Source organism: Oxyura jamaicensis, chromosome 3, assembly GCF_011077185.1.
Source record: "Oxyura jamaicensis isolate SHBP4307 breed ruddy duck chromosome 3, BPBGC_Ojam_1.0, whole genome shotgun sequence".
Classification (NCBI taxonomy): domain Eukaryota; kingdom Metazoa; phylum Chordata; class Aves; order Anseriformes; family Anatidae; genus Oxyura; species Oxyura jamaicensis.
The window spans coordinates 35,183,237-35,327,415 of record NC_048895.1 but is presented as its reverse complement, the minus strand read 5'-3'; the positions used below and the strand labels follow the sequence as shown (position 1 = coordinate 35,327,415).

Here is a 144,179-nt window from a genome sequence, read left to right as displayed (position 1 = left end):
ACTTAGAAATACCAAAAACATTACATCTCTACCAGAAAGTACTGAAAATCAGGAGACCAGATTTGGGTATCTCATGCAAATATCCACCTCAACAAAGACTTCTTTAAAGAGGTATAGGCCTGAGACAACAGCAGAGAGACAGGAACATTTGTCCTTATTGTCTAATTATTTTTTTAAGCATCTCAAAATAGCTGGATCACATAACATAATTTTCATGACTTAAAAATCCTGACAGTGATTCATCTTTTCTACACCTCTGTATGGCTACCAGGATCTAATGAGTACCATGGAGACAAGAGATAAGAGTCCTTTCCTATTTAAGCCAGACAAGTTAGCCATAGTTTAGCTTTTGAGTTGCTTATTGACATGCTCTTCAGTCCCAACAGAGCACTACAAGTTATAGAGACCTGAATTTCCAAAACAAAAATCAGCAAGAACACAGAAATGAGGGCGGGCCGGATGTCATCCCTCCTATCCACTATATACCTTCTTTAGAAGTACTTCATATAACTGCTGCTGCTTCTGATAACACTCCCTCCCTGTCTGTCTGTGGAATTTAGAAGACTGTCTATTCCATACAACTACCAATATTTATCACTCCAAAAAGCCCACACAACCCACTTGGATTATACCGCTGGGGAGAAGAAGAAACAAAACACAACTCCCCTACACCCGACAGACTCATTTGAGTTGGAGAAGAGCTGCCCATGCATAAGAACATCCACACGCTTGGCTCTGCTTCTTTTATTTTCCATCATTTTTTGTATGTGTGTACCTTCCTGTAGATGTGTTATTATACACCAGTTTTGATGAAGAGATTAACAAAAAGATAAGGCAGAAACTCTCTGGGACAGAACCATGTCTTTCAGGTCTCTGTACCCTATGACAACAGAAGCAGTGAACGCCCAGCAGCTCACAAAGCAGGAGTTTAACCTACCTGAGCCACACCACACTTCAGCCAGGTGGCACTCGCTTTCACCAGGCTCCTTGCATAGCTCCACCACATCTCGGCATGTTGTCTCTGGGGTGACTGGCACCTCTGTGAAGTGTTGTTCATTGTTGCTGAGGTATACTGTCAGAAACATCTGGAAGAGACAAAGACAACAGCATACGTTAATTTAGAACACAAAACCAGGCTGCGTATCGAAAGCACAATTTTCATTAATTGCACTATTTTCAACATAATAGTACCATTCATCATTAACTACTGTGCATATTGAATTTCAAAACAAACCCAGATTTCATTTTCTGGTACAAGCCAGTGAGATGTTAGAAGTAATCCTCTGTGTACCTCAATTATGTTACTGAAGTATTGTTTCTTTTTTTAAAAAAAACTGGACCTCCTGTTTCTTCCTTCTCTTTTAAGGTGATGTTACCATATTTCTTCTACCTCACCATACTTAAATACTGCACACCTATTTGACACGACAGACATCTAGAATTCAGACATTTTCTTTACTGTGAAAAACAAGGGAAGAAATGTCTGTAGAACATGGACCTTCCAAATAGGAATTGGAATCAATTTGCACTTCCATAACACTTGGCATTAAAAAGTTTCTCAGAAACACAAGCCGACTTGCCAGACTTAGGGATATGACTTAGTGGTAGACTTGAGAGTGCTAGGTAAACAGTTGGACTTGATGATCTTAGAGGTCTTTTCCAACGAAAATGATTCTATGAACACAAGGTCTTTCCCCCAAGTGCCACTAAGAGGAAAGCAGTGCTATTTTACTTGGCTTTCTCTTCACAGCTGTAGATGGATCCTTTATCTCTGTTTGTTACTCTGTATAAACACACCACACAGCTAGACATGATCCTTGCTCATGTCTTTCCTGCCACAACTAGAAAACACACATTTTAAGAATTAGTTTCCTTACTTAATCTTTGATAAAACATATTGATCATTACTGCCTCTGAACACCAGTTACCTTGCTGTATGCTATTAGTATTAAACATCCAAAGTTGAGCTGCTAGCTAAAAATGAACATCAATTTTCTTCTGACATCTATTCTGAACACCAGTATCAACTAACTGCCTGCTCACCATGTAACTCCCAGCATCATAAAAATCAGCTAAATGTCTCCAGAAAGCAATTACTCCACTACAAATTCCAAGCAATAGAAACCTTATCAAAAGGCTACACAATTCAGCCTTTTCCACACAGATGGAAAACCTGTCTTTGTCAGAAAAAGACACAAATAGAATGTTAGAGAATCTTTGTGCCTCCTCACTTTTATGGAGGGTAGAAGGGGCCTACATCTTCATGAACAGTTCAAAGGTCAAAACAAAATCCAATTCAAACATGGCAAGAGAGACGTATAAAACGTTCTTCTGAGTTTAAGGAAGAGGTCATTGCTACAAGCATTTATTCTGTGATTTTGTGGGAATACTCTGGAACAAGTCATTTTTAATGAAAGTGGAATTTAGCCCATTTTCTTCATGGTTTTACAAAGCTCCCCTCAGTGACTCCGCCAGCGTACAAACACAAACATCTCTTAAGTCTCCAAAGCCTTTCCAGTGGTCTTTCAAATGCCAAGACCCCCTCCACTCCTAAGAGAAGAGGCACGTTTATTCTTTTAAAGAACTTCTATTAAAACATTTCCACACTCAAAAATGTGTTGTTAGAAGGAGCACAAATATTTGTCCCACTTTTGGCAGCACAAACACTTCAGAAGAGCGTTTTGGGCCTTGGGATTGGACCAGATTCAGCATCAACAGCATATACAGTTTCTGATCTCTGATTTTACGCAGTTCCCCAAGACAATGCCTTCTGATACATTCCTAAAGGACCTTCTACAAACATTCACAAAAAGCAAAAAGCCTGCAGAAGGAGAGCTCAAAACTGCCCCTAATCCTTTGGAAAGCATTCAGATCCCTCAGCCATTTCCTTGTCGCGTTATAGCAAAAAGTAACAACAACTCAGAGCTTGTAAGGGGAGGAACAAGTTGAGAAAATGTGGGAAAAAATGCAAAGGTAGCAATTTTTTTTTTTGTTTTGCTGACCCAGCGAATCCGGAGGAGGGCAGGAAGGCCGATGGAGTGGGACACGACAATTTCAGCTGGACCGGGGGCTGCTGTTCAATCAGAGGGGAGCATCCCGTGCACCCCGCCTGCCACCCGGACCACAGCTGCTCACCCACATGCCTCACTTCAGAGGCTTGTTTGCTGCTGCTCCCTCCCTGGTATGCTTTGTGTGGGCCACAAACACACCGCAGGCGTGCAGGTAGGGTCAGCTTACCACGTGCCTATTATTAGGCTGGGAAGGCAGGCACAACTGTTGTGCTGTTTACTGCGCAGCATGCTGATGTACTGACCTAAATTAGGAGACAAAGCTTTCCAAATAGCACCTCCGATATCCTGCTCCCGTCTTTCAGCATTGGACACTTGTGGTTTTTTAGGTTTAGTATTTCTCAAGGCTGACAGCGAGAGATGTCATACACAGCCAGGTAAAAATGTCATTTAATCACAGAAACCAGGGCAGAGAAGTATAAAATAAAAAAAAGAGGCTCTTGAATAGCTTTAGAGCAGGATTACATAGGAACACAAAATACAAACGCTTCACATTTAACGCCGGATAATCTTATACTCACAACAACACTAAATTGCACAGGTAGTGTGTCAGCAGCAAGATTTGTTAGTGTTAAAAGAAGAGCTTATAGATGAGAATTAAAAAATTATACAGAAACATGGCATTACACACAAAGCAGACCTAATTTGACCCTAGCAGGGCTGCTCGCTCTCCAGCGTGCCTGTTTATCTCCAGCCGTTAATCCTCAGGATTTACCAACACAGACAGCTACACAGGAAGGATCACGAGTTGTGATTTCCATCCACTATGCTCAAGATAATTACTAACACATTAGGCCATGAGAACTCAAACCTGCTGTGTGGAGGCCATTTCCGAGACCTGGTATCTGCATTACATCTACCACACGTGTTCTAGGTATTGGGGGTGAGAAGGAAACACTACGCCATGTAAATTCCCTAAAAACACACACACAAAAAACATGCAAACAGTAAAAATCAAACTCAGTTTCAAGGTAGGCATAAATAAGGCATGTACTCAGCATTGGTGAGGCCACACCTGGCATGCTGTGTCCTGTTCTGAGCTCCCCAGTACGAGAGAGACCTGGACATACTGGAAAGAGTACAACAAAAGGCCACCAAGGCGATCAAGGAGCTGGAGCACCTCTCTTGTGAGGAGAGGCTGAGAGTTGGGACTGTTCAGCCTGGAGAAGAGGAGGCTTAGGGGGAATCTTATTAATGCATCTAAACACCTGAAGGGAGGACGCAAAGATTGATGCAGGCAATGGGGGCAGACTGGAACACAAGGGTTTCCATCTAAGCATCAGGAAACACTTCTTTACCGTGCAGGTGACAGAGCACTGGCACAGGTCACTCAGAGTTTTTGGAGTCTCCCTCCTCAGAGACCCTCAGAAGCTTCCTGGACACGGTCCTGGGTAACCTGCTTTTGGCAAGAGTTGGACCAGATGACCTCCAGAGGTCCCTTCCAACCTCAGCCATTCTGTGATTCTGCAGAGCAGACATACTAAAGACATACTAAAACAAGGGAAAGACAAATCTCTTTCAGACCTCACACTTTCTTTATAAACAACATCGAGGCAAATGCTGACAATTCCATGTACTCTTGGATTATGTTTTTTCACTCTTTCTGACTCCTAAGGACTGTGTTTTAAGAATGCCCAGAGAAGGCTGAGAACTTTTAATTAGGGACCTGACTTTAAATTCTAAAATAAGGGTTTAAATTCTAAACCAAGGATCCCTCTAGCCTACTTCCTCCCCCCGAGATGTATTCACCATTTTTAAAAGTACTGAAAGGCTTTACACTGTAGAAGCATCCCAGTGCTGCATCACACTTGCAAGGAACCAGGGATGTGTTGTACATCTAGCAAAGCGGTTCCTTTTAAAGCCACACCACAAATTTCAGCTGACTCGGCTACAGCTTAGAAAATAAAGTTTGCAGTTATGGAGCCACCAAATGAGGTAGTTCGATCGGGTGCACCAAGGGCAAACGGACGACCGAGGGCACATGAGCTGAAGCAAGAGATCATTTTTGCAAGGAATGACTGTGATGAATGACTTACAAGCAACTGGATGGGAAAGCAGAGTAAAAAAAGCCTGACATTTAAGACACAAACCTAAGAAAAACCAAATTGTCATGAATTCAAGTCTTCTCAGCATAAAATGTATTATTTTGTTCCAACCTGTATTATTTATGCATCACCTCCAAATATAGCCACGAGCTCTGGACTGCAACACGCCCGGGAACAGGAAGAGAACGTAAAAAAAAAGCAACCAAAATAAAGGAGGACAGAAGAAGGTATCAATTAAAGCAAGTCACACCCCACCTTATAATCCTCCACCTCTCTCCTACACGACAGTTCCAAATAGCCTTACACTTGACAATGAGACATTTGCTGTAAGCTCATCAACAGGATCATTTCATACAACTGCACTGACATTAAATAAACCATAACAGGTCTCAACAGCTGCAAAGCAGTTTTCAACTTAAAGTGAAATATTAAGAATGGATAGCTCTACAAAAGCAATAGTCTATGAACATGCTGCATTTTGGCTCCTACTTGGTGACATTAAAAACAAAGAACAGCTTCCAGAACTGTTTGGAATACAAGTCTGAGCAAATACATGCCTTAAAATTTACATCTATCCAGCAGATACCATTTTATATCAATCTCTCCCTTAGGTCAGAGGATTATTGATTAAGATGGAGGAGAGACAGAAATGTAACTTACTTTTCTCCTGAGCTTCAAGAGTGCTTCCGAAAGCATCAGAGATCTCTTACTCCTTATCTTTTTGTAAAACTGATATCATACGTCTTAGGTATTAAAAGGCTGTGAAGTTGGACATTTTCCAATTAATATACAAATAATATCAAATTATACTGCTTAAGTAATTTAAGCAGTAATCTCAGAGTGCACATATTCAGTAGAAAATTCCATTATTCTGTATATGATTTAAAATACAAGGTCTTAGTGAATTTCTGAAACTATCTTTGTTTAAAGGATAAGTGCACTATTTCCCCCCCAAAGATCTAATTCAGATCATTAAATTTCAACAATGAACAACAATCTTCTACAGCAAAACTCATTATCTTATAAAATATTACACACAAATAGATGGTCCATTAAAAATACTAACTTACCCGTTTTTCACTATTTCCTTAATTCCTAATCTAATGCAATCTTTTCCTGCAGACCATGCAATACACAATATGAACGGTGGCATCTATTCATGTAGTATTTTTCATCTTCAAAGGATTTTATAACCAGGAAGTCCTGACACAAGCAAGCAGTTTCCTACTTTACAGACTGGGAGACTGAAGCATACAAGGCAACGACAGAGACAAAAACATTATTTGCTTGCCAAACAAGCACGCTGCCTCTGAAATCATGATTCATTTTATTATCTTGCGTTAGAGCTAATAATATAATTTTCGTGCCACATTTCATCTTCTGTGTTTTAAAGTGATCATTAATATTCTTGAATCACACAATACTCCTGTTGCTGGCTGGTTTTTTGTTTGTTTCCACAGCACAGCTAAATGATGTCTTAGCTTGCATAACAAATCCTTAGATCTCTTTAAGGATGCATTAAAAGTCACTCTTAAGGTTGACAATGCAATGTTTTACAGTAACATTCTCTCTATTGTTACCTGAGTTATACCTATTATATTAAGCTGCAATGGTTCAGGATAGACAGTATGTTTTCCTACAACGTGGACAGCATACACTCCTGATGTGCTGTATAAACAAGCCTCCAAAAAAGAGCTCATCGCATGTCCTTCCACGACTTCACCTCAAAGTATGGTTACAAAGCAGCAATATATAACACTGAAAAGCCATTGTTTCAAATGCAAAATAGCTTTTTGAACAGCATATGCGATGGAGAAGAATGACAACACAATTTACAACCTGAAATAAAATATATTTTTAGAAGATAATTTTAGTTGGTGAAAAATTAGCACCACAGTTTTTACAATGAATAGATTATCAGATTGTAAGTATAGATAACAGAAATGAGAAATAACTGATTCCACCCACAGACCTGATACCTGAAGTTTTAACTACAGGTCAGTTTTTCCTAGTATAAAATCCCTTCAAACAAAGAGTTTTAAAAGGAAGCATCTTACCTAATGGGAACACTGACGCTGCACCTCCCTAGATTGCCATGAAGAAATCAGCTGCTAAAAGAGATATTTTTGCTGACTTGATGCAACTTTCTAAACAACGGAAGACAGGCTGCACAACAGCAGATTTTCGTGTTCTAAAAAGCAGCATTTGGAAATGGCATGCAGCTGTGGGCCTCAATTTAATTTTTAATGCAAAATATACCTTAATAAAGTAAATCAGCAAGCCTTTCCCATGAAGTTCCTCAGAACCTTAAACCAGTCCTTTAGCAGGCAACGTAGTCACTTACTGTACCATAAGACTAAGGTAAGCAAAAGATTATATAATAGACTTACTAGAAGAAAGGCTTACAGGACGCTGCTAACCCTGATTTTTTCATATGCAGCTGTTCGGTAAAGATAGGTTCAATAGAAACGCAGACTGAAGTTTAATATTTACCTATAGCCACACCCAAATACAGGGAGTCAGGTTCCTTCTGTCTCATCTGCAGCACACACTACTCCGTTTATATTGTACTGGCTCTTAGCCATAAATGTGAGAAGGGAAGTTATGATGCAAGGTAGGTGGAGTACTGTAGGAAGCACCATAGAATTGTTCAAATTATTCCCAGTCTATATAAAGCATGGCCTTTTTCCCTTTCAATTGTACTGCAGGAGAAAGCAGGACTCAGCCTTTTCTCTCAAAGGCATGGTACTTACTGCTTGTATACTTTAAAGATAAAATACAAATACATAATCAACTTATCTTTGGTAAATACATCCGTTTTTCCAGGATTTAAAACATAATGTACACTTACATGCACTTTTGGGCATGAGAAAGAGAGGAAGAAACAGCAAAGAGAAAGCTGCTTTTTCTTTTCCCCCTTTCATTTTGTTTTGAAATCCTTAAAGTAAAGAGAACAGAAAAAAAGCCATCTGCTTTTGGTATACGCTAGTATACTGGGCAAAAGCTGCAGCACAAACATCAGTCTCTGCCATATTACATCCCACTATCAGGCATGTTTCTGAATCATCATTAAGGGAATTTGAAGATCTGCATGGAAAACAGACTGAGTTGTGGCCAAGCATTGTTACCATCTGAAGTTACTGCATGTAGGTTTGGGACCCACCTCCTTCATGGGCTGCAACCCCAAAGACAAAATTCAGTGCTTGAGTTCAGACCTGCTGATGAGGAAGATAAAATTACAATCTTCCTGCCAAATTTAACAGAAAAGCATCATCATCCCAGTTTAGCTGGTTTAGTTTTGTAAAATCTGTCAGACGTAGCTCGTGACTGGTAAATACAGGGTTCCTAACCTACACCCTCCTCCTTCAGTAGCGCATTACACATAAGGTCGTTAAGAAGAGATCTTTCCAAACTAAGAATTTTACTTTGAATCCACATTACACTTTTCCTGACCTTTTTCTTCCATCATCCTGAGACACAAGAACAGAGCAAAAGTCCCCCCAGAGATCTGAAAGATCCAGACAAACAAAGCTTACGGTTTTGGATGAACACCAAAACCAGGAGCACCATGCTTCTACATACTCCACACGCCTAGGGTTAAACCACCACATATCACTGAAGGCAAGGGTGTCTCAATTCAGGGGGAGCTTTTAAAGCCACTTGTTCATTACGCTGAAGGTATTTATCACAACCTTGGCATCGAGCAGAAGGAAATGTTCTAAAACATATGGGGCGGTTTGTTTTAAAGGAGAAACAAAATTGGTTTCAATAACCTATGTAAGAAACCACAGCCTTTTACTGAGCAGTCATAGCTGCCAACATGTCAACGGCTCTGCCTTGTCATCGGTGTTCAACACAGTCACGAAGGCTTGGTAGACACGAAGAATTTCTTGTGTGCCTGCAAGTGATACACTTCCATAAAATTCTTACCATAGCTACTACACTGGAAAACAGTAACTGTCTAAATCACCTAAACCTCACTGTAGTTTACAGCTGTTTCTCATCCGATTCCTCGGTATCGCAACATGTTGCACCCAGCAGAAGAGCCTAAGGCCAAGACAACGTCCATGCATAATGAATGGGGTTATGAACTCAAACTTAAGGCTGAATCATCTCAATTTTCTGCGCTTGCACCAAACCCAGAGACAGTCTTTGTAGTAAATTAATTAATTAATTAAAACAAAAACAAACTGAGCTGCTCTTGCTACTCTAGAGCATTATATCCTCCCGTTGGGAATAAGCATTCTTGTTAGCTTAGCTTCCTAGACAGCTAGAGACCTATGAGAAGCCACACCAAGTGCTCCCCACTGGGACATTTGAGAATGACACCTCTCAATATACCCCATTAAGATGCATGTATATTCTTACAGTGGAAATATATATATATATATGTATTTTTTTTCCTGCTGGAAGAGGCAGACTTTGCATGAGACGGGACTCTTTCACAAAGGGAAGTGAAGGTACACCTGTACCAGGGATGAAAGCGTATTCAACATCCTACACCTCAAAAGAACGGGTAGACTATCACAGCGAAGTGGCAACTCTACCACCCACACCATACTGCCTGCTGGCTAAGGCAGCAACTTGTTCTTGGGTTTAAAAATATCAGTTTTCTACTCTTCCAGCCAACGTATAATAATCTCACCAATTAAAAGATGAGCAACGTTCGTACCCGGGAGCACTGTGCCTCAGCCCACCAGAACACGCAGGTCGAACCCACGCTCATCAGGTGACAAGTGCCCAGCCCACACACCGAGCTCATTTATCACCTTTGCTTACCTTCTTTTTTTCTGTGAGTTGGTATATCAAAGAGTCTCAAAAAAAAAAAAAAAAAAGAGCAGCAGAAGTTCTGCAATTTAATAGTAAAACAAAGCAAATTATGTAGCAAGTTGGGGGTGGGGAGGTGTGCAGAATACTGGTTTACTCCATGCCCAACTACTTCAGAGATGAGCACCAGACAGTTCTGAAAATACCACCCCTTACATCGTGTTAAGACACAGCTCCAGGAACACAGCTGTCAAAATCTTGAGTCCCAACTCCATGAAAGATCTCTGACAAAACAAAATGCTCATGACCTGCAGAGGTAGGTCAGCGAACACACTATTTCTGGAACCTGAAAAAATGACACACGTTTAACCACACAGGTAATTTTGGTGCGGGGAGAGTCATAGGATGTACTGTTTGGGCTGCTCTATGATACAGGCTGACCAGTTTGGTATCCAAAAGTGCATTACAATGTGAAACTCAGCCATTTTTGTGCCATGCTCCTTTAGTGCATTCTAGTAACGTTTCCTTTAGGCTGCAACTCTAGAACATGCTGTTCCATCACCCTCCTTCAAGACAAATGGAAGTGAAAAAACAGGAATTTCAGAGCCCAGAGCACAAGTCTGCATGCTTTGCTGCTTTCAAGGTCAGCTCTGGCTTCCTATGTACTTGCTGCCAGGAAGATGAGGCTTCCTACTATATGAGCTTCTCACTCTCACCAAGATGAATATACGTTGTAGTCCAACTTAATCCTTGCAGTAAGTGAGAATACCCAAAGATGGTGGAGAAACACCCTCTGTTACCATCTCACAAGACAAGATGGAAGTCAAGGAAAGCACGCGGCAGCAGCCTCTGACTACTACAGCTTAGCCCACCTAAACGGCGAGCTGCCAGAGGCAACAGTCATGTCCTTCTCTAATTCCCCTTTAGGTCAGATCATGCAGCCACATGGCAAATCACTTCCATCATTTGAACTTTTTTTGTTCCTTTCTGCCTTGAGCGTAGGTGTTTTTTCCTCCCACTCTGCTGTCAGCCAGCACCTTGCTAAGTTCAAGGGGAAGCTGCAAAAGACATGTGGCTTTGGGTGGGGATGGAAATCAAAGGAACAAGAGCATCCATTTGAGCAGCACCCTACTATTAAATTAATTAGGTGTAACATCACACCATACCCTTGGAGTAGGGCAACCCTTTCCAATTTACCACCAGTTCTGGGTGGGAGCACGCTCCTGTTGCGATGGGAGTGTACCCTGAAGAATGACCTTCACTTGTCAAACTCAGATGACTGCTACTGCGCTAAAGAGCTATCTGCCCACGTGTGGTAACGCAGGCAACCAACACAGCCACCACTAGTGTCAGAGACGATCACCAGAAATGTCTGTGCTTGGTGACTATATCTGTTTCACAACAACTGCACTTCTTTTTCAAAGTCATAAGGAAAAGCTTTTGTCTTAATGCTTCTGGGCTGCAAACATGCAGGAAGTCATTAGCCACGATGAATAAAATTGCACCACAGCGGTACTGATTCAACAGGCACAGGAGACACATTGAGCTTTTGCGCCGAAACAGAGGGATCTTTTTGTTATTTTGCAAGAAAAAAAGGGACTGGTGGGGTAATGATGGATAGTCAACCACACTATAATAGGATATGTACAACTTACCAACTACAGCACAATCACAGGAGAAACCTTCCTCACCAATCCATCTGTCACCCCACCAAGCACCTCACCTGATGAAACCCTCGCTCCTGTAACACGGAGCTTCTCTAAACTTCGTGCTTTAACTTTCATCAGCAAACATTCAGCTTCTACAGCACTACGACAGGAGCTGCAGAAGGCTGGCAGATTGTGCAGCTGACCACCATCTGACAGGTTTTATTTAAGCACCACTCACTCCTGGGGCTCTTTCCGGGCGGTACCAGGCTGAGAAAGCAAGGAAGGGAGAGCAGTTCACCGGTGCAAGGCAGCGTGGCACACTGTCACGAGCAAAGTCGCGACAGAGATCCTCACAGATGGCTGCATGCGAAATGGTGGTCACCAAGGTAATGGCACAGCAACTTTTAATGATAATAACAAAGTAAAGAGGAGTTTTATTAAATCAACACTTGTACTATGCGGGGTTCTTCAACAGGCTGCTTTTACCCCAGGAACTTCAGAAATCATCCCCCTCAGCCCGTTACTATTCGGTCATTCCTTCAGCTTCCCTGGAGGTAGAAAGTATTTTCTCTACCCCAACTTCACCGACTGCTGTTTGCACAGAGCTCTCTAAACAGCAATGGTTTTGTGCAATACCGGGATACCACACTGCAGAAAGCCCTCATGGGCAAGACCTATGCACAGTAGCACAGGAACAATGCTACAGGCTTTCCTGTAATGCTTCATTACCTTGAGAAACAGTCTCGCTGCAGCTGAGATCAGAGCATCTCTAACAAGTTGTAGGAATCCCATACTCTACGGGGTTTTCCCAGCCCTGGAATGCTCAAAGCCTCTCACTTCCCTGAGAAGCCGGGGCAGGAGCTGTGGGTCACTGCCCTGCGCGACCCAGGTAGCAGTTTGGGTGAGGTCCTGCACTGGGGGCAGCATACACTTAGGTAAGGCGGAAAGTGGAGTGAAGAGAGGTGTCTGGACACGCTGCAAAAAACAAACCACCAGTCAGACGGCCACTTTCAAGCAGCAAGGAAATTATCACTGATTTATAACTGTGCACAGGTATGACGGGAGCTGCTGGAGAACAGCCCCAGCTACAGGGAGTAAGATCCTTGCTGAACATTTCTGCATAGTTTGTTGGCCCAACTTCGCAATCCCTTTTGCAATAGGGATGCTCTACAGCACTGCCTGTGTCTGGTCATGCTTCTGATTCACGTGTTGCAGCATACAGGTATCAGTGCAGCACTGGACTCAAATGGGATAACAAAGACTCCATTAAAAAAGAACCCTCAGAAGATGAAAGAAAACATGATTTTCCTCTTTTAATGACAGAAAGAAACTTAAGATAAGAAAAATACACAACTCCTGAGACTCTGCCTTAACTTTCAATTTAAAGAAACAATGGGATTTATTGCAATAGAGGAAAACTGGTAATCTAAGCCAAGATCTAAACTGCTCCTTAAGCAGTTAAGCCTCACAAAATAAAAGCATCAGAGAACAAGAAAAAAATCATAGCTTGACAAAAACAAAAGAAAAACCATACACATGCTTCTTACACAGCGAAAGGGGAACATTCCCTTTACACACATGTAAAAGATATATGAACAAGGATCTCTTCTGTGGACTGATCTCAAGCATGAACAGAATGAACTACCATCAGGCTTTTTTACCCTACAGAAGGAGAGACACAGGTGATGTAGGCGCTGAGGAAACATACTTACTGTAAACAAGTTCATTTAATACTTTACCCTGGGCACGACAGACTTGTATTCCTGCTGCACAACATCATACCGGTTTGTTTGACTCTGGGAATTCTGGTCACCCAAATCCCAAGAACTGAACAAATCCCTGAACTTGCTGTGTGACCTTTAACAAGTAGCTTAACCTCCCTGCAGCTTCAGTTCCCTTTATTAAATGCTCTGATACATTTAGTATTTTAGAGACTAGATGTTTGATATTAAACAACTCAAAATAACAAAAACAAGCGTTTAAGTCAGCAACGTCAAAGTGTCCATGTTTTTACTTCAGTGCGGGTACTGTAACTATAATCCAGGTACACTGCAGAAAAAGGGGTTTCTGAGTTGATTTCATAATCAGAGAACTATGCAGGAAGATAGATAACTGCAGTACATATTTGATTTTAACATTTATGTGTCTTAATTTGCAAAAAGATGAAATAAAAGAGTAGGATTTACATAGAAGTCCAAGGCAAGAAGTATTCTCCTAATTCCCCTTTTTTAAATTAGATGTCCATAAATGCTAGGGTACAATATACAGCCATTCATCAAAGAATGTGATCATGTGAAGACCTGGAGGCATCACTGTAGCACAGAAGAAATTGCTTCCGAAACAAGGTTACCATCTCACTAATGAAATACTTGGCATTAATGCCACAGCAACAACAACAAAAAGGCTCATCGTTTATACATAACTGGATTTGAGTTAAACATCCACGTAACACTATTACTATGGTGAAACAACTGATGAGGACACAGGCATGACTAATTAAACGCTCACAGAGAGAACCGGCATATTAATGATTAACAAAAAGCAAATAACAAAAGCAAGTGGAAAAACGCTTTCTGCTTTTTAGCCTGTTCAGCATCATGATAGATAGCGTCATGATTACTGCTCTTTCCCCAATTCATTTACCATGCCCTCTCCGTAAGTGTTAATCCCAAACTACGGCATGAGTTATCTAACACTGTTTTAAACAGTGTTTCAGGTCTTTCATGTTCCACTGAAACTTCTAAAACATGTAAGCAACAGTGACTAAGGTAATTAGGTCTACTTCACCAGATGTCCAGGAGTTCTGGTGACCTTTATACACACATCATCTGACTCTCTGAGAACTGGAGATCAAAAAAAAATAACGCTTTGTCTGACTCAGAAGTGACTCAGCCGCGAGAAAGCAGGCCTGAAGATAATAAAACTGAGAGCAAGGAGAAGAGCTTTATCTGCTCATTACCTTGTGATGCAATTACAAGTTCCTTCCAGTTTCCAGAGCATTAAGTAAGTTTCTGCGGGAAGCTGACAGTGCCCAGAGAAGAGTCCGGAGGTGCCCCCTGCGAGCCCAGGCAGAAGCAGCCCCCCACGAGCTCTGCCCCCCAGCCTCGCAGGGCAGCTGGAGGCAGCCTCCTCGGGGTGACACCGCTGCCTCCTCAGCCCAGCATTAAACAAGCTCGGTAACAACAGGGACAGGGGGAGAGAAAGGAGTCCCCGAGGCAGACTGCTAACAGGGACAGCGGGCTAGGTGAACAGGGCATTTCCAAGACTGTTTCTCAATCAATAACCTGAAAGGAATGCTAGGCACAACGCCATTTCCACTCTGCTGGTTTATTCTCTGAGGTAACCTTTATACCTGCCTCTTTCAAAGTCCAGCTGACTTGCATGTAAATTAATCTCACAAAACAGACTTGATCACTAATAAAGCAGAAATCCCATCTGATTAACACTAGACGGGGGGAAATAAATCCCATAAATTATCCACCCATCCCAAACCTCATCTCTCCGTGCTAGCCCTTGAAACAGTAAATGCAAGAGTCCCACAGGGCACTCACACCCTGAACTCTTGAACAAATCAGAAGCAGCATAATTAACAACTCTCCTGGCCTACACAGCTTGATCTGGCATGAATTTGTAACATTACCCTTCCCCCATTTCTGATAAAAGCCACACAAAGAAACAAAAGGTGTTCAACGTACAGCTCAGTAATTTGGCTCAAACATTTCAGATGGAAGGCTAAGGCGTTTCAGAAAGCCACCCGAGAAGCTAAACGCATTTCATATAATTCATGAAACAGAAAAGAACATATTGTAATAACAGGAAAAGAAAAAAAAGGTACCCTAGAAAGCTCAAGGCAATGTTCTCGTATCATGAATAATGACAGACCACGGTCTGCAAGAGAAGTGCGAGAAGTAAGAAAGCTCACCAAAACAGCCGCACATTAAAATGTTTGAATACAAATGCAGTACTGCAACTTTTAAATGTCTTACAATAACTAGAAGTTCAGTTAAAGGAACATACAACAGATACTAAATCAAATTAGAAGATGAGGCACGTGCTTAGAAGAGCACACTCTGAAGTTCCATTTATGCACTGAAATCCATGCAGGCAGATGAGAAAAACAGCGTTATGTGGCTGATAAACTTGATCACAGCTTAAATAATTAACAGACTGCAGGGAACGGGACTGAGATGCTACAGATGACTTACTGGTATCACAGCCATCTGTTAAACTCTACCAGGGGGTCAGTTTATTTATAGACTTATAGATGACGCCCACTGAACACGAGCCAGCAGTGTGCCCAGGTAGCCCAGAAGGCCAACAGCATCCTGGCTGCTATCAGGAATGTTGCAGCCAGCAGCACCAGGGAGGTGATCGTCCCCCTGTACTCTGCGCTGGTGAGGCCGCACCTTGGGTACTGTGCACAGCTTTGGGCCCCTCACTACAAGAAGGACACCGAGGCCCTGGAGCGTGTCCAGAGAAGGGCTACGAAGCTGGTGAAGGGCCTGGACACAAGTCCTGTGAGGAGCGGCTGAGGGAACTGGGGGTGTTTGGTCTGGAGAAGAGGAGGCTCAGGGGAGGCCTTATTGCTCTCTGCAACCACCTGAAAGGAAGGTGTGGGGGTCAGCCTCTTCTCACAGGTAACTAGTGATAGGACTAGAGGGAATGGCCTCAAGCTGTGCCAGGGGAGGTTGGAAATGAGGAGACATTTCTTCTCAGAAAGAGCAGTCAGGCATTGGAACAGGTTGCAAATTATTTTTCAATATACCCATCTTTAGGGTAATAATGTAAAACCAGGGAGAGAGGCCAATTATGCTGAAAAAAAAAAAATGCTATTTTTGAAAGTGTTCCCAACTCCTTTTCACTACTTAGCAGTACCAGTCACACTCCCACAAGCCTTTGGCAGATGAAAGGTGAGACAACTTCACACAGCTCAACCATGTTAACCCTGTTATTACCTTCATCGGTACAGCTACACACAAATTACTTTGAATTACACTCTTACGCAGACTATTAATCACATTGTCTTGACATATGGTTAGAGCAGCAGTTTAGCTCCTGTCATCACCACAAGGAAAACATTCCAATTTCGGAGAAGTCTCCAAAGAGTACAAGTAATGTTGGTTACAGCAGTTTCCAAGCTTTGCAGAAGCAACCAGTACAGAGGTGAATTCCTGCTGGGCTTGTGATTACTGTATGCTATTTAATCCCTTGTCCACATTACCTGCTGGAGCAGAGGAGAGGTGGATATAGAGCAGAAACTGACACAAACAATTTCATTTGGAAGGTGAAGAGGAAGAGATATGGCAAGAAACATCAATCAAGAAACAAATATTATATAAATAATGCAGATTGCCAGGGCCAGCCTACAACTTCTCATTCACAAATGACATATGAAGACACTCAAGTCTACAAAGACCTCATTACAGCATAAGAGTACTCAGATACCCTGCTCCCTCCTGACTTTTTTTGTACCTTCCTTTTCTTCCCACACCAAACTCTTTCAATTTCTTTGTAACGAGAAATGAGAATGAGTTCAGAAAAAAAAAAGCATAGAAAATAAGAGGATTTGAAAATCTGCATAAATACTTCATTAAAATAGTAACAATTACTTTTGGCATTACCTCTTCCACACTTTTGTATTCACATGAGTATATTTACTATAAAATGATGTTTTCAAAGTGGCAAGTGGCTGTTTAGGCACCCTACAGCCACAAAACTTCTGAAATACCCTTTTGTACTCTAATTGTTGGAAACCTTAACTCTCTGAAGGCTATACCAAAATTCAATTTGTTTGGGTTTTCAGTTTGATTTGTTTTTTTGTTGTTGTTGTTGTTGTTGTTGTTGTTTTGTTTGTTTTGTTTTTAAATAGGTGGATTAAAGCAGTAGTGTTCATAACACTTGTATTTTTAATTCCTGTAGTCACATTTGGCTTTCACCAATCTTTCATTATCCACAGTAAGCGCAATATGAAAAGGCTGTATCCATCCCTTTGTTTAGGGGTTAAAAACCAGAATCACTAATGAGTCATCTGCCAAAGAAAAGCCTGAGCCACAAGGGCAGTGCAGGCTCCTGAACTTGCCACCTGCCCATGCTGATGGCATAAGACTGCGCCTGCTTGTTTTCTCCCTTATTTGAGCTCAGTGACACAGAACTGGCCAGTAGCAGCATCTATTGGAGGTTTTGATTTTATACTGGGGTGCCTACCTAGCTCAGTTTCGACGTGGGTTGAATTAACACCTCGTTATACTTACTGCTTGTTTTCTTTTGAGTTCTCACGTGTAGACAACACCACAGTTGCACAACACATTGGCTGTTTCACCTGCAGTTAAGCTCCTATTTTGTCTTTTCCTCCCTCATCAGTTACAGCAATAAAGTCACCCAGCCCTTTTCAGTGTTCTGTGCGATTAAATTATCGCTCATTATTTCCTCTTAATTGCACAGGAAGAACCTCACACCGATAGTAAAACAAGGAGGTCACAGCATCCCTGCAACACCCTTGCCCTTACAGCACGGATTCTTCATCTCCTGGTACAGCTCATCCCTCGCTGGCTTCAGCCAGCTCCTGGGAAGAGATAAAATGGAAACATGCTGTAATAGAGGGGTGCACTTCGAGGGCTAGTGATGCCTGCAGAGCTACTAGCTACCAGCAGCTGTAAAGCAGGCCGTGCCGCCGGGGGGGGGGCATTTTGAAGCACCCTCAACTCGGAATAAGCGGGTGTTAAGCTCGCTGATGTTCTCTGTGCGTTTCCTAACCTCTCAGAGCAACATGGACTTCACTCGGCTTCATCCCTGCTGGTAAAACGACGCACTCGGAGACAGGCACTTGAGAAACACTAAGTGTTCTGTGCCGAAGATCGCACAAAGTCGTCGTGCTGAGCTTCCACCCGACGCCAGCTGAGGGGAGCGGGGTGCTTTTAAAGCCCACCCCGCGGCTCCCGACGGGACGTGGTGCTCCCTGTCCCCTTTGGGGTCCCCGAGGAGCCCTCCCGGCACCGCGGCCCTGCCTGCCCCGGGAGCGCCGCCTCACGCCGCCAACATGGACACCATCTTCCGCCGGGAGCCGGGGCGCTCGGAAACAAAGCCACCCCCCGCCGGCAGACGCGGCACTTTCCGAGCCAACTTGAAGAACTTTATCCCAAGATTACTTTTTTTTTTTATTACTTTTTTTTTTTTCACGACGCAGCCAGCAGCCCCGGCGGGACAGGAGGGGCGGGGGGGAAGTTTCCGAGCGGTGCGGGGCCCGCTCCCTCCCCCGGCGCTGGCTCCGCTCCAGAAAGCCCGTCTAACAAGTCGGGCCCCGCGCGAAAGAGCAAGAAAATCTGGAAAGAGGGAAAAAAGAAAGAAAAGAAAGAAAAAAAAAAAAGAGAGAGAGAGAGAGACGAAGAAAAGCAGAAGGGGGAGGGGAAGCCCCTGGATGGGGCCGAGGAGGGGAGGAGAGGGGAGGCAGGGTCTCCCGGAGCCCCGCGGGATCCATTTTGTTCCCCGCACCGCTGCCCCGCTCCAACTTTCCCCCGGAGCGGGGCCGCCCCCCCGCGCCCTGCCCGCACTCACCGGCATCATCTTGGAGCCGAACCGCATGGGGGCGGCCGGTGCCGGCCCCGCCGCCCGGAGCGGGAGACCGCCGAGCTGGGAGGCGTAGGGCCTGCGCTGCCGGGACCGGGACGTGCGGGGGGAACCTGTTGCGGGGCTGCCCTGCCCGGCCTCGCTGCACCACCCGCCCGCTCCTCCGCTTTGTTCCGCCCCCGGCTCGGCTCCGAAACTAACCCCGAGCCGGCGAGGAGGAGCCGCCGCGCCGTGCAGCGCCCCGCCCGCCTCTCCTCCCTCCCACCTCCGGGAGGGGCCCAAAGTCTTGGAAACCCGCGTGGGTTAACTCGGGCTGCCCGAAGCGAGCCCGTAAACCCGTTAGATCGACCCGGGGGATGAAAGTTTGGCTCCCCTGGAGCGCCGCGCGGAGGGCTCGGAGGGACAGCGGGCAGCGCCGGCAGCCGTCACGGGGCCCGGCGGGGAAAGCGGCTCCGGCTGCTTCTCCTACTGGCGTTAAACCTTCCCCGTCACTAAACGGGATGGAAGAGGATGAGGAGTTCCCGGGTGAGGGGAGAACAACACCCAGACATGGTTTGTGTAAACGTCTGTTTTCTAAAGCGGTTAATAAAAAATAAATAAAGGCGCCCGGAAGGCGGCGGGGCCCCGCGGCTCAGGGGCCGGGGCCGGGACTGAGGCCGGAGCCGCCCGGTGGCCCCGTCCCCTCTCTCCCCGCCAGGGCCGGCCAATGAGGCGGCGCCGTCGCGGGCATGACATCACCTCCCCCGCCGCCTATTGGGCGCCGCGTGGAAGCGGCCCCACGCCCGCTGAGGAAACGGAGCCCCGAGGGGTGCGGGCGCTCCTCCCGCCCAGGGCCGGGTCCCGCGAGCCTGCGCGTACAGAGCTGTCACAGAACAAAATACGAAAATAAAAAGAAGATAAAGGAGGTGAAATCCACAGGATCGGGGGCCAACAGCACAGACAGCTGAAGCTCTTCACCTCGTCTGGTTCCCACTGGTGGCCTGTCTGAAACACGCTGCAGTGGACTGAGACCACACGCAGTTCCTTAGAGGGAGTCACAGCAGGGGTCCGGGTGAACTTCATACTCACGGAATCGCTTGAAAAACGGGAAGGGAAGGGAAGGAGAAGAAAGGAAAAAGAAAAAAAAAAAAATGATGTACCAAAAACATTACTTGTCTCTCTGTGAGTGATCTACTTGGTCTGAACTGCAGAAACTTGCAAAAGCAGAAAGGTGTTACAGACAACAGTTGTAGTGATGATAAGTAATCAATATCATCAGCATTTCTTGCCCTTAGTCTTCTCATATGATGGGTCAAGGTGGGAGGCTGGGAGACACTACTGGATTTCCTGCCTTCACCACGCTACTCCAAAACCAGATAATTTTCTCAGAGCAGCATCTAAGCAATTTTACCAGTAACTTCTCACACTCTTTTCTTCTTCAGTGTGCCTAAAACTGGCTCCAGACCAGTCTTCTTTTACAATCCCTGACACAACTATGAGAATTATCAAACAGCAGACATCAGACAATATCTCTTTGTCATCATTTGCAGTATCTTGTAGACTTGTTTTATTATTAGTTTTCAATGCTGTGCCTGTCAGTGGTTTATATAGCTATAACCTCTTGAATTCTTCGGGAAGAAGGTGGTGAACCTGGTTCTAACACTGTTTCTAATATGGTAATTTGAGAAACAGTTTGTCAGAAATCAACACAACATCAATGCAACAGGAGGAAGTGGTCAACTGCTTTAGCTTTGCTACCCATTGCCACCTACTGTTGAAATTGCACCATATCGAACTTCAGAGCTTTCATTTCTGAAGGATAAAGCCTAAGACTACAGAAAGAAGGGAAAGCTTCTAAAATAAAGCTGGGAGAAGAGAACAAGGCAAGAGAATTGCTCATCAGAACTCAACGAGCTGGGGCACAGCAGTCTTCAGAACAGTAACCCTTACCATAACCCAACAGCTAACCCAAAACCCAACACCAACTCTAACCCTAACCATAATGACTTTAAACACTAATCTTAACCCTAACACAAAATGAACCTACCCCTAATGCCTAACACTAACCCCACAAACTAATACTAACCCCTAACCCTAAACTAACCCAAACCCCAACACCTAACCCTAAACCCTAGCCTTAACACGTAACACTAACAACACTAACCCTAACTCCTAATGCCTAGGAATAACCAGAATCCAGTCATAACCCAAACCCTAACCCTAATCCTAACCATAAACCCTAACTTTTAAATGCATCCTAACCAGAAGCCATAACCCTGCATCTGACACTGACAAACCCTAAACCAAACCAAATTCATAACCCTAAGACTAACACCTAACACTAACCCTAACCCCTTATCTCTAACCCAAACTCTAACACTAAACGCTATACCCAACACCTAACCCTAACAACCCTAACAATAACACCTAACACAATAACACCTAACCTAAGCCCCTAAATCTAACACTAACACTAATCTAACACTAACACTGACCATAACCCTTACACTAAACCTAACACCTAACCCTAAAGGCCCTAACTATAATCCTAAACCTAATCTTAACCTTAAAAAAAAACCTAACACTAAAACCCTGACCCAAACTCTACCTATATAATAATGAGAAACATAACCTTAAAACAAATCTGAAACTTAATCCTAGCCCTAGCCCTAAAACTAACAACAAAATTTTCCCTAAGCCAAAACATAATTATAAAAGCATAAACATAAAACTAAACCTAAATCTAGCCCTAAAATTAACCCTTCATCTAAACCCCACTCCTAGCCCTAACACTAACCTTAGTCATAGACCTAACACTACCTCTAACCCTAACTCCATCCTAACATTAACCCTAACCCAAACCCTAAAACACTAAACACAACCCTAAGCCTAGCTCTAGCCCTAGCCCTAAATCAAAAACTAAACCAAGCCCTGAATTTAACCTAAATTTAACCTAACCCTAAAACTAACAATGAACCTAAAGCCAAAATTTATCAGTAACACTAATTCTAGACCTAACCCTATCCCTAGTGCTAACCCCAACTATAACTCTTTTCCTAATCTAAAACTTAATCCTAAACAAACCCTAAATATAAAGCTAACCCTAAATTTAGCTCTAACTACAATCCTTTCACTACAAAATAAAAAAATAAACCTAAGCAAAACATAAATATAAACCTAATGCTAAACTTAGTCCTAAAAATAATCCTAAAACTAAACCCTACTCTTAGCCCTAATACCACTTCTACCACTAACTCTAACCTAATAACACTAATACTAACCCTAAAACAAACCCTTACACCAAAACATAACCAAAACCCTAACCCTAACAATAAACCTAACCTTAACCCTAAAGCAAATGCTAATCCCCCCAAAAATATTCAAAATCTGAACTCTGACCATAGCCACAGCAAATTCTAACTCTAAACTAAAAACAAAACCTAGCCAAAACCATACACCAAAACCTACTTCTAACCCTAGGACTAATACTAACCATTACCCTAACACTAAAACCTAACTTTAACCTTAACCCTAACTCTAACCGTAAAACCTAACCCTAAACCTATCGCTAACTCTAACCCTAACTAACACTCAGACAAAAACGAACACATAAACCTAACCAAAAAACTTGCCTTAGCCCTAACTGTAACCCCCTAACCCTAAATCTCTCTCTTACATAAACATACCCTAATTGTAACCTTAATCCAACTGACCATAAACTAACGATAAAAGCTAACACTAACCCCAACCCTAAGGCTAACCCTTATGCTAGCGGTCACCATTACAACTAACCTTAATGACACAACCCTAACCATAACCCTAACCTCTAATCCCAACACCTAATTTCTAGTCCTAACTCTAAAACCTAACACTAAATGCTAATTTTACCCCTAACCATAGCCCTAACCCTAAAACAAACCCTACTCCTTACATTAACCCTAACATTTACACCAGTAAATCCAGAGCCTTTCTGTATTGTACCTCGAGGCTGGGCAAGCCTTTTATGGCCCAGGCTCTCTGCTACCAGACACTCTCTGGGACTTCACCAGCTGCTGTGTTGCCGATGTTCCTGAACACGTAGGTTCGGAGACTGGCCGCTACACCAGACCATGCAAGCAGCACTGTGCAAGCACATCCAGGCTTCTCTTTGTCTGCTGCACATACCATTTTTGTGTACAGTTGTCCCTGAGCACAGCAAGCCACTATGCGTGAGAGTCCCCAGGCCCGTCTTCAAACAGGGCAAGAAGGAGGACCCAGGCAACTGCAGACCAGTCAGCCTCACCTCCATCCCTGGAAAGGTGATGGAACAGCTCATCCTGGAGGTCATCTCCAAGAAGGTGATCAGGAATAGTCAGCATGGATTCACCAAGGGGAAAACATGTTTAACCAATCCTATGATGAGGTGACTAGCTGGGTAGATGAGGGGTTGAGACCTCCGATCACCTGGCGAGTGGCTGTGAAATGGCGGTGACACCTGATTTAAGTGACTTGCTGCTGCTGGCTCTGCCCTCACCACGAGGGCTGCCGGGGCCTGGCGGCTCCCTCGGCTGCCTCAAGCGGCCTCAACGCAGAGAAGTGCCTGCCCGCCTCGATCCCCTGCTCCCCAGCACCACGCGACTGCCTCGCTGAAAGTTCATCCCAGCTGGATTTAAGAGCACGCAGAGAGTTAAATTATCATTGACATTTTGTTGTTGCTGCCTCCCTATTTCTCAGCTGCCAAGAAGTCAGCTAGCTCATCCTAGCAGTCCCTCTGGAGTCAAGAGAGAAAGAAACTACAAGGATTCCAGGAAACACAGGACCGGGGCTGACACAATTTCTTCATTTTTCTCTCTCTTTTTTTTTTTTTTTGTAAGGTGACTGCGAAACTGAGGTGACTGTGTCTTTGTCTCCTGGTCAATATACACATTTTCTTTGCACATTCTCACACAGAACTATGGTTCCATGCCTCACTAAATCAAACCCTGCTTAAGATAACCCCAGCAGACACAGGTGTATGGCCTACAAAGGACAACGGACACATTGGGACCTGTCATTTCCTTACATATCAAAGTTATTGGCGCAGTTTGTCGTGCCAGTGATGTTTCACTGAGCTGAACCAATGAGACACTGAGAGACATTGCTGAAGTCTTCACCAAGTTCTCTTTACCATAATGTAAATATATGGTAATACACAAAAATCAAAGGAATTCCTTGCAACTTACATGAAAGTAACTAGCAGCAAAACTGAGCACCTTCTCATGGTGGAAACTGATTCTCTTCCCTAGGGCTTGTAATCATAGTACAAGAAAATAATACAGAGAAGTAACAAAATCATGTAATGCAATTTAAATCTCCTTTCTGATAATATAGGCTTTTCCACTGACATAACTTGTGAATACAGATGTGAGAGGATGTGTAACCTGGCCAACACAGTATCCAGTACATAATTCTGCAGGCCTCTGTCAGGGAAGGTACTTTGACTCCAAGAAAACAGAAAGGTTATTTGCCTGAAAACTTGTCTTTTTTATCCCTTAAGTACATCAGCTTGCCTAATAAATGTATTACATGTCTACAAACCCTGACTCTCTTGTGGAGCTGAAACACTTTATTTTTTTATTTTTATTTAAAAGAGAAAACTATATTCAAAAAAAGCCTGACTGTGCAACATGCCTAGCCCACAAAAGCGGCCCAAGATTAGTCTGGTCCCTATGCTTTCAGCTGAGAAAATCTACAGAGAATGTTTTCTTTCATCCTCACTCTTCTTTTCAACTTCATGTCATGATTACTATCAGATACCTTATGAATGGTATTACAAATAAATCATGAGGTAGATGGAGATTGTAGAGGTGGTTTCTAAACCAGATTTTTATACAACATGGAGCAATACTGGGCCTGAAACTAGTTAATCTATGAAGCATCTATTTACATATTTGTACTGATTTAACGGAACTTGTATTACATTCATATATGAAGCTGTAACTCCAAATGATTCTAAGTATGAGGTTACCTTTTTACTGGATCAAAAGTTTTAGTTGCAAAACATGAATATGCACAAATTTACACTCTGGCATACACTTGTTGAAAACAATTTAAAAGGAAATTTCACTATGGTTTCTTTTTTATTTATTTTATTTTTTTAGTTCAGGCTCAAAAGTCACAGTCCCTGGATATGCCCAGATGTAACTGTTCTCCGTTATATGCCAACTAGGCCCTATGTTTTGTCTGAGCCTTGGACTTTACTCTGCCTCAGTATCCAGAAGCCTGAATGAAAATATGACTTTTCAAATATAACAGTCTGCATTCAAATTTAGAAAAAAAAAATAAATAAAAAAAAAAAGATTCACAAAGTGAGCAAACTGCTGACACCCCAGTAAAGAAAACCTGCCTTGTGGGAAGGCATTTTCTATTTTTCTACTGATTACACTAACTTGATAAAACAAATCTGTTTTCCTCCCACCCAACTTCTGCCTCAGTTTCTGAGCACATTATTCCTCTTTGCTCCTATATTTCCCATTAATATCCCCGTTCTTGACCTAGCTACACACCTTCCTTCAACTTCAGCTTCTGCTACTAGAATTCTGTCCTTTATTGCTGTCTTCCTAGATGTCCACTTGTTAGCTCCTGCTTCTCACTCTTTTTTTCCCCTTCACTGACTTTCTTCCCTTTTCTCACATTTGATATTTACAACTTTCCTTGTATTTCAGGTAGGCTGCCTCCTCTTCCCCATGCCTCTTGGCAATGCTTGCTGCCACACAGAGCACAAAGAAAATATTCTATGTAGGCAAAACGTTCTATGTAGGTTTCATAAAATTTCACAGTCCCTGCTGTTCTGAACAGACCATACTCAGTTGGGAGCACAATAAACATGGTTTTATAAGCATGTAGTAAGCTGCGAGAGGCTGAATCTGTTCAGAATAGATATGCCTAAGAATTCCACCAACAAATACTTAGAAAACTAATGAGATTTGACAAAGACTTCTGATTACAAAAAATGTGCAGATTATTACAAAGAAAGCAAAATACATCCTCTTGGCCCAAGTGGCCTTCCCCTTAAATCTCATATTTATAGTCTGAAGTCTTTAAAGGGGCAAAATAATACATTCCCCCTAACATCTTTCTCGTGACTCATTGAAATGTTCCTGTCAAAACTCGGTCCAAGTATATTTATCATTATAACATGGTATAATGAGAACTAAGGTTATTTCAGGATATTAATGAATCTTACAAGCACTGCAGAAACCTAAATGAGCAGTAACCCAAATAAAGGTATGTATCCTGCTTTAACTGCAAATATTGTCTACAGAGTTTGTACGTTCCTTCATATGCAATAGACTCTACATAACATGATATCATCCCTTTCAGGGACTATTAAAGTTATCTGGCTTCACCCTATCCCATAGTAACTGGAAAGATAAGCCACAAGTGAATCTGTGACAAGGATTTTGTGAAAGTATGTGTGGTGTGCCTTTTTCCAAATTACAACAGTGATGTAGGCTCAGAAAAATGATACAAGATACCACATACAATTATGTGAATCAGAACCTGGAAGACAGCAGAAATATCTTACATGTGAGACAGACTTATTAAACAAAAAGTTATTTACATAGCTGTAGCTAATAATATAAAATATATAGTTTATATCATTAATACATTACACTTACTATCATAATAAACATATAGAAAATGAAGTTTATATATTATTAAACATAACATAAACCATAAAGGAGTACCTCAAAATCTAAAATTTCTCAATTTACATGACAAAACAAAAGGCATTCTTGAAACTACTTTAAATTATATATGCTTAAGAAGAGGGAGAAAAACACTTGCTTTTAAAATATTAATAGACTGCCAGCACAAACTTCCTGTGCCAAGTCACAAGTTTATTAAGAATTCTCCTAAGTGTGTTTTGAACTGCTGAGTATGCATGTGAAAGGAATCAGGTCCTAAAACTATAGCCCTAAAAAAAACTTGTTCTAAGCCAATTTTACAGCAGCATTGACGAGTTGGGGTGGGGGAAAGAGGAAAAACATTTCCAAATACATACATGGCAGAAATTCTTCTGCTTCAAAAAAGGAAATACCAAGTGTACATTTTTAGAGTGCCATTAGGATGACACGCATAAAGGCTTACCCTTGCATTTCCCCTGCTTCCAAGTTATTTTTTTTTCAGTGAATTTCCTTCTTATAAGGGGGAGGTTCCAGGTGGGTTTCTGAGGAAAGGGGGAAGCTGTAAAAGAAAAAGGTCACAATAAAACTTTGAGGAGAAGAAGCGTAGTTAAAAAAGAAAAAATAAAAATAAAATAAAATAAAATTTAAAAAAGTGCAGGGATGCTCCAGGCAGAGAGTGCTTTAATTCTGTAACAATTAAAGCTGTTCTACCTTGTAGTACAATTATTGTAATGAGCAGTCCCATTCGCCACGAACATTTTATGACTTTTTCCCATATGTTTTTCTACTGTCACTTCCAGCATTCATATAGTGATTTCCTTTGTTAAGTCACTTTCAAGGAGTACCAGTTTCCGAACGAAATGTGCATGCCCAACAATACTGACATAAAAAACGAAAACACCAAACAGCAGCAGATGAAGGAAAATAGGAAACTGGCACTGTACTTTTCAACAGCTGTGCCTGGCTCTGTCCGACAAAAATGGTTGTGAAGCTATGGTGCAAGTGCCCGTGGCCATACTTGGAGTTATCGAGGAATATTCTAGAAACAGCCCTTGGTCCCATCCCTTTGCTGCTTCAGATACAGCTATTATGACCAAGAAACCTCACTAACGTCCAGGATTAAAGGCAAATAAAAGAGCAGAATTTGTTATATTGTGTTTCAGCTCTCCAGTAATGCCCGATTCAGCATATGGACAGCCACAATTTTTGCCAGCTGGCACTGGTCCCTGGAGACCCCAGTGCTCACCCCAGCTGCCTGGGATGCCACCGCATGTCCTGACCCAGGAGGTGGAGGGCCAGGAGGGATGCAAAGGGGGGAGGAGGGAGGAGTGCTGCCTGCTTTCAAAGTTCTACCTAGGATAGGAAGATTTGGATTACCCCGGTAAGAGTTACGTAGTTGCGCCTCACTGAGGAGGTGCAGAAATATTTACCCATACTGTAGCTCGCTCTCTGGAACTCAGCCTTATTTTACCGGGCTGCAGCTCTATCTGTGCAGCCGCTGCTAGTCCTAAAAAAAACAAAAAAAAAAAAACTGTAGCTTTCCTGTAGCTTTATGACTGGCGAAAAGACTAACAAGGCCATAAAAAACACCCGAACAGTAGCACGGGGTCATGCTGCTGGTTTATTGAGCTCAGTGTGCCACCTCCAACCACAGCGGTTGCTTTACGCGCCTGGTGTAAGGGACCCACCAGACACACAGGGCTATTCCCCAGTGCTTCCACACACCGTTATCAAACCGGCTGTCCTTTAAAAAAAAAGATTTGTGCTTTAATCCTCCACAGCACTCGCTGACATGGGGCGCCCTGCTTTCAGGGCACGCTGTGCTTTAGACTGCTTCCCGTTGTTCCTTCCAAATCCACATGCGCTACGTGGCCCATGACTTCAGGGAAGCTTCAAGCAGCCCCCACCACGCCCCTAGCACTACGGGCCGCCTCCTGCAGCGGGCCCACCGGGGTCTCAGGGCCCTGCCCCGCCTGCTTTCCTCCCCCCTTCCCCTCCGGGTCCCCCCGGACCCCGCGTGAGGAGCCCCCAGCTCCGCCCCTGCCCCGCCGCCCTCTGCCGCCCCCCAGCGGCGGGGCGGGGCTGTGCGGGGCGCGGCACGAGGGGGAGCGGAAGTGCCGTCAGAGGAAGCCCCGCACTCCTCCCCCCGCAGAGGAAGGCCGGGCTCAAAGATGGCGGCGGCGGAGGAGCGGCTCCTGTCGGAGGGGGAAGGCGGCGCCCTGTGCTCGGCGCGGCTCTCCCCGCCCCCGCTCCCGCAGGCTCCCGAGGCCCCGGCGCTGCTGGAGCAGCCTCCGCAGAGCAACACGCTCATGGGGCTGCCCATCGTGGCCATCGAGAGCATCCTCAGCTTCCTGTCCTACGACGAGACGAGCCAGCTCCGCCTGGTAGGGGCCGGGCCGGGCCGGGGGGGCCCTGTGGCGGCCGGGCTCCGTGCCCGGAGCTGGGGAGGTGGCGGCGGGGAAGGGGCTCGTCGTCGGACTGCTTGTAGTGGCTGCTTTTTATAGGGGGGGCGTGGTGGGGGGAAGGGGGTCAGCACGTTGCGTCTCACCCGTGTATTTATTTCCACTCAGCAAGGTGAAGTCCGCAGGTGCAGGAGATCGCTGCTCTACGTGTGAGGCAGAAAAGGGAGACTTAAAGCCCTCGTCTGCCCGAGAGGCTGCCTGCTACTCCCCGGCATACCAGCAGAGCTAATAAAAGATATTGCTTGCACTCACAAACATCATAATGGCAAAAAAAAGCTTACGTGTTGGTGAGGAGATTGGTGTTTAACAATCTTGAGCTGCCTGTAAAGAGCTTCGTGTAAGCTGTGATCATAATATGATCATAATGTCATCAGCTGCTGTCTTGCTTGATTTCTTAGGAGATCAGAACTGGAATAATAGCGTTGGAACTAATATGAGGCTTATGTAGCCCTCGGTAAACTTGCCTGTACTACTTCTATTTTAAGAACTCATTAGCTTAAACTAGATAGCATTACAAGCACATTTCTGCAGAGAATGGGGCTGTATTTGTCCTTGATCAGCAACTTGAAGTGTAGCAAGCTGACTCTAAATTGAAACTGGAAACTCTTTAAGCAGAAACTCTGCTCTTATTTGTACTGCACCAAACACACTACCTAAATATTTCCAATGTACCTAAATATGCTGTCAGCCTAGTAATCTCAAAAGACTTTTGCTTCTTCTCTAAGAGTAGGTAGGGGATTTGTGGAAAAAATATTTAGTACAGCTTTTTTGGATTGCAGCCTTTACAGTTTGGATGACAAGTATGTGTACTGTTTGGGTGTGCTTAGTGTTGTGTGGTCTGTATTGCCACACTAGGCACTGTTCTTCGCTGCAGTTTTCCCATTGCATTTTATGAATGGTTGCTGTGAGAACTCTCACTAGTCAGTAGGAGGATTTTTCTTCTTTCAAGGCTAACTTGGTGTTTGTAAGCAATGCTGTGTCAGCAGTGAAATTCAGAATAGGAAAGATGGTGGTGTAAGGACTAAAAGAGCTGTTTAACTTTGTGCTTCTGAACAAGTGAACCACCTCTTTTATGTAACACAAGTCCGGTATTCAAGAAGACTCACTTTCAGAAGCTTCAGAAATGGCGAAACCAGACTGGACAAATATCAACTTAAACAAATACAGAACAATACTAGATGTAAAATGAAGGAAACTAGTCACTTGATCTTCTCCTGTTTTTATTTTTGTGTAAGTGACAGCCAAGAAACTTAATTTCCATCAAATTCCATATTTTACCCTTAAGACACATCAGAAAACGTGAGAATTATTCTGAGATGAAAGTACACTTGTCTTTGTTCATTGGCACTGATGGCAAGAATCACTGCCCTTCTGGTTTGACCTAGCCAAAAGCATGGCACATCTGCTTGGATCAGCTAGGCCTTCTAGTTTGCCATGCAGAGCTAGAAGTCTTCTTTTGGCAATTCATGCAAGCTAAAAGCGTGCCCCCAGATGGACTCATTATTGCATGTAATGCCACGTTGTAAGGGGAAGGTAGGGAAGATATGATCCAGGACATCAATTGACCTAAATAAAGCTTGACCATACATATATTTGACACTAAGTGTGGGTTCCATAAACAGATCAAATTGAATGCGTTTTCTGGGTCCAGCATTGAAGAAAATGGATGTCCTAATCCTTCTTTTTCTGGATCATCTTAGCGATCGTCTTGACAGATGCAAACAAAGTCTTTTGAGCTGAAGGGGTGTTGAAGCTAGAGCGTGCACAAAAAGGTAGACTGAGGAGTTGGCTGGGTGGGAGTGTGTAGATAGAACACCAGCAGGTTTTCAGATTAAAATATAGGAACCTGCATTGTTTCTGTCAGTGTAATGAGGTGTGTAATCCAAGGCTTAAGATGTGTAAGTCTTTTTCAGTTACTGAAGAATGAGGGAAAGGACGTTTCCTGCTTTTGATTGCCATCGGGCAAAGCAAGACCTGCCTGTGTCTGAAGAAGCAGTTGTTATCCTTAACTGAACATAATGCCTTCTGCTGTTCCCAATGTTACACTTTTTTAAAGCATAAATGACGTACCCAACTGGTTGAGCAGAGGAGTAGATCTAGACTAGTGGAGACTAAACAAGGAGGTATTCAGAATGCAGTCATGTCTGAAATTATGCCTTAATGCAAATCGTGAGTTTTCAAACTTCAGAGAAAGTGAATGAGAAGTAAAGGAGCAGCATTTTACTTTCTGATATTTTGAATATTTACTTAACCTACTTCTTTTGATATGTTGTCCTAAGAGAAATGCAGAAGCCCCAAAGATTGTAATTAATGTTCAGGAGAAGGTAAAGCCTGGTATGCAGGCTGATGTGGAAGCTAGCATGCCTTCCAGCTTTTGAATGGTTATTTTACTGTAATATTTTTTAATGTCTGTACAGAAGCTTTAGAATTTTGACCATGTTTTTGAGAGAGTAGAGCAGTTCTGAGATACCAAGGTTATTGGAAGGCGGTCAGAAAAGCAAGTAACGCATGGTTATTCAGGTTATAAGCATGAGAGGGAAACACTCTTGCTCTGTTCTATAGGAAGCCTTATATGCTGTGGATGGGAGAATGGCTGTAGGTTTTCATTCATGCTTTGGCATCATCCTGGAACAAATCATTTTACTTAATTATGCCTTATTCATATTATGCCATATTCGCTTAAGGTAGGCCTCCACTTAGCCAAATAAAATGGAGCAAAATGTAAAATTGAGTCATTAGTGCCTTCTGTAAAGCACTTTGAATTCTACTGATGTGTGTGATTTCTTTCTATTAAATAGGGTGACATCATGTTTGGAAGAAACACTCCTCATTTTGTGACGCAACATTTGAAATGCCAAGCAATGCTCATTCTAGTGAAGGATGGTCAGTTTTGAGCATGGATACCATAAAACAATTTACAACAGTGGTGGTACCACGATGAACTTTGATCAGTTGACCTGAAACCATAGAATGGGCTTGTGCTGCTTTGTTATCTTTAAAGATGCAGTCAGCTAAGAGGATGAGAGCTGGATGCTTCCAAAGTGGGGTAATAATGAAATCCTTAGTCTGAGCTTGGAAATAGCACTTCCGTTCAGGCTGTTACTACAGTGAGCATGACTGAAAACAAACACTCCATGATTAAAAACGATCTATAGACACCTTCTATGAACACTGTGAAGATAAGGTTATCTTGGATTCTGACACATGTCAGAAGTGTCTTAAATTCTATAGCAAACCCGTGTTACTGTTCTGCAGAGCACAAACAAGGACGGATATCGTTTGGACAGCACAGCTTTAATCTTCACACAGTTTCAGTAAATCTGTATTTACAGGCATTTGTTTTAAGGCTTCTTGTTGAAGTCATCAGCATTTTGTTGCTTATTTGTTCTTCACCTTAGAAAGGCATTATAAAATAAGTGTCAGTGTAGCCTCTAAATACCTAATAAGTATAACACTTAATGAATCTAAATAATTTAGTATATTTTTGCTTTCTGTTTTGATAGTGGTCATCTGTTAGTGAAGCTGGGAAGAAGTAAGACGTGCTTGAGGAAAGCGAAGCTGGTAGTCCTCTACCAGATTGTGTCAGTTTGGTCACAAATGAAGTGGAAAATCAGTTCTTTTATAGAAGTCGTTATTGTATACAAGTCACCATGCTGAGAAGCAGCCGCCTTCTCATTCTGGATTTGGTGTGGACCTTGGAACAACTTTCTAACAGTGAAATTTGAACACAGTGTTCTAGTTGGACCTGACATTTGAGGAAGCTTGTACTGTTTTAGTTTTATGGCTAGAATAAGAAAATATTCAGAAATCTGGCAAAAACAAATGTGAGCACATTTGAACTTTTTAATTTCTTACAGTCCATTGACATAGCAAGTATTAGTAACTGTCTTGGACCAATCCAAACACTTAAGAGTGTGATAATGCTGCTTTAGGTATGACTGCTGGCTATGCAGTCTAAAAAGTCTATTGTACTTATAGCTTCAGATGCCATGGTTTTAAATGGTGTGATAAAGAACCAGCTGAGAATTAAGAGGTGCCTGGTAAAATCAGCTGCAAAAACTTCTGTGTTTCTGGTGGTATCTGTTTAGTCTCTTAGGGTTCTAGTCTGATTATGTGACAAATATGGGCAGTGTCCAGAAACTGGAGCAAATAATTCTTCATGCTGACAAGTGTAAGCAAATGGGTAAGGTTGGAAAATGCCATGTTTAAAAATCTAGTGCAGTTTGTGTTATCCATTGCAGCCTATCTATTCTCGTGGAGGGGGGAGAGCTTCAACACAGTTAAAGGTACTTTCTGCCACCAGATGTCAGTATAAACGTGATTAGTATCTCTGTGCTTCTAAACTTTGTCTCAAAGTATCTAGGCTTGCTTGTTCGTTTTGTTTTTCTTCTGCTGAACAATTGCATAGCTAACATAGCCCTTGTGCAAGTACTTGTTCCTATTTCAGGTGTTTGATATCATTAGAACTAAATGTTAGCTGTTGAGTCTTATACTTAAAAATGATGTCAGATCTAAGCATCACTAATGCAGCTAATATCTTAGAGGAAACATGACAATTTCATCCTTCCTGTAGTTGAAGGGCTAGCATTATGTTTCATCCACTGGAAATAATTTAGCTGATTCAGTGAATGTGGGGGACAGGTATACTGGGACTACCTCTGGAGTCAGCCTGACTGCTTATCCTCCTTTGGCTACTAACAAGGAAGATCTAATATTGAAGGAACACGGACACATTGACAGCAATTACTTAATGGTCTCCTAAGACAGATGTGTTTGAAAAGAGTCAGTACTTATTCAGAGAACCTAGACTAGCTGTGAATAGAGAGATTCTCTGTGATTCAGAGAAAGCAGAACTTCTCTAAGTAGTACCTTCTGTATAAGCAAAAAATAATCGGTGGCTTTTCTAGAAGTGAGAACCTTCTTTCTCAAGATAAAAACTATATAAATTTCAAAGCTGTGAAATGAGTACTGTATGGAGAGGAAGGAGTGCTTATTTAAATAATAATAATAATTAAAAAAAGCTGTTCTGTTGGAAAGAGGGGTCACAGTTGGAGTTGTGCACTTTAATTTAAAAAAAAAAATAGCATTTTGAAAGGACAGAGCTGGATAACCAAGCTCTTGCATCATAAGAGCTGTGAATTGCAAATACTTTAAACTTTTGTACATATTGGCTTTGTCTTGTGACTGGTTACTTTTTAAGGTTTAAATTATTCCATCTGCATTCCTCATTATTCCATCTGCAGCTGTTAATGTCCTGTCTCCCTAAAGCTGTAAAAAAAATGAGGCTATCAGTATGCAACATCGCCAATAAGGGGATCGCTTAAATAGAGAGGACTTCTTACACAAAACGGAATCTTGCTTCGTGTGCACTGTTGTGCTTAATTCTTTAATTTTGTCTGTCTTCAAAAACATAAGTGCTAAATGTTGAAGGAAAAAACATATTTTCTTGGTGTAAAGCGTCTTTTTGAGACAACAAAATATTAACTTTATCTACCGAAATCACTCTGGAGAACAAGTTAGAAGTTAGACACAGGCAATTTTGATTATTATCAGAGGGAAATCATGTCTGCTTATATACAGGTGGAATTTGGACTACTGTCACTTGTTTGGCAGTATCAGAAGATTCATTATTAACTGTGGAATGTAGCTGCTCCTTCATGGAGTATCATGATCACTGTTAGAGATGGTGATACCTTAAGTTGCACTGCAGTTTCTGTGTCTTGAAATGGAAGAAAGAGAATCTTTCCAAGAGAATCCACTCAGAGAATCTTGTGCTGCTCAGCAACTGTGGATAAGATAATACTAAAAGTGACTTGTGGCATTATTTGAAACTTAAGGGGTGTTTGTGTGTGTGTTTTGTTTTACTTAAATACAGGTTTGTAAACGAATGGACTTGGTTTGCCAGCGAATGCTGAATCAGGGATTTCTAAAAGTGGAAAGATATCACAACTTGTGTCAAAAGCAAGTTAAAGCTCAGCTTCCAAGGTACGTACCAGTTAAAACTTTAGCTAAATCTCAGCATGCTAGATCCTTTTCAGCATAATGCTAAAAAGGAATTTCTTGCTGGCTAATTCAGCTTAAATATCTTGAAAATTTGTATCTCTTCTTTTTTCCTTTTTTTTTTTTTTTTTTTAAAAAGCACCATAAACCTAAGATCTAATAACAAAATAATGTTGTGCATGAAGGTAACTTGTGGTGTACAATACTAGGAGCTGGAATATTGGAAAATGTGTCATAAAAAAGAAGGGTCCTATATTACTCAGCCCTTCTGGCAAATCCAAGAGGGGCTCTTAGGAATGAATAAATGCCATTCTTTTACAAGACAAACTGCCTTTGGTGATGATTTGTCTATGACTGATAAAAAAAAAAAAAAAAAAGGAAGGTTCTTCAGTGCCAGAAATTAAATCAGGGAAAGGGAGGGGAGTTGATGTGTGAGCATTACTGGGAGCTTAAGGTTCTCACTAAGGCAGTGTCTTTTCTCCTCTTTCCAGTGAATAAGTGCAGTTGTTGCTGTTATGTCCTATCAGGCTTCCCATTCAGGGTGAAGAAACTAAATTCTACTTACTGTTGTGATCCTTTGTCAAAAACTTCTATCTCAACTTATATTTTGTAGCAAGCAGTAATATATTAAATTTGTATATTACATTGAGATACTAACTGTAGGCATATGCGAGGATAAAAACATGCGCCATGACTCAGTGTCTACTGCTGAAAGCCTGTTCTTAGAGTACTAAATTACATACAGAGTTTATGGATCGTGTAAGATGTGGTACTTATTTAGAGAAAATATTGTCTTAAAAAAAGTGTACTACATAATTACTAGCTGATTTTTAATCTATGTCACTTTTTTTCCATGCAGACAGAACAATGTTAGTGGTTGTTTTCAACCCTCTAAAGGATTTTGAGGATGAAATTAACTTGAGTGTTAAGAGTTTTATTTTGTTGACTCACTGTTAAATTACTCTCACTTAATGGTCTGTCTTCTAGACGGGAGTCGGAAAGAAGGAACCATTCATTAGCTCGTCATGCAGACATCCTTGCTGCTGTAGAAACAAGACTTTCTCTGTTAAATATGACTTTCATGAAGTATGTGGATTCCAATCTCTGCTGCTTCATACCTGGAAAGGTAAAATGTAGACTAAGTTATGTGAATGTTCATGTTTTCACAAAACATGATTGTGTAACTTACAGTAAATTTGTCCCGGCTGTCCCAGATTGTATAATGTATATTCATACTAAAACTGTTCCTGATACTGAAAACACACAAGTCAGTACTTTGCTATAGCAGTCAGTCTGAAATGAAAGAACCAGACTATATCTCAGTACTATTTAAAACTTGATTTATATTTTCCCTTAGGATTTTTACGAGAAACCAGGATACATAGGGTTTAATTCTGAATTGTAACTGTACAAAACAGTTGGAGGCTATGTCATTAGAAGATGGAATAGTTTAGACCATGTATACACTAGGAACTTGGTCAATAAGGACCTTCCCTAAGGGTTTGAGTACTTCAAGTTAATTAAATTAAGATACATAGTATGCAGAAACACTGTTCATTGTGATAATGAATGAGTTATTTCTGTACATTAGATGGAATAAATGTTTTAAGTGTAGATAAACTTTGTTAAATATTATTACTACTAAACAATTCTGGTATTTCAGACTACTACCCCAGCATAAAGTATAAATTATCCAGATGAGATGTATGACAGTGATACCACTATTTTATAAGCTGTGAAAACAGAGGTATACAGAAGTGAATTGACAAAATGATGATCTGAGGAAGGCTGTTATAGCTCAGGGTTAAAACGAGATCTGTGAACATAAGCCTGATGTTCTATTCATTGATCTTTCTATGTGAGGTTTGGGTTTGTTGATACAAATTTTTAAAGGGCAGAAAACTGATTTGCACTGGGACGAATGCAAGTTAGCTGTTGGTTTGAGATGAAGCATGGCAGGCATTTCTACGTTCAGTACAGCAGGATAGTCTATCAGCATGAAATGTTTTATTCCCTTGAAGAGGTAGGTAACTTGATTTCTATACACAGTTGTTGCCTTGATACTAAAATTATTATAGTTTATTTAAGTTTATTTACATTTACTTTTATAGATTATGTATATAAAGTCAAATAAACTTAAGGCCTTGATACTCATATTCTTGATAGAATACATAAAAGAAATACTGCCCTATTTTTTTGAGGGATAGACGAAAAGGCAGTGCTCAAGCTAGACCTAGGGTGTGCAGGAGCTGTGCAAATGAGCTTACCCAGCTGTTTTCCTTCTGGGTACTGAGTCATGAAGGCCTTATTTGTATACTGATGTAACAGCTAAAGAGATTTTTATCAATTATTTACTTGGTATATGAGCCTGATGCTGCTGCTTTCTCAGCACAGTTAGCAATTCACCAGAAAGTCGTGTTTTGGTCAAGCTTATTCAAGGCTTAGTGTTTACTTAAAGTGTGTAGTTTCTCCCACCTGTCCTGTTTCCCTCAGGAAATTTTCATTTGAATGAAGAATGCAGAACTTTCAGGATGTTAATTTGTGTTAGAATATGTGAATCCTGATTTGAAGTTCAGCATATTGTGTAAGGGTCATCATGGAGTGCTGCTGCAAGATTTTATGTTGAGGGTAGCAAGGGAATGCTTTGAGGATATTGTTACTGACAGGATATAAGGTGGATAAAATTAGAGAAGTCTTTCGTAAGCTTGTTGCATGATGGCACATTTCAGTCACATCTAGCTTTTGCAACTTTTTAGCTAAGTTTCCTTTATTAAAACACAAGGTGCAGCTGTGTTGTCTCAACTATGGTTCTAAGTTGTTATGATCTGTACTCTTCAGTAGAGTCTTAAGCCATTCTTAATCATGTGCAGAATACCTGGCTTGGTAGTTTCTGTAACAAGAAGCCAGCACCCCTATCTGGACCTCCTCAGACTATAATTCATTAGATCAGCAAGGCAACTTTCATCTCTCCTAAACTAAGGCTTTGCTTTTCAAGCATATAAAGAAGGTGCTTATATTCTCTGCTAGTTGTGGATTAATATTTCATAAATTAATACATTTTGCAACATTTGGGGATTGTGCAGCTGAATTCAAGTAAATAGATACAGCTCTTCAGACTGACATGATTATAATTATTGCTATTCCATTCATATGTTTTATATGTCTCATGACTGGCTGTGGGAATGGCTGCTCTGTTGTGTGGCTTCCAGTATCTTGGTTATCCAAAAATAAATTATGCTCTACTGAGCACATAAAATTCAAGTATGGATGCAGTAAAACAATTTCACACAAAATGTGTTACTTCATGAATTTGAAGGAATCATGATACATCAAGTGAATGGTTTCTCTGGTATATCACAAACAGGACTTAATTTCAAAACCCTGATAAAGAACTAAAGTACATAGTGATATGCAAGAGTAACAGTTATGTAGTAAAATATGATAAGAATACCGTATTTCATTTTGCATTATTGTTGGTGCTGCAGAAGGTCCTGGAACTGGAATATGCCTGAATATGCCAACGCTTTTAGAATGGTGTGAAATAATCTTGCCTTTATCAGAAAAACCTAAATATTCTTAAATGTTTTAGGTAATAGATGAAATTTACCGCGTGCTAAGATATGTAAACTCTACAAGAGCTCCTCAGAGAGCTCATGAAGTTCTTCAAGAACTAAGGGACATTTCTTCCATGGCTATGGAATATTTTGATGAGAAGATTGTTCCAATACTGAAAAGGAAACTGCCTGGGTCAGATGTATCAGGACGTCTGATAGGAGCTGCCCCAGGTATTAATTCCAACGTATAGTTAAGGTGTTTTTGTGTGTGTTTTGTTTGTTTTTTGTGTGTATGTACAAAAACTCACAGCGCTATCTTTTTAAAGCTCCATCCCTTAAATGAGTAAGCTTTATCACATAAGTATTAATGATACTTGTTTCTTAAGAATGCCAACTGTGAAATTCATTTGCTTGGTAATTTAAGGAGGCTTTGTATTACCAAAAGAACGGTCACTTGAATGTATGTTATAATTATGCATAGTGTGTATTCGTTACACAAACGCTTTTGTGCCACCAATGAATGAGACTTTATTATTGCACTTGGTTGAAATTTGGCACATGAGATAACAACTCAAGATGCCTTTTATATTTAGTATGATCAGCAAATTAGCCTAAGATGTTGTAGTGCTTACAGAGCTAGAACATACTTGTATGTGCTTTTTTTCACTTTGCCAGGGCACTAAGGTATATAATAACAAGCAAAATACCTGTCAATAATACTGAAAAGGCAATTAAAATAAGTCTATAAAGAGTCTGTTTCTTTGTATGACCTGTCAGACTTTCCGTAATTTATGTCAACCAAAGTTTAACATAGTTGCCCAAATGGCCAAAAGCAAAAGGTTAGTAGAACTGCCATGTTTTCCCTCTACTGAATTTCTTTCCATGCTGTTGGAGAACTTTAGGGATTGCAAAATAAGTTATCTGAAAGGATAACTTAATAAATAAAAAAATAATTACACCCTAACCAGAAATTCTTCTGTCAATTCTTCTAGCCATAATTTTGTATACCACCTCTTAATTATATCTTGTTAATTATATCTCAATTTCATTGAGTCTCTCAGCTGTGGGAGCAGTGCCCAAAACCGTAGTTGATACTGTTTCGCCAAACCCAAGGCTTTATGTAGCATAAACATGCCTACCTTGGGTTGAGGGAAGAAATAATCTACCTGATGGCAACCCTTTAGTGTCAAATAACCGTAACTATGCTGTCATCTTAAAGAAAGAAGAGGAGAAGGATGCCTGCTAAAGGCTGTTCCAGACTGTTCTGTCTTGTAGTGTTTAAAAGTTGTATCTTCCTCGCACTGTGCTGGTAGAAGAGTAAAATGATAGAAAAAGCGATAGGTAATCCATGACAGAAAAAGCGACAGATAGCTTTTATGACAGAAAAAAAAAGTGAAGGAAATGATGCAACAGCTGTCAGTCTCCTTGATTTTCAGGAACTTCACCAGAAACAACAAGCTCAAAGCCCTGTATAGTTTTAGGGTTTAGGAAGAATAAGCATACAGGAAAGGGGAAACAGTTCCCCTTTCTCAAGAAAGTAAGTTAAAACTAAAATACCTTGTTAAGCCATGAAACACAGTTTCTTAGATTTTAGCTGTATACAACTATGACAGCAGAATTGTAGTGCTTTATTGAAATATTTAATGTAGCAATTCTGCAATACACTTAATTTATGGCCATGTTGCTATGGGTTTTTGACATAACATTTGTGACCCTAAGTCTAGCTGAGAGTATAATCTCTATATAATTTCTGATCCAGCAAAAGAGGGGTGGGGGGTCATACTTAGATTTTCAGTAGTATGGAAAACAACTTATCATTCATTTTCTTAAGTATTTCATATTAAAGTAGTTGGGCCCTGAAACACCTTATGCTCTCGTTGGACACTTTAGCTGTAAATCAGTTTACATGTTCACCTAACTTCCAGCCAGTATTCAGATTCCTATTTGGGGTGTAGAGATAAAGAAAATATGAAAACTGGGACACAATTTATACTTTTGTCTAGAACCCAGCGTCCCCCCCCCTTCTTCTAGAACCCAGCGTCCCCCCCCCTTCTTCTAGAACCCAGCGCCCCCCCTAGAACCCAGCACACCCCCAGAACCCAGCACCCCCCCTAGAACCGAGCACACGCCCCTCCTCTAGAACCCAGGGCCCCCCATCTTTTAGACAAAAGCAGAAATTGTGTCCCAGTTTTCATTTTTTTGTGTTCCCAGTTTTCTTGTTTGTTTGTTTTAATCCCCACTTTCTCTGAAGTTCCAGGGCCCTCAGCAGCTCTGACAACCATGCAGCTGTTCTCCAAGCAGAACCCTTCAAGGCAGGAAGTCACCAAACTCCAGCAGCAAGTAAAAGCGAACGGTGCGGGTGTGACAGGGCTAAAGCGGGAAATCTCAGAGCTTCGCACCAAAGTGCAAGAGCAGCAGAAACAGCTCCAAGACCAAGATCAGAAACTGCTAGAGCAAACACAAATCATAGGTGAACAGAACGCCCGACTGGCTGAGCTTGAACGCAAGCTGCGAGAGGTGATGGAGAGTGCAGTAGGAAATTCGTCAGGTTCTGGCTCAAACGAACAATCTCCTAGAAAACGGAGGAAGGCGGTTGAATCCACAGACTGTCCTAGGAAATCTAAGCGCCTTCGAAACAGAAAATAACTTGGGAGGAAATGACCCCTTCAGGAGGATACACTGCTTTAGTAGCCCAAGCAGGTCTGCTTCTATGGATACTGGGACTAGTTTCATGGTGTCGGTTAGGCTGCTGGCTCTTCAGAACACCACTTAGACTCGAACAGCAATTTTCTTTCATTGAGACTTTTCCCCTGCTTTCTGTATGGGTGGGCCTAATGCACAGGATCTTTACGGTTTGCAATAGATACATACTAACCAGACCTGCTCTGTTACACTTTGAAGGGTTACTTTTTTTTTTCTGTGCAGATGTGTTTAAAGTAAACTTATTTGTGTTTATGCATATGTTCACATAAACTCTTAAATAAATTCAGTCTTAACTGACTAAAAAGTTAAGCTTAAAAACAGATGTCCTGTTCACTTGAAGAAAAGACCCACTTTTAAAATCCTGTTTTAGAGAACTTGACCTTTTTTGTTACAAGTGACCTTGTCTGGAATGTCTGAAAAGTAGTTAATACTTTTTTGGGATCTCTGTAATGAGTAAAACTGACTTCTTAAGCTACAGTACCGGCTATATATTTTTGTAAACTTAACAAGGAAGGGCCTTCTATCGAGTCTTTGTGTGCACACACCCTAGTAATTCTTAGGTCCTGGGAGCCATATTCTACGTCTGCATGGATAGATGCATGTACAGCTTAGCCTGCTAAAAGCTCTTGCCTGAAATTGTTCTAAATTCTGGGAGAGAGTACAGAGAGCTATAAAGCAATTTCTTTGTTCCTCAGCCATAACTTAGCATCAGCTTTCAGCACAACTGCTTTCTTCAGATGAGGTTGTCTTTCAAAGCTAGTTGCAGGAGAACTTGAAGCCAGGCTGTCTGCCACTTTCACTGCCTGTAAATTGCAGGTGTTGTTAGCCAAAGCTGGAGAATTGAGAAGCTGCCTGTGCATCGCTTGATTCATAGGCCAACATCTACATAACCATTAGACAAATTGTCCCTACAGTAACCAAACTCAGGGGGACATGATTTGAATGAAATGCTGTATTATGGAAAAACTTAAACTATTTTGTGTGTACGTGTTTGGGGTGGGGCGGGGTGGAGATTTTCTCTGTAATACTGATGACAATATTCTAGCTTTCTTTATCCTAAAAGGTAAATCACTTCAGACAAAGCTTTAATTTCTTTTGCACTTCTGTTTTGAGCTTGTAACTAGAAAAGCATGTCTTGCACTGTTCAGTCTCTCTGGTCACTTTAACAACCTCAGAGTTGTGTACAGTGATTTTTTTCCCATCTGTATATTTTTGGAACCTTATACAAATACCATTGTCCTTGTTTTTGTTTAATTGTACTAAACTATGTAGCTTTATCATTTGACTTATGTTTTTTTTTTTTTTTTTTTTTTTTAATCAGCTGCTGGTTTGAGTTTAGGTGGTATTGAATTCATCTTGATGTGGCACTGAAAAACACGTACGCTGCTTTTACAGCTGTTCAAAATCCTAATACTATTACCAGAGGTTAAAGTGCAGGCTTTCCTTATGGTTTGTGTAGCTGTCAGCATAACACAGTAGTTACACTTAAATCACCAAGCAAATCGGGAATCTTCTGATCAAATGTTCTGGAATTGTAGAACTGACATTTTTCCTGAAGCTTAAGCTACAGCTTTTGCTTCTGGAACATACTGACTCGTATCAGAAGTAACACTGCCAATGCCCAATTTTTAGCAGACATTTTATTTTCAAATAAACTTGTTTGCCAGATTGAGGCTTTTAAGAAGGCATGGTTCTTAAGAAAAGCATGGAGCAAACGGTACAAGGTTATCTGGGGGAGAAGTTAAACTGTTAAAAGGATGATTCGCTATTAGTAGTCTTCCATGGCTCTTATTGTTTTTTTACTGTTACAGGTCTTCTGAAAAGAGGTATCAGCTGTTCAGTTTTAAAATACTGGCATATACTTTTTTTAATAGTAATTTTGAATGATTCTAAAGGTCAGTATCAGAGCTGTAATTACTTTGTATCACTCAGTACAAATTCACTTAATGGTCTTTCATGATGGCAGATTCATGGAATGGTCTAATTACCAGATGTTTGTGGTTAAATACTTCTAAACAAGTATAAGCCTGTGAACTACATTTATTGAAAAGCCTTATTCATGCGTATCTTAATATACCTTATTTTTAGTTCCCTTATTCACTTCTACAAGATGCAAACAACATTCCTGCCTTTGCAACATACAAACATTCAGGTTACTGGGGAGTACTGTTTGTTTATATGTTGGTGAACCTCTAGCTGTGGAAACTGAGGTGGAAAGAACAACCACGTATTTATTGTTACATGAAATACTCTTTGTGAAGAGTGCCAAGTTGGAACCTTCAGCTCAAGGAAGTGTTGTGTGCTGCAAGTCATCAGGTGCATCCTGCTCCTCTGCACCCTACCAAATACAGTAAAATTGAACCAAGCCCGCTGAACTTAATGGGTAGAGGGAAGGGTTACAAACGAGCTCTGAGGAATGCCATCAAGTACGCAACGAAAGTGTACAACCTATTTAAATTCCACTTCCTGGGGAGGGGGAAAGAGCTCAGTATTGGATGGTCCTGAAAAAATGGGAATATGTACCAGTGGTACAGAAGGTAGAAGACAGAATGTGCTAATAGTTCAGACAAAATAGCTGGAACGTGAACTTCTGACACTGTCTTGTCCCTTATTTAATAAAAAAAAAAAAAAAAGCATGCATTTTGCAATATATGAGTGAGTTGATGATTAGGCTGAAGTAAAACTAAATCACTTTTGACTTCACAAATTTCTGTGCAAATTTACAAGGCTTAGGATGTCAACGTGCAAAAGTGCAGTGATAGTAACAATCAGTGATTGTATCAAGGAAGAACCTCTCACTAGGGAGACTACGGTGTTTTTATGAGGTAACATGAAATTTTTTTTATTATTTTTATTTGCAGCCAGCTATCAGATTGTGCAACAATTTTTATGACTTGGAGCAAGGGCTGAAACAGCTCCTCAGAGTTGAAAGAGAAAGTGATAGTATTGGTCTTCTGTAGTTAGTTTCTGAGAATTGCTTAAAACTGAGGCTGGCCTTACTTTTTGAGCTTGTTTGTTTGTTTGTTTCATAGGTTATGATTTATTTTTATTTTTATTTTTTAAGTTTGGGTATCTAATGAACATGGTGAAAATGGGATCAGAAGACTAGAAGTTGTACAGTGATCCCTTTTTTTTGAGGGAAAAGCTGTTTGCAATCACATTTTGCTCCCCAAATTGAACAACCTGTGATTTTTTTTTTGTGAATATGTAAATACAGAAATACAACCACCTTCTGAACAAAGGCTGATAGATGTAATAGCTGAAAGCCCTGAAGGAAGGAAGACACTACCTGCTTAACAAAATAAATTTCTCAGATTGAAGAACAGATAGAAATAGTAACTTCTTAAATTTCTAATACTCTTATCATAGCACTTTCATTTAATCACCTAAGTTTATTTATGTTGTGAGGATGTCTTTTCCTAATTTCTTAACATGGAAGTTAAGGCTGCATTGAACAGAAACGTAGTTGCCTTTGCTGAGGTCTTCTAACAGTTAACTATGGGAAGCACTTAGATTACCTTGGGAATTTTCTATATTAAGGGCCTCTTGCAAACAGTATGGCACAGGAGCTAGTAAAATCCATCCTCAGAACAGAGAAGACTGCCCAATTTGTTGGTAATGCTGGTGGTTTTAAAAATATAACTGATCAATTACAGTGATAGATCACTCATACGTTCACCAGTAAATTTAGTTTGGGATACTTCATAGTAATTTGCCTACGAGTTGTGAACTATTCTAATACTCTCCAGTTCCATTCCTGTGCTGCTTTACGCTGTATCTGGACCAACCCAGTTGTCCACGTGCTCTCTGCTGTTGCAGAGTCGTGCTGACTGCATCACACCCTCCTGGTTAAGCAGGGATGTGCTGCCAGGTTTGGTTTATGTGTAACTAAACACTCCAGGATTTTTGTTCTAGCCTTGTGCTGGCTGAAGACATGCTAGGTACTGGACCTCTCTGTCTTCCGAAGACAAGATATTAGGTACAAAAACTGTTTGCTTGCTGAAGACCTAATAAATCTGGATTTGTTATACGGACTGCTTTAACCAGAGAAAGGCTCAGTGATTAAATAGAAAAAAAAATGCACTTTAAGACACTTGGGCAATTTTCTAAAACTTTCCTATTTAATATCTTTCTCAGCTATTTAAGCCACGTTTTTCTGATAGGACTGTTTAGTTTATAAATCTGGAATCTTTTATCAATTTTCCCTCTGAAACTTGTGACTTTAGAAACCCGCAGTGCAGTAAATATGCCTCTGTACTAAACTATCATATTCTCCCTCTCCTCCAGCTACCACCTTTCTTATCAGCAGACATCCATACTTTTAGCAGTATCGTTCCAATGGATGAGAAGGTCCTTAGTGCAGTGACAGATAGCAGTGCTAATTCTAGAACTACAACCATAAGGGAAGATTTTCAGAAGCATGACATATGGTGTTTAGAGTGCAGTTGAGTGAAACTCCTATGATCTTGGCAACTTTGCAGTCAGTCTTGGTACTGATAGCACAAAAGCACTTCCTGGTCTATTGTGAAGGAGTCAGTGGACAAAAAGTAAAACTTTTTCTAAACGTCCCTTGCCAGGACAAAATGCCGTGATGAAATTTAGACATCTGTTTATGCTGCAGCAGTCCTCAGAAAGACTACAAAATTCAGATCATGTGGCTAAGCAGAGAAAAGCTGTGAATTAACTTAAAACATCTCTTCTCTGCTCCTTTTTTTCACTTCTAATTCACATTTTAACATAAACAGATTAAAATGCATATAAACAAAAACACTTGCTGTTATGTTTTACAGATCCTGTGCTTCATCCATTACTTTAGATCATACCATATTCAAATGGGGATCGCATATCCTGTTTTCACAGCTGCACTTGTGACTTTTAGCAGCTTGCACATTTTTTTTATTATTAATAAATTTTAAGTGAGTCAACATGAGCCTTGAAATATTCTTGACATTAACAGATAAGGTCTTACTTTCTTTGTAGTAACTTTTCCTGTTGTTTTTATCACTACTATTGATTATTTTAATATCAATGGATTTACGGACAACTAAAATTCCAAGCAATAGTCATTTAACTTCTACATAAAGTAATCTTTGTAGTCAAACTGCTCACATTAAGTGTAATAAGAAAAATAGATGCAGGTGCGGATTACAGAGCAGTTTGTCAATGAAGTTCCTAAAATATCACAGACTCATAAAGGTTGGAAAAGGCCTCCAAGACCATCTGGTCCAACCCCTACCACCAATGTCATCCACTAAACTATGTCCCTAGGCAGCACGTCCAACCTTGCCTTGAACACCTCCAGGGACGGTGACTCCACCACCTCACTGGCCAACCTGTCCCAGTGCCTGACTGCTCTTTCTGAGAGGAAATGTCTCCTTATTTCCAACCTCCCCTGGCGGAACTTGAGGCTGTTTCCTCTTGAGCCATTGCTTATCTGCAGGAAGAGGCTGACCCCCAGCTCCACGCTTCCTTTCAGGTAGTTATCTTCACTGTATGTGAATAAAAAAGACCTTGGTGCAGGCATTTTGAATGGTAATTAGATATCTTTAGGCATCTTACAGAAATTTGTTTTTTTTTTTGGCCAGAGACAGCTAGTCCTTACAGCCACACACCACTTACCTTTGGAAAAGAGAAAGTATTTTTTAAGGAACCAGTCCATATAGCTGTAACACGCTTTTCCTATTTTCAGTCTTGCTTCCTAAGAAAATGAGTCATGTGGGACTTTATTGTCTACCCGTGTATGTCTGATGACTTTTGGACACATTGTCCGGACAATGGGAAGGGACAGAAACCTCGCAGACAGTTAAAGCTGTACAGATTTAACTGGAGCCAGCAGACGGGTGGGCCGGTGGGCTCAGACGAGTGGTTTCACCCAGGGGAAAGGCGGGCAGAGCTCCAGCACGGAAAACATCCTGTCGTGCGTCAGGCACCCGCCAGCTGCAGACCTGCTGCAACACATCCGTCTGTGCCTCTTGTCCTGCTGGAAAGCCATCACCGAGGGGCGGAGGAGCAGGGGAAACGAGGCCAGGAAGGAGGCGAGGGGAGAACCGAGCGTGCAGGACTCGGTCGGTCCGTTTCTCGCCCTTCCTACCATCTTGAGTTACGTGACCGGGGACGAAGGCGCTTCAGCTTCCATAACGCTGCGGCGCTGGAGGGCTCCCAAAAGCGAAGCTAGAATCACGAGCCGAGAATCGTCTCTAATTCTCCGTGTAATTAATTACGCGCGCAGCATTATTAAAAATTAACGACGCAGACAACGACATTACTGGTCCGAAACGCCAACTCCTCCCCTGCGTCTGAATCCGGCCCTGCTCCCCCGGCCTCGCGGACCCTCCGAGGGCCGTTGCCGAGCTCCCACCGAGCTCCGACTGCTCGGGCCCCGTCAGGGGGGACGAAATTAAACCGAGGGGGGGAACCGGCCCTGCCCGGCCCGGCCCGGCCCAGCCCCGCCGGCCCGCGGCCGCCTCCGCCGCCAATCGGCACAGAGCGCGGCGCGCAGGGCGGGCCGCCGCCGCCCCGGCGCTATAAAGAGCCGCGCCGGGGGGCATCCGCGGCCGGGCGGGCAGGGAGCGAGGGCGGCAGGCATGGGGAACACGGTGGCCAGGGAGGACTTCGAGTGGGTGTACACGGACCAGCCCCACGCCGACCGCCGCAAGGAGATCCTGGGTGAGAGAGAGGGCGGCGGGGGGGATGGCGGCGCCGCTGCTGCGTGGCGAGGGGGGATCCCCGCAAAATGGCTGCCAGCCCCGCGGGGGAGGGAAGGGAAGGGAAGGAGCCGCGGCGGCGGGGCCGCGCCTCGCCCTTCGGGGCTGCTGGCGCAGGGGGGCGGCGGGGCCGGTGAGAGGGGAGCGGCCCCGGCCGCCTGCGTGGAGGGGGGAGTCGGCCCCGGCTCGGCGGGGTGAGAAGAAGGAGAAGGAGCGGGGGAGGGCGGGCGGCCGCTGCTGCGAGCCGAGCTCCCGGGGGGCGCCCGCGGCCCGTTAGGAAGGGAAGGAGCCGCGCGGAGCCTGCCGCGGCCACGTCCTCAGACCTGGAGCCGGGCTTACCTCAGGGCTTCTGGAGAGTTCGCGGGCCGCCGGTGCCGAGTCATTTCCTTCCCGGATCCCCTGGAGGTGACACTGGTGCTCGTCGCGTAAATGTCTGGCTGGCTGCTGAGCAACACAAAAATGGTGAAATGACTTAATTCTAGGCTTAATTCTGAAAGATCCATCATAGCTGGAAATGTGCCTCATGGAGTGGTGGTGCCTTTCTGTTTTCTTTGCGGGTAAATCTTAATTAGGAGGAGGGAAAGGAATGATTGTGTATGCTCGTGCCATCTAATTAGGATGGCATGCTGTGATGAAAGCTTCTAAATATATTTTTTATTGAATTCTCTCCCGTGTAGCAAAGCACCCTGAGATAAAAGCGTTGATGAAGCCAGACTACAACTTGATCTGGGTGGTCGTGCTGATGGTTCTTGCGCAGCTGACTGCATTTTACCTGGTTAAAGACTTGGACTGGAAATGGGTGGTCTTCTGGGCATATGTCTTTGGGAGCTGTATCAGCCACTCCATGACTCTGGCGATTCATGAGATCTCTCACAATAGTGCCTTTGGCAACAGCAAAGCGATGTGGAACCGATGGTTTGGAATATTTGCCAACCTCCCTCTTGGTCTCCCGTATTCAATATCCTTCAAGAGATACCACATGGATCACCATCGTTATTTAGGAGGCGATGGGATCGACGTGGACATCCCTACCAACTTTGAAGGCTGGTTTTTCTGTACCCGCTTTAGGAAGTTCATATGGATTGTTCTTCAGCCATTCTTCTATGCCATTAGGCCTCTCTGCATCAATCCCAAACCAATTACTCGACTCGAAATCATCAACTTGTTGGCTCAGCTTGCCTTTGATGTCATGATATATTATTTATGGGGAGTCAAATCCATTTTTTACATGCTTGCTGGTTCAGTACTTGGACTTGGTTTGCACCCGATTTCTGGACACTTCATAGCTGAACATTACATGTTTTTGAAGGGCCATGAAACTTATTCCTACTATGGGCCGCTTAATTTGCTCACTTTTAATGTTGGTTATCACAATGAGCACCACGACTTCCCCAACATTCCTGGCAAGAGCCTCCCACTGGTAAGTTTACTTCCAAGCTCATTTTTTTTCTTCAAATGAGCCCTACTCTAACTTGAAAGTCAGGTAGAACATAAATAGTTAGAAGAAAGGAAGTTAGAAAAGCCCTCAGAAGTTAGAATGGAATATGGCAATTGTTTCTCTAAAACAAAAAAAATGAGAGTAGATTGACAGAGGGAAGTCCCAAACAAACTTCTCATGTGCTGTCTGTTCTAACCCCCCTCCATAAAAGGAGAGGAAGTGTCTTGCGGTCTTGGCGTTATGCTTTGAACTAACTTTAGGCCTCTGTTATGGACAGCCTTCAGTATTCTTCTTCAGTTTGGAAGTATGCAGAAAACTAGTCAAGTTCCAGGCACCTTCAGAGTTTTGTCAGCTCTGTTCTTGAAATACTAAGTAAAATATTGTAATGCATGCTTATCCTTCAGTCCCTTATCAATGACGTTCTCTGGTGGGGGAGAGATACGGTTTGAAGAATGGCTGGTGTTTATATTGCTGACAAATGCTTAATAGCTTTCCATTCTGGAGCAGCTCACTCTTTCTCTAGTGAGAACCTTTGAACCCTAAATAAGTATCAACTGTACAATGGCAAGGCTTCAAAACTAAGACTTAGATCTGTGACATTTGCATAAGTAGCAGATGTAAATCTTTGAATTGGTTCTCTCCCATTTCAGTCTTTGCTAGTTGCTTTTAAGTGGGAGCTTAATTATTTCTTTAATTGTTTCTCAGAGAAAACATAAGTGTCCAGGGCTACACCTAAAGGTAATCTTCAATGAAAAGTGTTTTTTGTCATACTAAACTTGCAGTTTGACAGAAGCTGTAGTATTAGTCTTGTAGGTGTGTCCTTGTGGTTGGTAAGTGAGACCTGGTAAGACTGTGCCTTAAGTGGAGTCTGTTAGTTCTTTTTTAAAGAGAAATTGCATTTTTAATTCTTCATGGATTTAATCTTCCAAATGTAGCTTAAGTTGTGTGAGCTCACCTAACTCACCCTTGATACATAGATCTCGTTAAACCAGGTTTCACTTCATGCACCAGTACTGAAGTTCTGAATATGGAATGATTTTTCTTTCAAGTATTTCATTGCAGGGATAAAAACTTCTCTGCTACAGGACTGTTAATCTACAGGTTTGATAAGAAAACAGTCTTTCCTTTAAGCAGTGTAGTTAATTTCATTGGACTGGCCTCTGCTATGCTGAAGATTGCTGAATTAATGGGGGTACTGGTGAACTGAAAACAACAACTGTTGAACTGAAGTTTACTGATTAGATGACCTGTTTGATAGTGTGGTGATGGATCAAAAGCATCTTCCGTGCTGAACAAAGCATGTAAATACCTTACTTTTGTTTGCTGTTTTGAGGGGTTGATGATAATCTTCTGTTTGAAACTGGAATTTAGTGAAAACTCAGTCTTGTTCTGATCAGGTTTTAAAGGTGTTAGATGGTTGGCTGTAGGTAATCATTAAGGATTTCTGACAAACTCCAGTACCCTTAGTTAAAAAAGTATACTGTTTTTAAAAAAAAAGTATCGTACATCTAGGAGTAAAAGGTGTTAGGACAGACATTGAAGAATGACTGTAGAAACAAGGTGTTTCTTCTGAGGAACAAGTTGTTTCTGAGTGAGGTGTGAAAGTATGTACTGAAAATGGCTATGATAACTCTTCTTACAACTTTGCAAAGTCTTTTTTAGTGATACTTGTCTGTGCGTATTTATACACACATCAGCTCTGAATTATGTCCCTCATCTCAACTAGCAACTACTTGCTTGCTTGGAGTTGCTGAGTGTCATTGTTCCTCTGGTAGCACAGTGAATGGACTTCAGTGTTAGGCCTAGTTTGTCCTGGTTAACCTTCACAGTGTGCAGGCTTCACGTGAAGGAGGTGATTAACCACCAAAAAGAAACTTTCATGTGGTGGCACTAAGCTTTTCTTCTAGAATCTAACACCTAAAATAAAACTGGTAGTCTGTCTGCATTAAGATACTGGTTGAAGATGAAGTTGTCATGATTGGTGCTGATACAAATCGTAAGTGAACCTTGTGTTTCTCTTCAGGTGAAGAAGATAGCGGCTGAATACTATGACAACCTGCCACAGTATAACTCCTGGATAAAAGTGCTTTATGACTTTGTGATGGATGATACAATCAGCCCATATTCACGCATGAAGAGGCAATTAAAGGGTGAAGTGAAACAAGATTAAAGTTCTGGCAAACAAGAAACTTTGAAATGTCTGCTTGCTTTAAAGTGACTGGTATAAGGTCTCTTGCTAAAGATGTTGACTAGTGTCCTGAATTAAGATCTACAGCAACACAGCAATGCATTCTTAAAGATATTGTAGCAGACTACTACCAGCTATAACATTCCTAGCAGTCCTCAGATTCCTTGGTTAAATGTATATATGTTTGCCTAAAGATCAGTGTTACATGCTTAATGCTAAATTACTTCGTTAAAGGATTTACTCTGGCAGTTGTTCAGTCTGTACAAAATACATTTGGCTCTCAATATTTTAAAGGTTCCCAGTGTAGCACACTGCCCACACCATGCTGTTTAGCTGACTGTAGTATTAAGATGCTGTACTTAGCTGTTAATTCTAAACTAACATGATTTGTTAACTTAAATCTTCTGTTGAACTTGTTTCCTGATTTATGGGTAGAACTAAATTCACACAAATGTTAAGTCTGCTTTTGTTGAAATATGTAATGCCATTTGAAGTATTACTTGAAAGTGCTACCTGTCCTGCAGGAAGTATCTTAAAGGAGCATTCTGTCACTTAAATGAAACTGGTATGATACAGGTGGCTTGTGATACCACTGTAAAAAGTTGGAGAATCTGTTCAACTATCTTTGAGGGTCCCCATCTACTCCTTAAACTGCTTGTGTTGGCATAGATCTTGAGCAGGCAGTGTTTGGCATCTTGTTGTGTAAAGCTACAAGGTAACTGCAAGATTTTTGCAGTACGGAAAAAATCTCAGTTATGTGGTCTGAAGTTTTTCCTCTTCTGTGGAGTAAGATGGACTAGGTAGAACCTAGTTGTTTGTGCTGTTACTGTGGTTTTAAATGCTAACTAATATTGACACTTGTTTAGAAACTTGGCTTATATGGAAAACTGGATCAGTTAAGCAGATAATGTTCTGGCAAACAATGCTAGCTACAACCACTGGCAACTCAACCCTTTAGGTATGTTAGTCATTTGTGTACACAGAAAGGTGTTGTTAAATGTTACTGATTTTTAAATCGACAGTACCCGACATAAATACTGGCTTTCATGCATATGAAAATGTGGTGAGAGCATAGGTGATGCTGTTGAACTTCCTGCTTAAGAAGTTCTTAAAGTGAGAACAGAGAAAGGACAGACTTAATGAGCACAGAAGAATCTCTACATACCTCAGCACAGTATATTTGTCTTCTATTGTGTAATAGCGTTGGTGATAGCTGTAAGCTGTGACAGAAGGATACAAGTCACTCTTAAATCTCAATGGTGTTTCTACAATACCCATCTTCACTTATTTAAAAGATGGAATCTGATGAAGGTGGGAGCCTCAGGCTCCTGTTCATACTGGTCTACTGTAAGTAACTTAATTTTTAGATGTTTAACTTTTGCATTCTTATTTTTGAAAGAAGCTGAGTGCCTAAGAAGAAAGCATTTACATCTGAAGCCTCAACTGACTGCAGTCTTGTTCTTTAATAGATTTTTTTTTTAAGGCAGGGCCCTTATCTGTGGTTAAGCAATGGAAATGGTATGAAAGTGTGCCAACCACTTACAAAGCAACTTCATTGTGATGCCAATGACATGGTAGCTAGCCAGCATATTGCTCAGGGTACAGTGTAATGTCACAATATACTTTATCCAGTATTTTTACATGTAATTAAAAAGCAAAGATTCAAGTAACACTGGGTGTTTTTTTTAACCGGTCCCCTAGCGCTGAAGGATTGAAGCTTTAGGTAAAGCTATATTGCTGAAGCAGCTGCTAGAGGGCCTGTCCTAATGAGTGGTGGTGTGGAATGATCTGAAGAATTGCTGCCTCTTTCTACTCAGAAAATTGACTTTGCAGATTTGAATAGGCTTAAATTGCAAAATGGTCACTTTTTAAGCCCTCAACTCAGGAAACAAATGGTGGTAATAAACATCTTCAGTGTTGGAGTATTGGTGGCTCACTATAGCTGACTGAAGAATGTGAAGTCTCTCCAATCTTTTGCAGTTAAAAGATAATGTGGAGAAGTTAATTATCTTGAATACTTGTCTAGGAAGACAGATCAGGTGTCAACTTTCATCCTTAGGCTTAGTTACCTACTTCCAATTGATTATAAACGCACTTTAGAACAGTGAATGCTTGTTGTAGGCTTTCTGAAATACCTGCTACTGGCTACCATTTGGAGAATGTGTACTGGACTAGTTTAATCTCAGCCAGTAAGACGTGGATCTAAACTGTCGTCTGACTCTTGCAAGCATTGGTAACCACTATTTTAAGATACCTTAACTCTTGCACAATGCATAAGAGGTGTCTGCATCTGACCTCATTAGCAGGGATTTTGCTAGAAGCAACTTGGAAGTTGGAGGAGCTCTGACTAACCACAAAGTGAAGACCAAACTCAACCTAAAGAGCAGTAAGGACCTTGACAGTCTTTTAAATTGTATTCGGGGGCAACTGGCTAACTTATCCCTTTTTCAACATGCTTGTTAGGGTTTGTTCCTTCCTGTGTAACTAAAGCATTTTACTAGCTTGTCAGACAAACACATTTAGGTACTTTTCATAGCTTTTAACATTTCCCACCTCCCACATTACTTGAAGTTGCTTAAGTGGAGTAAGCAATGCATTCTGGAGTCTGATACTTGGCCTCAGATTTCCCACAGGACAGGTATGGATGTGTTCCTCTTTCACAACAATCCTTGCCTCTGGCTTTCTTGTTTTGTTGTTGAACCTGTCTGTTGCAGAACAGTAGCCAATTATCATGGATTAAATGGCTGCACCTTTCTGGCTATGCAACTCTGCACTTTCAGATCCAAGACAAGACTTTTTACTCAGAACCAGTAACAGCTGAAAAGTAGTTATGGCTTTTGGTTCTGTATCTATATTAAGGTTTCTGTTAATCTTTATATGTAGTTAGCAAGCACATGACACACAATAAAAATCTACAAATACTGGAAAATCAATCTTTTCTAGGTAATTTGCAGGCTCTACCACACTCAGCCTATTGGATGAAGAGGAGAACATTTCATTTTGGGTAGTGAATTTGCCAGGGAGGTGGTCCAAGGCAGCTTTTAGAAAGTGTTCTCTCATAATTTGAAATAGTCTTGAAAGAATGAAGACAAAGCAAGTCCTGTTTTTAAATTTGCACACTGCAAAGCATGGAGCCCCTTCTAGGTCTACCAAGATTTTTCCTGGGACTGTCTACAAGCAGAAGCAATCTGATAAGTAAGTGTGCCTACACCCTGCAGATATGTCCTTGGTGTTGCAATCTGCAATGCAACTCTGCATATGCGATGCTCTGTCAAACTCTATTTCGTAATTGAGCCTGCAGTGTAAGAAGTACAAAACTGTTGAAAATGTTTCCTATTGAGCCAAAACCAAAGACAGCGAATTGGGTTGACAGTTCCCTGGACTGTCTCTGATGCCATCTGTGCTTAAGTTACCATCTGACATGCCCTGCTCAAGAATCATTTAGATTGAATGATTTAGAATGATTTAGGTATGTGGCTAGCCTCGGGAAAAGTGAGAGGAGAATGACAAGATAAACGCTTTGTTTCTGTTGGGACAAGATCAAGAAGATGACTGGAGGGAGAACTTCCTCCAGCTCCATCTGCTAGTAAAGAAATACTATATGCAGAACAAAATAGTATATGCAGAACAAGGTAGTGGTCTCTGCATTGTATGAACATCTGTTTTCTATGTACAGGCACAAGTGATCTTGCATTTTATTGCTTATCAAGTTTTTTTTTCTGATGAGTATTGTAGCCTAAGCAGAATTTCCTACAAGAAAAAGTAGTTGTGATGGTGCAGAACTTTCTTGTGTGAACAGTCAAGAGTTCAGTTGCTGGCTCTCCTGCTCCTTGATGAACGTAGCCCAGACAAGGTAAGCAAACAGGATATGGGTATTTCATCAACTATTCTAGTAACTCCAAACCTTCCTGCACCCCAGTTGCTTTCCCACTGTCACATTTTCAAAGTGTCTTATGATTGTTCTTAATAGTAAGATATGTTTTGACAAGACTACTGTTATTACTACTTGAACAGTAGTATTACTACCGCTTGAACAGTATTACCTCCTTGGTCTTGTTCCTACCCTGCTTCCTTGTTCTGTATATATACAGGAATAATATCTTTGTAAGAGGAAAGAATGAGTAAATTCTTGGTGGATATGCCAGGGCTTGAGGACCTGACTCATTCATAAGCTCATTAGCTACAGCTATACTGAAGTCTGTTACAGGATTTTCCTCTATATCCATAAAGGAGAAAAATGTTAACCTGGCTATTTTCAATTGTAAAAGTGTCTTGCTTGCCATGCGTTTTTCCAAGACAGGATGCCAAATATTTTATAAGTTGTGTCACTGAAGTTGCATCACAGACTTTTCTTCTGTTCCTGATCAAGTTTTTATATGTAATGTATTTTTTTGTTTGAAAGCAATGTATGTCAGTTTTTTAAAAGGCTGTAATTCTACCTAAATGCAGAACTGCTTGCACTTTCAAACTAGATACTTGAGGTAGCATGTACTGTTTTCATATGGCTCCACCTCGATTTTTTTTTTTTCCATTGGTAGCTATTTCAAATGGTCAAGTGAATTGAGTAAGTTATTGTACTAAAAGGCTTCACAGCTTACTTTCAAACAGTTGGAGCTCTCCTGTAAAGCAAAAACATTTTTAAATGTAAGAAACTACAGTTGTAGAATAGAAAAAGTTTAGTTAGCATAGGCTGTTCTTGTATAGCTCCATACAGACTTATTGTCTCCTAGATGATTAAGACAGCTTGCTTAGCTCTGGATAGTTTCTTTTGAAAACAAAAAGAAGACAGCAGAAGCTCGAACTTCTGATGCTCATCAGAAGTTCGTGTGTCACTGTATTTGGAAAAGGCATGATTGGTATGGTAACAAACAGTGCAACATCTTCCACATCTTCCCAGTCTACTTTCACAGCTCTTTTCTCTGTGTAATTCTTCCAGAGTCCTTGTTCTTGAAAACATAGCTGTTCTTAGTAATAGTTGAAAACAGCTAGTAGAGCAGCAGAAATATTGAAGGGTTAGCCTGTGTTCTCCTGAGGGTTGTCTGACTAAGGGCACCAAATATTGTATGAAAATAGCCTTTGATCTTGGGCACTAAACACATTTATTTTTTTGTGGTGATAAGTAGAAATTGTATCTTTTATTCTGTAAGTTAAATTAAGGATTGTTTACAGCAGATTACAATGACTTTTTCAGGTGCTGCATAAAAAGTTGAGGGAGGTGTGGTACAGCTTCTTTCCAACCTGTCTCTTGAAATCTGGTGCAGATATCAAAACTCTCCATGTAGAGTAAGGCTCTTCTAGGAATTGTCCAGATGTATCACCTGCACAGTGACTGACGCAATTCTTCATACATTATTTGATCCTAACAGTGCCAAGATAAGAGGGGAAAAACACTTTAGACAACATTAAACACATGTAACACTTAGAAGGTACTTTATATAATTATGTAAATGTGAAACAAACCATGAAAATGTAAGCCACTAGCTCTAGTCTAAAACACCAAAAAAGCTAACTAAGGGTGAAAAGATCCTATTGCCCCTGTAAATAAGGTTCTCTATTGATAGCCAGCAATGGTATGTAATTAACAAAAGCCTTTGGCAGAGTTATTCTACTTCATATTGCCATGCTAGACTTAGAACACAGCTTCACAAGAAGGCTACAACTGTTTTTGCCAGGTGAGCTACCAAATTGGCAGTCTGCTCACTCATCCATGTCTGCCAAAAGAAGCAGACAAGATCATCTTTTGCTAGTCTAACTAGGTTAAAATAGTTATCTTGTTCTCTCTGGCTCTAGTTTGAAGTGAATACGTTATTTTGACTGCAGTGTGCTCTTGGCTGTATGCGAAGACCTATCAACAAACTCTGCAACAATAACAATTTCTATATTTATTACCTTCTCAATTACAGTAAGATCAGTGAACAGATTTCATTTCAGCTGTTAAAAATAATTAGCCCTAAGATAACCTTTAAAGCATGAACTTCCTTGACAAATGCAAATCATGAAAAGACTCATAGGAAAATCACTGTCATCTCAATTCTTATCTCAAAATGATGTCTTTTGCACATTAACAGAAATGGCTAAGCACCTCTTGGTGCGTATCCATCTGGGGGGAAAAAAGGTGGTGACAAAGTCTAAAGGCCTTGACTTCTAACTAAAAATTCCACAGCTGTAAGAGGTGAGGATCAGGTGAATAACTAATGTGGAAATGGCCATTAAAAGTTCAAGGTACTATGGTGAAAGCTAACTGACAACAGGATAATCCATCTACCACAATGCATCACCTGCAGGTGAAAAGAGACCTTCATTTCTTAAGGTCTCAAAGCCATCAGAAGTATGCTGAAACAGAAGTAATGTCAATTGCTAGAATGCATGCAAGTGTATGGTAACCATCAGTATTCTATTCTCACCACTCTCCAACATAAGAAGAGTATGCCTTCTAGAGGGATGAGTGTACTTACACAGTTGAAGTTATTCTCACCTTTTTTGATACTGAAGATTTTACTTTCTTAAAAGCTTCTTCAAAGTGTTTATGGGAAATCCTGATTTCTCCTTAAAGAACAAAGTGCAAAAAGTTACTAGACAGAAATGCAGGCAAGTGACAATCGAGTGATTTTTTGCATGTATTTCAATGCAGCATTTATGAAAACTAACTCCATGTACTAATCAGTTGCATGAGATCCAATTGAATAATTGAGATCTGAATTGAAAGAACACCTCAAGTGTTAGATTTAATATATTCTGCCTCTTCTGAGGAGGTAGAGTGAGAGAGAGGTTGTGGTGGAGTTCAGCTGCCTAGCAAGGTAAAACCACCACAAGGATCAAAGTCCAACTCCTGGATCCACACCGGACCACCCAAAACCAGAACATCTGCAAGTGTTGTCCAGTGCTTCTTGATCTCTGGGTACATTCATTGCTGTGATCACTTCTGTGGGGAGCATGTTCCATCATTGTCTTGTTTGACATCACACAGAAGTGAAAGCTGTTTTCTGCTTTTTCAGTTGCCTCTAAGGTTTTGTAAATCCCTGTTTTGATTCTAATGCAGCTATCTAGTTTTTTTGTTGTTTGCTGTTGTTTGTTTTGGTTTTGGTCTGCTAACAGGTAAGTGTAACCTCAAATCATGGATCTCTCTGCTCTCACAAGTGAGACTTTAGCCTAGGCTTAAGAATCCCAAGAATACCACTACACAGATTCACTACAATGCTGAAGCTCATTTATCATATATGCTAGAAGTAGATAAAAATATGTCTAGAGTCATTTGCATTTTTTATGCATTCAATTAAGATACTTTTAGCTTTCATGGGTATGTACTGTCACTACCTTTATGAACATCTTTGCAATGTGAACAGGATGCGCAGATACGAAAAAGTTAGGACTTCTCAATATATTTGATATATAAGGTAAGAAGTCTTCAAGTTCTTCTGAACAGCAAAAAGACTACACAGCAGATGAAGGTCAGTAAAGATGATAATTTGTTGAAGATGCTGATAGAGTTCATTGAACTAAATATACAACCCTGCTGCATTTTCTTATCTCAGTTCTCTGACGCTTTTATTCAAGGTTCCCACTAGCATATAAAGTGATACCAGTAAGAACACACGTGTACATTTGAAGTTTGAATGTAAGTATTTTATTTGCCCAAGGCAACACCTACTATTAGTAAGAAAAACCTCATCTTGGGCCTTTCAGAGAAGCCAAAGGGCTTTAACAATAACTCATCGAAACTCCGTTAAATATTAAAAGAAAGCTATGAGAATTTCACATTGTTTTCACTTTTGTTTTTAAGTCTCTTTTAAATCAAATTATGAAATGTAATAATATAGTCTCAGCTCTAGGGAGGGGGACTGGAACAGTGGGACTGGGGGGGGGGGGAATTCAGGCACAAGGAACTAAGGAGGTTGCAACAGAGGTTTCTACAGAATTGAAGGAATCAGCCCTGATCTCAGCGAAGTGATTCTAAGGAACTGAATGACAAGGGACACACAGTACTCATCTACAGCCACATCACATCGTGTGGGAGGGGAGTTAGTTGTGTGTGTCCTGTAGTAACACTGGGAGAAGAAGTTATCCAGTCTGTGTATGCACACTGCTCTTCTGAAGATATAAATGATCAGTATTTCAAATCAGAAACTACCTTAAGCATTTTCATACCAGCCAGGGCTGACATCTTAGAATACAGAAACAACAACATCCCAAACAAACAGCCACTACAAACATGCAGATCGATCTGTGCACAATTCATGGACTTGCTGTCTGCCAACAGATCCATATAATCAGTGGTCAGGCTGCAATCCTAAATTTAAAGGCTGGATTCAAGCAAGTAACATTTTTGAATCAAACCTGCTACACTCAGAATAATTATAAAATCAAACAGATTTCTGATTTTTTCCTATCTAAAATCAAGAGCTTTTTATTCCATCTACAGCAAGCAAAATGGGCAACCAGTCCCATCCCCCCCAAATTAAAATGCTAGCTCCCTTATAACAAGAAATACCTATGTTCTGCTCTGTTTACCTATTGTTAAAAACAAGTAAGACAATACACATCAGATCAGAAGGAATGATTCGAGACTTAAAAATCCAGTGTGGTTCTCAGAAATCAGAAAAATAATGAAAATTTAATATATTTTCCAAGACCAACTGACAAGTCTCAACTCCATCTTAGCTTTACATTTTGACTTTTAAGTACAAAAAACAGAAGAATGTTCTGGGAAAAAGAAAAGATGCACACATTATATGAAGGGCTCCAGTTTCCAACTACATTCTCCTATCTGTGTGCACAAAACAAAGAAAAACAGGAAAAAGCAACTTAAAACAGAAGTGCTGAGAGATATGGAACAGGCAGAAACAGCACTTGAAAAAACTTACAACTCCCTGACAAAGTTCTGGCAAGAGCCACTGATAAGCTGAACACCTAAGATCAAAAATTGCTCTTAGCTTTTCCTAGCGACATTACAACTAGATACACGTATTCAATTACACAACACAATTGTGTTCCAAAGGTATGTGAGCAGTGACAACCGTACACAAATATGCCAATAGGTCAGTATAATTAGTCTTTGATAATTATGTGAAAATTAGGCAAAGACATACTCAGTTTAGCATGCAAGTTGTCAGTTTGCACTACTATTTAACATTGACTTTTCTTTAAGGTTACAAGGTTCAGTTTTATCAGTAAAACAATTTATGCTAAACCTCCAGCTTAACTGTTTTTTCCTGTTACTCTCCCCTTCATCTATTTCAAAGGTACTTAACATTTTCTGGAAACAAATATGACTTGTTTTTTGTTTGGATGGGAAGTCATCAATCACTGACATGCAGCACGCATGCCTCTGTGCTAGTCATTAAGTTACATTAAACACTTTATACTCCATTATCTTCTTACTGTTCAGTTAAGATTTTTGCAAAGCTTTCTTACCTTTCTTGCTTTTACTGTCCCACAGGGCCATTTCCTGTCTCAATGCACAAATTGAAGCCTCACGTACTAAAGCAGAAAGGTCTGCACCTCTACAGATAAAAACAGAACAAGTCATTTTAGGATAAATTTATCTCGTCGTTTTGGTAATGGCATATAGGTAGGCAAGACACTACAAATAATTTAAGAGACTGGCAAAAGGCAAGGGAAATTACAAAAACCTCTTCAAAAATCCACATCATAAATTATTACATTAAAAAATATGAAAAATCAAGTAGTCACAGCAGATCCACTTTAATACCTTAGAGACTTAGTTAGATACCTAAAATCATCTAGTTGCAGAGCTAAACACATTTCCCTTTTCTTTCTTACACACAGCTGCATTCTTCTATCTACCCAACAGAGAGAGCACAGCAAACCTATTGCGTACCTTAGGAAGAAGTTTAATCCTCCAGATTTTAGCCTCAGATTAAGATCAAGCAAATGAGAAACAAGGGAAGAGGCAAAACCCACCCAGTGTCATCAAAAATGCTAAGGGATTGATCAATATTGTGCCACTTGGTGGGAATATGACAGATTGTTTTGGTATTAGTCTTATGAAAGATTCAAATGGAATCACCCATTATTACAAGAGAGATGGTTGCCAGAAGCTGGATCCATAGATAAACCAACATGCTCCTAAAATAACAGCATCCACAAAAGCTGGTCGGATCAGCCTTTTGAAATATTTGTTTGCAGTTTCCAGCTGTTAAACTTTTCACAAGCCTTCAGACTGGTGCAAGTCGCTGAACCAAATGAAAATGTTCACAGTTCTCCTTCTGTGCTTCACTGGTGATGCTAGGAATACTACTGTATTTAAACACTTCCCTGCTCGAGGATCAGGAGAGAACAAACACTCCTCTTTCCTAGATCTAGAACATGGACAAACTGAAAAATCATTACTAATTGTAGCCTCCATTTCTAAAAATAAAAAGCAATATTGTGACAAGCAGTATGTCAAACCTTTTGTGACCTCCAGAAAATCATTAACTAGTAATAAATCATTTAACAGATTAAAACTTTCTGAAGTACTGTAGAACACTTACTTTGTAAATTACTCTGGCAGAGATAGCTAACAAGCTTTCCTAAAAAAACATACCTTGGTATTCACAAAGCACAAGTTGGAATAGGCCCTCATTATTACTGCGTCAAACACATTGCTTTCAGCCGTGTCAGAGAACAAGTTAGTTCTGGTCATTTAACTTATTGGCTTTCATCATCATTGTACATGGATCAACAAGTTAAAGAGGGCTCTTTTACCCTCGGATTATGCAAGCATTATAAAATAAGACAAGCAAAGCTAAGATGAAAAAGCAGCCTCTACTGATCTGTATTTGCAAGATGAAAAGGGCTATTCCAGATGACAAAGTTTTCAGTGTCCATATATTCCTACTGAGCTCTTGGGAAAAAAAAGCACAAGTTAAAGCACGAAAAATAGAGTAAGAGAAAAGACTTACAAACCCTGAAAGTTACAAGATGTTACAAGTAAAAGACTTATAAACCCCTGAAAGTTACTTGATGAATTATCATGCATCACTGCACATTAATATTAAAGTCAAAACTAGAAACTACTCACGTATAACAATCACAATGTTGACTGTAAGCAATTTCTTCAAGGTTTACATCCACATCTAGTGGAGGCCGGGTGCCATCCTAAATAAATCGAGTTGATGAAAAGAGGAGATAAAATATTAATTTTTTAAATTTGTTTTTACACATGCCATCTGCAAAGTGATTAATTTCATCCAATCGGGATGAAGGGGTGTGACAAGTTCCCTGAATTATCCACACATATAAGCATTATTTTTAATCTAAAACTGGCAAGAAGGATGATCGGGCTTAAATGTATTTAATTATGAAATTAGTGATATTAAATTTCAACTTCCCACCACCAGCTTAGATTTTCTCTAACAAAACAATGGCCAGCACATCACAGCATAGTAGCACTGACACTTCCATACATGGACACGCTTAAGTAACTGGTTACATCAACAGCATTGCTTAGCTGAACTTCCTCTACTTTTACGACATAGTGAAATCAAATAGATCAACAGTAATCATGGAGATTTAGTCTTGCCTCATCACCTTTAAGACTTAATTAATTGTATATCTTTTATGTTCTATCTAGATAAAAATACATTTTTCAAACCTAGAAGTTTTTCATTCTGGATTTCATTAGAGTTTTTACGAACTACACACTTTTTGACACTACTCTTACGTATTACTACTGATTTCCCCCTGAAGACCCCTGAAGTAATTATTTTTGCATCTCCAGCAACAAAAGTATTCAGCAACATTATGAATTATAATTGAAACTAGCCAACATAATTATTTTGAATGCTGTATGCAAGGAGATCTTCCTATGTTGTTGCCCTTAGAAAACAGTAAAGTAGTATCGTGGTAGTATAGGTTCCAGATCTAACAATACCTGAGTTTAGATATGAAAAGACACTTTGATAACGATTAATATACTTCCGCCATGAAACTTAACTTGTTTGACAGAAATGCACAAATTTGTATAGTCCTTTTCTGACTTCTTCCGGTGAACTAAAATACCACATACCTATAATACATTCAGGAAAGAAATAAAAGGTATAGCAACTGGCAAGTTAAAACCCTTGAACTGACAGAAGAATAATCAAGGAGGGTGGCCTAGGCAGAGTAAGGGAGCGATACTGAATGACCCTTGTGTACAACACCAGTTTGGAAGGGAAGAAACAGGCACAAAGGAACAGCCTGATTTTGAAACATCTTGAAAGGAGAAGAGACTCTAACACAGACACAAGGAAGCTCCATACAATTTCATACAAGATATTTTAATATTTGTTGTAAAAGACTGCAAGGCAGTGAAACACCTCTGCTAAAAAAGAAACACTTTACTAATTATTTTGAGTAGAAACATATGTTGAGCGTTTTGTGAGTGGAATGATCTGCCTGCTCTGGGTACGAGCACCAGAGAAGGTGATACAGCTTGCAGGAATATAAGTACACTAGTAACTTAAGCATGTGAAGACATGCTTCTCTTGCATAATCAATATGCAATTCAAAAATGACCAATTTGTACAAGTTAACTGAAACAAAACTCTTTCACAACAATATGTCACTCTACATCTCATCTGTGCTGTTCTCCTAGCATCCCACTGCTTTCACAACTCCCTTTTCTGCCTTTGTAAGCATCCATGTTTTCCCTCACCAACAATTCTCAGTTTCCACATCCCGTGCAATAATTCCTCTAGGATTTCTGAGAATGAATACCATCACCCAGAAGCCACTCAGAAGATCTGGATGATATTTTTTGTTTTATATAGTGCTAAGTACCTATTTAAACAAGTGTTCTGTACAGTTTAAGTTTCCTTACCTGGACTGCATGGATGAAGTTTGACAGATAATAAATAATAAAGTAAAATATAAAATAAAATAAAACAAATAATAAAGTAATAAAGCAAGAAGAGCACCATTGTCGTCACAGAGTGAACATGGAAATAAGCAAAGACAAGACTCATTCAGAGACTGTATCTCATTTCTCTTGTCATCATGTAATCATAGAATGGCTTGGATTGGAAGGGACCTTAAACTAGTTCCAATGCCCCTTGCCATGGGCAGGGATACATACCACTAGATCAGATTTCCCAAAGCCCCATCCAACCTGGCGTTGAGCACCTCCAGGGATGGGGCATCCACACCTGCTCTGGACAACCTGTTCCAGCACCTCACCACCCTCGGAGTGAAGATTTTCTTCCTTATATCTTACCTAAATCTACCCCTCTTTTAGCTTAAAACTGTTACCCCTTGTCCTATCACTACACTCACTGATAAGGAGTCCCTTCCCAGCTTTCCTGTAGGATCCCTTTAAGTACTAGAAGGCCGCTTTAAGGTCTCCCAGACTCTTTCTCTACTGTAGGCCAAATAACCCCAACTTTCTCAGCCTGTCTCTGTAGGAGAGGTCCTCCAGCCCTTTGATCATCTTCATGTTGCCTAAATTAAGAGCTGAGAAAAAGAACCAAATAAAAACTGAATACCTCACTCACTATAAAGATGTGTAGCCAAAATCTTAACGCTAGTATGAATTAAATATGCATGGAAGTGTCTGGCATTCCAAAAATAACACGCATTGATAACTAAAGACAGGCTCCACGGGAATCAAGCTCCTAAACACTGAGTAATGTCTGTTGCTTATATCACAACAAGGAGGCTCATAATCAGATAAGGCCAAAGCAGAGATGATTTGTCAGCAGAAGACCTGTGCTCTGATAACAGGATGAGGAGAATGTTACCACATCACATATGCCACTCCTCTTGGTGTTATCCCAACAGGAAGACAGACTACATCCTTAAAAATATCCAGAAGGAGGGAACAAAGACGATTTACAGCAACCTCGCCCAAGATTTATTGCTGCTGAAGTAAGCAAGATTCTGAATTTTTTGATTCTTAAAGGGAACCTAGAAAACATTTTTCTCTAACAAACAGTTTGCCATTTTGCCAGTCAAGAGGAAGCCAAGAGATGAAGCAAGGTCACAACACCCAGAATTACTTATCATTGATGCTGCGCACAAGTGATTCTGTCCCTACCACTTGGAGGCATGCATCTTGGTGACTACATGGGGCTGTGAGGGTGTGAGAAAGTGGAATATATGAGAGTGACAAAAATCAGTTCTTTTAATACCACTGTCTTCCATATAGTCTTGCACTAAGCTTTGCTGCATTATTTTCCTACACCACTAATTACAGTTAGTGGTATACTGGCTTGAGACAGTTACACATCTCCAGAGATTCTCCAGCAAAAAAATAGGGAAAGTGAGACTTAATAACTGTATGTAAAAAAAAAAAAAAAAAGAGAGAGAGAGAAGAGAGCAAGTGTAAACTCTTGTAATCAGAGAACCCTTCCACTCTATTTATAAAGTCTAAAGACTGACCATTACCACCCACTTCTTCCAGAAGAAGGAGGTGGTTTAAGTCAGAACAATCATACAAGCCCAAATTTTAAAAAATGCTTCAAGTTACCTTTAAAGACAAAATAAACATCCTCTATCACAAGCTTCCCATTAGTCCTAAAGGGAATTATTAAATGTCACAATTAAGTGTTGAGCAAATACAACTGGAGCTGATGAATCATATTACTGAATGTGTGGAAACCCCCTCCCCCTCTCAAAAAGCTTACAAAACACTTCTAGGCCCATTACTCATACAGATAGGAATCTTAATTGAATCTCTTCAAATTGTGACTATAAAGGCAGCAGTTTCTATGCTTAACAGGTTGCCTTACTCAAGATTTATCAACCCTTTGCACTATTGGAGCAAATTTACCAGCAGATGTGGCTGATGGTTTATTTTTATTACTTCATGTTATATTCAAGTGTTTCATGAGACAGAATCCTGCAATTCTTCTGCGAACCTTCATTTGTACTAAAGCATTCCACTAAGGTTCAAGGTAATGATTTGTTTCCAAATACTCACTTTGGTGATTGTCTTTAGAATAGCAAGTCGATCTTCAGGTGGTGGCAAACCCACATAGAGTGTTTTATCCAGTCTACCAGGACGCAGGATAGCTGGGTCAATTATATCTTGGGGAAGGGAGAAAACGACAGTTATCCAGAAATGATATATACATTTAGGAAACTGTACACATGAGAAGTAATATATGCATATTTGTATAGAGATTCAAAAAAGCACCGGTGCAACGTGCAGCTCTGAGCATTAAAATAGGTGACTGAAATAGTTTCATCTCTGCCAAGTAGGAGCCTTTATTACCCAGTACAGGTAAGCCACATCTGGTCAAATACGGCTCATAAATACTAGTTTCATCCGGTCACAAATGAAGACAGGTCTCTTTGGAAATAGAGTAGTAGAACATTTTTTTCTATCACACATAGCATAGTCAAGTGAAGAATTCCATGGTAATGTGTAACAATGAAAAAAAGAAATGCTTTCCTGTTTGTTGAGTTGGAAAGAACTCTACCCACATTAACCCCTGCAAATCTGTTTGATGGCCACCATGATAAACTAAGATTTAGAAGTACACAGGGCCAATCATAAACACCCCCCCCCCAGAGTAAACTTAATTTTACTTGTCATTTGCAATTCTACAACGTATTAACTTTCTAGACAATAATACAGAATAACCATGAAAACACAAAATAGAGCTGCAAAGTACAGATTTTTTTCCCCAGAAAATATGACAGACCCCAGATTTTATTATATCCAAGGAAGTAAGAAACCAAAGTCATCACAAATGTTTTCTAAAAACCATTCAAAACTCAAACATAATAGAAATCTCAAGCAGCCTTCTAGCACCACAGGCTTCAATACAGTACTTCCACAAACTGCAGACAAGAATGTAAATACTAAGGACTGCTGGTACAGCAAGAGATACAAATAGGGCACGTAACATGGGAATGACCTAAATTGCTGTCATCCCTGCCCATGTTTTAATACAAACTGCCTGGATGATGCTTCTAAATGACTAAGCCTCTTGATGCCCTATTTCCCCATCTACAAAAATTATGATGGTATTACCTGCTGAGTTTTACTAAGGGATTCTAAAAATCCACATCCTACACACTACAGTAACATCAACAGCAAAATCACAGAAGCACCCAGAGAAGACAAAGAAAATTGTATTTTTAACATAACAAACTTTTTGATGTTTGTAAGGTCTACAGTTAGTTGTCTTGGGCAGCTATTGCAAAAACCTCATCCAAAAGTAAAGGTTGAAAGTTATAACTAAGTGTTAAGATGGAAACTACAAGGACTCCAAATGACGCTGTTAACACCCTTAGGATTAGATCCTCTTGACAAAATGTAGCTAATAAGCAAACCACATGCATTCATGTATATTAATGCAGAAGAACTGGTGAAGGTTAAGTTGTTGATCCTCATTGTAGGGATTTTTAAAAGCAAACAAAACAAAACAATGCACATGGAAGCAGTTGTCTTTTTTTTTTTTTTTTTAACTGAAAAGAAAAAAACATTTGCTTAAATCTAACAAGATTCCAGCTATCTGACCCTACCACAATGTGATCTTTCTTCCCTTTTTAAATACGTACAGAGTTTTGTTCAAATTATACTGACACCTGTGCAAAACACAGAATGAATGCATACATTTAAAATTGCTCCACTACCTTTTTCTTGGGCAAAAACCTTTTTTTTTTTTTTTTTTCCCAAGATACAGAAGTCATGACCAGAGACATCTATGTAGGCAAAAACAGCTATTGAGAATGTGACAAGGATGGTGGGAAAGTAACAAAAAACCCCTCTAAAATGATATATTAATTTAATCCAGACAGATGAAACATGGGTTAAACACAACCCCTGCCATGGCAGGCCCAGACAAGAACATCTTTCCTGTACTACTGTGCACAATGCTATATTTTTTATGTTATCTTGCTTTCAGCACAAATGCACTTTCCTGTTTCTGTATCTCTGTGGAAGGGAGTTTTGCCATGTATTAAGATGAGATTACAGAATTTGCACAACAGATCAATTACAACCATCAAAACAAATACTCTCAATAGGGACTGTATTACAACACCATGCACTTCAACTCTCCATTCAAAAGCTGTTATTGATTTTAATATGGAATATAATTCCCATTTTACATGCTGAGAAAATGCACTTGCCACTCTGTTTGTCCAACAATTTGAAGTTAGTGATCCTGTCTAAAGATACATTCATCCATTTGTATGTAAACACGGCCCGTATTCAAAGAGCTACAACTCAAACTTACTCAATAAGCTGCAGTAATGGAGGTTTACACAATGAAGTCCATACTGCAATTCAAAACACAGATCTACACTTCCCATTTTCTTATGAGTAAGTTATGTCACCTGTGGGTTCAGACCTGAGCCTTTCCTCAAGCTTCTGGGACTGAAGTTCTCTGTAAAACTTGAAAAATTAAAACCAGGTAATACAGACATTCCTTTTTCCTCTTTGGTCAAACTCACTCATTAGATGCACTTCATATTTGTAAAAACATAAGTAATGCTGCCTTTTTAGGAATTTCATAGCATTCCATCCCGATAAATTATAATGTCCTCTTCATATTTAATATCTGGAAACTTATCTAAACAGCATAGATTCAACGTTTTAAATAAATTAATTATTTTAGATACCTCTTTCAAAGCCTATTATTATCTTCCAAGTTGAAAAGTGAAAAATACTGTATTTCAAATCTGAAAGTGAAACATGGAAAACGGATGATACACAAAACTTCTTTTCCAAGCAGCTGTCTCAGGGAGAAACAACTGCCATATTTTATTAAGAGAAATGTTGAGTTAGTAACTTTCTGTCTTGGTTTCCTGATGCAGTTGATGATGTTGACTATGCCATTGGAAGACAGTTGTATCCTTTTTGCATATAAGATGGCAAAGTGGCATAAGGAGACATTTAGAGTACATCCATCCCTTGCTTTGTTTTTGCAGGTTAGGACAGGCACTAGCCTCCAGAAAATCACGTAGTATTTCAGATTACTACATTGCTCTCCAAACTACTGCAAAATATTATCTTCTTCATTAAACTCTATTGAAAACTACTTTGCATGCAGGCCTATAATGTGACATTATGTTGTCCTATAATAAAATCTATTAATCTCGCACTCATTTCCAGTTGATTATTCATGCCTTAATCATACACAAGTCAACAAAGTTAGGGAAATTTTTGCACATCCTAGCAAAAAAGACTACTGTGTTGAGTCCATCAAACTTCTCCTATATTCACTACAGCATTTTAAATTATATTCAAAGTATACAAGATCTAAGTCATCACATTCATAATGCTCTGGAATATAGGCTCAGAAGCTCTAAAAGGGTTTCAGAAACTCCACAAAGATGCTGCCAGCATCTCTGGTCTGTTACCAAAGCCTGTGGAAGATATACAACATGATTTGTGTGAATTAAAACTATCATAAAAGAAACTGTTCCCTGTATCACATATTAAGGAGTTTTTTTAGACCTTATCTTGCCTTTAACTCAGCGACATTTATAAACAAGTATAAACAAAACAAAAAATAATCAAAACTATTGTCATAGAAAGGAAAGGCTAATATTTTATTATGCTTTAAATTGTGGTTCAGATAAACAGCTCTACAAAACTCACATAAATCTGCTAAACGAAACAGAACTCACTGAAACTAGGACCATGTTCTAAGATAATAGCAGAAGGGGAGTTTTACAAGAATCAATTTAAAATAAGCTAGAGAAAAGACCATTAATGTAACTGAAGACATCACTGCAATTACACTGAGCTTAAATCAGTATCAGTTTATGGCGCTTCACTGATTACTTGTGTTTTCTCAGGTTAAATACAGTTCATTGGATTCCATGGTACGCAGTGCTGATGCCTTGAACAGCACTTCTCTAAAGAGTCTATAAATATTCAAGGCCTGGAGAAGTTAGAAAGGAGAAGAAAGCAGCAGTATACAACACTGCAACTCACACAGGTGTCTAAAAAATTGTGGGAAATTACAGACCTTACCTAACTGTAGTGCTTAATGTTTTTCTAAGTATTTAGTCTTGGATTTGAGGAAGGAAGTAGATTAAAAAATAATACAATTATTCTGACCCAGAAAGTTTCTAACAAGTCATGTCATTTCTGCCTCTCTCTCTCTCTCTCTTTAATTACATTGAAGGCTTTAATGTTTTATCCTCTCAGGCAAAGTTTGACAGTGTTCTGCATTTAGGTGCAAAGAGATTGAGTTGGGAATACTGCATCCCTGCTAATTTAGAGTACTCAAGATAGATTTTCAAAGGGCTATCAAAGTCACTTTTAAAGTGCAAAAAACATTCAAATATTCTTCTTGTAAGCACCGATTAAAGGTTTATTTCAGCAACCCCATAATTAAGAACTACCACTTGCAAACCGTATTTGATAAACAAAAGAAACCACTCTGGGGTGCGTGCTCTTTTAACGCAATGGTGATCAGACAGTCCAGGTCCTTAAAAGCTACCGTAAAAACAAAACAAAACAGAGTTTGTCAGTCTTCAGCCATGGGACATATAAAACACCACCATTATGCAATGGACTCCCTGTCATGGGATTCACCGCACTGGAACAACTATGCTAGGAACATATGGTGATGCTAAAACTGGCTGAGCCACTACTACCCTGTTACTATTATTCATGATAACAATATTACTGAGAGGTAGGACTCATCTTTTGGTACCACTGACTCTGAACCTACAATGCTGACAGCATACACAGTTGTTATGAAAAGTTACATCAATAAAGAATAAAAGCTAACACGCATGCAACCATTTTAGAGAAGTAACAAATTGCAAAGCCATAATACTTGCCTAGTGGAAGAATTCAGAAAGTTCTGTGGGGACACATTATTTCGATTTCTATTATACAAACACCCACCATTTCTGTTCAACCTAGCTATGTCAAGAAAATCTTTCATACAAATGTCAGACATAAAGAAAAAGCTTTTCAAGCACTACAACTTGTATTTGTAGGGATTTTTTAACTGTTTGTAGGGATTATTTAACTGCATTTGCTGATGTAAACTATTGTTCTCCTTCAGGTCTCTGCTTGGACATTTAGGTCTTAGGGCAGTAAGAGTGCTTTACTAGTATGGACTTCACTGTTGTCTACCAGCATGATACAACTATTAAGACAACAGATGATATCATTAAAACTTCATTTGGTGAACACTGCCTATTCCTAAGCCCAATAACTGTTAAACAAACTACAGAAGTAAAAAATGAGTTTCCATGGTTTAACCACAACTAGAATAAAAATTGTTCTGGTAAAAGCTGCATCAATTGGAAACTATTTCTTCCCACTGACAAATCCAGGTATCACAGCAGAAGTCTGTAGTCTAAACCTATCCAAAGTGTTCTCATATACACAACTGACATCCTTCTCAAGTAAGAGATCCTTATCCAACTGCATCCTGTAGGGAAAGTTGGATGTCCCAAGCTTTGCTGTTCATAAATGATTTATTACATTACCAAACTCCTCTATCAAGATGTAATTCATTTCCATTTACAAATTTTGTAGATACATTTATTCCCTTCAATTTGATGATTATATCTGCTATCCATGCCTTAGGATTTTCTTTATGCAAGGCATTTTTACTTCATATTCGCTTTTACATCAAGGTAATTTGCTAGTCATACACTGCTTAGTTCATGCCTCCAGCTTTCCCTTATTTCAACCTTCATTTCTCATGAATATTTTGTAATTTTAAGTACTCCAGTACAGTAATACAATAAGTCTGTGACTGCAGCTGAAGAAGACAACAGGTCCTAATTAAGACATGTCTTAAAGATGTTGCTTCATCTCATGCTGTCACTTGCAACAATGCAGAACAGACAACAATGTATTGATGAGAAGAGGTTTGAATTTGAAGTATTATAAGTACAGAACAAGGTTAATTACTGAATTCAAACATGTAACAACATGTGATTTCATGACAAGAGAATTAATAATGTTTTGTTTCTTATGTTTCTCTTCCTTGGGTTTTTAAGTGCTTACCTGGCCTGTTCGTGGCAGCCATAATGAAAACCTGCTGACGATTCTCCAGACCATCCATCTCTGTGAGTAACTGGTTAACTACACGCACACTGGCTCCTGACTTTAAAAGAATAAATTTGCCAAAAAAAAAAAAATAGTGATAATGTAAATATTTTCAAACAAAAGAAACAAAAGATTTACAAGCTCCCCATATTTAAATGCTTGCCACATATATTACAATTGGCGAAACTTTTCTTCCCCATTAAAAATGAAGAACTCACTTAAATTTAGCTACAGAACTATACCAATCACTCTCCTACCTACCTCAACAAAAAGACCCAAATGTTCTCAATATTCAGCCTTGGTCAAATAAATAAATAAATAAATAAATAAATATAAAGTTCTATAAATATTTAAACTTCTGAAACAACTGCTTCTGCAGCTGAGCTTACTGGAAATGAATGACTCATAGTCAAATGTTAACTCCATAGTAATGAGATCATACAATCATAGAATGCTTTGGGTTGGAAGGGACCTTCAAGATCATCTAATTCCAACCCACCTGCTATGGCAAGGGACACCTACCACTACCCTCCCACCCTCTGAGGAATTTCTTCCTAATATCTAATCTAAAACTACCCTTTTAAAATTTAAAGTCATTCCCTTTTGTCTTATCACTACACTCCCTGACAAAGAGTCCATCCTTTCCTGTAGGCTCTCTTTAGGTACTGGTAGGCCGCTATAAGGTCTCCCTGGAGCCTTCTCTTTTCCAGACTGAACAGCTCCCACTCTCTCAGCCTGTCTTTGTAAGAGAGGTGCTCCAGCTCCTTGATCATCTTTGTGGCCCTTCTCTGGACTCCTTCTAATACTTCCATGTCCTTCTTGTGCTGGGGGCCCCAGAGCTGAACACAGCACTCCAAGTGGGGTTTCACAAGAGCTGAGTAGAGAGAAAGAGTCACCTCCCTTGACCTGCTGGCCATGCTTCTTTTGATGCAGCCCAGGATACGGTTGGCTTTCTGGGCTGTAAGCACACATTGCCAGCTCATGTCGAGTTTCTCAATCAACACCCCCAGGTGCTTCTCATCAGGGCTGCCTTCAATCCATTTTCTGCTCAGCCTGTATTTGTTCTTGAGAATGCCCCAGCCCACATGCCTATAACTAAAGATCCTACAGATCCTGTAATATCTGTAAGATGCCTATAAGCGAAGATCCCAGATATGCTACAAACAAATTGAATAGGTTAATCTGAATTTCATTCTAAATTTGAGGAGACAGAGAGAAAATCACAGATGCTAAGGAACAACAGTTTTAATTAAACAGCAAAACTGCTTGATGATTTTGAAGAATGTTGCACTATTTTAAACATACAAAAATACGTATTATATGTTGCATATAATATATACTATATAATATATGTTGCATTATTATTATTTTAAACATATTAGAATAGGCATTTGCCTACAGTTAAGCAGAATATGTGGTATTACAGCATGAAGAATACAGTCAAGAGTCTCCTGCACAGACAATAGAATCATAGAGTATCTTAAGTTAAAAAGGACCCACAAGGATCATCAAGTCCAACTCCTGGCTCCACACAGGAGCACCCAAAAATCAAACCGTATGTCTGTGAGCATTGTCCAAACACTTCTTGAACTCCAGTAGTCTTCGTGCCGTGACCACTTCACTGGGTAACCTGTTCCAGTGCCCAACCACCATCCCTCAGTGAAGAATCTTTTCCTAACAGTTTAAAAAAGACTGTGAAAAGCCTGGGGTGCATTTGGAAGTGTTGCCAGCAGGTCAAGGGAGGTGATCCTGCCTTCTACTCAACCCTGCTGAGGCCATACCTGGAGGATTCTGTCCAGTTCTGGGCTCCCCAGTATAAGAGGGACATGGAACTACTGGCGAATCCAGAGGATGGGTTCTGAGATGATTGGAGCACCTGTCATACAAGGACAGGCTCAGAGAACTGGGCCTGTTCAGCCTGGAAAAGAGAAGACTGAGGGGAAACCTCATCAACGTGTATAAATATCTGAGGGAAGGGTGTCGGGAGCCAGTCCCTTTTCAGTTGTGCCCAGCAACAGGATGAGAGGCAACAGGCACAAACTGAAGCACAGGAAGTTCCAACTGAATATGAGAGGGCACTTCTTTACTGTGAGAGTGACAGAGTACTGGAACAGGTTGCCCAGAGAGGTTGTGGAGTCTCCTTCTTTGGAAACATTCAAAACCTGCCTGAATGCCATCCTGTGCAATGCGCTCAATGATCCTAAGTGATCCTGCTCGGCAGGGGGGTTGGACTAGGTGACCTTCAGAGGTCCCTTCTAACCTCAGCCATTCTGTGACTCTGTGCGCTGTATACACAACTATTAAGCTTTATAAAATGTTTCTGTTGCTAGCACAATACCACAAAAACTGAAACTAATAATTTATTTATGGAGATATTTTGAGACTTACTTCACGGTCAGATCTCCGAGGGCACAAAGCGTCAACTTCATCAAAAAATATAACACAAGGGGCTGAATTCCTGGCACGCTGGAATACCTGACGTACAGCACGCTCGCTTTCACCAACATACTAAAACAAATGACAAAACACAGTGAAACAATGTAAGACATGAAGATTTTACTAGAAAAAGATCAGTTCTAAACACAATTTAAGATGCTTTCCAAGGGAGAAGGACCACCTGCTAACTGATTTACTTCACTTAACTCTGCTGTATCTATTTCCTTTTTGTACTAGATTTAAATGTGAACGTGAACATTGTCATTAGCTCACTTCTGAGAGTTCCTAGTATATACGGAGTTTAAGAGAATCCCTACTTTCTGGGAGAATAAATCTGACTTTTGACAATGAGAATTAACAAATAAAATAATCACTAAGGACCTTATGGCTAATAATAAATACAAAATAAATAATAAAAAACACCAGTGAGCAATTTAAACACAATAAATATCTGAAGTCCATTAAGTAATTGTCTGAAGATGGGGGTATTAGGACATAACGGAACTGAAATTTAAGTCAGAATCTCACTCTGCAATCTCATTTGTAGAATCTTATATTCTCACTTATAGAATCATAGAATCATTAAGGTTGGAAAAAACCTCCAAGATCATCTGGTCCAACCATCACCCTACTACTGGCTACTACTACACTGCCGGCTCATGTTCAGGTGAGCATCCATCAGCACCCCCAGATTCTTTTCCTTTGCACAGCTTTCCAGCCACTCTGCCCCATGCCTGTAGCTCTGCTTGGGGTTGTTGGGGCCAAAGTGCAGGACCCGGCACTTGGCCATGTTGAACTTATCCCACTGGCCTCTGCCCATCAACCCAACCTGTCCAGGTCCCTCTGCAGGGCCTTCCTACTCTCTGGCAGATCAACACTTCCCCCGAGCTTGGTGTCATCTGCAAAATGTACTGAGGGTACACTCAATTCCCTCATGTAAATCATCAATAAAGATATTAAAGAGGGTTAATTGCAGTTAATGAACAGTCTATTTCCTGCCTGATATCAGTACTTGAGGTACACAAAAAACTTTGGGAAAAGAATAATGAAATCTAATATTTTGGTTTTAGTTTCCATGTCACTGATAAGCAGTGATAACGATGTCTGCAGATGATTATTTGGAAATCCGACTTTACCCTAGCAGGCTCCATCTGCCTAGTATCTCAATAGGCAGGTCATTTAAGCCAAGATATACTTAAACTACCCATTTAGCTTTTTCCCTTTCATGTGAAAATTTTCACTGCTAAAAATTTTAAGCAATGGGGTAAACAAGACAACTTCTTTTGCACCAGTATCAGTTGTGCAATTATTAGGAATCTTGTTCGCCTCAAGCTTTCAGCAAGCATTCTATAAATAACAAAAGCACAATGATCAGTGCATACCATATTTAGCAGTTCGGGACCTTTCACAGATATGAAGTTCAGTCCAGACTCATTTGCCACAGCCTATCAAAAAGAGAAAGAGATGTACACAGAAAAAAGCATTTTTTCATGTATTATTTGGTTCTGTCCATGGAACTATATATTAAAAAAAAAGAAGCATAGTTGTCATCTGTGTAAAACACAAAACGGTACAAAGTATCGCTACATGCAGTTAAGAGTGGGAGAGGTTGGAGGATTTAGCAAGGTGTTCTCTCTTTAATGAGGCAGTGTGTGATCATTATTGTTTTTTAATTACATACTAGCTGAAGAATTCTCAGTGATTAATGAGAGTTAAAAATAAATTCAACTACATACACAACATCTGAAAACAAAGACAAGCACCAATCTGGAAACCTGCATGATTTACATCCATATTTACAAGGGGAGGCTGTAAGAACTGAGATGCTCAAGGAGAATTATTTACAGTAAGATAAATACAAGAAATAAAACAGCATCAAGTGCAGACTACTCCCAATTACATTAGTTACAGCAAAGTACTCCACAGAAACAGATATCTAAAAAAATAGTTTGTTCCTTTCTTTGCTACTACTTTCTTCTTGACTAATTTAATTACTTCAAATTTTACGATTATTTCTTCTCATTTAAGCAAAAGTGTAACTCTATACAAGAAAACTTCGGCAGAGAGGCTCAAATTTAATTTTCTGCTGGGAACTGCAAAAGTCCAGCATCTGGCAGTATCATCTAGACTCAGTCATTCCCAAAACAAAACAAAACAGAAACAAACAAACAAACAAACAAACAACAAAACACCACATCCACTTCAATAATATTCTCCAGTATTCTTAAACATGTTTAGAAAAATTTATTACCTTAGCCAGTAGTGTTTTGCCACACCCAGGAGGCCCTGCAAGCAGAACACCAGCTGGAGTAGTCAGGCCCAGAGCTTTAAACTGCTCTGGGTTCCGCACAGGTGCCTATACAAGAAATGATCATAATTACCTGTGACTGAAAGCTAACATTAAACTTTTGATTTCAGTTACAGATGGATGAAAATTTGTTTATAAGCAAGTTCTTAATTCCAACTCTTTACAGGCTAAATGAATAAACAGTCATTCAGCATCTTATCTTGCATTGATAAATAACCTCCATCATCATTCAGAGGCAAAGACTTTATCTGTCCAAGTTCTCAACTTAAGGTGTTAGTGTTAAGTTCTGATCTGACCAGCAGTGAGGCTGCTAACTGTCCAGCTAAGCAGTGTCAAATTCTTCATGTAGCAATTGTCTAACTAGGATTATTGGTACAAAACTTTTAGAATACTTAAGATTTAGCAATAATGAACGTACTGAGAAATGAAACCTTGAATACAACAAATGAAGTGCTTAATACATGCACTAGACTTGTGATAAATTCGAAAGCAGGTTACAGAAGTCTATTTTAAATGAAGATGTTGCAAACTTTCTAGTTTGTAGCATGCTAGAACTCATGGGCAGCACACTATACCTTAAATACATATGAACAAAGAAACCAAGATATCTTTATTTTCTGCATAGGGGGAGGTGTGAAAAAACCTTTGAAAGTAATGTTAACACATACCAATATTGCCATAGTCAGCTCCTCCCGAACATCTTCCAGGGCTCCAATATCTGCCCATGTTACATCAGGAATCGTGACAAAGCCTTCTCTCTTGGCAGAGGGTTGCACTGATGACAACGCAACAATAAAATCATTCATCTCAATGCACAGCTTCTGCAGCTGCTCCTCAGGCAAGGGGTCTTGCTTCTTCAGCATATCCAAAAGTCTCTGTAATTCAACCTTAGGGTATATTGAAATGCAGAGAAAAGATTATGCAAGTAGTATTTTAAGATTTTTTAGGGCCTTTTCAGAGCAATACTTTCTACAAGTATAATATTAATTACTATAAAACAGGTTATTATGTATAATACACATAGAATGTGTAAAATAGCATTAAAAACTAACATTAATGAAAATGCTCCAGGAAAGCACTAAATAAACTTACCATTTATTCTGATTTTAGTATGAAATTGCTCTCAGGAGAAAGCAAACAACTCTGCTAAACAGCAAAACCGTAACAATTTGTGGGATACTGAATTACATATAAACCTTTAAAACTCTTAGCATACACTTTTCAGTCACAAGTGTTTATTTAATATAATCAGATTTCAAGCCATCAACTCAGTTCCTCAAGGTGATTAGACCTGGTTTTGTAACCAGGCCCTTATAAAGTCTGGGAAAACACAACACAGATATAGCAAAATGCTTTTCAACTTTTTCCATCTTGCAAAGTAGTCTGCCAAGAAGCATGGGGACAGACAGGTATGTTCCAATTATTGAAAATCGGATCCTTGCCGGGGAGAAACTATCTGAGAAAATACTTGATCAAAGAACTTTGTACCCTCACAACGTAAATATAATCCAGTTGTAATATGGAAAGGCATTATTAAAGCAATGCGATATTGCACATCAAGTAAAACCACTCCAGGATTTTAAGATAAAGGAAATAAAATGTTGCAAAAATCTTTTTAGTTGCCACATTTTCCCTACAGCAGAATATGGGATATAGCATTTGACACTAGATGCGACTAAGATAGCCCACAACGTAACTGACCACAATGAAGTACAGGTGTTCACAGTGCACAGAATTCCCTCTTTAAGCCCTCCCTCTTCTTCCTAACAAAAGTATTACGAGAAACTGTGAAATAGCCGAGCCCACTGGGTTTGTTTATTGAATTGTGTGAATTATTTTTAAAGTTTTTTTGTAAGTTTATTTTTCTATGATAAATATATTACTGCTTTAATGACAATACACTGTATTAGACAATGTCAACCTCCTGCCAGCTATCAAAATACGTCTCTGTTACAATTAGACTTCCTTATCCTTAGTAATTCCTTTGATCAGGGTGATGTTTTTGAAACTGCTACTACCTGTCCCTCCCCCTTTTCTTTTGGCTACTTCAGGCCCCTGGAGACACTGGGAGGTATGCAGTATGACCACGTTACTCTAATAAAAAGTCTTGCCAAAGGTTTTTATACTGTTTTTTGTTAATTACATTTACAGTTTTCTTTCACAGTCCTTCTAAAAACAGAATCCAATTACAAAGTGCATTTAAAATCTCTTTGTTTTACTTCTTCAGACAAATCTTTAGGAATTCAACATAAAACACACAGAGCAAGGAATACACACATGCTCAAAATTTTGAACAGTAGGACCAAAAATCTCTATATAAAGATATGGTTCACTGACAACAGCATGTCACTTGTGGCGTAGAATAATTCTGGCTCTGCAAACAATATATATATATATATATATTTTGCAAGATTTTCAGCTGTGCTGCATGTTAATAGATACTTTCTCTGCAGCTCAAGTTTCATCTGCTAATTAAACTTTTCTTTTGGATAGGTCTTAAATACCTCTTCCTCAAACTTGCTACGGGTACTACTGCATGCGATTTAACTCATGTAAACATGCAGCTGGAGGGAAAATGTAGACAGCATAAACATTTGTAGACTTTGGCTAACTGTAAGTATACCAGGTCAGAGAAGAGACAGAGGCATCATGACAGCTATTTCACTGAGGGCACAGTAAATAGCTTGGTAAAAACAATTTTACAAAACCACACACCTTGTGTAAAACACTAACGTCATTTTTAGAAGACCTAGTTTTAGGGAGCCTAATTGGGTCATTAGGAATGAAGCTTCTGGCTTCAGAGCTGATAGATCTGTAGCTAAATTTAACATTTCACTGTCCATAGATGTTTAAGGATTTATAAGCAAAGGCTTTCACAATTCTAAAATAGTTCATTCTTAAGACGTTAGAGGTAAGCACTTCAAAGAAAAAATACCTTAGAAGGAAGCTGTAGCTGTTTGGCATCCTCTTCCACCTGGATTTCTGTTCCTATTCCCATGCTTTCTTCAGCTGTGTTTCCTCCTGCCTGTACGTAGTTCTTTTGCCACTTCCCAGATTTTATCAGGACCCTGTTCACTGTGCATATAGCCGCCTCACGACAAAGTGCCATCAGGTCAGCACCTACATAACCTGGAGTCAGACGGGCTAAATGAAGAAAGTCAAAGGAGACTGGGAGCTTAAGTTTTCGACACAGTGTCTGAAGAATTCTGATGAAGAAGGGAAAAAAAGAACAGTAAAACAAAGATGCAACTGTGGCCTTTTCTTACTTTCATACAAAAACGAACAGCATTTATTTAAGGTGTCTTTCAGCTCACGTGAACTGAAGTAGGACAGTGGGAACAGTTTATACTCACCTAGAAAGTTACTAAACTGAAATCCACAAAACTATGCTATGCATTTCCTTTCAGCACTTAAATGAAAAACAACAGTATCAACCAGGTAATGTCATTTGAGTGGGTAAAGCTAGTTTTGGTGACTTTAAACATTATGGATTCTTTAAGCACTATCTTATGATTCAAAATTGATAGACTAGATGTCAGAGTCTAGCACGGACATGCACAGGTTATCCATTGAGATATTTAGCTGCCTTGTATTCCTACACAACCGTAGTCTGTATTCTGTCCCACCCCACTGCTTTATTTATTCAAAAACATCTACAACAGACTATTCTGTGAGAAGCAGATGAAATCAGACTGTGTGAGGAACTCTCATCCTTTCCTCCATCCTTCCAGTGGTGGGGATCAATACTGAAGGGCACAGGCAGACCCAGCAGATCAACACATGGCTCCAAGACTGGTGCCACCAACATAACTTTGGGTTCCTTGATCATGGGACAGTCTATAGGACACCAGGCCTAATGGTTCCTGTTGGGAAGCACCTTTCTCAGAGGGGGGAAAGGAATTTTGCTCAGGAGTTAGCAGGGCTGATTGACAGGGCTTTAAACTACATTTGAACAGGGAAAGGGACAAAACCAGGCCTGCCAGCGATAAGTTACCAGACTACACGCCAAAAATCGAGGGACTGCAAGCTAGCAAGACCTTTCAGTCTTGCCCCCCCACAAGGGGCTGGGTTCAATGAAGGACATCAGAAATATTTCTACACAAACGCACACAGCATGAGAAACAAGCAAGAGGAACTAGAAGTCTTGGCCCAGTTGCAGAGCTACAACATCACTGGCATAAGTAAAACATGGTGGGAAGAGGCACGTGACTGCTATGTTGCAATGGATGGTTACAGGCTGTTCAGAAGGGACAGCCTCTATATAACAGAGGCAATGGACTGCATGGAGCTTGCTGTCAGCAACAATGCAGTTGAGAGCCTCTAGGTAAGGATCAAGGGACAAGAATATAAAAAGAATGTAGTAGTGGGAGTCTACTATAGACCACCCAGCCAGGATGACGACACTGATGAATTATTCTTTAAGGAACTGAGAGAAGACAGCTGCCCTAGTCCTTATGGGGGACTTCAACCTGCCAGATGTCAACTGGGAATATCATATAGCTGAGACAATCAGGTCCAGGTGATTACTGAGGCACCTTGATGATAACTTCTTGGTACAGGTTGGTACAGTTGGCTCTCTACTAAGAGATACAACTAGGAAAGGTGCCTTCCTAGACCTGTTGCTCGTGAACAAGGAGGATCTTGTGGGCAAAGTGGCGATAGGTGGAGGCAAGGTTAGGTGACATGGGAGGACTACAGGGATGCTGCTTGCCTTTGTAGGCAGAGAATTTGTGTGGCCGAGGCTCAGTTAGAGTTGAAGCTAACCAGCAGTGTGGGGGACAATAAAAATGGCTTTTTAAAGTATGTTAATAGGAAAAGGAGGACCAGAGCAAACATTTGTCTGATACTTGATGAGGATGGTCACCTCCATATGTAGGCACAGCTACTAAGACAAAGAGTAGATGCATATTTAAATTCTACAATTTTCAGTGTGCGCTGTATGTATGTGTGTGCAGGCACAAAAAGGATTAAACACAATAAAGTACTTTTCCTTAAGTTGTTAATATACTTTTTTTTTTTTAATATATAAATATATAATAAAGAAGGTTAAACTTTATAACACGTACTTTTCTCTTGCTGCTTCATCTGGTATTCCTAAACAAATTTCTCGATCAAATCTCCCAGCTCGCCTCAGTGCAGGGTCCAAAGAGTCAGGTCTGTTAGTTGCTCCAATAACAAGGACCTGGGCAGTGGCAGCCAAATTATTCAAGTCTAAAGGAAGGAAGGAAGGAAGGAAGTTAATGCTCATAATCGCCTTCTCAACTTTACTCAGATATCTATGCTACTGTGTTTCTGGTAACAGTAATACTCAGAACAGCACATACAAAATAACCAACAGGCACACTAAGTTGATGCTCATCCTTATTTCTACTACCTTGAATAGATGTATTTCAAGCAGAAACATGCATTTCAAATAATATTTGACATATTTTCCATTAAAGTTTATTTACACAACAGAGAGGCTGTGAAAATGTAATGATATCCACTCAAATTTACTAGAAGCTTTCCCCTCCTACCCCACAGAAGTAAGCTGTGCCAAAACATGAAAAATGATTACCACTGTCTCCACAAAATTAATTAGGAGTCACTATGGAATGAAAGAATATAGTGAGACTGATAACTAGAAAGTTTAGCTTAGTACAGAAGTTCCTGCAACTGACCGTCCATACAAGTTAGGAGCTGGGCAACAATTCTCCGCTCCATGTCCTTCGATGCAACTTCTCTTTTTGGAGTGATCGCATCAATCTCGTCAATGAAAAGGACACATGGTGCATTGGACTAGGAACAAGAAATATTAATAATTACCAAATTACGTTGACATATTGTATTTTGAGAGGGAAATAATTTTTCAGATTTTGTTTTATAACTGTTACTCTGAGACTTCTGCATGCACTGGACAATCAACCTCTCCCAGAATAATTTTGTTGTTATTTACTATCTGGAGAGCTGTCAGATTATGAAACTGCTGAACTGAGGCTGTGAAATAGCTAAGGCAAAGGAATTCAAAATGTCCTATATACTGATTAAAAATTAAATGTATCTCTATGTTCCTTCATGTTTTCCACGATTATTATTCTATTGTCACTGCTTACTTGTTTAAGTACAAAAACAAAAATCAGACAAAAAAGGGTCTCTTTTGTGTATTTTTTTTTTAATGATATTAGATCTGTGGAAGTTCAGGAGCTAATATTAATGATGCTCATGATGAAACAAAGAGCTAGAGGTGGTGAAGAAAAACTTAACGCCTGTCAACTTCAAGAATACTACAGTGGTGGACCATGTTCAGAGTAAAAATCAGCAGTGAGCAATGCTAACAATTGTTCTGACGTTCCAAACACTTCACACTGATAAAAAGCCAACACTAATATAAAATAATAATTAGTGTAACTAACAGAATAGTGTTTAACTGACATAAGATTATTAATACCATCAAAAAAGAACTTGCGATGCAAAGGAATACTTAAGGAAAACACTAGAATCATCATCAAAAAAAGTCTAAGCTCCCACACAAAGACAGTATTTTAAATCCCAGCTGTTCTATCAGGCACCAACTGCGCCATCTAGTTGTCATTCAGTTTTTCCTTCACCCGATAGAGGAATAAAAAATACAACTAAACCATGCAGATTCCACAGTACGTGCATAAGGTACAGTTGAACCGTCTTTTTTTTCTCCTGCACAAAATTTTAGTACAAAAACCAAGTGGAAAGGCCACTTAAAGGCAAGGGACTATAACAAAGGCAACGGTTTTCATTTTTTAAAATGTATTACATACAACATACTTGTTCAAAAATAACTTACAGCAACCACCATACATACAAAAGGTATTTAAATCTAAATACTCACTTATTTAATTTTATTCAACACAACATCTTATCAAGGCTTTCTAAAAAATTAAAATGTAGTAGAAACCTGAAACACAATAATCTAACAGCTTCAAAATTAATTATTTTTCCCTGTTTAGCATTCTTTCATACATACTTTAACCATCAACAAACAGTTGTGGGGGAGGATAGAATGAAGAAATAAAGTTGAAAAACCAGAATATTCTCAGAGATCAGAAACAGAAAACCATCCTCATGAAACAAGAAATTAACCCCGTTATCAAAAAGAAAATCCACATTTATTTCAGTTAAAATTACCTCAACCTGTCTGCTTTTCTTTGCTTCTTAACAAGTCTGAAAGTTGCATCAATATCTTATTACAAGGGTGGCTAATCACTATCAATCTGTATGTCTGTCAAGCAGCAGCTTAGTTCTCCTGTGTTTCTAATGCTGATATTAAGACAGAACAAGCCCTCAAATGGCTTTTGACATTGGAACAGGATTTTACTCTTACTCTTTGATATTTGTTCCAATTTCTTTCTTTATTCCTAAAGGCCCAAAGTCTTAAATGCAAAACCAGACAAAAATAACAAAAAAGCACCCTTGTAACAAAAAGGCACAGTAAACTGCCCTTACATCTTTTTAATTTTTATAAATCATTCCTACGAGCTCCAAGTAGGTAAGTAATTTATGTTGCTCCCACTACTTTGATATGATGAACTATCTTTTGTCAAGATTTTAGAACAGTAATCTTTGTGTTCTGTGACGGCATGACATTTAGTACAATAGAATTCTGGTCACAGCAAGGGAGACACTATGACTTGTGTGCAGCAATATAAAGATTTAGTCACTAATAATTCACTCAAATTCAAACCACAGCAATGAAGCGTGAATCTTTACAAAGAAAAGGACAAACAATTCAGTATTATTTCTCATGGGTGTCTCACCACAGCCTGCTCGAACAATTCTCTCAGTTTCTGCTCAGATTCTCCTGACACTCCAGACACCATTTCTGTTGCTGCCACTTTCAACATCGGGAGCTCAAGTTCCTGAAAGAAACAAGGAACATTGTATGATATATCCAGAGGTTAGGAATGCTGGCTGTCCTAGAGGACAAATATTTTCCAATATAATATCTTTTATACTTGAAGATTTTGTAATCAAAAGTAAATCTGAAAGTTCTCTTAAAAAAAGATGAGTAGTATCCTTTTAACAACAGGTCTAATACATTTTGCCAAATGAACAGAAATGAATATAAAGGCCAGGTTTCCTTGATTCATTTAGAGATAGTTTTGCACCTTAGTCCTTAATCCAGTACTTCACAACACATATATTTCAGTTTATCCTTCATCTCCTTTGAGAAAATTTTCTATTTTCATCTATAACTAAAAATTGCTTATCAGTATGGGTGAGTTCCCACCAGGTTTCGTTCCCTTAGTCTTACTCTAGAAGTGTATGAGCAGGATAATACAATTAAATACTTGCAAAAGTCACATTCAAGTTTTTCTCCTACTAAAAATAACTGAATAAACCTGTAGCATTGATAGACTAATGCTCACATTAGTGCCTACTTCAAGCTCTTTGAGCTACGTATAAGAGAAATCCAGACTTAACACAGCTGCCAGGCCCCACACGGGGCCTTCAGGAGATATTTTGCCCTAAACAACACTATACACAATTATGGAAATTAATATAGCAGTATCTTTCCTAACAAAATGATTTAAGAAGTAATAATTACATTTATCTCATACTTGAAAATATATTACTTGTCATGTTCCTTCCCCCAGATATCTACCAGAACACAAATGCTCACTGAAGTATTCTGTAACACAGATTCATTCAGTTGGCATGATTTCACAGTAAGGTATTAAAAAGGAAAATAAGCAAACCTTTTGAATCAAAGCATTTGAAATATAATGATAGAAGGGCCTAACCAACATTGACCTAATAAACATCAGTGTTTTCAAAGGTTAAAGCTGCACTACAAACATTTGTAGTTTTATATGCAAGTACCTCAATCTAAGGTTATAATCTAGGAAATTTAAGAAAAAAGAGCATAAGAAAAAAGAGCATTAAATACACCATGAAAAAAAATACAGCCTTGGTTAACACTGAGTAGAACCAAATAGCCCTAAGATTTATATCCATGACAGGCACAGAGCAGTACAGCAACTTCACCACTCACTGAGTTTTACACCAATACTGTCACATGGTCTCAAATCATCAGCTTGACAACAACCAGTTCTGGAGTTGAAAGCTTACTATTTTAGTAAATAGTAAATAGGGATGTCACCCAATAGAATTAATGTAATAACTCATAAAAGATGATACAGACCAGACTCAAAATGTTATGGTAATTTTAACCAGAAGTATATTCCACTTGCAGCCTTTTCAGTACCCATGCCTATATTGCAGTCCTGAGAATGCCTCAACACAATTAAGTCAAACATAAAACCCTGTCACTACATCCCTTCTTCATATGAGGTTCTATCAAGTACAGATTCAGATAGAATTTAAACAAAAGAAGTAAAAATGAACATAGTTTAGTCTAAAATAGGAAGCAGAAAAAAAAGAGATAAAGAGGAAAAAATGGAGGAGGATTATTTCTTTTCTGTCTAAATATAATTAAGAAACTAAATCTGGAGCTAACTCACCCCAGCAATAGCCTGTGCAAGTAGTGTCTTTCCACATCCTGGTGGTCCATGTAGGAGAAAACCCCGAGGTGGAACCACACCTAAGTGGTTATAGACTTCGGGATGACGAACATGGATCAGCATCTTGCATATTTCCTGTTAAGGGTAACAGAGACCTCAATTTAAATGACAAAAATTAGTATTATAAATTGTTAATAGTATAGGCAAGCCAAAACAAAAAGAGGTTCTATTTATTAATACAATTTCAGTGACTGCTTTCAGAAAGATTTATCACAGGGAAAACAAACAAACAAACAAAAAACAAAATAACAACCTTTGTTGCTATTGGTAAAAGTAACTATTCTCAGGGCCACAAGTGAATTTTGATAGACTTCCTGTTTGTCATTTTACACGTGGCATTTTATTCAGTGTATTTTGTCCCACAATCTACATGCTAACTAACCTTCAAAGTTTCATCATTGCCTCCTATATCCTCAAACTTCACTGAAGGATGGTAAAGCTCTGGTCCCTTACTTGTAACTGTTAAGGAGGAAAAATAAGTTAATATAAATTTAGACATAGCATAATGGTACTTGCCAATACCAAACAAGAAAGAATTCAACCTAAACAATTAGCTAAATACACAGAGCAGTATTATTTTTGGTAGCAGACACAGGAGTGGAATATTTTTTAGTGCAATAAAAGATTAAATTTCTTAAACACTTCTTTGCACTTCAGAATAGTAGTAGTACACTAGTAATTGATTCCGTGGTCACATACCATCTCTCTCTTTAGAGAGGCATGCCAAAGATAACTTCTTACCTTTCCCTTTAAGTAAAATGGAATTAATTTCTCCATCTACATCTGGAACTTCTTCTTTTTTTCTTTTTGCTCTCTTACCCTTTGTCTTCTTTTTTTCACTCTCCAAGACAGAAAATTCTGTTGACTTCTAGTGTATAAATCAGAATTGTATAGACAAAACCTTCAGAGTCAGTGAATTCTTGCAAATGCTTAACAGAACAAAACACCAGAGCATCTACAATACTTAATAACTATTTTATGTAGATTTATTTAGATTTTGCCTTCTGGATTCCAGCCTCCTCCCCCCCCCCTTTTTTAAAACAAAATACCAGCCACTTTTTTGCTAAGAGTACATATTTGTAACCAAATTAAAACAAAATAAAAAAAAAAAAACAGACACCAATCAAAATTAGACACAAGTCATTTGTGTACCGCTCTGTATATGAATAAAATTGCATCAACATATTTACTCCACTGGAAATAATTCTTACTACCAGCAAGTCAGCTGTAAGAATACCATTATGCAGTGCTGACCTAAGTTAGCTGTGTGTAACAAAAGAGCTAATACAGGACAGAAGAAAAACGATGTCCAATGACAATTTTTTTTTTATTTAGAATACAGTACTGATGATATTCTAGTTTGAAGATCTCACTTTTATTCCATTCTCTGTGTAAGAGGATGCAATAAAGGATAAAGGGATAGTTTGTTAAATCTGCCTATTCAGTAAACATTTTGCATTATTCAGAAAGTATCTGTAAATATTGCACTTCTTTCACTTAAAAACTAAACTAAACTAAAATATAAATAAAGCATCCTCGCAAAAAGTCTGGTCAGCCAAACAACATAAGCATTATTTCGCATAAATAAGTTTAAAGGTTTCAATAGCTAAACACATTTTTTTCCAAAAAAAAACCAACAACACACAAAGTGGGCATGTGTCTGGATGGGGGGATAGCACTTATTTTTAAATAGTTTATAAACCAAGCCTTTCAATTTCCCTTGCCCCCATCCATCCAAAAAAAAAATCAGCTTTCCCCAGGTTCACTGAGACTTAACCACTAAGGGAGACTACAAGCTATGGCTACAACAAGCTATGTGTTTGTTGATTAGTTAGGCTGGTCACTGGCAAATAATAAATGACAGCTAAGTTCCACTTACCTTTCTCTCACTAGGGGCAACTACTCTGGGGTCGCCCTGCTACTGAGCACTACATTTTCCCCCCCAAAAAAATGTACAAGAAAGACTTTTTAACTTTCAGACAAACACGCTTGAAATTCACCAGAAGGTTCAAAAATCACTTCTGATAGGGCAGAACAATGGGCTAAGCCTTGTCATCTTCAAAAATCAAGTTAAAAGTTAGTACACTACTGGGCTTAGGCCAATCTTTCTATTTAACATTTTTGCTGTATTTAATATAGCATGCATATCTGTAATAATGAATATAATAAAACAGCCTTCAAAAGCCAGTTAAATTACATAGGAAAGGATATTCATACTTGCTACCTAAAACACATTGTTTGAAAAACACAATACCTCAGAAATCAATTTCTCCTCATCTCCTTCTGCATCCTCAGAAAGGTCAATGAAAAAGTCTTTTCCACATGGAGTTTTATCGATGAACCAGCCACCTTCAGAGATCCGTGTTTCAGCCCAAGATCCTGATGAAAGGGTGCTTCTTTGAGGTGCTGTTTGCGCAGAAGAGGTTTCCACTGGTTCATTTTTTGGAGTGGCTGGAACAGAATCAGGATTTCCTTTCTTGTATAACGTCAGCAGGGAATTGTTCATATGATTTGTAGACTGCAAATTCAGGCGTTTTAAAAGAAAATGTACAGTTTATAACTTGGGTTATTTATGTAAAGAGACCAATGAAAAATATTTCATAAACATCAGTTATGAAAATACAACCTCACTGGAAAAAGTAATCACGTATCTTCCATCCCACTCTTCTGCATATCAAATAACTGCACACAAAACTGCATCTGCTGGTTCAATAGGCAACAGCCTTTAGGATTTACCCTAAAATGACCCCTGTTAACTGACAGTTATCATTTCAGTAATAGTCAGATGTGTCAGTTCCTTCAGTCACTCCATTCAATTGCTAGCCCAGTCTTTTGGGTATCCTGCATTCTTTCCTCAAGAGTGATTCCCCACCACAGGTTCTTCCTCTTATGCCAGAAATATCCACCTTTCAGATATACTACAGATTCTCAGCTGGAATGGCAACTCTGTCTGTAACTCATCTGCATCTCCACTTTTAAACTTTTCAAGTGCATTGCAATTTTACAATACACAATCACTTGTTACACAAATACAAGCAATCGTAATAAAATACAGCTTACTAGATCTTCGGGATCATCATCATCATCATAATCATCAGAGTTATCTGTGGCACTTCCCGCAGTCCTTTAGATGTAAGGGAGACAAAAACTATTAATGTATCACAAAACTGCAAGTGAAACACACACAAAACAGAACAAATGCAATTTCCGCAACATGGTTCCTCACAACTATGCAATGTGGCATAAAACTGGAAACAAACTCCCAACTGGCATGCTCTAAACTTATTGCTACAAAGAGTTTTAAAAGAGTTTTAAAAGGCTGCAATGAGTTGGATTAACTTGACAACCTGGCTAAAAGACAGTCATACAAAAAAGTGATGTTGGACCAACTTGATTCAGCTCACCATGAAACCACATAATCATCAATGTTGGCACAACAAGGGAAGCAGTAGCAAAGCACGGCTGAACTATACTAAATCCTTCTGATTACGATGTCTTAATTTCCCATGAGATTCTTGATATCTATCACAGGTTAGAAACCAGAATGGTCCGTGAGACTGCACATAGCTTTAGGAGTTAAGAAGTCTTAATGCCAACCTCATACCTAGTGGTGACTTTCTCTGAACAGCCTGTCCTGTAGTCTTATCCATCACATTTAGGTAATACCCATCACACCCAAGAAAGATTAAGAACAAAATGAAGGAATTGAACCATTTGCAGGACTGTAGCCTTATATGGAATACCACCATGGAAACCAAAAGGATATCCACTAACTCAGGGCTCTGCATTCACCACAGCAGAGAAATTACAATCTACTCTTAAATATCTGCTTGTCTTAATTGAAAAAAAAAAAGAATGTTTCACTTAACTACAGGTAAATCCTGAGGAAGACAAGTGTATGGAAAATCAAGGATATGCCAGTAAATTTAGAACTACCAAAACTTAATAATATGAAGACAGAAAGATTTAAAGAAATGTTAAATAGTAATGGCATTCCTGAAGTCAGCTAATGGTACAAATTCTTCTTACTCATTTTGCTCTTCTCCGTGTCTTGCTTTTTTTGCCACATGTTCAGCTTCTAAAATGGATAAGTCTTCATGTTCTTTTTCATTACTGATTATTGCAAACACTGAAGAAAAAGTTCAAATGTTAACAGAACAGCCAAAGTATAATCAAAGAATTTGGCATCTTGGAACTACCTTTACCAGTACTAACGGAACTACCTTTTTCAACTTGTATTCTAAAAGCATTTCTTTTTCTTCGTCCATATTCAGCACTGAAAAAAAAACACAAAACAAAACACAAATTAGCAGGTTACACCAAGTGCTCTTCTCCCAACATATTGTTATTCTCAGTGAAAAAAATGCATTGTAAGTTGATACTCAAGCTTTAACATAAGTTCTTATAAAGAACCAACTTGAAAACATGATTGATTTTTCTTAAGCCTAGAATACCTCTCTATACCTGGGATGGAAAAACGCTGAAATCTACTCATCTCTAAAGGGATGTTTAGTAAACATTATTAACGTCCTCTCTGCAGTTATGGAGAAGCAGCAATGTACAAATGGATTCTATTGCACAACGACAATACCGATTTTCTTATTTTAATTCAAACAAGAACATATGGACACAAGAGTATGGTCTAGAAAGTACAGTCCAGTAAGGAACAACTGCAGTAAAGAATTAACAAGCCAATATGAGAAAATCCGATTCAATGAGCACCCTTACCTCCAAACAAACATCATCAACCTTTCACTTTCAGTTACTGAGAAAACATTTTCATAGAATCATAGAATATCCCGAGTTGGAAGGGATCCACAAGGATAATTGAGTCCAAATCCTGGCACCACACAGGTCAACACAAAAATTCAGACCATGTGCACAGTCCAAACGCTTCTTAAACTCTGACAGGCTTGGTTGCTTTTATGCAACAGATGACAGAGGAAAAACAAAACATAACCCCGAGACCCATAAAAATCCACAGCAAAAGTTTGGGAACCTTTTCTCTAACAATGCACAAAAAAATAGATTGTGAAAACATAAATGAATATACTTCTCTCCATTCCTTTACTCTCACATTCATCAACGATCTGCGGAAACACAACCTTTCTACCCACAAAGAAAGCCTTCAAATAAGCGAGGTAGACTGTCCTCCTAAGCAACTGAGCAAGATCTAGTGTCTTACTGAATCCTGTTATCCACCCCATCTACCTGCATCCAAGTGTTATTTTCTATCATGTTTTAAACTCATCACTTTTATAAGGAACTAAATGCTGTAATGTATCTGCAGCTGTTTAACAACAGCAACAATTAGCAACTAGATCTCACAGTACTGATGCGATCATAAAAGATAAAGTAGTAGATCTATCAGCAGAGGAAAACACTGGAGTAGAAACCCTCTTATTGCTTCAATTAACCTCAACAACCAGTAAAGAATGTAACAAAATTAAAATGTTGACAATATGCAAATATAAATACGTGTAAATATAAAATAACAAAATGATATATTCCATATATAACAAAATAATGTATTCCATATTCTGAATGTGGAATATAAGGATACAAATCTTTGCTCACCTGTACGTTTTCTGCAAATCAGATGCTAGAATCCCAATGTCAACATACTGGCCACATCTACTACTTGCAAGGTACTAAAATGAAAAATTTTAAGAAGCAAATAAAATCTTTGTCAATAACTTCATCAGAATAGCTGGATCAAATATGCCTGTTTTAAATTCATACTATAAAACATACATGTATTCAACAATAAAATTTAAATATGCCCGTTTCAAACTCAACATCCTGTTTGCGTTTGTGAACTTGAGGAATGTGGGCCTGGCAAAGAGTAAAGTCAGGACCCTGAACTTCTGAAGAGTGAACTTCCAGCTGTTTAAAGACCTAGTGGATGAGAGATCCCCTGAAACTCCGTCCTTAGGAACAAAGAAGTTAACAGAGCTGGCAACTTTGCAGAGGACAAGAGCTCTCTCTTTCCCCTGTGTAAGAATGAGAGCAGGGAAGGCAGGAGAGTGGCATGGCTGTGCACGGATCTGCTGGGCAAAATGAGGACCAGGAGAAAAGGAAGCACACAGGCAGTGGGAGCAGGGACACGTGGCCTGGGAAGAGCACAGGGATGCTGTCCGGGTGTGCAAGGATGGGGCCAGGAAAGCCAAGGCACAGCTGGAATTGGGCTTGGCAAGGGATGCAAAGAATAACAAGAACGGTTTCTAGAGGTGCATTGGTCAGAAAAAAAAAGGCCAAGGAGAATGAATTTCCTTCTGTAATGGAAACTGCATCAGTTGACAAGGGAAGACCGACTGATGCCATCTATCTGGATATCTGTAAGGCCTTTGACATGAACCGTGTGACATCCTGGAGAGATGGATTTGAAGGGTGGGCCGTTTGGTGGATTAGGAACTGTCCGGATGGCTGCACCCAGGGAGCGGTGGGCCATGGCTCCGTGTCCAGGCGGACACCAGTGATGAGCGGTGTTCCTCAGGGGCCTGTATCAGGACCAGTGCCGTTCACTGCCGTTAGCAATGACACAGACAGGGCTGCGCGCACCCCCAGCAGATGCCCACCGCCGAGAAGGACGCGGACCTGTCGGAGCAGGTCCCGAAGAGGGCCACGAAGAAGACCAGAGGGCTGCTCTCCTGTAAAGTCAGGCTGAGGGAGCTGGGGCTGTTCAGCCTGCAGAAGAGCGGTGCCCGCCGCACGCCTTTCCGAAGGCAAGCGCTGCCATTTTGCAACCCAGCGCGTGTCTCCCTCGGGCGATTCGCCTCACGCTCGGGCAGGGAGGGGGGCAGAGAGAGAACCGCACGGCCGCCAGGGCCGGACCCTTGGGCCGGCTGCTCTCCGTTACAGCACCGGGAGAGAAGGCAGGGAAGGAGGGAGGGAGGAGGTGCGGGCCTGCCTCAGCCGCTCGGAGCCCGGGCCTGTCCCCGCCGCCCCCCAGCGCCCCGCACCTGCTTCACGCGCTGCTTCAGCCGCGGATCCGCCGCCCGGGGCCGCACCCGGACCCGCATGGCCGCCGCCCGCCGCCGGCCCCGTTCCCGCTGCCCCGTGAGAGAAGGCGGCCGCGGGGCCTCGACGTCCCGGCATGCTGCGCGGCGCCACCGGCGGGGCGGGGCGGGCGGCGGGCGGCGGCCGGGCCGCGATGGAGTCGGTGGTGTTCATCTTCTCCCTCATCGACTGCTGCGCGCTCATCTTCCTCGCCGTCTACTTCGTATCCTCACCGGCCGGGCTCGGGGCTGCGGCTGGGGCCGGGCGGGCCGGGCACGGGCCCGGTGGTGGTGGGCGGGGGGCTGCCAGGGCCAGGGCCGGGAGCCCGCGGGTCCTGCCTGGGGGTGCAGCCTCTGCCTGGCGTTGCCGTGAGGGTGGCCGAGAGCCCGGAGCTCCCCGTTCTGCTGCCCCGGGGCCGGGTGGGCGCAGCCCGGCGTGGGGAGGAAATGGTTTGTGCCCGGCCGGGAGCGGTGGTGGGTGCCCGGCTCTGCTGGGGGGCTGGGAAAGGTGCTGGAAGCGTGTTTCACGCCCACCACACAGGCCTAAAAACTGCTGCCCTGCTCCGTAGTTATCGACGGTAGCTCGCTGGTTGAGGTGGGAGATGGTAGGTAGGGCTTGCGGAGTTCCTAAAGCAGGATTTCTGTGATATGCTTACAAAAGCATCTGCAGCCTTAGCTGGCTGGTGTTGTTAGGACATAACGGTGCTGGTGTATCCATGTATTTGTCCTTGATTAAAAGGGAATCTGCTCTCATGCTCAAATGGCAACCAATTTACCTGGTTGTCCTAACAGAAAAAAGTATGGAAGCACTTGAAAGAGTTTCATCTTAGATGGACAGGTTACTTGTTAAAATTGAAACCCTTCACCTACTGTTTAAGAAGAAAAATCACATGCTTTCCTTTTTCTTGAAGAAAAGGAACATGAGCTTTACAGATTACAACATGACAATGTGCACGTGCTACATGTTAAGCATTTTTTGATAAGACTCTCTGAAACCTTTGTGTTTCAGGTGCTGAAAGTTCATTTGATAACAACATTAGCCTCTTGTTTCGTAGCAAAATGTGGAATAACCCAATGCTACTCTAAATGTAAAATAAGGAGATCTGGTTCTTGAAGCTGCAGCAACCAGCTTTAGTGTGAGAGTTTTAAAAGTGCATTAACTTTTTCCTCCTTTTAAGTTTTTGCTCCAAGCACTGTGGTAATGATTGTGATACCAAAAATATTGAGTTTGCCTTCCTGGTCTGTTTTTAGGGTTGAACTGAACTTTAGCACTTGTGCAACAGTTGCCACTGGAAAAAGTACCATAAAATCATTTAGCCTGATAATAAAATATGGCTTGTCTTTCCACCTACAGTAGGACTGAGTAGTGACTAATTGAAATATGCCTTTGGCAGATTTGTACAAGACAGAAGAGTGCTCACCCCAACATACTGGATGAAAATAAAGCTTAGAATATTTTGACTTATTATGCAATTTTTTCCTTATCGTGAACTTCAGATAATTACACTATCAGATTTGGAATGTGACTACATTAACGCGAGATCTTGCTGCTCAAAACTCAATAAAGTAAATTATTATTCTTTGCATTTAATGGGTTTAAAAAACAAACAAGAAGCAACAACAACAAAACAATCCATCATATCAGCATCACAAATAACGGGAGTTTAATGTATATCTGAAGAGCATGGATTGGCAATACTTATTCAAAACATTTATCTTTTACCTCAGTCTGCTTGTTTTGTTTTTTTTTTCTTTGGGGGGGGGGGTTCCTGTCTTCCAGAAAATTAGCCACAAAAGGCTGCTCTGCTGATCCTTGGTACTCTGAGATGGGCTGCTTCTCTGAATTTGTGGGACTGAAACTTAATTCTTCCCAGAGCTCTAAAGTTTTCCTTCTTGTATGTGTGCCATTAAGTAGCGATGTCTAGTCATGGCTGAACTCAGATCTTTCCAGCAACTTTCCCTGATACTTGTATATAATTCTTAACACCTTGAACAGTAGAGAATTTTGCTATGAACTTTAGGAAGAGTTCAATTTTAATCAAATCTGCTTGAAGCTGTTCTTAAATCCGTGTGACCTACCCATATGGGTGTTCACTTTGATTTAAAGGTATTTTCTTAATGTAAGAGAGAACACTACAGGATGCCCTCAAGCCAAAAATGTCCCATTGGGGTGACCCAGTTTACCAATTTTAATATTGATCAACTTTCTTATCCATATCAAGTCTGAGGGGGTTTATATGTTCTGTGTCTGTGCAGACTTATGTGCTTCTTATGTGTTTCTTTCATTCCTACATCAAATGTTCTCTGCAGTGACTTCAAATGTTCACTGTATTCTTTCTTAACTCGCTCTCTTAAGTGCTTGTGTAATATAGCTGTGTTTAAACAGTGATGTTTTTCTTTCTGGAAATTGCTGTGTTAAACACAGTACCTCTGTTTTAATACCTTAGGGCATGATTTCAGGCTTACTCGTTTGCAATCTGTCTGAAGGTATTAATTTCCCCGCATTGTGATGAAATCCCATGCATCTGTGAATTTTGTCAGTTTGATGTGATTAGAATCAGATGATAACTCCATATAGATGTTTTTTTTAGAAAGAAATTTTGTATTTATCCATATAACCTTTTTTTTTTTTTCTCCTTCCCTTTTTACAGTGGGTCATCCCTGAGGTGATTGGCCATGCTGTTGTGACTGTATTAATGCTTATTTCATTGCACTGGTTCATCTTTCTCCTTAATTTGCCAATAGCAACATGGAATATATATCGGTAAGTGTGAAGGATTCTGTGTGCTTTTCATTCCATGTTGCTAGTTTAGCTTGAAGTGTAGTATGAAGATAATATGTCATACTGAGATGTTTCAGTTGTGTTCTTCAGTTCCTAACAGTCTTCTAGTTAACAAAGCTCTCCTCTCCTTTCAATTAAAATTAGAAGAAACCCAGCGGAGTAAATGATATAAAGCTTTTGGCCTTTCCTTGCATTCTAATGCCCAGGAATCTTGATTTGAGAGTCATTCCTGAGTTCGTAAGAAATAATGGTATGTTAGTTGGGATTATGAGGTAGTGCTGCAGGCACAGTCGGTAATGTTTTTCATTCTGTGCCTACGTGCCTGATAGGGTTACCAGCACAAATGCATTTAGATCAGCCTGAGTGATGTTGTAAAACCATCAGACTGTGGTGTTATCCCAAATACCTTCCTTTGTGTGCAGTCCTGTTTCTCCCCCTCGCGTGTTTGGACCCCCTTTGGGTCCACCATCTTGCCTGTTTATTTTTGGAAAGGTTTGAAGGTTGGAAAGGTTTCCAGACTTTTCATGTTACGATACCTGTCAGTGTTCCTGGTCTTTTCACCCTGGGCTGTCTACCACTTTGAAATGGTTTGTTTTCCACTAGAGGTTTGCATGCGGTAACACTGGGACTGTTGGTTCAAACTAATCATTGTACTGCAGGCAGTTAAAAGACCAAAAGTTTAAGCCATAAAAAGGTAGCTACAATTCTTTTTTCTCTGTACCTTGTTAACACTAACTATTTGCAGGGATGAGTTGTTTAAATGCAAGAGGTTTCATAGCTCATGAAAGAGGAGATCCCTTTTTTGCTATTCTGATTGGTCTTCAGCAAAATAACTATGTACTTACGTCTTTTGTTTTCTACAAAACTTCTAGTAAAGCCTTCAAATGTTTCTCAGTTGGAGAAACATGAGACAGTGTAACTTTCATAGTTAATGCCTGCATATTGCCTGGATGCACAGGTGGGGATAGTTTTGTTTGGCCACCTGTATATACAAATGTGTGTTTGTGCAACACAGTTGCACAAAATGAGTGCTGTTCCCTTTGGTAGCTGGTGAGTGTAGTATTAGTATTTGATGTTTCTTTTTTGGGTAGACTGTTTCTACACAGACATTGAGGGGAGGAGGGGGGAGAGAGATATAGAATGTATTTTCTTTGAAATTTTGAGGATTTCTTACACTAGTTTCCCCTTTTGTTTCCTTCTAATACGTTAAAGCAACATAATTTAACATTCTGTTAATATTTAAAGCAGCCACTTGCTTTCTCTTCTCAGCCTGGTCAGAAGGAATTTTAAAAGCTATTGATTTCTGTTTCCACGCTTCGGGCAGTAAGCTCTGAATGTTGTTTTGAACTGACAGCTCTCATTTTGTATTTATCATTTGGAATACCCTAAAATCCTGATGTTTCTTCAAATTTGGGTGTGCAATGCATGTAAGAAACGAATATGACAGTACAGTACTTTTCCTGTGCTGCCACAAGAAGTCAAAAAGTTAAGGCTGTATTGCTAATCCTGCCTCATTTCTGAGGATCATGGACTTTCACCCGTATCAGTAGCCTGGAGTATCCCATTCATGGTGAAGGAGCTGGAAGTTGGCAAAAGCAAGTATGTTTAGTATTATAAAGGGAATCTGATGATGTGGGATAGAACTTATATTTGACCCAGTCATTTAATGGACACAGGGTACAGCAGTCAGAAAAATAGTGGATTGTAAAGTAGTTTGAATGAAGTGTCAATGACTAAATTACAATCAAGTGGGAACAGATTGTGTAATCCTGTTACTGAGAGCTGCAAACTGCCAGCATCAGGTAGTGTGTTTGAATTGTCTTCATATGTCACAGTATTTCAAGAAATAATTTCTGGAGTGAATTTCTGCAACAGGTGTAAGCGCAAGGTGCTGTACCTGGGTCATGGCAGTCCCAGACATGAATGAGTACAGGCTGGGTGAAGAACTCATTGAGAGCAGTCCTGCAGAGAAGGACTTGGGGGTTTTGGTGGACAAAAAGCTTGCCATGAGCCAGCAGTGCAAGCTTGCACCCTAGAAGGCCAACTGCGTCCTGGGCTGCATCAACAGGGGAGTGGGCAGCAGGGTGAGGGAAGTGATTGTGCCCCTCTGCTCTACCCTTGTGAGGCCCCACTTGGAGTGCTGCATCCAGGTCTGCCCACCCAGCACAAGATGGATGTGGACCTGTTGGAGCAGGTCCTGAGGAGGGCCATGAAGATGATCAGAGGGCTGGAGCAGCTCTCCTATGAAGAAAGGCTGAGAGGTCTGGGGGTGTTCAGCCTGAAGAAGAGGAGGCTCCAGGGAGACCTTATTGCAGCTTTTAAATACTTAAAGGAGGCTTATAAAAAAGATGGAGAGTAACTTTTTACATGGGCAGATAGTGATAGGACAAGGGGGAATGGTTTAAAACTAAAAGAGGAGAGATTTAGATGTTAGGAGGAAATTCTTCACTGAGAGGGTGGTGAGGCACTGGCCCATGTTGCCCAGAGAGGTTGTGGATGTCCCATCCCTGGAGATGTTCAAGGCCAAGTTGGACGATGCCCTGGTCAATCTGATCTAGTGGGTGGCATCCTGCTGACTTGTGTTTGTCAGCATCTAGCATCATTGTTTCTATAACAACAGTTCCTTGGATGTGTAACATAAACTATACTAGATTGTGGGCCTCTTGGGGAAAAAATAACTCCCAAGTTCTCTAAGCTTTAATTAATTTGTGTCATTTAAGTGTCACTGCTCTTAAAACACAAATTGAATAAATACTATCTTTATGGTACTCATATCCTAGAGATGTAAGAAAACTGTGCACTATGTATCTTATTTCTAGGGTCAATTGATACAGGAAACTTGTATACTTCCTTTTATTCCAATAACATGCATTAAATTTCCATTAAAATGGAAATTGGTGTTAAAATTCTAACAACAGATCAATCACATAAAGCTTCAAATTTAGAAGAGACTTTGAAACTGTAATTATTTCATGAGCTATTCTTAATGGTGCATAATTGTCTTTGTTATTAGTTAAATACATATCAGTACTTTCTACTATTCCCATGAAAATAAGAGAAATACTGTGGATTTATTTATTTCTGCCTCTGTAGAACCTCTCTTCCCCTCCTATTGCTCCTGTTACTGCAGTGAATGTTGCAAGATGTGGGGGGGTGCTTTTTCTTTTCCTTGGTGACATTCTTCAAGTATATAAAGAAAATCGGTTCTGAGACCTTGCTTTTGCTCCAGGTCTATGACTAGGAGTTAAATTGCTGTGTAGAAAAGAGCATTTTTTCCAGGAAGGTGGAAACTGTATGAGATTTAAGTGAAAAAATACTAATAATACTGTTCTAGACTGGGCTCAGCTGGAGTGACAACTTCAAGTGCTTGCATTTGCTCTCTCGAGAAAGGCGTGTGACAAATGACCATGCTGTTGCTTGAATTTTCATAAGACACAGACATTTACTGTGCTGGTTTTATTCTTTTGCTTACATTTCACTTTTGTTTCACTCAGTTTCTGTTCTTATGTGGGTTTAGACAACCAGTACTTAAGTTCTTCAGTTCTGCCCAGTCTTTCAACCTGTCAGCCGTAGGAAGGCTGTGGATTTGCTGTGATAACACAGGATAGTTTTGCAAAAAGTGGAAATAATACACAGATCCTTTGTCTTATCCCATCTCCTTTTGACCATTGGAGTTTGTGATTATCTATATAATTTTTTGTAATGAAAACACTAATTCTTTTTTTTTTTTTTTTGATCTCTTTCATTTAATTTAATACATCTTTCCAGCATGGGTAGAGGTTTTGTTCTCAATGCTGAGTAATCACAAACAACAATTAAAATGATCTGGAATTGGCTTTTAACTGGAAATTCTCCCATTTGTACCTGGGAAGCTGGGCTAACAGTTTTAATACTACTTGACCTCTGCTTCATTGTGGATTGTAGTGGCAGAGATGTGTACAATATCCTGAGACTGAAATAGATTTCAAAAAAAGCTCCCTTATATTTAACTGGGAAACAATGCTTTAGATGAAAGTCACTTCTGTGCAAATCCTTCTTCTCCCCTCTTCCTGACACTCCTTAATGTTTTGATGATTATACTTTTTTTTTTTTTTTCCTTAAACTGTCAGGTTCATTATGGTGCCAAGTGGAAACATGGGGGTATTTGATCCCACAGAGATCCATAACCGAGGACAACTGAAATCGCACATGAAGGAAGCCATGATTAAACTAGGCTTTCATCTGCTCTGTTTCTTCATGTACCTGTACAGGTTAGTTTCAAAAATTGGTCCCAAGGAACAAAGCAATTGTCTGCGAGCTCTTTTTATTTTCCCCTATTCTGCTCATGCTGGTATTCATAATTCTTATCTTTTTCTGCTAAGCTTCAGTAATGTATTTTGACAGCCCACTGCATGCTTATTATATGGTTTTATGCTTTCTGATCAAACGTTTGAAAACTCAGACTAATACTTGATCAAAACTACTATAAAAAATACGAAGTTACATGATTTTTAGCACCTAGAGTAAGCAGCCTGTATAGATAAGTTAATCTAAGTTTATTTCACAAGATCTGTTTTAGAAAATAAAGTGGTCTGGTTCAGTTACAACCTGCTGAGTTCTGTGGTGGGGATACTTACTACATGGTAGAAGGGCTATTGTTCTTCTACTGCAATATTACTTCTGTAGTCCTTGTCTTCATAAATAAAGCAAGTAGCACAGCTGCCTTGACTATTTCAGAATCAAGTGCAATTTGCTACTGAAAGTGATAGCTGTTCCTACTTGCATATGCTTCAGTAATACACTGGATCTCATGTTTTCTGTTTTGTCACAGTATGATTCTGGCTCTGATAAACGATTGAGAAGTTGAAAAAGAACCATTAGCTGCCAAATTGGGTCATCGCTCCAGTGACTGGTTGCGGAGCCACAGACACCTGAATATACCTAGACCAGTGTCGTCATGCAGTATATTTTTCCTTTTTGAACAAGAAATATTTTTCTGTATTTTTAACATAAAGTATTTTCAAAAGACATCAGAGTTGTGTAGCAGTTGTTTTTGTTCCTTCTTAAAACCCAAATGGCTGTAGCTGCTGCTTTTGTAAAGTGAAATCCTTGCTTACAGAACCGATCTTATGGGAATGAAAAGATGAGAGGGAAACTCATTTCAACAACTTAGGCTGACAATAGTACTAGTTCTAGAACAAATTTAAGAGCAGTTTTAATGCCTGTTTCTTACCAAAAGTGTCAGGATATGCCTCTGGCAGTCAAGCTGTCCAATTAGCCTGGTTTGAAGCTGTCCTTGGAACATAGATTTCAAAGTGGAACACTAGCACAGCTTGCATCTTTGTGTTGTTTTGTTCTCAGCTAAAAAGCAATGGAATAAAAGTTGTGCTTTTTCTCATTTTCCATTCTCTCTCTCCCCCCTACCCCAACCTGTATAACGTCTAGTGTTTGGTAGGATTAAGGTCACTGTGACACTTGTAAGAGCAGAAAAACATGTTGCTGCAGATAAATGTAATACTTGTAAAGCAAGTAATACTTGTTTTTTTTCCCTTCAACTTCTGTTTTGTCATTGAAATACATCACAGACCTCCACCTAGAGTAAACATCAGGGTTGGAGTCAGTAATGGAACGAAAGACTATCTGCAGTCACTACTCCATGAACCTGCATTAATCATATCCAGTGAGGTGAATCAAGAATATGTCTACTTAAGAGAGGTGGTCTGTTAAACCATAACCCAGATATCCCTACATTTCTGATGTAATTCTGCTTCAAAGGCACCAAGAACTTTAAGTTTTTTGTGCAGCTCTTATATCACTGCTAAATACACAAACCTGAGTTTGTACTCACTATCCAGCAACTTCTTTTTTATATAAGCATAAAAACAGATTTTCTGAAACAACTGTATCAAGTGAAATATTTAAAAAAAATCCAAACCCGTAATTAAAGTCCTAAGAAGGAAGAACTCAGAGTTTAAGAACTTGTCATGCTTTACTGTATGGCTATACTTAACGTATTGTATTGGTCTTAACATGGTACATGTGTGCAGCAGCTTGTTTTTGTGAGCAGGTGGTAAAAAGACAGCACTGATGCTTGATTGCTGTAGCTATTGTGCACTCAATATTTGTTCTAGGATAAGTTTGGTCTTGAATTCATGATAGATGGAGTCCAAATTCAGCTGTTATAAAGACCAAAAACTACTGAAAAGTATGCTCGTTAGAAAATAGCTACCACAGCTGCATGCAAGTGACTACCTGACACTATGCAAAGTAAAAGTGTAGCAAACATTGCCTTGTAAAGCTTTACTCCAGACAGGGTGGGAGGGGGGATAACATGTATTTTAATTCAGATGCCTGACCTAAGGGATGTTCCCTCCTCAAGAATGAATTACTAACCACAACAGAACAAGAAGTACAGCTATATATGCTGTCAAATATTAAGCAAAGTGTACTTTTAGATGAATACAGGTTTTCCATAAAAATGGATTTTTTTTAAAATAAATTCTCTGTTCATTCATCTCTAACATTTTTTCTAATTGTTGTAAAAACCTCAGAAGCAGATTCTAGAGACCACAATTCTGCTGAGTCACTACACTGCTAATTTTTAGCCCGCCTTGCTGTATAAGTCATGTTCTGCCTTACCAGTGATCTTCACAGAGCTCAGAGTCAACAACAGGAAAAACATAATTGCTAAAAAAACTTGACCTATAGAGATTCTAATTTTTGAGCAAGGTTAAGCTCTTTTCCACACTCACAGTCTAGAGCCTAGTTAGCTTGCTGCAGTGTCAGTACTTTAACAGTTTACAGTGATTTGATAGCTGTTGTAGTACTGCAGTTGGGAGTGGAGGATTAATTAAGATACAGAAAAATGTGCTAATTAATACAGTTGTGGACTGTTGATTATTTAGCTGGTGAATGTACTTACCTTCTCACCTTGCTCAAGCCAAAAAAAACAAGTTTCCTTCATCTGCTATATGGATAATTTTTGGCTGAACTGGGTCTGCAATCTAACAACCCTTCTACAAATAGTGGTACCTGAGGGAAGCAGCAAGAACAGGTACATGGAAAGGGATCAGGCATGACAATCTTGTTTGCAGCTGCATTTAAGGCACGGTTACGAAAACACTGCATAACTTGGAGGGAATAAAAGTTGATAGAAAGGTGTTACTGGAGACCATACAGACCTTTTTCTAATCAAATACAGAAGTTGAGAAGAACTGAATGTATTACACCAAAAGGTTTGAGTTTGGAAAACCTACCTGAAGGCAAATTTAGGCACAGCTTTCATTTAGCAGAACACTAGCTAATAAAAACGCCTACAACACCAGTACGTGCAAAATGCAGGACAAAGATGAGATTCTATTCTACTGCACAAGGAGGAAAGACGAGGTTAGTTGGAACAAAAGCAACAGCTGAGAATTAGCTTCAAGAACTACACAAGCTGCTTAGGTCAATTTCAGATGAAAGAGGTCCCTGATTTTTAGTTACTGGTAGTTGGCGAGAAACATCTGAGCAAGAAATGGAAGTACTTTAAAAGCACCTTGTTAATTATGGGAGAGAATGTTGTAGCTATAACTGAGTTACAGTTAGCAGCCTGTGTAAGATACCTAAGCAAGCTCCAAAATTAAAGATTCAGGGCTCTCACTGAGCCTCGAAGGAGCAGACATTCAACAATGTAGATAAGCACAGAATGGGACACAGGCAAGCAGCGTGCTAACCAGCATAAATGTACAGTCAAAACAGAAGTGTCGGGTAGATTAGAGCCAGGAATCAAAAACTGGAAAGCCTGCACACAACAGGAGGGAGTTCATCTTCAGCTGAACTACCACAAATGATTTTTCCTCTCAAGGAAATAAAAGGCTAAAAACATGGAAGAATTCTACAATTAGTGATCAAGAAATGAACATCCCAGTGATAGTCATGTAAGTGAGGTTTAGGAGACTAAGAACTATTCATTCCAGTTATTTATTCTGTTTATTGAATTGAAAGTAGGGAATACAAACATTTCTGTTAAGTGCTGTGCACCAACATGGAAAAAGTGTATTTTTTAAAAAATCCTAATAAAAACAAATCAGAAGTTAATGTAGTTCCAATTGAACAATTTGTAAAGATATGTTTAAAATACTACACATTTATAAAATAAAAAAGTTAAAACGGTGTTCTGTAAATAATTAGTAAAACAAGTGAAAATAAATACGAGACCCAAAGTTCTTATGTTTTTAATGTAATATAGCAAAGAAATTTTAACTACTTAATATAATCCAAGGAGAGTAACAAAAATCCAGAAAGTTTTAAGAACGCAATCCTTTGAAACATTTAATATCAGTCCATAGCAAATAGTCATTACATACCAAAAGCTCTAAGTGTTAAACTAGTTCCACCACAACTCCATATAAATCTTGACAACTTAGAAATCTTGAGATCAACAATAAAGTTCTTTTCTTGATCTCTACAGCTTGGTTTGTAAGTACATACATGCTTTGAGGATCCATTTTGTCCCATATTTTTTCAAGGAGCCAATAGCTTTTTCCATCTGTGCCTAAAAATGTTAAGATTTGTATCTACCACATATACCCTAACAATGAAAAATGTTTAAGAAAAAGATGGGGCACAATGAATTTCAAATTTATAAAAATATACTGATATTAACCAAAACCTTCAGGTCAAAGGACACTTCACATACACACGACTTAAAGTATGCAATAAAACATGACAAGTACCTAGAACATTTGGTTCTATGCCTGTTTATGTAACACATGCACACACACATTCATACCAGATGGGAGGAACACTCTCACAAACTTCTTATTGAATCCAGATCATCTGGATAAACAGAAAACTTGTCTACAGTTTATTTCAACAACTAGAGGCAGCTACTGCAGCAGTAGTTCAACACTGCACACTTCAATTAAGTCCACCCTGTTTAAAAAAGTGTCAGAGTTAATCTTTTTGTTTTCTAAATATCGTTAAAAGTAGCAGTTTTCAAAATTAAGTATGGCAGCTGAAAATGGTCTCAAGCCAATGTGGAAAAGACAGGGTGAAGTAAAAAGGCGGGTTAGCCGTTTATGGGATGAATGTTCCTCTTAATTGTCTCAAAAAATAAAAAAAGCCAACAACAATGAAAACCATTTAGCAAATACAGGTGTATTTTGTAGCTAACAATATGGACAAACTATTGAAAGTGCATTTTTCCTCCTCTCCCTTGAGTTACAGTAGTTTGTCAGTAAATCCAGCTTTTCATGTTCATTCTTCTTTCTCTACCTTCCCAAATGGGTCTACAACATCTCCCCTTCAAACTATAGCTAATTATATGAGTCCTTGTTTTGTACTAAGGAAGCCTTGCTAACTGATTTTGGATGGGAGCATTGCTTATCAGTGTAAGGAGATACAACTAGACCCAACCTCCAAGAGCATACTGAATTTTATTAAACATTACCTGTTCGAAGCCAACTTGAGAAGTAACTGGCAAGATCTGGATAGATTTCTAGCTTGCATCTTTGCTCTAATCATAAAAAAAAAAGTCAACTTTAAAGTTGGAGAACTTGAAAAAAAACAGGGAATTTAAACAAAGGTGTAATCGCCCCCTACTACCTCCCCCCCCGTACCCAAAGGATAAATTTAGCATGACTGCTTATTTTCCCTTTTGTGCTCCATTGTGCCTTGAAAATTACTTACCTGAACAGCTAAAGAGCATTCAGATAATAAAATGCTTTAGCATTTTTATTTATTAAAAGGAAAAAAAAAAAATCTGCCTTTAACAATAACCTGCGGCTACTGTATTTTAAGCTAACAGTTTACCAAAGTTACAAAAGAGTAGTACACACTTACAGTATTTTCCTCTCTAAAATCATAGGTCTGTTCACCAGAAATACAGTAATTTATTGCAGGTGTGCAGTTGTTCCAGCCTTAGACTCCAGCCTATGAACATTTTTAAGCACATGGAAATCAACACAATGCAAGTGAGCAAGCTTATTACCCCATCCCCCACCCCCCATCTCATTTTATAGTCTGTGCACAAAAAGTATTGGTACTTTTCAATTCACATAGTGTGAATACGTGACATGTTAGAAATAGTCTTGGTCCCTTCCTCTTTAATCGACGTTTAGAATGGCTCTCACTACCACTAGACCTATAGCGTGAGCTTGTTGTGGGACCAGGTACTGTGGTAAAATAAAGATTTCTCTCACTTTCTCTAATCTCCACACATCATCCATGATAAGCAGAGATCTATGCAATATGGTGTTATTTAGACACTGGAAAGAATGCCATCTATATGATAAAGGAGCTTTCCTTTATATTGCATAGTTTCACCACAAAACTAAATTAAAGCAGAACATGTTTCTCCTTAACTTGCTTCTAAATCCCTGATGTGTTTTTTTAGAGGTACATACCAAGTCCAGAAGAGAAAACCCAGAGTGGAGGTCAGGTTTTGGTAGTAGTAAGTTTAAATTTTTAATTACAATGCATTGCAGTAGAAAATAGGCATCAGCTCGTACATACCTCCACATAGCTTGTACCAGGTAAGGAGTCTTGGCCAGGTATGGCCAGCCATATTAAAAATGCCTGTTGAAGCGGATGTGAGACTTCAAATCTAAACTTGAGACTTGATCCAGTCTTCAACACCTGCCTAAATTTCCCACTAAGTCCCGTGAGTATGAGGTAAGCAAATAGTGCGAGACAGTTGTACGCAGTATCTTTGTCGAGACACACCAAAAACAGAATTATTCTCCTCCCCCCCGCTCTCCCTAAATAATGCTTTGTTTAAAAACGTGAGTTCCAGAGTAAGACAATACAGGGATAACTTCCAAAGCTTCACATACTAGCATCACTAAAGAATTATACCATGTTTTGAAGACATAAAATACGGCTTGCAATTTAGGTATTCAACATTTATTTAAAACCCAGAAGTTTATTCTACCAAAAATTAACCTTAGGAAAGTTGTCTGCTTCTCTGCAACACCGATGTCACAGACAAGACTGACTAATCGTATGCTGTCCAAACTAGCAACAGAAACAAGCAGCTGCTTCTAAAACTAGCTAATGGAAGGAGGAACTGATTTGTAGTCTTCAGTTTACATATATACTCCCAGTGTTCTGTAACTCCCATAATTGCTATCAGAGCAGTTCCCCTTAAAAAAAAAAAAATGAACTAGGTTAGATAAGAATGTTAAATTCCTACTTCATTTTGGAGGTACCAAGCCAGAAATGAGTATATCAGATTCAGGGCTGGTTTCAACAAGAAGATCAGGATCTTATATCATGTTTCAGATGACACACAGGGCAAGGAAAAAAAAAAACTCACCACCTGATTGCTGGAATCTAAAGAAATCCAACCCATTAAATTTTACTTTGTTTCTTTGGGAAAGAAAAAAGGACTGTTTATGTTAAACACCACATTCCCACTCGAAGCAGCTACAATGCTCTTCCCAGCAACTCTGGCAAACCTTCCCCCACCCTTCTTCCACACATGACTAATAAGGTCACTAGATTACCGTCTCATTAAAGGATGAAGTCCACACTTCCATTCCCATCATTCCTGGTGACACGCCCTTTCCTGCTCCCTCTTTACTTCACAGCACTACCAACACTACCTTTCCACCCATGGTAGGAAATGGACTCCAACGCCATCCCACAATGAATTTGTGTGTAGTGCAGAAGCATTGAGATGCCAGGCCATCTGTTTATTGAAGACAAAAACCACACGTGATGTCTTTCTCTTTTCTAAACATGGCATGTTAGTGGAACTGTTCCTAAATGCGTCAAGATGTTCACAGCACCAGCTTGCATCAAGGTCTAGGAAAGACATTTAAATTTGCAAACTTAAAACTATATTTTCAGAAAGAAAATCTATACATCTTTGTTTATCAAATAAAGTTTTCCTTCATAACACAAGTTTTACCTATGATTTGAATGTTAATTACTTTTACAAAATGTTGACTTCGTGAAGAACGTATTCAGAACATTCTTTTGTTGAGGTGTAGCCTACCTTTTATCCATATTGTTGCATATATTTATATAATTAAAAAAAAGACCTTGTCTTGTTTAAACTCTTAGTCTGGTGGTGTACTCTGAACACTTCTTTTTTTTTGCTAAATAATATGATTTATCTGTTAATATGAACAGTGAGTTTCTTTCTAAAACAAGCTTTACTGACTACATAAAGTTCCTTCCAGCCACTGCTTTTGATCAGGTCTCAAGACACTCTGGAAGAGCATCAGTGATACCACATTTTACAACACTTCTTGCATCGTTTTAGTTCCAAATGTATACAAATGAAGTCATTTTAATCCTATAAATAATTTATTTTTAAAAAATTGTGCTGTTAACCCCTTTGCAGGGCAACGAGCTATGTGAAAAGTACAAAACTTTTTGTCAAATGTGATATTCAGAGTGCTTTTGACATAGTTCATTGGTTTATCTCAATTTATATGCGCAACGGGCAAGGCTAGAATCCATGAACCAAGCTGCAAAGATCTCAAGCTAAGTAAGGCGGAGAGATTTGAGAAACAAGAGAAGGAAATACTTTCCTATCCAATGTATACTCTTCAGACTAAAGCACTCTTTCTATCAAGCCTTCTAAACTGTTAAATAAAGTGTTCCAAACAAGCATTTAAACTTCATTACACAGAAGAGCAACAAGAACAGTAGCCTGCCAGACAAAAAGGCAGGAGGGAAAAATATATAGAGTTCAATGGTTAGCCTGAATGTAGCACAGTTCTTCACAACCGATGGGGGGGGTAATTTCAACACGGTGTCCAACAACGTTCTAACGACGTGCTTCATCTTGACTGGTTACTATGAAGCAAGGTGGTAAATGTTTGGCCCCAATCGGGCTTCAGAAATGGTTCTTTTTCATGACGAGCATGTCTGTCCAGCTATCAATCATGTTTGTTTGCACCAAATCCCAAGCCATTTAAAATACGACTAATTAAGTTAAACTGAAGTCGTCTGCTCCAAATTCGCCATCAACTATCCATGCTACTGCATTCCTCTGAGCAAAAACAAAAAAAAAGAAAAAAAACACACCTTTAAGATTTTATCAGTAGTTAATATTCCTATTATAAGGTCTCTAATACAGTATATTTACGTCAGTTTTACTGAGCATGCATTACTTAATGGAACTTATACTAAAACTAAATCCTACATTAAAAATTAGCAATTTTAAGTATCATTATTCATATTAAATATTAATTTAGCATGTTATCTATTGGTACACAGAAATCATCTTTTGCAGAAGACATCAATAAATTACATACATTTGCATTCAAGTTCCAGGGGCTTGTGCTAATTACAAAGCCATCATCCATTTAAGATTCCTAAGCTGCTGGACATTATGCTGTGCCCCTATGCTTCTTGCAGATGCACTGCTGTGAGAAATTCAGTTTTTATCATTTTTATTTTTATCAAGTTTACTAGCTCATTTTCTGAAGAAAATGAGAAAGAGTAAGCAGGCAGGTAATCGGGAGAAAACTAAAGCAAAAACACAAATACAAGTAAAGCGAGCTGGAGGATAGGCTCTGAGTCCCTACGTGTATGTTCAAGATGTTACAAGCAGGACTGGCAAGGCTGGTCCACCTAGTCCAATACTAGAAGCAGATGTGTCAGAAAGCACAGGAAAGGAAGTAATCCTTCTTAATATCCTTCCAACTTTCAGCCATTTTCACCTGGTGGACATTCTAAAGCAGAGGTGTTTACTCGTCTACTCACACTTAATGGATTTCTCCTTGATTGTTTTGTTCAGGTTCCCCTTGAACTCATGTCCATGCTTAGTATTCACTGTAAGTTTTTTGCATGAGATTGGATGTGTAATGACAGAAGCCTATAAGCTGCAGAACAATCCCCTAGTCGTCATCTTGTTAATAGTTCTAGGGGGGTAGGCAAGAAGGGTTGGGAAAAAGCGTGCATTTTGACTGCGAAAAAAGTTGCACTTATTTAAGAAGCATCACTCTCCTGGACACAGATAACATCAGATGGTTAGGAAAAAATCAATGGCGTACAGATTTTAGGCTGGGAAAATTTCAGTCTTTCCACATTTTAGAGATTACTTTTATAAGCACTGTAACACCACTATTTGGTTTCCAGTGTGGTCAGAATGCAATACTCAGATTTTAGTAACATTGCATGCACTTAAAGCATTTCTAAGGCAGCATTTTTAAGAAGTCTACTTAAGTTAGTTAATAAAACGCTATGGTCTCAGTTGACACCACAGTTTTCTATATGGCCTTTTTGTAAAGGCAATGATTCTAACCCAAGACTTGCAGGCATTTTTCCATTCTATTTATGGCAAAGAAAATCCACTGAGCCAGCTGCCTTTGGCATACATTTTTAGTGATTAGAAAGCATACACACATGCGCACACACGCTCTTACCTTCAATATCCTGGTTGTCTACGAATGGCGCTGGTCCCCATATTCTAACAGTACCATCATCAGAGGCACTGGCCATCATGGATGGAATCTGCGGGTTCCAGCTCACACAATTAACAGTACGTGTGTGCCCTGTCAGCTCCGCAATTGGCAGCTCACTACGCTTGTGCCAAATATATACTTTGTGATCTAAACAAAATATGCATTTTAAAAAACATGAGAAACATTGCTCCACACAAACCACTTTGTCATATCAAATAGCACTTCCACGCCTAAAAAAAACATCAATGATGTCAGTTCTAAAACCTGTGTCTGTTGAATGTATAACACCACTAAAAACTTTTCTTCTATAATGATCAACAGAATATGGGCAAGGGTCTACCACAAAGGGCCATGCTTCCTTTTAAGACTTGCAAGAAAAACATTCAACTGCAATGCAAATAACCTAAAAAGACTAACTGAGCTACTCTTAAATAAAGGACATGGGGTAGTAACTTTATTCCAAAGGAACATTTGCAGATTTTTTTAAAACAATCATATTTACAGATTAGTATACGCATTATAAAGTCACAAGTATTATGGCAAGATATCGACAACCACGAAGTGCTGATGAGTAATACATAAGTATCCCACAGGACATCCTGATCTCTGAATTGGTGAGTGGTGTCCCTCAGGTGTCAGTATTAGGATCAGTGCTGTTTGGTGTATTTAGAAGTGACATAGACAATGGGAACTAGTGCACCCTCAGCGAGTTTGCAGATGACACCAAGCTGAGTGGTGCAGTTGATAGGAAGGAATGCCATCTAAAGGGACCTGGACAAGTTTGAGAAGTGGGCCTATGGGAACCTAATGAGGTTCAACAAGTCTAAGTGCAAGGCACTGCACCTGGGTAAAGGCAATGCCAGACCTAAGTATAGGCTGGGAGAAGAACTCATTGAGAGCAGCCCTGTAGAGAAGGAAAAGCTCGACATGAGCCAGCAGCGTGAGCTTGCAGCCCAGTAGGCCAACTGCATCCTGGGCTGTGTCCATCAACAGAGGAGTGGGCAGCAGGGTGAGGGAGGTGATTGTCCCCCTCTGCTCTACCCTTGTGAGGCCCCACTTGGAGTGCTGCATCCAAGTCTGCCCCCCGCGCCCTCCCCCCAGGATGGATGTGGACCTGTTGGAGCAGGACCAGTGGAGGGCCATGAAGACGCTCAGAGGGCTGGAGCAGCTCTCCTATGAAGAAAGGCTGAGAGAGCTGGGGGTGTTCAGCCTGAAGAGGAGGTGGCTCTGGGGAGACCTCACTGCAGCCTTTCAATACTTAAAGGAGGCTTATAAAAAAGATGGAGAGTAACTTTTTACTCAGACAGATAATGATAGGACAAGGGGGAATAGTTTTAAACTAAAAGAGGGGAGATTTAGATAAGAGGATTTAGGAGGATATTCTTCACTGAGAGGGTGGTGAGGCACTGGAACAGGTTGTGGATGTCCCATCCCTGGAGATGTTCAAGGCCAGATTGGACGATGCCCTGGTCAACCTGATCTAGTGGGTGGCATCCCTACCTATGGCAGGGGGGTTAAAACTATAATGTCTTCAAGGTCCTTTCCGAGCCATGCCATTCTAAGATTCTATGAAGTTCACAGCTCTACAGTTAATGAAATGCATCTTGGTACTGAAGACCTGGAAATACTCCATTGCATATACAAACTGAGCAAGTGAGGGATGACAACAAAACTCAATGTCTGAAATTGCAAGCTATTACTGTCTGACAATTAATTCTTTTGTTGTATTCAAGATATTGATTTGTACTTGAAGTAGATGCAATAAACAATCCCACAGATCTTATTTTGTGATAGGAAGCTTTTAATCATTTTTTAGCAAAATGCTAGAATTAGAATAGCGGAGTCAAACACTCCATTGAGTTTTGTTTGTTTTTAAGCATTTTAGAACCAACCACATTTAAGAATAAATGACTAAGTGTAGATTTTTTTTTTCCAACTGTAGATTAGCAGCCTTTAACAAACCTGTGGACTGATCTCTAGGAATGTCTTTGGAATATTCCAAACACATCTTTATAAACCAAAGAAGTATGTGCCACTAGCATTACACAAAACCTTAGTATTTAGTACTAACATATTGAACTAAGGTATTTTAATCTATTTGGATTGTTTTAATGCAGAAGTCATTCTGAAGACTTAGCAAACAAGTCATCTTCTCTATTCCTCCTCCCGACCCCTTACAAAACAAACTTGCTCTCTGACCTACCTGCTAGAATAGCATAATGGAATCATGTGATAACTTAATTGTCTTCTGCTGCATCACCTCATTTGAGTTCAACACCTTTATATACACATGTATGCAAACATTTTGGTTGAGTTTACATTCCACTTACGATTTCAAGAGACTAAATATCCATGCTATTCATCAAATAACACAATTCACTCTCTGCTTTAACACTGGACACGCAAGCCTCTGCTGCCTGGGAGAATCAAAGCCTAAACACAAACCAGTATTTTGGTGCTTGTCAGAATGCCTGTATTTTGTTTTGAAAAAAAAACAAAAAAAAAAAAAAAAAGAACAGTTAACTAGATTAAGGAAGCGGTCAACTTCCTTCTCAGAAAGAGACCTCCATTTTCTTCCTATTGATGAAAGTGTTAGGAAAAAACACTAGGTAGCTGACAAGGTATCTTCCTAAGTTTAAGAGGTCATGACAATGTAATCTATTATGTTCTTGTTTGTTTAATTGCTTTATTTTGTTTGTTTAAACATAGAGAGAGGTTTTCTGAGTAGTCACATTCTCAGCAATTACAAATTGTCACAGAGGCAACAGCCTCAGGTAGTCCAAATCTAAGTAAGGTACCCTCAGCTTCTACCAGTGCTGGGTGGTTTTTAGACACCAAACATCTAAACAAATAAATAGAAAAAAAAAAAAGATATGTGCACTGTAGCATTCGCACCTACACGTTCACAACATCTTTATGACTCTAAACAAATCCTGAACTTTCTGGTTCTAAGGCCCCAAACCAAGAATTTTGTTCAACCATGAAGAGGTTCACACCAAATTGGAAGTGCTGTCCTTCAGTCCTTATCTTCCAGTGGGTCTGGTAAAGAGTAAAATTTGATTTAATTTTGGACATATTTGCTATTTAAAGAAACGGAAAGGAAAAAAAAAGGATAGTAGTAACATCCTGGGCAAAACTATTTCCTAACAGCGGTGAGTTACTAAGTATTAACAGTGATTACATACATATTTCAAGTGTAATTCTTTACCCTGCATAGGCTTGAATATTAAGTGACCTCTGCGGGAGGTGATGGCACTATAGTGACAGAACCAAATCAGTTCCAGACATGACCTATTAACTAATTTCTTTTCTTGCCACAGACAGTTGAATAAAAAACACACCACAAAGCCTTCGATCATCACAAAAACCTACTAGACAGTGTCAACAACTGCTTAATTTGAGATAGCTACTTTGTAATGAAGCTGAATCTACTGAAATTGAAATAATCTCCTGTCACCTATATCTTCAACAGGGCAAATGAAGATGTTATTCCCCAGAAGTATTTCTGATTCAAACCATAAACCTAAGTGTCATGCCACAAAAAGAAAAAAAAAGCTCAAGAACACCCCACCCACTTTTAATTAAAACAGTTGAGATGCTTTAGATGAGTACACAAGATTTGTTTGTGCTTTCTACTAGCACCATTGTCTCAGAAGATTCTTTCTGCTTACACACAGTAATTTCCTGAAGTATGCTACAATCTCAGTGATCCTCAGACTTACTTAATGAACCAGTTGCTCGCTTTTAGAGATGACAGTTGCTAACATTATAAAACTAAGGTATAAGAAGGAAGGATAAAGTGTTCTAGTTTTCTGCACAAAAAGGGATAACGTTACCTTCGCTGCCACTTGCAATGAAGTCTTCATTATGACCTCCAAAACATGAGTGAATTGTGTAAAATCCTTGTGTAACACCTTGATATTTCCTCACTAAAACTCTGTCTTGTAAGTCCCATAAGTGAACTCCCTGGGAATAAGAAGTACAGATGATTTTTTTTAAAAAAAACAAAACATTATCCATTGCATTCTTTTGAAACATTAAAAGAGAAACATGAAACACACTGAAAACATACTACTTCAGCTGACTTCAGTATTTTTACTAGATCAAGAAAGTAAACATATACCAAATTACTAGCTTTAACTTCCAGTCTATGGTCCCTTCCATTTTGAAAACTCCCGTTTCTCACAGAAGGTTCCCAAAGTAGAAATAAAATTAAAAACAACACCCCCCCCGGTGGTGGGCCCCCCCCCCCCCCAATAAACATAACCTACCACAATTCTTGCTGCATCTGGTTTCCCAATGTTATTTGCCAGATACAAAGATTTAATAGTATGTTCTTCATAGTATCAAAACTTTTACCATAAAAGTCAAAAATTCAGTCTCAAGAATAAGATGACCTTCTTGTCAGAGAATGTCACACTACATTTATGAACATTAAGGCCTCATATTACATACACACAACTGGATAGTAGCAATTATTCCAATTTCCATCAAAATATTTAAAAACAGATAGCAGTTGCAAGCAGATTTATTTGCATTTCCATTTATTATTACCAACTCACCTGAGTTGCTACATTTAACAAAGCTAAGCGGCCATTTTTTGAAATAGTAAACGACATTATAGGGTGATCTTCTTGTACTCTGAAATTGTAAAACACATCAATGATAAGTTAAGAGTACACTTAACCAAAGAATAACGTACACCAAGATAAAAGGTATGGCCTGTCTCTGCAATATTATTATCAGGGAGAGACAGTGTTGAATCTGAAATTGCATTTGAAATTACAGGATCTACTAAAATATGTCAGGAATTGTGAGGTAAAGATATCTCTTAATGACAGAAGTGCCAAAACATTGGGAAGAAACTTATGCCAGTGCATAGGAAGTTATCTCGAATACATGATCTAATGCTGCAACTGGAAATCGGTTAATTCTTGTCCCATATTATTCTCCTTTTAATACCGAGAGCATTTTTAAGAACTTATTTCTCATCCTGCCCCACAAGCACTTTCTCAATCATCTTCTCACACTAAACTACGAATTCAAAAGCAAAGAAAGAGCTACTTACATGTTCCTGTCTGTAAGATCCTCGAAGTTATAACCCCGAATTCGCTGGTGTGTGTCTGATGCTAGAACAGTTTTCCCATCACTCAAGCACCAAAGGCATTGTACTCTCACCCCTTCCCAGGAGTCAAGGAGATTACCATCTAAATCCTGATCAGAAAAAAAATAAATTGAACTGTTAGGGTCAGGTTTCTGAGGAGTTCTCTGACAGGTATCTTTTTTACGTCGTGCTCACGCGGCTGCTACAGAAAGCAATCCTAACCTTTAACAGAGTGGGCTTAATGAATTAAAACTTGATTTTTGTTAACTCTTGTAGGTATCTGTCCTGGAGAGCTGTGAATCCCTTTCTCCACACTATCAGACAGACAAAAAAAATGATGACAATGTCAGGGAGCAGATACGCAAACTCATTTGTGCAATGTGTGAGGTTTGCATACTGCTGCATCATTCTGAACACCAATTCAGAATACAAATAATCAAGAGTATGGGTGAAGCTTCAAATCACTATCCAAAATCAACTCTACTCATGTATTGAGGATTTCCGATTTCTAAGCACTAAGCAGACAGCATGCAAAAAACTAAGAATGACATAGTCAAAATTCTGTGGAATAAACATTTGTGGGCAAAGGCATAAACATGAAACATTTTCATTAGTGTATTTTCTAGAACAGTTATGCCAAAAAAAATCCAGCACATCCACAAATCCTCCTTTAGGCAGAGGAATCTCTTTGCAAAAAAATCTTGAACCGTTCTATTACACAGAAACAGAAGTGCTGCTCGAACTCTAGCATCCATGTATCACTTTCATGAATTATAAAGGATCAGAACGTTTTTGTTTAAAAATAAACTTTTATCTCTGAAGATCGAGTTAGTTTTTAATGTACACACACAAGAGAAAAAATGGTACCTCAGACTGTGACAAAATGTTTCTTTCTAGCTTTATTTTCAATGGGACAGATACAGAGAACTTACACACTGATAGAACTGTCCACGCTGACCTCCTGTTACAAAACGCTTCCCATCAGGATTCCAGGCCACGCTCGTTAAACTGTCTTCATGAGATTGGCTCATCTTTGTCCTCAACTCCCCAGTCTAGGAAATAAACAGAGGCAGCAAGGCCTTACACCAGCCAGAAGAACCCTCTTCCCAAAAGAGGCTGATAACTTCATCTGACACATACAGGGTTTGGAGGTACATGCATTTAAACACTTTTGTTAAAAAGCAACACAAAATCTATGAATAACCCAATAAAAGGGTAGAGCTACCACAGTATTTTCAGTGACCTCAGATTTGATTTAGGGATTTTTTTTGTCCCTCAGATTAGGACAGATGAAGTAGTGGGTATGTCAGACAACTCTAAGATTATAATTTAAATAGGGGAATTCAAAGAAGTTGGAAGAAAACCTAAGTGCAAGAAGAGATAAGTAGAAAAAAATATGGAAAGTGAGAAGGCAGGAGTAGACCAAAAGAAAACAGAGGTGACAAAAATACAATTTAGTAAAAAGAGTGTTTACAACATTTTCCTCCCTGAGCTGAAGCTCTCCATGCCAAAATTTAACTTTCACTCCAGCTCATAATGCTGCTGCTTCACAAGACACAGAGCCAACAAATGGCTTACCACTGCCAAAACAGTAAGGGCTTCTCTCTATTCCCTTGTGCCAGCTCTAGTTCTCCCCACTAAGCCAATTTATTTCACTACGCCAATTTAATTAATTAGAACAGAAAAAAAAAAAAGTATTCCAAGGCTGAAAAAAGGCAACTTTTTGTTTCTAGGTAACTAAATTAGTTCAGAGTCCAAGACAGCATAAGACTATATAGTCTGCAATTGAGGCAGGGGATGCTCAATATATACCAGTCCAGCTGCCCATAAAAATCAACAGTGGGAAAAGGTTTCCAAAGTCATAGAGGAAGTCAGAAGAACTAGCCAAATACCCTAGTATTTGACTGAAAGACAAACTTCTGAAATCTTATGTCTAAGCCTCTGTAAACCCTTCACTAGTACCACTGGGAGGGATACACAAAAACACTATCTTTTACTTTGCTACTTGTTAAAATCTTCAGCAAGCAATTTCTCCACTTAGATGATAATTCTGCTACCTCTTTCTCTTGTTTTGCTGTTCTTCTCTTCAGCAGTTCTCTATAATCCTTGGGATTTATGCAATCCCTTCTTAGAAATGATTTAACTGGAAGAGATGCACTAGAATTGCTGCAGAATCCCATGCAATCAGACTTGAACTCTTATTTTCAATATTTGTACAAACCAAGTACAGATTTTGTAGACTGACAGTTTTTCTTGAATTAGGGACAGAGGAATGTCAGTCTCTGTTCTTTACACTTACACCTTTGCACAGCAAGTTTAGTGGATTTTGTGGAAGTGACTTCCTTCATGCTTTTTATATACACATATATATTTTTTATTTTTTAAAAAAAAGCAGTAGGCTGACCACAAAGTTTTATTTTTTAACTCTTAGTCACCACTTACTTGTACATTCCATAGCCAAAGCTCAGAACAATCATCTGGGCCACAGGCAACAAGATAGTTGTCATCTGGACTCCAAGCAATATAAGAGACACCATATGCGTGACCTTCTAACGTCTTAAGTAGTTTTAGCTGGTGAGTATCCTGAAAAACAGAGAGATTCTGTTGAGACAATAGAAATGAGCTCCTACTAACTTCACGTATACAGCATGTCCAAGTACAGCACGGACACTTGGCTTTTTGCATTTAGTCAGTCACGTGAACAAGTCAGTACTGAAAAAGCAGCTGCTGGTTTACAAAGTAGGATCATAGAGTGAAAGCAGCTAAAATCTGATGTGCAAAACAAGAATATTTGGAAGATTAGAGCAAAATACCTACATGATTCTGAATGCGGAACCTGCAAAATGTCATTGTGTATAGAGTTGTACATTGAATTGTACTTGATACCACAGAAACCTTATATGCTAAAACAAATCTATACATCTACTGGACTATAAAAGTACTATTACCCCTTTTGTATAGAATTAAGTTAGTTCTTAAATATAAAGCATAACCATGCTGAAAAATTGTTATGATTAAACAGAATTAACCAAAACCTTCGTGCTTGCTGAGAAGGGAAAACTTTCAAGTGCTAATGCTTCTATAAACTGTATCTTGAGAGTACCTTGTGTGTGCTGCTCAAGAAAAAGGTTTTACAGAAAAATATTTTTAAAAGCATACTTGAGAGGTGTTGTTTTTTTTTAAATGCTGCCTACAGCAAGCTGTGCTTTCATTCTGCCAGATTTAGTGAATGAAGCATACTTTTCTCACACTGAGTATCTTACATGACCTTTACACTACAACTGTTCTACTGATGACTTGTCAAAGGAACTTGACTTTCAAACACCTTCTTATGAAGGTAATACAGCTATATACTGTGAAACAACCATGGGTTAGCTTCCAAAATACAGAAACATGCTGCATAGAACAGATCTTGTTAAACTGCTTACAATATTTTTTGTGAAGTTGCTTGGAAAAGGTGGTTGTTGGTTGGGTGTTTTTTTTTTTTTTTGATTGGAGGGGGGGGGTGTTGCTTATACCTCATACTTCTCCAAAAAGGAGTCTGACTCATTTGAAGATGTAGCTTGATTTCTCAAATTCTCTTCTTTCTTTTGTTTTAGCATTAATCAGCAGAGCACCTCTTGACTTGGGATTCTATAGGAAGAACATTATCAACAGAGAAACAGTCTGACACAAAGGTCTAGGACCAGCTGCGAGGGATTCAGTGATTCTCAGTCAGCCTGCAGCCTTGATAGTTCTGCTAGCTAGAAAACTAAATCCCTCAATAGAAAGTAGGGTAAGAATAATCTTTGAAGAACAGAGAAAATAAGCAAATGCATGGACCTCAAGACCCCTTTTTCATTCTCTTTATTATTCCTGGTCTGCATTAGATGCTGCTGTGTCTCTTGCTGCACTGATCTGTGAAGAAAGTGAGTCACGTCTGACTTCATCCCACATCCTGGAGCTGCTGCAACTGCTGCATTTCTTTAAATTAATCCCAATGCAAGGGTAGACTGCCACTTCTACTGCACCTCATTGGACAGGCAAGAGGAGCAGAATGCATACGATATTTCTCTTCTAATAATAGGACTTGGGGCTGTCCCTCTCTCATGCTGCTCTCATACTTTTCTCCAGATACAGCAGAACTGCTATACCCTGTTTTACTCTCACTAAAACAGCAGTCAATGGTATTTCAGACAAACGTCCCCAAATTTAGTCAGTTTGCTTCCCTCCCACCACCAGAAGAAATCTCAGTACTTCTAACCCTTACATACAGCTTGCCAGATTTTTGTTATGCAGAAGAAAAAACTATTCAGCCTATCAATTTAAGTCCATAGTAGTTGAGCAAGTCCTTGGCTGAAAAGCAAAACACCTGTCGATAGCTTTTAGAAAGAGCAGTAAAGAAGAAAAGTTTCTGTAGGAAACAAGTTAAAGGAGAGCTCTATCAAAGAAGATGCATGATAGATATGCCTGCTGTGCCCATCCGTTGTGCTCTAGAGATTCCACTTCGTAAGTCAAATAATGCATTCTACACACAAACCTAGCTCACTCAAGGTATTATTTAATGCTGCTGAATCTGCATAAGAACAGTGAAATGAACAAATGAAAACAGAAGCACAGGATAAGAGTTTAGAAGGGATGTAGATAGGTCTTAAAAAGAAATAAGTTAGTGACATGAAACGAAGGGAAGACAAGGAAGCAAGGTTATTATGCTTAGGAAGGGGTGATGGGAAAAAAAAAGAGGGAAACAAAGGATTCTTTTCACAGTAGAGTAATTACTGTGTGAAAGAATACTTTATTTAAAATAGTAATCTCCTATCTCTGGCATAGAGTTGGATGGATGATTCCATATACCCTTTATACACAGATTAAAATAATTCTAAATGTCTAAAGCCTTGAAAACCCAATTAAACTACACTGTTCAAAAGGCATTGTCAACAACTGCTACAGGAAATTTGCTCTGGCAAATATGAAATCAATTAGAGTTATCTGGCTTGATGTTTAGAAGTCTACCTCCTTGAAATGGTTTCAAAGTTGTTGGGTTTTTGGTGTTCCTTTGTTTTTTGGAAGTACTCAAATATCGAAGATAGAACTCTATACAGCTTTCCTATTATTTACTACAGATTTTGTTCCATAAAAACCCATGGACCAAAGTTTTAAAATAATCTAAACACTCACAAAACATTTATCTGCCTCATTTAACTAGATGTTAGCTAGCAAGTCACTATGAAACATACCACCAAGCTGTTGTGTATTAAAACCCACCGATATAAAAGGAAGATGTGCATCTACAGTCAAGTAACAAGTCAACAGCAAAATCATTTGATCCTCTATTTACTTAGAATTGATCTGTTTATTAATAAAAATCAGAAATACAAGTCAGATTACTCTGCTGTATATCTCTTGGCTCACAACACAGCATCTCCAATATACAAACAATCCCCAACAGTTCTACTCCTGAAAATTAACACTTGCTAATTTTTAAGAGCTATATAACAATTATATACAAGCAAAAAGGTTTTAAGTTCTCCTATCGTCAAAGCAAAATAAAGGACTCAAAATTACATGGCTTCCTAACCCAGAGTGGGAGAAAACTAACTTCTGCTGTCAAATCCTACTGAAAGCTACTACGGGACTACAAAACCTTTCATCTTCCAGTTAGCATACTAGTCTGCAGGTATGTAATTAAGTACTAAGAATCTTATTTCTGATAGTGTTTTAGAAGCATTAACAACTTCAAATATTGTATCCATGTGTTCTAGTTTATTCACAGTTGTCAGTTGCTATGAAATATAAAGAAATACTCTAGGATATTTCTAAAACACAATTTAAAACAGCCCTAGATTCACTGCTTAAGCTTTTTATTTACATAAGTATAGATATTGGTAGGAAATATAAATCTTGTATCAGTATGGATATTTAATATAAGAGGAATAGTGTCACATGTTAGTATCAAAAGCTAAAAAAAAGGGTCTATGGAAGTGGCTGGGTATACCTTTGTGTGTCAGTGAATTCTGCAGCGTTTGAATCTTCATCTCAAAACAAAGCAAATCATACAATAGCAACTAGCACAGTGGTACAACAATGCAACCTTAAGCACATACAATTTATTACTCAAATAATGTAACAAATGGTGAAATAGATATCAAAACTCAAATACTCTAGCAGTAACAGTATCACTGAAGAGGTTTAGTCACATATCTGAAGTACTCTTAGTGAGTGACCTGGAAGTTCTAAAAGAGGTCATTTCTCATCACTGCCATGCTCCTTCCACTCTCTCCCAATGCTTCTCATGGCCTTCAAGCTGAGAAGCTCCCCTGGAAGGCACCAGCAGGCTCTATAGAGCAGTGCTGATTAGGGGCACAGGGATCTCCTGTTCCCAGAGCAGCCAATGCTTCAGGCATTATAATGCCTGGTACATTCAGGCATCAGGTATTCAAGTGTCTTCACTAACTTATATTGACTGTGATCTTCAGTTTTTTACATTCCAGACAAATATGCCAGTCAGTAGGCTACATTATATATTAGCCTGTCCTACAAAATTCAAGCCATCCTAGCGAGAGAGAGTGAAGGGGGGGGGGAACGAAGTCATACACATTTGACACATGCTGCACTTACTGGATCAACCTGCCATATAATAACAGTTGTGTCCTTAGATCCTGTTGCTAGTTTAGTGCCATCATTGGAGAATTTACAGAACCACACTTCATTACAGTGCTCCGTTAGTATCTGCTGTGTGTAGCACGGGAACTGTTTCCTAAGAAAAAAAGAACACATTAAACAGATTAATAAGAAAGCAGTAAGAGATAATTCTTACTAAATAGATTAAAAGAAATAATAATAACTAACCAACAAGCCAAAAATGTATTTAGAAACCAGACCACTTAGAAAGTCCTCAGTTAACAGCTGCTCCAAATAAGCACGGAACGAAGCATCTTATCTGGTAAAAACCTCATATCACCAAGCAATCATAACTAATCTTAAGAGCTTATAGCTACTCTTCTTCCTCTCACATAATTCATTATGCTTCGTATAACTTAGAATAAAACTGACCTCATTATGGCAGTAACAGCTTATTAATATAAACTTTTATGATGTACAGAATATACTAAGAGTCACATACTCATTGAATCATACAAGAAGGATTTTATTTACTTGTAAACTTTATGTATCTGAGCTGTATCTTGCAAAACCCTTAGAAACAATTTTAGATAAAAGTTGAATAAAATGAATAGTTTTTTTCTTGAATGTGATCTTGCAGGTTTTTTTTGTTTGTTTTTGTTTTGTTTTTTTAATACTTTATTTGCAGAATACCACATACAACTTTAAACATAACAAAATAGAACCTAGAACCATAGAACAGTTTGGGTTGGAAGGGACCTTAAATATCATCTAGTTCCAGCCCCCCCCAGTCAGATGGGCTAGACTCTAGTTGCCTAACCACTGACACTTTTTTCTGAACTGCAGGGATGCTAGAGGGGTTTAGTCTTATGATGAGTTTTTATGGTGCCCAGCACAAAGCAACACAAGTCTACAGGGATATGAAGGGACTACTTAACAACAGTGATCTCTGTGAACATAAGGTTTCATTTATCACTGGAGATAGCTAGCCTAAAAAAAATTACTTCCACATTTGTGTTTTAAAATGCAATGTGGTGGTTGCAAGGCTGACAGATACCTGGAAAATACTTTTTAAACCAGGAACTTCTGCTTAATATAGTGACTACATTCTCTCAGTCTATTTTCTTCTACTAGAAGATGCTTTCTAGTGTATGCTTTAAGACCATTGAGCAACACTAAGCCACCATACTGTCCCTCACTCCCTGTCTTATGACAGAAGAGGATAACCACGTTATATACATACATATTTGTGTTTGGCTTCCTTGGGTATGTTTCTCTACAAAAAGTGAGTATACAAAGGTCTGTTTCGCCTTATTCTGCCTTAAGCTGACCAGGAGCTGATGATCACTAGAACGACCCTGAGCCCTTGGTAAAAAGCCCCACACGTGAAAGAAAATTTCTCATCCCTGAAGCCTAGAGGGAGGTTAGACAAGTCCTTACACATGTACCTACAGGTTTTATTTATTATTATTTAGCCATATTACTATAAGTTAACGTTTTTCCTTAGAGCAGCAATTCCTTCTGGAAAGTAAGATTCATTATCCGTAACTCATACAAAGTACAAGGGGCACACTGTGTCTCAGGAAAGTCTTTTCAGCATATTTCATTAAAATAAATACTTTATAGAAAAGAAGTGCTTGTATTGTAAAGGTTAAAACCTTGGCTGCTTTTCTTAAAGACGTTGAAAAAAAAGCAGTGTAATGCTGGAGCACATAATTTTCAGAGTAAGGTGGCATTTAGGTTCCTTAAAAGGATAGCAAGCACAGCTGATATAGTTGCTGCATATATCCCATGTTGAACCATGCTGTTCACGATCCAGTCAGAACTTTCTGTGGGAGCTGTGATCTAATGAAACAATCCAGCATGTTTGGCTTCACAAACAGCAAAGAATACATTAAATAATGCTGCAGTCATTCAACAGTTTCTTGTCTAGGTAATTAGATGCTATTGTAGCTCAAAGTTTGGGTATTTTTTTTGTTCTATTTCCAATTGTTCTGTTTGGCCCAATACAGTTGAGTCATGTTGTTCACATACTCAAAATATCTAATAAAGTTATCTACTGTTGTATATAAAGAAGTTCAAAATTCTAAATTTAACACCAAACAGATGCTTTTCTATTCCCTTTATGTAGAATGGAAGACTTATTTTTCAATTTCTACAACCGTTCTTTTTCAAAAATGCTACACTGACCTAGTAGAAGCATGCATGAATGCAACAGCATTCAGTTCTCATTTGGGTTTCATTATTTGTAAATTCAGACTGCAGTATATTTACATGAAAGCTAGAAGAGAGAATTCAGGGGGAGGGGGGAGAACAAAAACAAACCACATAGCCTAAAGATTCTCAAGGTAAAAAATAAAATGTATATATATATAGACACACATACGTACATACTTGTATATATACAAATATAAATGATCATTTCCAAGAGCATCAATTCTGTTCCCAAAATCTGATGCACAGTAAGATTGAATGTCTGACCTTCGCTCCCAACAGCTTCTCCCTTCTACCTTCCACTCTTATGAAGTGATTAGTGAAGAGTTAGTTAAACATTTTACCCATTAGTGCAATTTGAGCATGCTTGCTCATAATAGTGCCAGAAATCCAAACCATATTGATTCTAACTAACATGGGAAAGATGTCAGTGATCCACTATTAAGATATTACAGAACTTAAGTTGTCTAAACTATTACACTACTGTTACTTCTGTCAGTTCAATCAAATTTTGGCTTCCACTGTCTTTAACTCACCTCATTATGCCCAAGCATTGCAGCATGTACAGCACACCACATACTGATCTCAGACCCCTGCAATAGGTAGGTACAATAGGTTGAGTTGAGGACAGAATGGAAGCCTTTATTTTGAAATGTTTTGTTTGTTTTGTATTAGTTTGGCCAAACTTTTACGTCAGCAAGTAGGTTCATATAGGTGGAAATCAAGTCCAGCTTTGTCAGATATGGCATCTTTTATATCCAGATCTATTTAGTCCATCTTCAGTATACCACACTCTTTACAGTTGACTTGAACCCTCTTTAAGGTTTGATTGATCACATTAAACCCCCTACAGAATATCCAGTGCTATTTATGGACTTGTGGAAAGACTAAACCACTTTCTGTTGGTCTGATTTTAAGACTTGCTTCTGAAATAGGGAAGCCACAGTTCCTGTATCTAATCATTTCCAATAGCTCTTAAATTGGGAAATATTCTAGCAGTTTCTTGTGTGTGGACGCTTGACTAATGTGATGTAGCCAAATAAAAATTAGTCTAAAGAAAGTTTCCTGAACGAAGTACCAACTATAACAATTTAAAAACCTTAAGACGGCTTCAGTGAGGACTGCAGCTTTAAAAACAGGTTCCAAATAGTCGAAGTAGCTGAGTTTAGAAAGTTTCTCAAAACAAAGTTTATCAGACAGTACTTAACTTCCTCAGATGAACTACCCTTAATTCAAGGAGTCCTCTGTAAACCCAAGTGTTAGCCTACTGCATGAGAAAACATGCAAGGGTATCATATACAGCCCCTGTTTTCTAGGTGTCCTAGACCTTATTCCTGTATTATACCACGCACAACAGTATTCTATAAAAGCTACATGTAGTTTTTAAGATCCTTGGCCAACTTTTCAGTGGATGAAGAAAACCATTCAAGTCAGGTATTTGTTAAGAAGAATTAAATAAGGAAACACACCACCTCAACATCATCTTGCTTATGTCTACTGTATGATATTTCTAAGGTTCAGAAGCAACACATATGTATGGAGATACACTCAGTTCTTACTACCTTATAAAACACTATTTTCTCTCTTTTTTTTTTTAATCATTCATAGTATATATTAAACAAGTGTTTTCTGCACATTTCTGCTCTGCTCAAACTTGTGTCTAAAAGCACCTTGCTGTCCACTATCAAAAGCTGGAAGTTGATTTTACAAAGTGTGCTTTGGCAGTCTTTCTGCATTCCAGTAAGCTTAAAGGCAGATTCTGAGTAAGTAATATAAAAATGATTCTCCAGTCAAAACAGATATCATGTACTGATGTATAAACAGACTGGCTATCTAAAGTAATAAATAAGCAACAAGCAGTTAAGACTTAGAATAGTAATATATTCTATTCATACCCACCTGATTAAAATTTTTAAAGCTTCAGTCTGACCCTGCTACCCCGTATTCAACTACCAAAGTCTTTCACACACAGTTTCTACTCCATCCCCCCTTCACTTGTTTATCAAGAACTGCCTTTTCCCAGTCAACTGCTGTTAAACCAAAACAGAATATTTTTCATGCTTCTGTAAACATTAGGTACAATTAAATTGCTTTAAGAAATAAAGACATTGCTGTCCAACTTAAAAGTAGTAAGGGCTTCTTACCTACTACAAACATGATCTATAAGCAGCGAGACAGAATCTAGATTACTATCTAGTTTGGTATTATGATATAGGCACCGGTCCCGTTGTAGTTCCACAGCCTGACGTAGCAGGTTCTGTAAACGCCTTGGAGGAAGCATCACGGATGGGGGTAGGTATGCTTTAAAAAAAAGTTATTGAAAAATACATTTATCAAAACCAAATTAAAAGTAAAAGCATTTCTTGATTTGAATGTTTTTTGAATAAACTAGTAAATAAAGCTTAAAAGCTACAAGAAAAGAGTGCACACAGCTTATCATATTTACATGTATACTTGTAAAATTTATACATCCCGAATTACAAGCATGAACTTATGGTAAGCAGAGCTGTTATTTGTAGTTACTGTATATACTGTCCTGGCAAACAAGCATCATTTACACAAACTCACTTGCAACACAGTATTTAACAAAATCTGTCAAGTTATAAAACAGTATCAGTTGTGTTCATTTGAGGAATTCTCAATTAGTACTATCAAAATGATTTTTTTTTTTTTTACAGTATAGTATTCTAGTTGCATAATGCATGGTTTTTCACCAGCCACAAGAGGTTAGAGAAGAAACCAAAATCCAGAGACTACAGTCTCAGACCACTATTAATCAGTACTAGTACTCACAGTGGTTCCAGGACACACTTAGTTTCAACCTTGCAACCTTACAAAACAACGTTCCCCAAACCCCAAAACAGGCATTTAATCATCAACTTGTATTATTAATGCATGCAACACAGCTAAGAAATGAGAGCTGAAGATTGGGTATAGAAGAACCAAATGTTAATGCGGGTGCCTTTAGGTGCCTTAACCAAGCAGTATAAAGAAACAACTAGTAAACGCAATTAGAATCAATTCCCTGGAATACATCATTATCTAATGTGTACTGGATTTACAGAGGCAGGAATAAATTCTAAACACCAGAACATCTTACTCTGGAGTTTGTCCAAAAGTTTAGATCTGGAAGCTGTTCCTTTCCCTTCCCACTCTGCTTTTGCACGCAAGTCTTCTGCATGGCTACACATCAGATACCTGTTAAAAATAAAGAAAATAAAAAGCATACACACACCAACAAAACAAGTCTTTTTGGAAACATTCTTCCCACTTTCCACACAATAAGTAACATTCTCAATTTGATTCCAGTTCATGTATTTTGAAATCACTTAAACTTAGACTGATGGGAACAGAGGCAAGGAACACATGCACATATTTCAGAACAGATAGCTACATATTGTCAGTAGAAAAAAAGAGCCCCAAATAGGTTTTTGGAAAGTTAAAAACATAGTAGTTTCATCTAAGAACAATCCAGGCTATTTTCACCTACTTAAGCATGCTTATTCGGCTGTAAGATGACTAACTAATAATTCTCAAGATCAGATCAGCATGTATGTATTCATTTGGGTTCCAATACATAAAGCACATCATTATTTTATATATGATAAGACAGAACATTATCTACTGAATGCTCTTCTTTACTTACCATTTTAGATAGCACATCTCACTACTGCTTATTTATCAAAAGGGTAATAGCTTTAAAACTGATTTTTTTTTTTTTTTTAAGAAATAGCACAAACTAACAAAAGCTACAGCATTTCTTCAAAAAATCCATAGAAAGAGCTCTCAAAGTCTGAACACTTACCCACTGAGGACGTGAATGCGTTCTGTATTATATTTCAGAGGTGTCAGTTCACAGCGTAGAACTTGAAGTGCCTCCAGGACCTTGCCATCCTCCAGGTATTCCAGGTACTTCTGCTGCAGCAGCAAAAACTTCATCCTCTGACATGACAGAAAGCAGCAGTCAGGGGAAAAAGGTTGACTGAAGTTTCAGAAAACGTTTGAGCCTAAACAGAACAGTAGAAACCATTCTACTACGCCCTTCAGAAATCAAACTATATGTAATGTTTCATCACTCAATTTCTTTTTGTTGGATTTCAACAACACTATAGCAATTAAATTATTGATGTAGGTATCCTCCTACCTCATTTCTGAAATCCCCCCTTCAAGTTGCCTCAATTTCATACTCACACCCTTTTCTCTGTTTTGCAAACATGGAATCAGATAGGCTTCCCAAGCTTAGATTCTAACAAGAAAGAAGCAACTAACCCCACATTTAAGACTGCATGGCAGCACAGAACACAGCAGGCCAACTCAACAAGTTCTCAAACTGCTTACACCAAAGCTGACATGGATTGTTTGCATAGCTGGATAACATAAGACCTCTGGCAGTGTCAATTTTTTTTAATTGTCATGTTTTATAGTTACATGTTAATTTGTTTTCCTTGGGTGTTTTATCATTTTTCAGGAGTAGAAAGGAAAAAAAGCAGTTTCCTACACTCAGGAATCACTTCACTTTTATCAGAAGTAATCACTGTTGTTTCATAGTTTTCTTTTAATCTTGTACAAATTTTGATTCTTAAAAAAAAATAATAATCATCATCATCATCAAGCCTGCTACTCTAACAACTAATATCTATGAATAAAAAAAGCAGGCATTAATTTATAATATTAAAAAAGCCAAAGTCCTAGAAATTTCTATTTATACTAAGATCTTAGATAGTTTGACTGTTTCTGAAGAAAACCAACTAGTCAACATTTGTATATTTTATGTATGCATATATTTTATACTACGTTTCTATGTATTTATTTATATATTCATATATCTTGCATTGCAGTGTTTGCAAACTAGTCATAGTTTGCATTACTGCTAGCAGTTGACTAGAGATGTCTTTTTCCTCTCACAAAGTTAGAAGAAAATGTACATTCTTAAACATACCAGTGAGAAACAGAACAAACATCAAATACAGCAAATCACATTTGCTTTTCTAGTGAATACATGACCATTTCAATTACCAGTTTCCTTTGCTTCGTCAGATCTCAAGTACCTCACTATTTTCATGCTCATATTTGGTCAATGTTTACTTGTTAGTTTCAAACACACTGCTAGCCTCCTTAAATAAAGGGCTAATTGGAAAGTTTAAGATGTCCCTGTCCTACTAACATTTACATGAAAGTTTAGGGCTTCAAACCTGTAAAAACTTAAGTTAAAAAACAAAGCAATTTCAACTTCCAGAGATACTCAGTTCTTTGAAAGAATAGTATTTCTATATACAATGCTATTAAATTACCTCACCACTTTGTGAAGCGTAAAACATTGCATAGAAAAGGTGATTTATGTTCAAACATGTCTGTTGAACTCTGTTGTCCTCTATGCAATACACATTCCTGTATTACATCCCCTATCCATCTCTTTAATTTATTTGGAATCGTCAGAACTATATGTGAAAACAGAGCATCATTGCAGTTTTTTTTTTGTTTCTTTCTTTCTCTCCCTCCTCCAGGTAAAACAGCAGCTTTATAGTGTTTTGGAGATATGTAGAGAACTAAAAACAAACAAAACCAAAAACCCACACTGACCTCAGTGGCTGATTCCATGCACTAGGCCAGCAGACCTCACACTGTTTGCTTACATAGCAGCAGGAGAGAGCTTCCTTTCCTAGCTGCGTACAAGCTCAGAAGGATGGATGAAGGTGCTCAGACAGTAGCGACATACAATTTTTCTTTCCTCTTTGTCACCTGACATTGATGATAACCACGTAAAAGTTGCCTCATATTTCCAGTTTGAAACAGAAACTATAATTCCTCCAACTCTTCTTCTCTAATCATTACATATAGTGCTTACTAAATTTATAGTCTTCTTCCTTAAAGGTAGATACATATATGGTTACTAATTACTCCCTCTTACTCTTTTAGAACTTGGCATGTCAATTTAATTTCTTTAGAGGAAAGTTAAAAAAAAAAAAAAGTAAAACCCACGAAACATTTTTTGCATTGACGATTCCAATTGCATGGAACCATTGCAGGAACACTACTCTGCAGAATGCTGTTGCCAAGTCATCCAGAGAAACGTAACTTCAGTTTTGATTTAGAAAATATAACTTATGTAACTTCCAAAACAGATCACAGTGCCACATGCAACTTTGGGATATTAAGAATACAAAAGCATCCAAAACAATGTAGTACCATACACTTCATGTAAAAGTCTACTGTTAACATAATGGAGAATAAGAATAAAAGATAATCAGCTTTATATTGTAGAATGCAGTCCCTGGCTTCATGCTATCAAAAGTGTTGATAGGGAAACTAAAATGATTTTCTATGCTATTTTGATAAATGCTCCAAACCCTACCCTACTTTATGCTCAAACAACACTATGAATACAGCCTCCTTAAAGCAAAAAGTCAGACTTCAGTGACCTTGTATTTCACAACATTTTTGATATCAGGGCACTCCTTCCCTCCTACCGCTTATTTTTGTGCAACTACTGTCTCTTGTCTAACAAACATGGCACTGAAGTTACTTTTGCCTTCATTTTCTCTCAACTACTTCTATATGCCCTAGTAAAAGCAGTGCTAATTACTTGCAATACCATCTTCTCAGGTAAATAAGACCGCTTTGAGTACAACATCTTTTCTAGAGCCCAAGGAATTTCTTCTAGTATGAAAAATAATCAGTTATTATATTAACAACTGTGGAGTAAAAGCAAGAACCCCACTATTTAAGTGGAACACAATGAGCATAAAACTGATCAGATGCAATGCATGCACAAATACAGCTTACTCATTATCCAGATTCGTTAGCTGACTTCTGAAAAATGGAAATGAGAATTATTATAATCCAAATTAGACCACGTACAACATAACAGAAGTGCCTGGGATTTGTTGTTCTCGTTTCAGCGTTTGCAGTGGAAATTCAACATCATTACACTCTTCACTGTTGAACAACTTAAATCCAGATGCTACCATCACTTAGCTTATAGCAATGATTCTTCAATCTACAGAAGCCATGGAAGAATCCCAATACAACAGTATCATCATAGCAGTGTGACTACTCTCGTTCAGTTAGTACCACTTCATCCTGTCTTTCAACTCTATAGAGCGGAAGAGGATAAAGTGCATAACTTCACTGTTTCCAGAAGCTATTACAGAAGTGTAAGCTGGGCCTCTGGTCATCCTGGGACAAAACGAAGACAGAATTAAGAGAACTAGAGTTGTGGTTTTCGTCTGGTTTAAGTGTATATACTATTAGCATTTTACTTTCTCCAAACTGCGGTCTTCAATTACTAACATGTATGTTTAGTTCTTTACTAACTCTTAGTAATAAAGCCCCTTGCAGAACCTAAGTTCTAAAAACTGAAGCACTATTCACCAGTACTAACTACAGGTAAAAGCCTCAGTAAAACAGCAGTAAAAAATGACAAGACAAGAATCCCACCATAGTCAAGAAAATAAGCCATTCTGATCGCTGGTTACAGTAGCAAATCTTCAGGAGTTTAAAGACCAAGACACATAAGAACCTAATTTTAAGGATTAGATTTTGTTATTCATGACCTCCATATCTTGACAAATTCCAAAGCAATTTCATTACTATACTAAGAATCGATAATTTAAAATAAACACAAATGCTGCTGAAACAACTATTCTTCGAAATGAAAAAGATAACCAAAAGACATGCTCAAATCATCACCTGATGTTTCAAGACATACACTCAACACAGTAGCTATCTGCTTATAGATCTGTAGCACTAAAACTCCTGTTCCCATTACTTTTATCCTTAGTACTTTGGTAGACTTGTGAAAGTACAACACAAAAATAAAAACACTTAAAACCATCCCAAACTTAAATGTAAGATTTGATAATGTAAGAACAATTGATGAAAATAGAAATAAAAAATAGAAATAACACCAGACTATTTTCTGCCCTATAGAATTTAACAAGGCTTCAACCATACCAAGTCTCGTCACTTAAAACGTAATTCATTTCAATGGGAGACTGCCCCTGATGCTGGTAGCAAGAGAGGCACCCTACAGGCAGGTGGAGCACTTCACTCACATGACAAGACAGGTAACCTATGGTATATTGCCTGCTGCAGGTTGTATACTTCCAGAACTTGGGGAAAAATCCAAGTAAGTGAAAAGAAGTAAAGTGCAGACAACGGAAAAGTATATTCTATACTATAATTACACATGTGATCCCCAGATTCCTTCCCATGGCCAATTAGTTACCCGAGACAGATGTTGTAGTATGTCTGAGTAGCCCTACACTAAGCAAAACATTGGGCTGGCTTACAGCTGATACTTCCTACGTGTAACGAAAGGAAAAATTGTAATTAACATACTTGAACCAACTCTGAGGCTTTCCTACAGTTTGTCTCAAGACAGCTGTACCTTATATGCTGGAAAAATAAACATGACTAATCAGACTATACTGATATTATACAGCCATCAGTTGTGTTGATGCAAACAGAAATAGTAGACTTCCCACACATACATCCACACAACACTTTTTAAAGTGCATCAGAAGTTTACAAATTGAGAGCAGACATCTCATCATCAGTGTTACCTACTGTAGAACTTATAGCACCTTGCAGAAACACGGTAACTAAAGCAGAAGTAGAGTTTTCAAAGTACATATATCACCCCTTCACTGAATAGACATTTCAAAAGAAGTTACATATCCTGGTTATTTCGACCAGGTCACAAAGAAAAAAAAAACATACAAACCACACACACCCCACTTTGTTAAACACTGTGTCATCTAAGCTTCTAGGTACCCATTCTTCTTGTACGCACACATTTTTAAGACATCCAGTCATACAGTATGAGTAACAGGTCAGGAGTCAATCAAAACCAAAAATCTTATTTTCTGTTTTTGAAAATGAGCAGCAGCATCTTGTTTGGACATGTCATCTTCATTAGCTCTGTCTTCACTGCAGTCTGGATTACCTACAGAGTATAAAGCATCCCTTCTTACCTGTAATGGTCTTGTACTAGTTTTCCAGTTGCTGACTACAATAATTCCCACCCATCGTCTCAAATCACATACAAGAAAACAGGGAAGAAGGGGGTGAGGACAGAGAGAACTGTGCTTATCCTTGCAAATTAATATTGTCGTATTAAGGAAGACATAGAATGCTTAAAAATTATCTGTCTTCAATCAGATAAAATTTAGAAAAAGGAAAACGACTTAAATAGTTAATAATTGTCTTAGGTAAAATTCAGTTTAAATCAAGTACTGTATTGTACCAAGTGTTATTTAAGCAGTTAAACATCAACATTAAAGAACAGGAGCATGCTTTCAAAGATGTCCAAGATACCAGATGACAAGTGTCCCTTGCCCCCCAATAAGTTTTTCTGAAGAATATGGTGGTGATACACGGTTAAACCCTCTCAACTCTCAGAGACATAAACCACTTGAATACTATGAAGAAACTTGATAATTCCAAAGTTAGAAATATGAGACGATTTGCTTCAAATGACCACATTCATATTCATGCACAGTGGTTTTATACTTTCAGTCTTCATAAGCTATCAAAAGCTGCATACAATATTCTAAACTATTTGAACAGTAGGTCTTACGTTCATCAAGTCTTTGGGACAGGAAAAAGTATATAACTGCTCTAATTAAGAAGTGTTAAGTTTGGTCAGATTAACAGAACAGAATGTGAACTTTTCAAGTAGAACTTCTCTGATGTTTTGTTAAACATCTGTTTTTCCTACTTCACTTCCTGTTCTCTCTCTTTCTCTCCCTCCCCCACCAGACAGGAAATAGTCTTGACAACAAATGAATCAGCTAGAAGTAGAACTAAGCAGCCATCAGCTGATTCTTCATTGTTTACAGGCACAGACACTTCAAAAAATATTGCCACTTTTTTGTCCTCCTAAGTAACTGTAGTTGTCCTAACTTCATGTCATTAAAACAAACACGGCAGAACAAGCAGTCCACAGAGCTAAGCACTCATTTTTGATCTCAAGACAGAAAAAACAAACCAAGAAACACTTTCCTCAAAGTAACAGATATCCTAACAGCCACTGTAATTGTCAAGTCACAGGATCTGCAAATGTCTATTTCTAGGTTCATCTTTGAAAAAAGTCACCCAAAGAGAAAAAAAGCTCTAAATAAAATCCCAAACAGCAATACAAATACATTTGCTCTTTAGAAGCCATCTGGAAAAGCAACAGTATTGTTCATGTTCTATAGCAGCATCTATATTCCTGGGATGTGCTATTACAATGCCAACTCCACATTTATATTACTTTTACTTCCAAATTTTTCTCTTTCCTTAAGAAAATCTAACTCCAATAAACACAGCAATTGTGAGAATTATTTCAAATTTGAAATTAGCATTCAACATCAGCAATTTCTATGGAAACTGACTTATTTTAGGACTGTTAGAGGATTTATATTTTATCAGTTAAGTATGCCTGGCAACATTTAAATACTCAGTACACCAAATACTAGTCTTAATACTTTTGGGCCTCCTATCTCACATTCCAAAAATGAATTAAGTTAAAATTATTATGATGTTTGAGACAGCATGCAAGCCACTTAAAAAAGGAAGCAAGAACTATGGACAACTAGCTCCATAGTACAAGGTTATACTACTACAGCTAGTCCAACTATTCAGCTCTGAAAGAGTTCAAGTGTGTCTCTTACCACAATTGCATGCGGAGAATGCACTAAGGCCTTAAGTTCATTCAGGTCGTTCTCAGCCTGCAGAAATTGGCATAAGAAAAAAAAAAGTATATAAGGAAGGTGAATTTTGAATACTCTCATAGATACTATGAATTTAAACAGTGGTTAATACAGTCCTATAATCCCTACGTTACCTTATCCCATTCTCCTTCCATGACATGATTGCGGAATTTGGTAGCAGAAGGATGTTCTAAACGACATCCTGACTCTTGCATGAGAAGATCAACAGTCTGGCTGCAGGAGAGATACAGTGTAAAAAAACCCGACCAGTTTTACCCTCACAAATACACCGCCTGCTATTATAACAGTTAGCCATATTCAAACGTAAGCTTAATAAAGTAAGAATACTATGACCAGATTCAGACACTTGTCCAAAAGATTATCTCAGTTGCCTGAGACATGTAAACAGCTGCCTATGTCTAAAACAAGTCATCAATTAGTTTGAGAGCTTTACTGAAGTACCATGAAGTATGTGACTTACCAGCCACCACAAACAGCCAGCCCTGCATAGAAGATAGGCTTCGTGAAGGAAGAGACAGACCATAAACCTGTTAGCTACTGGCTACTAACCCCTGCCCCCCTCCCCACCTCCCATAAAACAACACAGAGAGCCACTGCATCTACAACAGGCCTAATTTTTTTCATCACGTATCAGAAGACTGGCTCCTTAAAATAAAATAAACAAACTCACGAACCTGTAAACCCTCCCCCTTTTACACTAAAAATAGCTTATTTACTGTGGTGTCGTCTATGAACAGTCACGAGTTGTCTGCTGCTGTAAACTTGCTTCTTGTGTCAGGGGCAATTTATTTTATGTACTAAGCTCTTTATAATTGACCCGTCCCGCAGTGTTTTGAAGACTTGTTTTGCGGTAGCTACGTGAAGACTTTGGATTCCTGCTCCCACATGACGATGTGTTGCCTTTAGCTTTACTCACACACACACGCACAAAAACGTTGTGATTAAATTCTTAGGCCTTCCTTGCTCCACTGTAAAATTATTTTCCTTATTCCGATTTCAACAGCCAACAGCCTAGTCCCTAGATAAGATTATTATCAAAACCATGTGGCCGGAACAAATCTGCAAAAGGCCTTCACCGTTCGCAGGGATGAAGGGTTTCACGCAGAAAAACAAAACAGCCCGTTTAAGTGGCAGTTTAATTTCTGCCAGCTGACAGGCAAAACCTTGGGAGCTCATCTGCAGAAAGCCCCCCCCCGCCCAGCTGCGGGCTCCATTACGCTCACCAGCTAACTTCTCCCCCGCTAACACATCGCTATCGATCCGCCTTATCAGACCCGACTTCCATATTGCCGGCCCCGGCCCTGGGAGCTCCCGGCCTGTCCCTCCCGAGAGGCGACGGGCACGGCCCAGGGGAAGGCGCCTCCAGCTCCATTTTGGCAGGCGGGCCTGCCCCGCGGAGAGAGAGCTGCCCCCGCACCGCTCCCCCCTCGCAGCGGGCCGACAGCGCAGCTTTTGCCCCCTCGGAGGACGGCGACACGCGAGGGGGGTCCCCGGCCCCGGCCCCGTCGCGGGGGGCTCTCCTGTCGGGGCGGGGGGAGCCGCCGGCAGACGGGGGGAGCCCCCAGCTGCGCTCCCCCTCGCCCTCCCCGCCTCCGCGGCCACTTACTTGAGGCCCAGGCCGTGGAGGTGCTGCCCGATCAGCCGGATCACGTCCTCGTCGGACTGCGAGAGCCGCTTCTTCTTCTTCAGGGCGCTGCCCCCGCCGCCGCCCCCCAGCTCTGCGGCGGCCGGGCCGGGCCCCCCGGCGGCGGGCACCCCGTTGTTGACGCTGAGGCCGCCGGGGCTGCCGCCGCCGCCGCTGTTGGCCGAGGGCAGCAGCCCGTTGGCGTGGGCCAGCTGGTCGCCGGCGGTGGTGCCCGCCGAGGCCTCGCCGTTCTGGGCGCCCAGGCAGCCCAGCTCCGGGCCCTGCGGCGGCTGCTGCGGCTGCTGCTGCTGCTGGCCCCCTCCTGCCCCGTTGGCCTGCATGGCGCTGCCGCCGCTGCTGCTGCTGCTGCTAGCGCTGCCGCTGCTGCTGCCTCTGAGCGGGGCGGCGGCGGGGGCGAGCCCGGCGGGGAGCGAGGGGGACTGGGACGAGGTGAGGCCTGCTCTGCCCGCGGAAGCCCCGGGCTCTCCTGCTCCCTCCGCCGCCGCCGCCGGGGAGGCCCGGGCTTTCTTCCGCGGGGGCGGGGAGGCTCCGCCGGTGTCCGAGTCGGAGGAGGAGGAAGCGGAGGCCAGAGTTTCCTCGCCGAGAGCGGCCGTGGTGGGAAGCCGGGGGGGCGAGGAGGGGGAGGCGGGGGGCGGCGGGGGTGAGGGGAGGCGGAGCGGGGCCCTGCGCCCCCGGGGGTCCCGGAGGCAGCGCCGCCGCCCGCTCGGGGCTCCCTCTGGCGATGGCGGCCGCCGCTGCCCTGAGCCCCCGCCCGGCAGCCCCAGGCGCCCGGCCCGCTCCGCTCGCTGCCCGCCGGGTTTGTCTCCTCTCAGCCCAGCTGCAGCCTAATGGAGTCCGGGCCGGGACGTCACAGGAAATTCCTATACTGCCCCCTACACACACTTCCGCCGCCCGGGGCTGGGGGTGGGGTGCGGGCTCCATGGGGGCAGGGGTACGGCCGCCTCCCGGGCCGCTGCTGGCCGGCGGCGGGCTCAGGGCTCGGGGTCCCGGCCCGTCGGCGCCTGTGAGGGCTGGGGGTGGCCGGGGGTACCGCCTGGTGCGGGCAGGGCCCGGGGCTGGGAGGTGTGAAGGCGTGTGCGGGGCGCCTCGCTGGGAGCTGGTGGTCCCCAGGGTGGAGGAGGCTCCCTGAAACTTCCTGAAGCAGTCAGGAGGGGTTTGGGGTTGCTTTTGTTTGTTTTTAAAAAGGAGAAACACCCAGCGAGGTAGCGGCCTGTCCTTGCCAACGTTGGTTACTGGTAGGGCTCGGACCTGGGCATATGGCTTCTATGGTCATGATGGAGTGTTAGCACCAACGAGGGAGAAAATGGTGTTTCTGCACCAGATCTTATGCTTACGGTACAGAAGTGTTGAGGTGTGTTTGCCAGGACAGTCAGTCAGAAGACATTGGACGTTTTGGGGTTTCCAGTCTCTGCTCAGAGGTGTCCCTTTCTGTCTGCCTCCTGTGTGAGGGAAACTGAAATCCGCAGCCAAGCCTCTGGTCAAAAGTCATGAGGCAAATAAAATCCCATGTGAAAATAGTCTCTTGAAAGAATATGTTGTGTGTTGTTTGGTTTTAGAGCCTGCCATTTTCATCTTTGATACTTTCAAACTTTTATCCAAAACGCAGAGCAAAATACGTGTTTTCATTAGTGGAAGCTGAGATTAACATCTAATCATCTGCTTTCAGAAGCCAAGGTCTTAAGAACACTGAATATTTCCAATTAGTGATAAAAAGAGAAGTTTGGACAATAGCTTTCTTTGGAGTGCAGCTTTGAAGAAGTCTGACTGGGGGAAAACGCCTCAAGACCAGTGTAGCAGTTTGTGAAGAGACAAAATACTTGAAAAGGATGAAACTACAAAAAACAAGACTGCATGGAGGCAGTTGAAGTAGATACCATAGCTTGCTCCTGTTTATAGGTCTCAGAAGCTATTTGACTGGTAACAGCTGAAGCACACTTAAATCAGAGGGAGAGGCTGGAAAAAGCTTTGTCACACAGAGTTCTGCCCAGGTGTGGCTGTAGGATTACATTCGACATTGGTCTTCCAGAGAGAGAGGAGTGTTCTGGTTTTGTATTTCTTAGTTCACCAGCCACTGCTGGAGAATGCATTGCTTGTGTTTTAGCCACTTCAGCACAGCTGTTATCTCTTCTCATCTCCATTGCTCTGTCTATTCTTCATTCTTGAGGTCATCTTTCTCATTCCTCACTCTCCAGTTGCCATGATTGAGTCTATAATTCAATGGTGTGGGGTAAGGTTGCAGGAACAGCACCCAGAGCAGCATAGAGCCTGTGGAGATGCCTTACAAAGCAAACTAAGGAGCAATATGCTTTTTTTCAAGAAGGTAAAGTTGCCCATTATTCCTTCGTGCTCAGTGCCCGGGGGATGAAAGCCCTTCACCACCATTACCAGTCTGTGACACTGTTTCTCCAGCTGCTTTAATCTGCTGTGCTCCTCTTGCAGTGCCTGGAGAGCCTGGCCTTCCCTCATCAGTCACCGCTTTGATCACCTGCGTGTAGCCTGCTGCTCCCACACACCAACTCCTGTGCTATGTCAGTCACATTGGAGGAGTTGGAAGGAAGAAAGATGCTGATGAGTCTGTGAAGAGCACATCTGTGATGACAGAAGAAGAATCCCTGTACTGTAGCTATAAGCAGCTCTATATACCTATCTGTGGTGGGAAAGGCTCCTGCAGAGCAGCAATATATCCCACTCATTTCAATTAAATATTCTAAGGGAGTTAAGAGCGGTGTTTGGAGTTGAACCTAAAATACCACTTTTAAGAGGTACATATTGCTGCGTTAATCACAGTGAAAGTTCTTACACCCCCCACCCTGCCTCATTTCCTTCCCTGGGGGAGGAAATATCCCAGCAGAAACACAAAGAACAGGAGGAAGAAACTCAGTGTTGGAATGGTACAGGCCTTTGGCTTCTGTGCCAGGGGAAGCTGTGACACGACATTTGAAAGTTTCTCAGGATCCCAGCTGACATGAAAGTGTAGGAGAATGATTCAGAGACCCTGGTGTGGAGAGCGTGCCTCAGCCAGATCCTAGCCCACATGTGGAAAGTTCCTGGAGCAGTTCCTGCTCCTTTCTTTCCTCTTCATCACCAAGAGGGTATCCTGAGACAGGTCTGTGGCTTAGCAGACCTTCCTCTGTATAACACAGAAAGGAAAAAGAGAACTGGGAAAGGGACAATGACACCATGCTTGGGAGATGTTTCAGTAGTTGAGCACTGATTTGGAACCTTCTATTTCATGCTTTCATGAGAGCCAACTAATTTAATGCAGTCCAAATAAGCATACTTCTATTGAGCAATCTGGCAAATCAATGGTTAAATACAACGCATCTCACTTGTGTCAGAAGACATTATTATAATAGAAGTATGCATTTATCATACCTAGACAACTTCAGAGTTTCCCAAAAGTAGAGAAGAGATGTAACAGTTCAGCAATGAAAACTGACAAATTTGTAAACACTCACAAGAAAAAAAAAAAAAAAAAAAAGGCAACCTTAAATACAGCTGTGATGATATCAACCACGTTACTGAAGTACAGTACGTTTTGCTTTAGAGGATGGGGCAGGAAGTCCAGATCTGAATAATAGGAAGGAACTCTTTCATTAAGGGGCTGGTTTTTTGATGGTAATCATATGAAGCTGCTTAGGCAGAGCTGAAATACTACAAAATAGAGAAAATCATGGAGAGATGGGTTAGTGGTCAAAGTTGCACTATGAGCATAAGGAACCGTTTGATTCCTCTTGTCAGATGCATGTGTGTAAACATAGGGTCATAGAATGGATTGGGTTGGAAGGCAGCTACCTTAAAGATCACCTAGTTTCAACCCCCTGTGTCTTACCACCACCACCACTGTACACACAGTTTCCTTTTCCTTTTCTTCTGCACTGAATCTGAGGTTACTGGAAGCAAAACAACTAAAAACAACAAAGGAAGAAAGAATGGTTTAGAGTAATGGCATTTTTCATAGTACCAACTAAATAAATGCTTGAACAGACACCTGCCTATGCTTGCAACTTTCAAAGATGAAACACAGGTGAAAAACAGCCACCTTTCTTAATCAGCATTCCTAGAAAACAGTCAGTAGATAGAGGATTTGTAAGCAAACCACACGGGGCCATCACCTTATGCAGAAGACAGTATTTTAGTGAAGGAGCAGAGTCTGAAAAGCCAAAGCTTGGCTGGAGTTGAAACAGAAAAGGAATAAATGAGAGGTGCAACAAAAAGGGCTTTTATAGGAACAGCAGCAAAAGGAAGGTGAAGAAAAACGTGGGAAGGAAAATTTGCTGCAGAATTAGTCACTGACCTAGTGGTAAAGAGCAAGGAAAAAGCTGAGATTCTCAATGCCTCCTTTGGCCTTTATTGGAAGAATCCTCCTGCATCTCCCTAGCTTCTGTGGCCGGTAGCAGGGTGCAGAGAAGGAGACTAGGAGACTGCCTGTCCTGGTGGAAAAAGGAAGTTCAGCACGGCAATTTGAACTCCTACAGGGCTGCATTATCAGTGTACCCAGCAGGTCTACTCTGTGCGTCACTGGTGAGTCCACATTTGACATCCAGTGTCCAGTTTGGGGTCCTCCATTACAAGAGACAAAGAGCAGCGTAGAGCAAGTTCAGGAGAGGCTGCTAGGGTGGTAGGGGCTAGAGCAGGTGGTGTACAAGGAGAAGCTGAGGAAGTGGGTTTGACTGCAGCAGGATCGAACTACAGTGGTCAGCTTCCCCAGGGGAATCACAGAGAAGACAGCACAAGGCTTCTCTGCAAGGTGCACACCAAGAGGACAAGAGACAAAAATCAGAAGTTGCACCTGGAGAAGTTCCAACTGTGCGTGGGAAAAAAAAATTCAAAGTGAAAGTGGTCATATACTGGAACAGGTTCCTAGAGAGACTGTGGACTTTCCATCCATGGACATACTAAAAACTGGACTGGACAAGGCCCTGGTTAAAGCTCTGAGCAACCTTGCCTAGCTTTGAAAACAGCTGGAGGTTAAATAAGTGGATCTCTCCCAACTTTATTTTTGCTACGATTCTAAATATACTTCCTGGAAGAATCCCTGTGGTCTGGGGAAGCAATACTGGTGACACAGTAAGTGTCATGTCTCAGGGGTTACTGATACTATGCCCCAAAGCTTCAGTAAGGATGCTGTGTTGGCAAAGATAAGGGCATTAGAGCTATTGTTGCAACTTAATTAAATATTAGGTAATCACACTGTGTCTTCTGTCCACCAAAGTCATGTGCATTAGACTGATGATGATCTCTGCACTCTCCTAGGCAATCACAACATGATGTGGTAACAAAAATATCAGAAAGTGTTGAAGATTCCATGTAGTATGGCATATTCTGTTTAAGACGATCTGTCATGTGGTCAGTACAACTTCTTGTATAAAGAACATACATGACGTGTATTTTCCTGTGTCTGTCTGGATGCCCAGGATGCCATTTATTGGGACAAGTCGAATTTATCTTCATGGGCAGATAAAGCATGCACGAGCAAGAGGTCTGAAGCTAGGCTTGTACTTACTGTGCAACTTCTCTGAGCATGTACAGCAAGACAATATCACATATGCTGTGAATCTGACGTGTCAGGCTTGCTTTGCATGCATGATTTATCTGTCTGGGACTATCCTAGATATCAGCCTGCAAAATCTGTCTGTGTGTACTGTGGTATATCAGTCACGTTGAGATACACTAGAAAGTTATTTGTAGCCTGGATTTGGAAAGATGGTAGGTCACCGAGAGGTGTTTCCACACTTGCAACGGGCAGAATAGCAGCATGCTTGCACTTTTTTTTTTTTTTTTTTCTTGACACTTTGATATGCCTAAATGTTAATTCCAACACTTACTGAATCGCATTCTGACTTTGTGTGCAGTAGGAGCTGGCATGTATTTCATGGAAAAGCCTAACAGTGATTTTGTTCTGTGGGGGGTTCCAGGCCCATTGTTGAGTGCCTCTAGTCTGTGTAGTCCTTAATATTAGCGTGTAGAGTTTGTGTCCAGAACTCAGATGGGTTATTGGTGGTTATGTGCAAGACCAGATTTATCATTCTATTGTTGCAGTTATTTTACTTTTCCTACTTGTGGGTTGCTCCCCTGCCTTTTACTTTGTGCTGGCTCTCAAGGCAATTGTTATTTCAGGCTTGGTAATTGTGTCTGCCAACTCCTACATAGCTCCTGGAGCTTAACCCTGAGTGGGGTAACACTGCGCTTTCTGTTCCCTAGCCATTGAATTGTGCCCTGCCTCTCCCAGAGTGACATGTATGGTAGTCCTTTCCCTCTCCTTTTTCTGTTTTCTCTAGAGGGTTGTATTGCAATGAGCTCTTGCACCTGGAACTAAAAATTCAAGACCAGGCACGTTGGCTGTAGTATCACATATCCACTCTGAAATGGGCAGAGAGGGGAAGTTATTACGTAATCACCAGCAGATTATATCTCAATGTTAAGACTGTGAATAGCTCCTTGGAGCCCAGGGATTACTTAGTAAACTTTTTTTTTTTTTTTTTCTTTCTTAATCAGGAATATATGGTTTTCCAAACTCCATGTTTAAAAAAGTATGCAAACCACCAGACCCTCCTTACATGTTTTGGACAAGAGATTAAAGGTTATTGTCACAATGTCATTGCACTACTATTTAAGTGCTCCTTATTTTAAGGTGAAATCACTAGTTTTTGCTGCAACTGTATCTTTGCTTAAAGTACAACTTTCTGCACAAACGTCTCCATCCTTGTTGTTGCATATTAT

The 144,179-nt window shown here is 39.9% G+C and overlaps 6 protein-coding genes and 1 long non-coding RNA gene across 10 annotated transcripts in view; 4 read left to right on the top strand and 3 right to left on the bottom strand.

Moving 5' to 3' along the window:
- Nucleotides 1–19,176, bottom strand: part of TP53BP2 (tumor protein p53 binding protein 2) — a 45,528-nt gene extending 26,352 nt beyond the window's left edge. For both annotated transcript variants that reach the window (XM_035320404.1, XM_035320405.1), the window contains exons 1-2: nt 19,081–19,176; nt 938–1,085 (exon numbers count right to left, since the gene is read on the bottom strand). In XM_035320404.1, the coding sequence (XP_035176295.1) occupies nt 938–1,085; nt 19,081–19,107 (175 nt within the window). In that variant the 5' untranslated portion in view covers nt 19,108–19,176. The remainder of the gene's footprint in view (nt 1–937; nt 1,086–19,080) is intronic.
- Nucleotides 19,177–28,860: 9,684 nt separating this feature from the next.
- FBXO28 (F-box protein 28) lies at nt 28,861–44,454 on the top strand. The gene is made up of 5 exons (XM_035321338.1): nt 28,861–29,104; nt 35,058–35,167; nt 36,170–36,308; nt 38,772–38,967; nt 40,988–44,454. The coding sequence occupies exons 1-5, from the start codon at nt 28,892–28,894 to the stop codon at nt 41,380–41,382; spliced, it is 1,053 nt and encodes a 350-aa protein (XP_035177229.1). The 5' UTR covers nt 28,861–28,891; the 3' UTR covers nt 41,383–44,454.
- Nucleotides 44,455–47,956: 3,502 nt separating this feature from the next.
- Nucleotides 47,957–52,841, top strand: DEGS1 (delta 4-desaturase, sphingolipid 1). The gene is made up of 3 exons (XM_035321339.1): nt 47,957–48,105; nt 48,821–49,563; nt 51,605–52,841. Exons 1-3 carry the CDS (start codon nt 48,024–48,026, stop codon nt 51,749–51,751), a joined length of 972 nt encoding a protein of 323 aa, XP_035177230.1. The 5' UTR covers nt 47,957–48,023; the 3' UTR covers nt 51,752–52,841.
- A 4,041-nt stretch (nt 52,842–56,882) lies between these two features.
- Nucleotides 56,883–94,126, bottom strand: NVL (nuclear VCP like). Its single transcript, XM_035321335.1, has 23 exons — nt 93,974–94,126; nt 92,589–92,662; nt 91,235–91,287; nt 91,041–91,140; nt 90,072–90,135; nt 89,266–89,529; nt 87,753–87,879; nt 87,394–87,470; nt 86,952–87,086; nt 85,245–85,346; nt 83,136–83,253; nt 82,542–82,686; nt 80,411–80,681; nt 78,144–78,362; nt 77,419–77,523; nt 76,550–76,612; nt 75,120–75,239; nt 72,690–72,789; nt 66,672–66,778; nt 62,793–62,869; nt 61,181–61,269; nt 58,245–58,315; nt 56,883–57,128 (listed from the first exon to the last, which is right to left on the bottom strand). The coding sequence occupies exons 1-23, from the start codon at nt 94,031–94,033 to the stop codon at nt 57,084–57,086; spliced, it is 2,586 nt and encodes an 861-aa protein (XP_035177226.1). The 5' UTR covers nt 94,034–94,126; the 3' UTR covers nt 56,883–57,083.
- Nucleotides 94,099–102,292, top strand: CNIH4 (cornichon family AMPA receptor auxiliary protein 4). Its single transcript, XM_035321340.1, has 5 exons — nt 94,099–94,233; nt 95,507–95,575; nt 96,661–96,773; nt 100,901–101,041; nt 101,602–102,292. Exons 1-5 carry the CDS (start codon nt 94,108–94,110, stop codon nt 101,627–101,629), a joined length of 477 nt encoding a protein of 158 aa, XP_035177231.1. The 5' UTR covers nt 94,099–94,107; the 3' UTR covers nt 101,630–102,292.
- A 4,845-nt stretch (nt 102,293–107,137) lies between these two features.
- On the bottom strand, nt 107,138–138,276 carry WDR26 (WD repeat domain 26). Of its 3 annotated transcripts, XM_035321336.1 has the most exons (15): nt 137,418–138,276; nt 135,925–136,024; nt 135,752–135,808; nt 128,899–129,035; nt 128,194–128,291; nt 127,238–127,394; nt 125,630–125,686; nt 122,877–123,015; nt 118,722–118,862; nt 117,212–117,331; nt 116,244–116,389; nt 115,738–115,816; nt 115,012–115,141; nt 111,137–111,322; nt 107,138–109,758 (listed from the first exon to the last, which is right to left on the bottom strand). In XM_035321336.1, the coding sequence occupies exons 1-15, from the start codon at nt 137,774–137,776 to the stop codon at nt 109,733–109,735; spliced, it is 1,932 nt and encodes a 643-aa protein (XP_035177227.1). In that variant the 5' UTR covers nt 137,777–138,276; the 3' UTR covers nt 107,138–109,732. The 3 variants fall into 3 exon arrangements, 2 of the variants coding, with proteins under 2 accessions (XP_035177227.1, XP_035177228.1); XM_035321337.1 differs by lacking the exon at nt 125,630–125,686; XR_004749320.1 differs by lacking the exons at nt 107,138–109,758; nt 111,137–111,322 and adding an exon at nt 112,986–114,799 and having other exon boundaries at nt 114,906–115,141; nt 137,418–137,919.
- A 536-nt stretch (nt 138,277–138,812) lies between these two features.
- Nucleotides 138,813–141,311, top strand: LOC118164066. The gene is made up of 2 exons (XR_004749321.1): nt 138,813–139,776; nt 139,896–141,311. It is a non-coding gene; the product is annotated as an uncharacterized LOC118164066 (long non-coding RNA).
- Nucleotides 141,312–144,179: the final 2,868 nt, after the last annotated feature.

Bases quoted from the DNA above. Each gene is read 5' to 3' on its own strand.
- FBXO28 (XM_035321338.1), top strand. From the start codon at position 28,892: ATGGCGGCGGCGGAGGAGCGGCTCCTGTCGGAGGGGGAAGGCGGCGCC. The intron at 36,309-38,771 runs GTAAAATGTAGA...TAAATGTTTTAG, and splicing joins GCTGCTTCATACCTGGAAAG to GTAATAGATGAAATTTACCG. The intron at 38,968-40,987 runs GTATTAATTCCA...CTTTCTCTGAAG, and splicing joins TCTGATAGGAGCTGCCCCAG to TTCCAGGGCCCTCAGCAGCT.
- NVL (XM_035321335.1), bottom strand. From the start codon at position 94,033: ATGCGGGTCCGGGTGCGGCCCCGGGCGGCGGATCCGCGGCTGAAGCAG. The intron at 77,524-78,143 runs GTATGTGTTAAC...TTTCTTGTATAG, and splicing joins AGCTGACTATGGCAATATTG to GCACCTGTGCGGAACCCAGA. The intron at 66,779-72,689 runs GTAAGCACTTAA...CCCTTCCCCAAG, and splicing joins GGCTGCCACGAACAGGCCAG to ATATAATTGACCCAGCTATC.
- DEGS1 (XM_035321339.1), top strand. From the start codon at position 48,024: ATGGGGAACACGGTGGCCAGGGAGGACTTCGAGTGGGTGTACACGGAC. The intron at 48,106-48,820 runs GTGAGAGAGAGG...TCTCCCGTGTAG, and splicing joins CCGCCGCAAGGAGATCCTGG to CAAAGCACCCTGAGATAAAA. The intron at 49,564-51,604 runs GTAAGTTTACTT...GTTTCTCTTCAG, and splicing joins CTGGCAAGAGCCTCCCACTG to GTGAAGAAGATAGCGGCTGA.
- WDR26 (XM_035321336.1), bottom strand. From the start codon at position 137,776: ATGCAGGCCAACGGGGCAGGAGGGGGCCAGCAGCAGCAGCAGCCGCAG. The intron at 117,332-118,721 runs GTAAGTGGTGAC...TTTATTTCCTAG, and splicing joins TTTGGCTATGGAATGTACAA to ACTGGGGAGTTGAGGACAAA. The intron at 111,323-115,011 runs GTAACGTTATCC...TATTTTGTTTAG, and splicing joins CATTGCAAGTGGCAGCGAAG to ATCACAAAGTATATATTTGG.
- CNIH4 (XM_035321340.1), top strand. From the start codon at position 94,108: ATGCTGCGCGGCGCCACCGGCGGGGCGGGGCGGGCGGCGGGCGGCGGC. The intron at 95,576-96,660 runs GTAAATTATTAT...CCCTTTTTACAG, and splicing joins GCTGCTCAAAACTCAATAAA to TGGGTCATCCCTGAGGTGAT. The intron at 96,774-100,900 runs GTAAGTGTGAAG...TTAAACTGTCAG, and splicing joins GCAACATGGAATATATATCG to GTTCATTATGGTGCCAAGTG.